Source organism: Tenrec ecaudatus, chromosome 10, assembly GCF_050624435.1.
Source record: "Tenrec ecaudatus isolate mTenEca1 chromosome 10, mTenEca1.hap1, whole genome shotgun sequence".
Taxonomy (NCBI): domain Eukaryota; kingdom Metazoa; phylum Chordata; class Mammalia; order Afrosoricida; family Tenrecidae; genus Tenrec; species Tenrec ecaudatus.
Window position 1 is genome coordinate 107,689,369 of NC_134539.1, and position 120,817 is coordinate 107,810,185.

General features: G+C 56.4%; 3 protein-coding genes and 2 pseudogenes across 3 annotated transcripts; all 5 read left to right on the plus strand.

Moving 5' to 3' along the window:
• The first annotated feature begins 22,069 nt into the window (after window positions 1-22,069).
• Window positions 22,070-55,480, plus strand: ATP2A3 (ATPase sarcoplasmic/endoplasmic reticulum Ca2+ transporting 3). Its single transcript, XM_075559594.1, has 22 exons — window positions 22,070-22,187; window positions 32,173-32,190; window positions 32,365-32,447; window positions 34,620-34,724; window positions 34,843-34,981; window positions 35,216-35,296; window positions 35,373-35,458; window positions 37,081-37,545; window positions 39,045-39,133; window positions 39,251-39,353; window positions 40,248-40,379; window positions 40,769-40,894; window positions 41,890-42,108; window positions 42,208-42,543; window positions 45,402-45,622; window positions 46,863-47,065; window positions 47,657-47,742; window positions 51,989-52,128; window positions 52,755-52,872; window positions 53,294-53,411; window positions 53,745-53,940; window positions 55,471-55,480. The coding sequence occupies exons 1-22, from the start codon at window positions 22,070-22,072 to the stop codon at window positions 55,478-55,480; spliced, it is 3,192 nt and encodes a 1,063-aa protein (XP_075415709.1).
• A 4,276-nt stretch (window positions 55,481-59,756) lies between these two features.
• Window positions 59,757-60,271, plus strand: LOC142458153 (prothymosin alpha pseudogene; annotated as a pseudogene).
• Window positions 60,272-64,928: 4,657 nt separating this feature from the next.
• P2RX1 (purinergic receptor P2X 1) lies at window positions 64,929-83,429 on the plus strand. Its single transcript, XM_075559203.1, has 12 exons — window positions 64,929-65,065; window positions 74,701-74,848; window positions 75,354-75,425; window positions 75,850-75,919; window positions 76,219-76,315; window positions 76,611-76,691; window positions 76,919-77,060; window positions 81,586-81,713; window positions 82,217-82,307; window positions 82,696-82,761; window positions 83,160-83,261; window positions 83,364-83,429. The coding sequence occupies exons 1-12, from the start codon at window positions 64,929-64,931 to the stop codon at window positions 83,427-83,429; spliced, it is 1,200 nt and encodes a 399-aa protein (XP_075415318.1).
• On the plus strand, window positions 80,966-81,427 carry LOC142460214 (elongin-C pseudogene; annotated as a pseudogene).
• Window positions 83,430-88,582: 5,153 nt separating the features above from the next.
• Window positions 88,583-117,182, plus strand: CAMKK1 (calcium/calmodulin dependent protein kinase kinase 1). The gene is made up of 16 exons (XM_075561170.1): window positions 88,583-88,712; window positions 96,417-96,816; window positions 97,485-97,532; window positions 97,966-98,019; window positions 98,610-98,661; window positions 98,934-99,067; window positions 99,481-99,517; window positions 100,296-100,317; window positions 101,462-101,550; window positions 103,893-104,092; window positions 106,721-106,774; window positions 107,623-107,696; window positions 109,526-109,613; window positions 109,843-109,971; window positions 112,568-112,671; window positions 115,237-117,182. Exons 2-16 carry the CDS (start codon window positions 96,457-96,459, stop codon window positions 115,304-115,306), a joined length of 1,515 nt encoding a protein of 504 aa, XP_075417285.1. The 5' UTR covers window positions 88,583-88,712; window positions 96,417-96,456; the 3' UTR covers window positions 115,307-117,182.
• Window positions 117,183-120,817: the final 3,635 nt, after the last annotated feature.

Here is a 120,817-nt window from a genome sequence, read left to right on the forward strand (position 1 = left end):
TCAATGGCAGTGAGTCCACCTCACTTGCACTATTGTTCCCCTCAGAGAGCTGTGTTGTGTTTGACTGACCATTGAGTCATGGGAGGGCAAGCTGCTGTTGGCGTGGGCCATCAGTCGGGGCCACTTTTTATTGAGCATGTGCCGGATACTGCTAGTGTGCCTATTTGCTCTTTGGACCGTGTTACCTCTTCATTTGAATCTTGTTGGTTTCCAGGCTGAGCAGGGTCCCTGTGGGCTGGATATGGCGTCCCTGGGGAGTGCAAACGATGGGGGAGTTTGCCTGCCCAAACCCACTGGAGGTAAGGCAGAAGAAAGGCCTGGCAAGCTGCTTCTGAAGCATCAGCTTCCGGAAACCCGAATGGAGCACAGTTCCCTTTGGACCCACACGGGGTCCCCGAGTCCTGGGGTGTGACTAGCAGGCACCCTGCTCGCATCACCAGTGGTCATTGCAGGCCGTATAAATGCACGGACCTCTTACGCTAAGGGGGGGGGGTCGCAGCCTGCACCAGGGTGTCGGGGTTCCCAGTGTCCCTCCACCACAGACCCTGGCTGAGCTGGCGCCAGGCCACAGGGCGAATGTGCATGTAGAAAATGTTCCGTAGAAAATGTCATCACACAGACAAGTGTTGTCCTTTGCCTACGGCTGATTTCCTGCTGGCAATCCACCTGGCGACAAGCCCTCACCTGGGGTGGGGGTGGGGGCTTCCCTCCTGCCTTGTACAAGCCTGAGGTCAGAAGAAAGGGCTCCAGGCCAGATCCCCAGGGACTCTCCGTGGTCCGTCCCCATGGCTTCCTGGGCTCAAGCGGCAATTCCTCCCAGTCGGCGACCCGGTCTGGTCTCTGCCCGCCTAGTCCTCGGCCAGCACCTGCAGCAGGAACGAGGCGGCTTCAGTTTCGGCTCTGATGGAAGCAGTGCCAACAACACGCACCACCGCAGGGGACTCCGCGGTCCCGGGCCCCATTTCTCAGACCCAGAAACTGGGCACGGAGATGGCCCGAGCCCCCGCACGGCCTCCTGCTGGTGCACACAGGCCATGGCATGGTGGGACATTCACCACTGGCGCCAGGGCGTGCTTTGAATGCAGCCAGCGCTGCAGCGGAAGAAAGGTCACCCGTGGGCCCTCGGCACGGGCCTGTTGGACGTGTCCAGAGTCGCCCGTCGCCCGGAATGAGATCGACTCACAGCAACACCAGACAACAGCCAACCACCCAGGAAGCTACAGGCCGGCTACGGTCTGTCCTGGCCAGTCTGTCCTTCACCACACACCCCCAGAGCCGCCTGTACCCCCCACGGACCACGTGGAAGAGCAAAGGGCCCCCGCCCGTGACGTGGTGGCTGTGTAGTGCTCTGGGGGAGGGCGCCTCGTGCAGCCCGAGTGGGGGCTATTGTAGGAAACGGTGCTCCTTTGCCAGTGACGGCTGTAATGAATCACTCGGGGTGTAAGTGGGCTCCTGGGCTTGGCCCTTTTCCTTGCTTTGTTCTCCCTGGGAAACGTGTGTGTGTGTTTGGGGGCGCAATCTAGCCACCCCTCTGCTGTCTGCTGGGTCCTCTCCAGCTGCTCCCACCCCTCGGGTGACAGGCACTTCTGCTGAGCGTGATCCTGAGCAGACAGGAATAGCCAGGGGTGCTCAATGCATGCCCAAAGCCTTTGGGGTGGGATGTAGTGGGACCCCATCATCTCTCCCTGCTGCTTGCTCTGCCCCGGCCGAGACAGGTCTCTGGTGCTCCCAAGGAGCCCCCCAGCGGGGTGGGTGGCCTCCAGAGGGCCCACAGGTGGTGGTGCTGACACTGAGGGGATGCAGCCTCACGGCCCCCATCACACTGACCCACTGGGGAGAAAGGCAAGCGGCCAGAGACCCCTTGCCTCCCCCTCTCCTGCTCGGGCCGCTGAGCCTATCGGGCCGGGCGGGCCGGGACTTTCTCTGTGAGCAGCTGGCTCCCATGTGCCGAGCACAGTGCTGCTCTCGGCCAGCCGGCTGACCGGGGGATATCCCAGCTCCCCTCGCTCTCCACGAAGCTCATTTCCGCCGTCTGAGAACAAGCAGTGTGGGGAGAGGTGCACCTGCTGCCTCCTGGTCCCCATCGCCTTCCTGCTCCTCCTCAACCGAGTGCCCCACAGCCACAAGACAGCTGTCGTCACTCCAGGCATCCAGAGAACCCGTCCACGGCGGAGATGTGGAGAAGCAGAGGCTGTGTCCTCCAGAGACGGGACCTTGTATCCAGGGACCCCCATTGGCCAGAAGTGGGGAGTGGGCCATTCTTAGCTGCAAGGGTGGCTGGGAAAGCCAGGGCTGGCCAGAGAAGGCCACCCCTGCATCTGGCTGCAGAGAAAGAAGAGGCTCCCGTCCAGACCCTGCCATCGAACTCGTCCTGACACACACAGCTCTCCCTATGGGACCGGGTAGAGCCGGCCCCGTGGGTCCCTCAGCTGCCTCTTGTGCAAGCAGAGCGCTCCCTCCTGCTCCCACGGGAGCGGCTGGTGGGGCCCAAGTGCCGACATGTTGCTTAGCCGTCAAGTGCTGTAGCCGTGGCACCACTAGGGTTTCGGAACTGTCCTCGGTCCTTCCAAGTTCAAGCACGGACCCCAGGCAAAGGGCTGCCTGAGCAAAACCAGGATTCTGTCGGCCAAGGGTGGGGCAGAGGGCACCTCTGTTGAGTAGTCGGCTAACCACGCGTGCTCCAGGATGCGACGTGTTTCACTTCAGTTCAGCTCAGAACAACTCACTGAGGTGCCTGCCTATAGCCCAACTCTAGACTCAAAGCCAAGCTCAATGCCGACTCATAGCGACCCCACAGCACCGGGGAGACCCGCCCCTCCCTGTGAGTTTCCCAGACTGTAACTTACTAGGGGAGTAGGAAGCCCCACCTTTCTCCCTCGGGGTAGCTGGCGGTTTCGAACTGTGGACCTGGCAGCAGCCCCAGGTATGTGGAACCCACTGTGCCACCAGGGCTCCTGACTGTCACAACCTGTGACTGGTAAAACGGTGCACTCCCAAGGAGTCTGTTTAACCTCTCCCTACTGATAGGTACCTGCCAAGATGACAACCCCAACCCCCCGCCGAGAGTGACCCTCAGGAGGGCAGGGGCCCTACGTGCTCCAGTAGCGTCCTGCCATTGCCGAGAGCCCACACAAATCCATTTCACCACAAAGCCATTTGGTTCTGATACTAGCTGCTTTGTGCTATGTTTTAAAACCCAGCATGCCAACTTGCCAGAGCTACCGCCATCCCTCGGTCTTCTCTATTGTTTTCCACTTACCCATTGCTGGGTTCCTGAAGTCCTGGGCGGACTTCCAATGTAAATATCATCCACGATGGAAATTGACGGCCGAGAAAGGAGGGTGAAAGAATTGAGGTCTGAAGCGTGTCAGTTCCTTATGAACTGAGGAGCCATGGAAAATTCTTTGTTCCCGCCTGTTGGCACCTTGCCTCCAGGATCTGGGTGGGTGTTGCCCTTGGCCAGCTTCCTGGGCAGGTCAGACAGTCTGATCAGAAGGGCAGTGTCCTGGGGAACAGAGGCCAGAACCAGGCTGGGTCCTAGAGAAATGCCGAGCGTCTGTGCCCCACTCTACCTACTCTCGCCAGTTAGCCCCTGTGGGGCTCGGGCCAGCACGCGGCCCATCGTCCAGTTGGGGAAACTGAGCTGTTTGCCCAAGCTCACCACGCAGAGCTAGGAGGAAAGTGTAAGGCGACATCTGCTCAGGGTTGACTTCGTTCCCCAGCCAAGGGCGGTTGGTGCTTTGGGGCCTCGGGGAGGCTCCGAGAGCGTGTTGGTCGCCAAGGAGGCCCCTGACCCGGCCTGATGTCAGCAGGAGTTCTGTCTGAGTGAGAGCCGGGTGAGGAGCGAGCCCGACACTGCCTCCTTACCTGGGTCAAGCAGTACAACCACCTTTCCTGTCATAGTACAGAGGTTAATAGCTCCGGAACCACCTGACCCGGGCTCCAATTTAACTCTACCAAGCAGCAACCGTGAGCCTCGTTGTGAAGCCCAATGGCACATTGGGCTGCTGAACACAGAGTCAATGGTTCAAACCCACCAGCTGCTCCTCTGAAGGAAACGGAGGCTGTCGGTTCCTGTAAAGATTGGCAATCGTGGAAGCCCTCTCTGGGCTCCCTGTGAGTCAGAATCAACTCTGATGGCAGTGCATTTCTTTGGGTTGGGCTTTATAAACTAAGGGCCTGGAGACCTAGCCCACAACTGCCTATACAAATTCAAGAGGACACGCAGCTCCGTGCTGGGCATGGTCGCAGTCCTGGTTAGTTGCTGCATGTACCCACTGAGCAGAGAGCCCTCGCCAGTCTCTCTGCCCCCTTCCCGGCCCACACCTCATTCCCCCAGCAGCTGGCTTCATGAATGATTTACTCCCAGGTCTGGGCTGATTTGAATATGTAAATAGCAGGGGTGCCTCTGGGAACCAGAGGCAAATGAAACCCCTGCTTGCAAATGTAGACATTTTCCTGGAGGGCTCCTTGGACGCCCAGGGACAGGGCCCCCCAGAGGTCCCCTACCCCACCTCCTCGATGGGCATCCCAGCCACTCTGAGATCGACCACCCACACAAGATGGCACCGATGTCCTTGTTCTGCCCTGCCTGGGTCTCAGAGGGGGAGTCCAGTGGTACCAGACATGTCAAGGTCATTGGCAGGGCTGGCTACGGGACAGAGAGCCCCACCCAAGCATCTGCCCAGGAGCTGGCCCTTGCCTGTGTCAGGTGTCTTGGGCACTATGCCCAGCACTACCACACTGAGGAGGGAAGCCAGGACAGCTGGGCCCAGTGGGGGTAAAGAGCTGGCCAGGGCTGTCATGGAAACTGTAGTTATGGGTAATGGTGGACAGGGAGGGGGGGAAATGGAGTGTCCACAAATAGAGACTTGAGTTGTCCCTCTGGGAGCCAAGGACAGGGCCTGGGGTGCCTGTAATCTTACCCTGGCTTTGTTCCTGGGTGTCTCCTCCTGGGATCCTGAGAACTCTAAACACCATCCTCCTAGTGCCCCCCTCTCCCCCTCTACTGAATGGAGGGAGACCCAGGTCACAGAGGAGAAACTTTCCTATATTCCCATGGCAGAGAGCTGTCCCAGGCCCAGCCTTGCCGGATGACTTGCCAGCCACCCTAGCCCAGCCCTGGCCCAGAACCCTCTCTGGTGGGACTGAGCCTGAAGCCCCCGATCTCTACATACTGGGGCCTGGGGAGGCTCTCAAGCTCAGGGACCAACCTGAGACAAGCCTTGTCCCCAGGGGCCCTCAGGCCAGAGGCCCCTCCCCCATACCAGGGAGTGGGTCTCTACTCTCAAATTACTTTCTAAGCAGTGCCTTTGAATTGTAAACTTGGTCGGGTGTAACCATCTACAAAGCAAATAGGGCTTTGTGGTTTATCTTCTCATAGCTCCCTAGGCCAGTGACTGGTCAGGTGAGGCCTGGGACAGCTGGAGCCCCGCCCTGCCCGGCAGAGCCCTTCCCTTCACTGGCCAATCTGCTGACGCGCCAAGGGCTAGCCTGGAGACCATGTGTTTGTGCTAGGTATGTGGCAGAGAGATTGACCTAGAACCAGGAAGGACCTCACCCGCAGAGAGAAAGAGAGTGAGAGAGAGAGAGAGACGCCGTTCTAACCTTGGGCAAGCTCCAACCTTTCTCTGGGCTCTACACCCCTTAGGCCTGCAATGTGGAGTGGTCGCTTCGATGTGTCCCAGAGGCAGGACCTGCCCAAGCTCAGCATGTGAACAAGTTCATTCGCTTCCCGGCGGCTGCTTCGCACCTCTTATCGGTGTCTGCTTGCACAGGCTAGAACTTGGCTCACTGCGTCAATCCCCTTGAACATCTACTAAGCGCCGGTCCTAGCACTGCCACCAACACTGCCTCAGGGGACACCCCGTCTTTCAATCTAGAGGACACCTCTCTAATGTCCCCAAGAGTTTCCAGGGTGATTCCAACATGGCTTGTGTCCTGGAAACCTGCAGGCAAATGGGGAGCATGCAAAAGCCCAGCTGCTCGGGGCCATGAGATCACTGGCTCCTGAGAGCTCAAGGAGCCTTCTTAGAGAAAGCCGCATCTGAGGCTGGCCTGAAGCATGAGCGTGCAGAGCCACCCAGTCAGAGGCCTGGGGCTCCCAGTGCGGGGACAGCACAGGCAGAGGCAGGGAGGGAGGGAAGGACTCCTGGGACAGTGTAAGAAGACAGGCCCATGTGACTGGAGGTGACAAGCCCGCGGGGGCAGGCGTCCAAGACGAGGCTGGCGCAGTGGTCTTACAGGACAAGCTAAAGGATTGGCCTTAGTCAGTTGACCATGGTGAGTCAGGGAGGGCGCTCAGCCGCGAGAGGAGCAGCGTGGATTGGCCGTAGGAAGGAGATTCCTGCCGTAAGAGGCTAGAAGGAGCAGGCCCAGCCTCACATGACATGCTTCCCCTCCCTGAGGCTCACGGGGTGTCTCTGTGCACCCAGGCGGGTGGGGGAAGACGACTTCCTCTCCTCGGCCTGGCTGGGGAGATAAGGGGTGAGGACAGGAAGTTGCCTCAAGGAGCTGAAGAGTGAGCAGCTTGGCCTGTGGCGTCACCCCACTCGGACTGGGGGCACCCCACTCGAGGCGGACGCCAGGAGAAAGGAGCAAGACCTCTCCGCTCCAAATGCAATGGTCCAGGACTCCTGAGGACAAAGCCTCCAGCTCCCAGACACCTGCCTTCTCCTTGGCGCGGGGGTGGGGAGCGGTGGGGGGCGTGAGGGCCTCATTCCCAGAGAGAGACTCTTGAGTCCTTGCAACTGCCTGTATCCTTCCACAAACACCCCTCTCCCAGCCCAACCCCTCCTGGCAGCAGAACGGAGCCAAGCCAGCTGTTGTCCCCCAAGGTGTTCACGAGAGCAGAAGACAAGCACCGTGGGGGGTGGGTGTGTGTGCAGGTGATGGGGGCCCTGCTGGATCTGGCTCTGGGCTGGGAAGGACAAGCAGGCATTCCCCAGCTGTAATATGGAGGGGGGGTTCCAGACACAGGGACGACATGCGTAAGGGGCCCGGGACAAGGCCCAGCGAGCTGGACACGGCCCAGCCTGCAGCCACCAGGGGAGCCCGGAAGTGGTGAACCTCAGGGGCGGGACCTGGAGGAAGAAGCCCCAGGCTGGAGACTGGGTGGAGGAAGCTGGGCATCCCCTCGGGGGAGGCTGAGAGGCAGCGAGAGGGTGGGGGCCAGCCCTGGCTCCTCTTCCCCCACCTGGGAGCAGAGGAGGAGGGCATGAGGGAGGCCCCAGCGGGCAGTGATGGTTTCTGGTCTCCAAGACTGAGCTGCTGGTTTCTGGTCTCCAAGACTGAGCTGCCAGCACAGAAGAACGTGGGCAGGGAGGGTGACAGGCAGGCGGGGCTCCCAGTCTGACAGTGGGGAGCAAAGGTCGTCCTCAGTCATTCTTGGTCTTGCCCCTGAAAGGCGGGGAGGGGCTGGCGGCAGATGGGGAGGCAGTACACAGCAGCAGGGTCTTAGAGAGAAGTCCTGGGCCCAGAAGCTCTGCAGGGAGGACAGCGAGGTCACTTAGCAGCCCGGAGCGATTTGCATTTCTGATGAAGCCCATTTACAAGCCAAAGCAAGTCCATGGCTGGGCCACCTGTCCCTCTGCCCAGGCAGTGCTGACACGGACAGGCAGCCACCTGTAAGGTCTCCGCTCTGACTCCAGGTTCAACAGAAGCGTCACTTCCTGCAGAGTCACCACTGGTCCCCCTGAGTGGGGAGAAACCCCCGTGGTGGGGAACCCTGGTGGCGGACGTAGTTGGTTACATTCTGGGGCTACTAACTGCAAGTTCGCCAGTTCCAAACCACCGGCTGCTCCTCGGGAGAAAGATGAGGCTTTCTACTCCTGTGAAGAGTTACAGTGTCAGACACCCACCAGGGCAGTGCTGCCCTGTCCTCTAGGGTCACTCTGCGTCGGAACGGACTGGAAGGCTGTGAGTCTTTTGGAGTTGATGCCCCTCCTGTCTCTGGTTCTCAGGCACCACAGGCCAACCTGTCATACTGCCACGCTCCGTTTCTGGGTGGTGTTATTTGCAATCAGTGTCCCTTGGGCCTCTCTAGGGCCTGGCACTGTGGCATTCGATACTGCAGGCCTTGACATAGAGGGGTGTGTGTGTGTGTGTGTGTGTACACGCTTTATTTATTTATTTATTTGAAATAATTTTATTGGGGACTCCTACAACTCTTATCACAATCCATACATCAATCGAGCCAGGCATGTTTGTAACTAAGCTACCCTCATTCTTTTCCAGACATTCACTTTCTATTGAGCCCTGGTGTCAGCTCTTCTCCCCACCCCCACCCCCGACATAGAGTTTTGATTGAGGGAATAAGCCTATGATGGCCACAGAATCTGAACCCAGGCCTCCTGCCTCCTGGCCCCGCCCAAGTCTGAGAAACACCTGACGTCCACGTCTCTGAGGAAGAACCTCCCCCAGGTGAGTGCAACGCCCCGGAGGCCAGGTTGTCCCAGGAATACCCCCTGACCTTCCAACAAACCCACGGACCCACCCCCGCTGGCCCTGGCCCTAGCTCTGCAGCCCAGCGCCCACAGAAGCCATCACCGTGAAGACAGGGATGGTGGGTCTGGGGGCTCCGTCAGAGCTCTGCTCCGCGTCCTCTCTGGGTCCCCTTCTCACCCTAGGCCTCAGTTTCCCCTGTGTGCAAGATCCCTGGGATCCTCGGGGGACATGGTCAGAGCCCGCTGTGTGAGCAGAGCACTAAGAGTTGCCGAGGAAGCAGGTTGCGGGGCGGAGAGAAATTTTAGGAAGAGGACCTGAAGGACCATCTAAGACAGCGGTTCTCAACCTGTGGGTCGCGACCTCTTTGGGGGGTCAAATGACCCTTTCATAGGGGGTCGTCCAATTCATAACAGTAACACAATGACAATTATAAAGTAGCAATGAAAATAGTTTTATGGTTGGGGGGGGTCACCACAATATGAAGTGTATTAAAGGGTCTCAGCACCAGGAAGGCTGAGAGCTGCTAAGACAAGGGACCACCTGGAGCTAATGGGGCCGAGGGAGCATCTTATTGGCTGGCACTCTGCCTTGTTCGGTCCTTCACAGTGTACATGGTCTCAAACTCAAGGTCGTCGAGTTATTCCGACTCGGGGGGCCCTAAAGGACAGAAGGGAACGGCCCCTGTGGCTTCCCAAGACTGTAAACTCTGATGGGAGCAGACCACCTCAGCTTTCCCCTGCGGAGTGACCGGTGGGCTCAAACTACTGAACTTGTGTTTCGCAGCGCAATGCACAGTCCTCTGTGCTGCCGGGCTCCTTACCTAGGAGCTAGGGATATTTGCTTTATTTGATTGCTGTTGAGAATCGACTTTTATTCAGTGAAATTATCTTTTCCGTTTTCCTTTGTACATTTTACTGTGCTTTAAGTGAATGGTAAATTCGTTTTTCCAAACAATAAAACCTCACTGCCATCCATTCCTTCTGACTCGTAGGGACCCTCCAGAGCAGAGTAGAGCTCCACTCTACGGGGGTCTCCGAGAGAACCTGACTCCTTACGGGAGTAGAAAGCCTCGTCATTCTCCCGAGGAAACAGCGGGTGGTTTTGAACTGCGGACCGCTCAGGGAGTGGCCCAACTCATAACCCACTACGCCACCAGACACAAATAGGTCTGTGAGATTGATGGCCATCCCCCCACATGTCAGCACACCTGCGCTCTCCTCCCTGGGGCTCAGGTTCCATTCGTCTGGTTTCTCTGTCCCTCTCGCTCAGCTCAGCTTCAGTCGGTCTAGCTGGTGGTTCTGACGAGCACATTCTTCACGCTCCCTCATCTAGTGCTTGCCCAGGGACCCTGGTGGCACTGGGAGTACTGGGCTGCCAGCCGGGAGGTGGGTGGGGCAAACCCACCGGCCGCTCCGAGGGAGAACCATGGGGCTGCCTGCTCCTGTAAAGACGGACAGAGCCTCCTCAGAGTCACTGTGAGTCAGCGTTGGCTCCGTGCCTGTGGAGTTGGGTTCTTGGTATGATCTGGCTGGAAGGGCTCATCTGGGCATGTCTTCAGAAGGTTTGCTCAGCGCAGTAGGCTTGGGGGTTCCTCTAGTCTCCCTCCAATCAATTAAGTGTGGTTTGTTTTTTCTTTGAATTGTATGTGTGTAAATACATTTCATATATGTCTATCCATCTCTCTCTGTCTTGGCCATTCTAACCAGGATCTCCTGATCTTCTATTGTGGTTTTGGACAGACAGGTCACGGTGGGGCATCATCTAGTTCTTTTGGTCTCTGTGCGAGGCATAGATTCTCTGGACTAATCGCTTCCTGGACTTTTGGGGTTTTCCTCCATCTCCTCTCCTCCAGCTGGGAAGAGACCAGTAATTGCTGCTTAGGGAGCTGCTCGCAAGCTCGTTAGACCCCAGATGTTCCTTACCAGACCAGGCTGGAGAGCATTATTGTTATGCGCCGGGTGTTTTCCCGGTGATCGTGTCCAGCCCTCGTGTCCAGAGCTTCAGCCAGGTGTCTGAGCTTCAGAGTCCTGGTAGACCAGAGATGAGTCTGGAGGCAGGGAGACCAGGGAAGGAGCTGAGGGAAGGGCCCGGCTTGAGAGAGGAGATGGGGGATGAGCCCGGGGAATGACAGGGAGTGGAGGGGGAGAATAGAGCGAGTGAGAGAACACCCTCCTTCGCCCGGTGAAAATTCCAAGGCCCCTGTGATTTGGGTGGGGGGGTCCCCAACAGGCAGGCTGGTGTCGTTGCCTGGAGCCTGTGCTCTGGAGTTAGATGAATTTGGGGTTGAACCCAGCCAAGGAATGGTGGGCAAAGAAGCTCCGTTCTCTGAGCCGTTCAGAGCCTTTATTTGTCAGTCAATGGAAGCAGGGCTGCTGCGTCCCCTGCGGGGCCCCGTGCAAAATGAAAATGGGACTGTCTCTTCCAGGAGGGGACGTGGATTGTTAGGCATCACAGTGTAAAGCTGCTTCCTTTCTTCCGAAGAACCTTTCTCGACTTGCCACTGCCTCTGCTTTGTCGTGCTCAGCCTTGCTTTGGCTAGCCAGTGGGCAGCGGCTCTGAGGACAGAGGAATTCTTCCCATGGGTCTGACCATCCCTCTCTCCAGGGGCGATGCCAGTCTTCAATGGGGGGATTTCAGAGTCACCGAAACCACCCAGTGTCGTCGCTGGTCCCAAACCAAAAACCAAAACCCACTGCCAGCCGGTGGGTTTGGCATCGCCAGCCTGGGGTTAGCAGCCAACACCTAGCCCACTGCACCCCCAGGTCTGCTGCTGTCGTTGAGGATGCGTTCTTACGGGGACGGGGCAATGCTGCACACCGCTGATTGTCTCCTTTCACTTTTACTTTCCGTTGTGACTCGGGTGAAGGTTTGCAGCACAAATGAGTTTTCCAGTCAACAATTCATACACATTTAGTCTCGTGACATTGACCTCTGCCCCCCACAACGTCGCAGTGTTCTTCCCACTTCCTCCCGGTGGCTCCCCTTCCCATCTGTCCCTCTCTCCCACCCTTTCCCCACCTCTGAGCTTTATCCCAGTGCGAGTGCTGCCTTTTGATCTTATGTCATCGCTTGCTCTAAGGTGCGTGAGCCTCCCTGGGATTCTTGTTCCCGAGGACTGGCTCTCATGTGGCTGTAAGTTGAGCCATGGGAGGGAGTTCAGCTCTAGTCCTGAAAAGTGGCCAAGGACCACAGGCCCGGGGAAAACTCATGTGTGTTTATTACCACACGCTCCACCTCCAGCTTACGGACGAACAAGGAAAGAATTCTCTGTGATCGTTGGCAGGGTCAGGGATGGGCTCCAACCTAGAAACCAGGAGTAAAGATGCCTGGGTGAACGTACCAGTTAACACATGCAGCTGCCTACCCAAAAGGGTGAAGGTTCGTGTCCACTCAGACATGCTTTGGAAGAAAGGCCTGGCCACTGACTTTTAAAACAACAAGCCATTGAAAACCCTGTGCAGCACGGTTCTGCTGTGCCACCCATGGGTGTCACTGGGAGTTGGCACAAAAGCAGTTGGCGAACAAGAAAGGATATGGGAGGGCACCTTGGCCTTTTGTGCTTCTTAGAATGTGGTTGCCTTCTTTCTGGTCCAGATCAAGTTCTGGCTCACAGGGTTCAGCGTGGCCGCTCAGGGCAGCCGGCGCCTCCTGGGCCCACTGTTACTCTGTGCTTCACGAACACGCTATGGGAACGGGATGGCCACAGAGTGTATGCATCACCTCTGCTCCTGCACAAGGTTCCAGCAGTCCCTTGAACTTGACTTATAGAGCACACATCCAAGGATAAAAGAGCAGAGCACCAAGACAAGCGCAGGTCCCTGCCTGAGGGCCCAGGGACCAAAGAAGCTGACGCCACGAGGGGGCAGGAGGAGTGCCTTTCCCAGAGTGACAGAGGAGATGACGGCGTGAGCTCATGCACAAGAAGAGCCTAGCCCAGGGCCTGGTACCTGGTGGGTCTTCAACTTTCCCATATGGTTTGGAGGAAGGTCATCAGTCTGGGCCCCTGGGAGGCACAGAGCCACTCTGGTCAAGTGTGGCCGTTACATAATCTCCTGTCAACTTGTGAAGGGGTGGAGTCTAGCCTGTCAATCAGGTCTCAGCTTGATCACCCCATTTGGAGGCGCAAAGGAGACAAGTAGCTCACTGGAGGCCAGGTACATGCTCTGCTACTCTCCCTGAGAGACATTCCTGCTGACAAGCCACGTGGAGCTACGCTGCTGGAGCCAGAGTCCTGGAGCTGGAGCAGCCATGTGGAGACCCACGCCAGCACTGAGATGCTTCTACTGCCACTGGATCCACAAGACTTTCCACCCATTGGCCTGTGATCTTCCTGCATTTGGTGTCGTTGCATGTGTTGCGTGAATCTAAAGAGGAACTTATGGACTAGCATCGGGCACCAGGGCTAAAATCGGACGTATGGACTTGATCTGGACTGGGCTGTTTTCTTAATATACAATTACCCTTTGATATAAAGCTCTTTCTTACACACATGAGTGTCTCTGGATTTGTCTCCCTAGTCCACTCGGACTAACACACCAAGGCAGAGTCAAGGTGCAGTGCCCACTCGAGGAGCAGGTGTTGGGCTGGGTTCTCTGGAGAAGCAAAACCAGAGAAGTTTAAATATGTATACATACAGAGAGCTTCGTCTCAAGAAAATGGCCCACGCAATTGTAAAGGCACGCAGATCCCAGGCCCATGGGTCAGACACCAGGCTGGAGGCTTCTCCTGACTCATGTGGCTGCAGGGGTTGATGAACCTAAGAGTGGCAGGTCAGACGGGCAGGCTTCTGGCTACAGAGGTGAATAAAGCCAAGGCTGACGAGTTCGGTGGAAAGCTGCTGGTAACTCCCAGGATTGGCAGGCAATATGGGAGGCTGCTGGTTCAAGCCCAGCGATCTCTGGGTCAGATGATGAGCCAGATGCAGGACCCAGAGCCAGCAAAAAGCTAGTAAGCTTTTGCATCATGTCCACAGAGCCAGACACCCTCCTAAAGAAATTCCTTTCAATCAATCGATTGTCTGCTCATAACAGACCACCTCATAGGGGTGACTATACTGTGTTTGATCTCATCATGAAAATTACTCCAGATGACTCACTTACTCTCTCTCACTCACTCTCTCTCGCTCTCTCACTCACTCACTCACACTCACTTATTCACTCACTCTCTCACTCACTCACTCACTCACTCTAACTCACTCACTCACTCTCTCACTCACTCACTCTCACTCACTCACTCACTCACTCTCTCAAAAAAAAAAAAAAAGAAAGAAAAGAAAATTACTCCAGATAAGCGACTGAGACACTGAGAATCCTGGCCCACCCAACTTGACACAGAACCCTATATCACAAGGCTCTAGGGCAGCGGTTCTTAACCTGTGGGTCACAACCCCTTTGGGGGGTCAAATGACCTTTTCACAGGGGTCACCTAAGACCATCGGAAAACCCATATCCCTCTCCAGGCGGTTCCGCCCACATATGAATATCCGGCATGAAGCCTGTTACCCATGCTACGCCATGCTTCAAGACAAAATGTCATTTATTTATCATTAGGTAAATATGTCACAATATATAATTATGTATTTGTTTTTGTGACTAATCACTGTGTTTTAATGATGTTCAGTTTATAACAATGAAAATACATCCTGCATATCAGATAGTTACATGATGATTCATAACAGTAGCAAAATTACATTGAAGAAGAAGCAACAAAAATAATGGTATGGTTGGAGGGTACCCACCACATGAGGAGCTGTCTGAAAGGGCCACGGCGTGAGGAAGGTGGAGACCCGCTGCTCTAGACCTTCTGCAGCGCAGGACATCTGGAATGTTCTCTGGCCTCATGCTCTCCTCTCTCTTCTTGGCTTCTTCTCAATCTCTGTGACAAGCCCCTTTCCTAACTCTCCCAAGAATGGCATCAGAAGCTGAGAAACACTAGCTTCACATGTTCATAATTTTTTTTGTTTAATAAGAGTTGGTATGATTTAGTAGCAATGCCCCTTGCCTTACTCTCATGCAATAAAGCTTTCATTGAAAATAAAAAAGAACATCAGAAACCATTTACTGAGCATGTACTATGTTTTACCAGCCCCCATCAATTAATTCCTACCACCACTTTCTAAGCCCCAGTCCAGTGGGGGTGGGGTGCAGGTGGGGAAAGCATCCATGAGCCCATGTGTCAGAAAAGAGCAGGGGTTGACAGATTTCCAGTGGGTCCAGGGCTCTAAGATGGCATCAGACATCTGCCTCACTCCATCTCTCCACTTCTGTTTACTAAACTATTTTTAAAATGCTTTATTTTATGGTTGCTGTTGTTGTTGGGGGAGGGTATGCACAGTAAAAACCTCACTGACTCAAGTTCTCCACGTGACATTGATTGTGTTCTTTGGGCTCTGCATCCATTCTCCCCTTCCTGGTCTGAGTAGTTCCTCCTCCGTGAGCACAAACTCACTCCCTTCTAAGGTTCCTATCGAATGGTTCAAGTTGCTGCTGCCAATAGGATCCCACATCAATAGATCTTAAAAGACCGTAATGCTCAAAGCAGATATTCTTTATGCGTTATGCTTGACTATTGTTAGGGAACTTTGGTGGCATAGTGGGTTGTGCTCTAAGTTGCTAACTGCCAGGTCAGCAGTTCGAACCCGCCAGCTGCTCCACAGGAGAAAGATGAGGCTGTCCATTCTTGGAAAGATTTCAAGTCTTGGAAACCCAAAGGGGCGTTTTTTTTTTTTAACCATTTTATTAGGGCCTTGTACAACTCTTATAAAAATCTGTACGTACATCCATTGTGTCATGCACATTTGTAAATGTATTGCCCTCATCATTCTCAAAATCTTTTCTTTCTACTTGAGCTCTTGGTATCAGCTCTTTATATTTCCCCTCCCTCCCTGACCCCATCTCATGAGCCCTTGATAATTTATAAATTATTATTATTTTGGCATGTCTTACACTGTCCGATGTCTCCTTTCACCTACTTTTCTGTTGTTCATCCCCGAGGGAGGAGGTTATATGTAGATCCTTGTAATCAGTTCCCCCTTTCCACCCCACCTTCCCTCCACCCTCCCAGTATCAGTCTCCCCACTGGTCCTGAGGAGTTCATCTGTCCTGGATTCCCTGTGTTTCCAGTTCCTATCTGTACCAGGGTACATCCTCTGGTCTAGCTGAATTTTTAAGTTAGAATTTTTAAGGATCATAATAGTGGGGGGAAGAAGCATTAAAGAACTACAGGAAAGTTTTATATTTCATCATTGCTATACTGCACCCTGACTGGCTCATCTCCTCCCTGCAACTCTTCTGTAAGGGGATGTCCAGTTGCCTACAGATGGGCTTTGGGTCCCCACTTTGCACTCCCCCTCATTCACAATGTTATGTTTTTTGTTCTTTGATGCCTGATACCTAATCCCTTCAACACCTCGTGATCACACAGGCTGGTGTGTTTCTTCCATGTGGGCTTTGTTGCTTCTGTGCTAGATGGCCGCTTATTTACCTTCAAGCCTTTAAGACCCCAGACGCTATATCTTTTGATAGCTGGGCACCATCAGCTTTCTTCACCACATTTGCTTACACCACATTTGTCTTCAGCAATCGTGTCTTAAAGGTGAGCATCATGGAATGCCAGTTTAATAGAACAAAGTGTTCTTGCATTGAAGGAGTACTTGAGTGGAGGCCCAATGTCCATCTACTGCCTTAATACTAAGCCTATAAATATATGCATAGATCTATTTACTCATCATCATATATAAATATATTTACATAAGTAAATGCCTGTATTTAGACCTCTATAAATGCCTTTTCCCCCAAGTTCTTTCCTCTATTTCCTTTTACTTTCCTCTTGTCCCACTATCATGCTCAGCCTTCATTTGGGTTTCAGTAATTTCTCTCGGTTACATTGCCCTTAATCATTCCCTGTGAGGCCTCTAACATCCTCCTTGCCACTAATTTTGGATCACTTGTTGTTCCCTTGTCCCTGGGTTTGTTAACACCACTTCCTTTCCCCCACACCCCCCTCTCCCATGCTCCCCCAGAACTGTGGGTCCCATTGTTTCCTCCTCCAGATTGTTTATCCAACCTATCTTATTTAGATAGACCTGCAGAGATAATAATATGCACAAAAAACAAGACAGAGCAAAACAAAGCAACAAAAGAGCAAAACAACAAAACTAATGACAAAAAAAGAAAAGAAAAGCCTGTAAATAGTTCAAGGTCTGATTGTTGACCTTTAGGAGTGTTTTTCTGGTCGAATCTGATGGGGTGCCATGCCCTGGCCCCAAAGTCTATTTTTGGTGTTCCAAAGGGGCAGTTCTAACCTTCTCCTATACAGATAGAATTGACTCAATGTCAGTGAGTTTGATTTTTGTTTAAACTATTGTTTGGGTTTTTTAAAAAAATTTTTTCTCCTTTTTTATTTTGGAGGTGTTCCTTGGTCTGATGATCAAGGAATGAGAGAGAGTGAGAGAGCGTGAGAGAGAGTGAGAGAGTGAGAGAGTGAGTGAGAGTGAGAGTGAGTGAGTGAGAGTGAGAGAGAGAGAGAGAGCTATTGTTTGGTTTTAAGAAGACTTCAGGACATATTTTTTGGTTTACAGTTTAAATACTATTGGAGAGCAATCATTTCAGGAGTTTGTCCAGCTTCTATAGCTCCAGAAAGTCTGGATTCCATGGGAATTTAGTTAGTTAGTTCTGTGACCTTAAGAGAAAGAGAGGACGAGAGACAGGCTGATGGGCTCAGTTCACCTTCCTCTGGCTAAGCGAGTTTGGGTGCTGACCCTCCCAGGTGCTTCTCTCTAGTGGTTGAGACATCCCCGTCTGGAGTCTCCAGGTCCCTCCTACCACACGCACCACCTATCCACTGCCATCAGATCAATTCCGACTCACCGTGACCCTATAGCACAGAGTAGAACTGACTCACAGGGTCCCCAAGACTGTCCACTCTACAGGCGACGACAGCCTCATCTTTCTCCCACAGACTAGCTGACGGGTCTGAACTTCTGCCCAGGTGGTTAGCCGAGGAATGCTTAATCCACCGCACCACTAGGACTCCTCCCCATGCCCCACTTGCTCCCTCCCCCAAAGCACTTCTTTGGTCCTCTCCCCACCTCAACTCACAGCTCTTGGGTCTGAGCCCCTCCTCCACCCACATGTGAATGCTGGACATTTGGGGACAGGGGGTCAGCTGCAACCCCTTGCTCGCCCTCCTTCCTCAGTCGAATCCATTACAAGGCCCCACTCTGGCCCCCAGGCCTCCTCCTTTGGGGGAGGGGGTTTCTTACCCTTTGATCCTTCCCTCCCAGGGGGTACTTTTCTAGAAAACCCAGAGCTACAGGAGCAATTGAGGCTCTCAGCATCCTAGCCCTGACTCTCTGGTCCACCCTCCTGATCCTCACACTCATGCTGCGCAGAGGGACGCCCTTTGTCCAGCCCCGGCTCCCTGGCAGGGATGGCCCGCAACTGAGACAACAACACAAACCACTGCCATCGGCTGACTCCAACTCCTGTAGACGCTCTAGGGGAGAGTACAACTGCCCCCTGGGCTTCCAAGGCTGTGCGTCTTTATTTTACAGTGCTCGTCTCGTGGCATAAAAGTCCCATACCACACAATCCAAAGGTTCAACCAGATTAAGAAGAGTTGGAGGTGGGGGGAGAAGGGGGACAATGGGGGAACTGATCGCAATGATTGACGTATAACATCCCCCAACCTCCGAGGGGAACGAACAACAGAAACATGGGTGAAGGGAGACAGTGGATGGTGTAAGATCTGAAAATAGAGGGGAAGGGGAAGGTGGGGGAAAAAGGGGGAACCGATCACAAGGATCTACATATAACCCCCTCCCTGGGGGATGGACAACAAAAATCGGGTAAAGGGAAACATCAGACAGTATAAGACATGGCAAAATAATAGTAATTTCTAAATTGTCAAGGGTTCATGATGGAGGGAAGGGAAAAATGAGGAGCTAATACATTTACTGAAAAGTAGAAAGCAAATGTTTTATGAATGATGATGGCAACAAATGTATCAATGTGCTTGACACCATGGATGGATGTATGGATTGTGATGAGTTGTATGAGCCCCCAATAAAATGATTTAAGAAGATATGAAAAAAATAATAATTTATAATTTATCAAAGGGTCATGAGGGTGGGGATGGGGGAAGGAGGGGAAAAAAGAGGGGCTGATACCAAGGGCTTAGACAGAAAGTAAATGTTTAGAAAATAATGATGGCAACATATGAACAAATGTGCTTGATACAATTGATGTGTGGATTGCTAGCTGAACTGCAAGAGCCCCCAATACAATGATTTCTATATAAAAAGGAGGGTTGTACAATAATTACCACCACCAAAGTTAGAACATTTTCTTCTTCCTTCTACCCGTTGTTGTTGTTAGCTCTGCATTTCACCCCAAACTCCCCTGCCAGACCCCCAAGAAACCATTAATCAGGTTACTGTCGCTATCGGTTTCCTATCATGGATTTCCTATGCAGAAAAGCATATAAAAATAGAGCAAAACCAAAAAAAATGAAACTACCATCAATAACAAAGTAAAACAGGACAAAACCTCAATGGACAAGAAAGCAGAAAAGATTCAAAAGTAGAACAACTTTTAAATGGGTCAAAAGGGAGATAAAATGATAAGGTGTTTAATTTGAACTTAACCGAATCTGCAAGAATCCACTTTACAATATATTCTGTATGATGGTATGGTTGTTCACACCCCTGGTCTCTGGTTAGAGGGGATTCATAGGAGGCTTAATCCACGTGTACTTCCCCGTCATTTTAAAAACTGAAACAGCTTTAAAATGGATCGAATGGGAGAGCAAATGCTTTGAGAATGATTGGGGCAGGGAATGTGCTGATGTGCTTTATACAATTGATGTATGTATACGTATGGATTGTGATAAGAGTTGTATGAGTCCCTAATAAAATGTAAAAAAAAGAAAAGAGGAGAAAAAAAAGAAAATGATTAGGGCAAAGAATGTACAGATGTGCTTTATACAATTGATGTATGTATATGTATGGATTGTGATAAGAGTTGTATGAGCTCCTAATAAAATGTTTTTTAAAAAAACCTAGATAATACCCGCAGTAAAACAAAATCAAAAGGTAAAAAAAATGGATTGAATGATGACTACATTTGGACCTAACTACATGTGGCATAATCGACTTACAGTGCGCTCTGTCTGCTCACGAGGCTCTCCCCATCTCTGGACCACAGGCAGAGGGGGTTCACTGGGGCATCAACCCCTCTAAGGACTCTGCCAATGGGCGTGGGGCTTCCACTGCCATCTATAGCCTTCTGCAAACCAGCTGTTCACAATTCAAGCTCTGACACCTTGCCTTCCTTCGGACTTGGACTTTAGTATTTACACTCCTTGGGGCACACAGGCTGGCGTGCATCTTCCATATGGACTTAGTTGAGGCCTCACTTAGATGGCTGCTTGTTTGAAGACAAGGGGCTGTAAATCCTTATGGAAACACACCCACTGCTATATCTTTCTCTCTTGAAGCAACTGGTGGGTTGGAACTGGTGACCTCTGAGCAGCTGGTTGCTTAACCATTGTGCCACTAACGCTCCCTCCCCTTGTCAGAGAGGCAGTACATTCTGCCGCCCTCTGCTCTGTGGGGGAGTTGGGAAGAAGTGGGACTGGGCACCAGGCATGGGGTCCCATCCACGGCAGCTGTGAGGTGAGAAGAGAGACCTGGCCTTTGGACAGTTGGCCTGTGACCATGTCATCCTGGCCACCAGGTGTTTGTCTGTCCAGGTGCTGATGGATGATGTAACAGGAGCAGACCAGCAACTGGATAGGTAGAATCTGAGACAACGTGTGTGTGCTTCTGTGGGAGCTGGTGGGGAGGGGGGCAGGCACCTTGGTGGGGGAAGCTGAGCAGAAGGGCATGTTGACAGGTGTGCTCCTGCCAGGGTGGGGACCACAGTGGCTGGCAGGTGTTTGTCCTGCCTGTGGTGGTTAGGAGGCAGGGTGGGGAGTAAAGGAACTGAGACCAGGCTGCCAGAGCAAATAGGCAGCCTTCTGGCAAAGCCCAGCTCACCATGGAGGAGGGAACTCGAATGCTTAGGGTGCCCTGTCTCTGGAAGAGTGCGCCCCGGTGGGGGCACTGGGGCACCACAGACTCTGACTCCAGACTCCGCCTGACAATTTTTGGGATAGAGGTGGAGCCGCCTTTATGGACTAGCTAGTTAGGGGGAGAGGGACAGGTGGAATGCCATGCTCGAAGGAGCCCCAACCAGGAAGCCTACATCCACGCACCTCCAACAGGCTTGGAGACCACTGATGGGTTGGTGCCCAGTCTGCAGGACCGCCAAGAGCAGCCAAGAGTGGGGTCATGGCTTCCAGCCAGTCTTCTCTGAGCTGCTCAAAGGGAGAGGGGGAGCCCAAAGGGAGAGGGATGAAGAAATCTTAGGGGGATGAGGGTTGCACATATGGTCTCCTTAGAGCTCTGTGGCCACATCAAGGTTGGAAGCTGGGGCTTTCGGGGGTGGGGGATGACAGTGTCTGTTTGTCTCCCTGGGAGTAGAGGCATTATAGAGTGTGGGGTCTGACCAGCCTGCTGGGGGACTCCATCCCTGGAATCTAGGGGACTGTGTGGCTTGGGAGGAGTCCGCAGAGGCAGAAGCTCTGGACAGAGGCGGCTGGAGAGAGCCACTGGGCCCCTCCAGCTGCAGAGGGCCCTGCTCAGAGGCTGCTCTCTGCGCCTCCTTTTGACCCCTTGTGTCTGCAGCCCTACACTTCCTTCCCAACACTTGCAGCCCCTTGTCCCGGCGCCCCTGCTAGGCTGGAGTTCCGGAAGCTGGGGTGAGGGGCTCTGTCCCTCCCCCTCCCTGAGCACTGCCCCCGACTCCCTCAATTCTGTCCCGCTACTCTCTGCACCACCACCCCCCGCCCCCGCCCAACCCCCAGTTTACATTTTCTGCTCGGGTTGAGGACCCTGGCGTTCATCACTATTTGCTATACTGGTTGTGTGGGAATAACCGGCCCGCGGCTGGGCGTTTGGAAAAGAATAAAGAAGCACTCCGTTGGGAAGAAACGCGGGCTCCACGGTTCCCTCGCGCCCAGGGTCACCCGTTGCCGAATTCGAGGAGGGGAGCAGGAAGCCCTATTTAAGAACAGCTTCCCTTTGCCGCCTCCCAGGACCCTGGAGCTCCCGTTCCAGGCGCAGGAGGGCTCCGGGGGACCGGAACGAGGCAGTTCTGCAGCCCGCCCCAGCTGTCGGCCCCGGGCGGGGGGGGGGGACGGGGGGCCCTCGGGACAGTCGCTGAGTCCCTGCGGCCACGTGCCCCCTCCCCCTCCCAGGCTCCGCGCGCTCCCGCCCGCGGCCTCAGTTCCCTCTTCTGCAGAATGGGCGGGTGCCCCGGGCGCTGCAGGGGAGGGGCGGCCGGAAGGGGTGTGAGTGCGGGGGCGGGCCCCGCGCCGCCCCGCCCCGGGGAGGGAGCCCGGGGCGCAGCATCCTGGAGCGGGGCCGCGCCGCCGTCGCCACTGCCGTCGGGGAAGGTCTCGGCGCGGACATGGCCAGGCGCGGCGCGCGCCCCGGCCCGAGCGCCCGGCGCCCCGCGCTGTAGCCGCGCGCAGAGGCGGCCCGACGGAGCCCACGGCACAGACTGCGGGGCGGGCGGGCGGCATGGAGGCGGCGCACCTGCTCCCGGCCGCCGACGTGCTGCGCCGCTTCGAGGTGACGGCCGAGAGCGGCCTGAGCCCGGCGCAGGTGACCAGCGCGCGGGAGCGCTACGGCCCCAACGGTGAGCGCGCGGGCCGGGCCGGGCGAGCCGCGGGCTCAGTTTCCCCGTGCGGCGGCGGCGGCGGCGGCGGCGGGCGGACCTGGCCCTCCGGCTCTCGGGGCCCCGCCAGCGGGCAGGAAGCCAGGGCTCCGGAAACCTCTTCAGATGCGCCAGGGGCACCCGGCGCGGTTCCCGCGCTGGGGTGGGGGTAGGTTCCGGGTTGGGAGACCGGACGCCTGGCTCCCGCCCGCTCCCGGGGACCTGCACGATCCTTGCGAGTTTCCTGTGGTCCCCATCTACCCCCTCCCCACCGCCCTCCCCGTAAGCCACAGCCTACCCCCATCGCTGTCAGCACTGGGTCCCCACCGCGCTGAACCCAGCCCGAATCGTGCAGGTGCAGAGACCAGGAACCAGCCTGGACTTACGCCTTAGCTCCCCAGCTGGCCCCCACAGGGTCTCCCCTAGAGAGGGCTCAGGTTGTCAGCTGGCAGCCCGCGTGCCCCCCACCCCACCCCCCACTCTGGGTCTTCCTCTTTCTGCTACCCCAGGCGGATGTGGCTGACTTTGAACCCCTGAGGCAAGCCACCCACCCACTTGACTCCCTGAGGGTGTCAAGTTCAAGGTTCTGGGAGTCACCTGGGGCAGACCCAGGGTGGCCCCGGGCCTTTCTCTGAGCAACCTGCAGCTGTGTGGGAGTTTCCAAGCATCAGAGGGATGGCCTGTCTTGAGAATCCCATATGGAGGGTTCTTTTGCTCAGGAGATGCAACAAATGTCACCAGGTCCTGTTCTGATGTGGCCTGGGCTCCATTGGGTGGTCCTGTGAAGGTGGAAGGTGGGTCCCTTCTCTGTGCCTCTTCCAGGTGGGGCCTGCTCACCCAGTCATACCTGGCAGGGTGTTGGGGGTCCAGAGAGATATCCCCTCTCCACCCCCAATCAAAGTGCAGCCTGGGCCTGTGTCCCTTAGCCTCCCAGCCTCTCTGGTTCCCAGCCTGCTGGTCCTGCAGGCTCTCCCGCCCACCGGCCCCCAGTCCAGGGGAAGGTGCTCTGGCCGGGGTGTCCCATTGCTCAGGGCTGGCTCCAGAATGACGTGACGAGGAGCTGTCTGTCGGAAAGGGAGCTTTGGGTTTCATATTGGTTTATGAAAACCACCTCTTATGTAAATATTATCTTTCTGGAGCAGAAATCCTTTTTGAAAAAAATGAGTTGCTATATTTAGTTGAGCTGTGGGAGGAACTGGGGAGATAAATATTATTTAATATCCCCCATTAGTGACTTGGCAGGGAGGGTGCTGCAAAAGAGGAGGTCCTGAGGCCTCCCTGGGGTGTGAGGGCCAGAGCTGGGAGCTCTGGGGGCCCACAGCCACTTCTGTGCCAGCTCTGGTCCCCAACTAGGGGGTCCTGATGCCCAAGGGAAGCTGAAGACCTAGCCCTTGATTTGCCCAAGGATGACACAGATTCTGCCTGAGTGACCTGGTCCAGACCCTTTTCCCCAGTGAACCCCATGACTTCATTGGTGTAGCAGTGGGGGAGAGGGGACCCTTAGTAACCCCCCATACCTCCTCCCCATATTGTTTTATCTGTGCCTGGGGATCATGGGGTACCCTGACCAGAGCAGCTCTCTGTGTGGGATGATGAGTGAGGATATTGGCATAGCGGGTAGGTCCGCAGAGATGTGGACTTGCTTTAAGAGATGGGAGAGAAAGTTGGGCCCATTTCTGGGCTCCCCTTTGCTTGGGTAGTAGTAACAGTAAATTGATGTTTACTGAACACTTCTTATGTGCCGGGCACGGTTCTGAACACTTTTCACCTCTGACCTCATTTTCCCGGCTCCCAAATAACCTTGTGAGGTCAGGTAGCTGGTCCTTCCCAGGTCGCTGGTCCTCAGAGGAGGTGACCGAGGCCCCGAAAGGTTAAGTGGCATCGTGAGAGGTGATGCTGGTCTGGGCCCCTGGTTCCCTCTGAGACTCAGTCACCTTGTCTGTACAGGGAGGTCGTAGGTTCTACAGGCTCTGGGGCTCTGTGCCAGGGCTTGGGATTGGCTGGGCAGCTGCTCTTACAGCTTTCCTAGAGGGCTCTTCAGATCCCAGGAGGCATTGCAGGTTGGGGGAAATCGCCAGATGCAATGACAAGAGCTAGCGGAACCTCCTGTTTGTGGCCTCCAGGACGCAGCCGTGGCCTGAGAGAGGGACCTGGGGTGTCCTGCAGTTGCCACCAGCACAGCCTCTGGAGTTGAGGTGACAGGCATTGGGAACCTTTGCCCCTCTCGGTGTCCTCTGCTCTCGGTGACACTACTGTGACACCTCATGGGGCCCCTTGTGAATGGTCAGTGAGATCACGCCCACTGAGAGTCACCCCTCCTTGTGGTGAAGGAGGCTGGGTGGGGCTTTGTGCCAGAAGCTGAAGCTGGGGGTAGGGCCTGCAGGTGGAAGGGGGACACCCCAGGGACTAGTGCTCACCCGCCCCGAGAGTGAGTCTGTGCACCTGTGAATTCGTTAGCACTGGAAACCACAGAAGAAGTCATTTGCTTACATCCTGAAGTTTGCAAATTCTGCAGGGAAGGGGGGGGGAGGCCCCGCCCTGCTCTTGCAAACAAACCTTATTGCCCTGGGGAGGGAGAAGATTAAGCCAGCAATGCAGTCAGGACGTGGGCCAGCCTGAATCCGCTCCTCCCAGTAGTCACAAAACCCCATTTGTCCCCGGTCCATTGCAGAGAGGGGTCTTCTGAGGTCCAGTGGCCCTGCCTTCCAGCGGTCTTGCTCCGTCGGACCCAGAGCAGCTGGCATCCTGAAGCCTTTTACACTTTTCAGATGCACTCTGGGTAAAAATTTGCATGAACACAGCCCAACAGTCAAAGGGTACAAAAGGTGTCCAGTTCCCCCACCTTGTTCCCCAGCTCCCCATTCCCAGAATCCCTCATGTCTCCTGCACCACTTGGCACCTGCTTTTCCACGGCGCCTCGCAGAACCTCCGCCTGCTTCTCCTGCCCGGGTCGGTGTTCGTGTGTGGCCATTGCATTTCTTCACCCTGGCTTCTCAAAGACACTTGCGGGTGCCAGGGGCGTCCTTGTCCCTGCATCATTTCACACACTGTGGGCATCGGTAAAGGATAAATTCCTCCACATGGGAGCTCGGGGGCGAAGGATGTGTGTGCTCTTAATTTGGACAGTGGTTGCTAAATTGGCCTCCGTCAGGATGTATCTCCTCCCGTGCTCGGCCCCCCACCCCCCACATATGCTGTCACGTCTTGATCTGTGACAGCTGGGTAGAACCACACTCTCCTGGTGGCTCTCTGGCATGTCTCGGTTTACATGCAGGCTTGACGATCTTTTCACAGGTTTAGGAGCCTCTGGTTTTGCTTGTGTCTGTGGGTGAGTGGGCAGCCCAGCTCCTCTGCCCGACCTGAGCCAAGGCAGGGAGGCAAGAGGGCTGCATCATGGCCTGCTAAGTATCCCTTCGATGCTCAGTGCAGACTCCAATGTGAGCCGGCAAGACCTCTCTGTCCAGGTCAGCTGGGGGAGGAGTTGTAGCCCCCGGAGGGCTGGGGGGCGGCAGCCCCAGAGACTGCAGGTGAGAGAGGTAGCCTGGATTTGGATTGCACTCAGCGGTGACCTTGTCTCCTGCCCTCAGCCTGGGGCCCCTGTGGGACAGTGGGCCCTCAGAAACCCATCTGGGTGCCCCGAGGAACCCAGGCTGGGAGGGTGGGACGAGCCTGGGTGACCTCGGAAGAGATGCCTGTCCTTGGCCTCCGTGTCCTTGTCAGTAGAGCAGAGATGGGACCTCGAGGTCTCCCCTGGGGCCTTGTGGGATGTGAAGCCAACTCTGGTCTGTCCCAGATCTGAGGGGAAGGAGGGGCTGCCTGCAGGGACTTGGAAGTGCACGGTCTCTCAAGCTTCTCCCTGGTTTCCACCCCCATTGGCCCTTGCTGGGCAGTGCCAGCCTCCCAGGAACAGCACCAGGCCGCCCCCGCTGGACCTCCTCACCCCCATACCAGAAGCTCCCAGAGGCAGCACTGGGAGCCTGCACCGTGCAGCCTAAGCTGAAAAATCCTTCCCCTCTAGCATGCCGGCTAAGTCTTGGTCAGCTGTCTGTGAGCCAGGGCGCCACTTCGCAAGGCCCCTCAGTGGCCCCCTGCAGAGCAGGACCGGGTGTCCACTCTAGGTGGGCCCTGGAGATGAGGCAGAGCCACCAGGTGGTCTGGGCGGAGTCTGCCCAGCCTGGGCCTCTCCCAGACAGCCACAGAGCTGGCCTGACCCTGCAAGGGGACTCCGTAATTGCTCTGTAAATTTACCTTTGAGGAAGACCTGGGTGCAGTGCGGTGCAGTGCTGAGCCTCTCCCAGCTGGAGCTGACATTTAGAAGCTGCAAGACCAGTTTCCAGTGCTGGCAGGAGGAAGGAGCCAAGGCAGGCGGGATTAGGCTAGCAAGTGGTGCATGGTGCTTGGGCTGAGTCCAGGGGCATCCCTAGCCCTATGCCCACTGCCCCTCCCTGGCACTGAGGCAATTGAGTCAGCAGTTGCTGCGAGGCCTTGTGTGGACCCAAGGATGACTCACCCCTCTGGCCTGCAAGGGGCTCCCTTTCCCGCTGATGTCTGATGTCCGTCCGTGTGAAGGTCACCGGGTGGGTGGGGCCTGGGAGGGCTCACAGAGGAGGGCCCTTTTCAGTGACCCTTCCTGGAAGGGTAGGCTTCCAATAAGGAACTAGGGCCAGGACCTTCAGGGTCCCAGTGGGTGACATGCTTGGCTGCTATCCGGAAGTGGGCCGTTTGGACCCGCTAGTTGCTTCATGGGAAAAAGGTATGGCAGTCTGCTTCCATGAAGAGTCGGAGCCGTGAAAACCATGTAGGGAAGTTCTGCTCTGTCCCCAGGGACCTCTGTGAGTTGGAATGGGCTAAATGGCTGTGTTGGCTCGGGTAGACTAGAGAAACAAATGCAAGGAGACTCATGTGTAAGAAAGAGCTTTATATAAAAGAGTAATTGTATATGAAGAACACAGCCCAGTCCAGATCAAGTCCATACGTCTGATATTAGCCCATATGTCTGATACCACTCTATAAATTCCTCTTCAGACTCATGCAACTCATTGCAATGATGCCAAATGCCAGATGATCACAGGCCAGTGGGTGGAAAGTCTTGTGGATCCAGTGGTGGTGGAAGCATCTCAGCACTGGCATGAGCCTCCACGTGGGTCCTCCAACTCCCAGGGCTCTGGCTCCATCAATGTAGCTCCATGTGGCTTGTCAACAGGACTGTCTTGCTGGGAGTGTGTCTCCCGCCTCCAGAGAGGAAGACAGAAGTTCCCAGAGTCCTCAGGAGAAGGGCAAGCCCACACAGAGGCCTCATTGGCTGTGACCTGATTGACATGCTAGCTCCACCCCTTCACAAGTTGACATGATGTAACAGCCATGGTGGCATTGGGCTGTTTGGTTTGGTTGGTACTCTGCACAGCAGGAGCCCTAGAGATGCACCAGTTACATGGTCAGCTGTCACCCTAAAGGTTGGTAGTTCTAATCCACCCAGCTGCTCTTCTGGACAAAGCCTGAAGATCTTCGCCAAGGGTGGCTGGCGGCGGGCGGTAGGGGTTGAGGGGAGCCCATGGGGTCACTAAGCTCCAGCATCGACTGGCAATGCCCAGTTTCCATCACTAATTCTGGACAGAAGGAATGGCTTGAGGAGGAGGAGGAGGAGGGAAGCTTTAGTAAAAGGTGGGAAGGTGGTGGCAGACCTGAGGTGGGCCAAGTGGCAGACAGATGAGCAGCTGCGGTAGGAGTGGTTCTGGAAGGTCCCATTTGAGCATCCAGGCAGACCATGGGGATCCATCGGTAGCCTGCGGCCTGGGACACGCAGGACCTGTGTCCCTGCTCATAAATACTCACCAATCCCCTACTACGTGCTGGATGCTCTTCCAGGTGCTGAGGACACTGAGCAGTCCCACTCTGGAACACTCTGGAACACTGGTGGTGCTGGTCATGCCGGTGCTTGCTGTGTACTCACTGCGCGTGGCGGGCGGTTCCAGGTGCTTCAGACGGATTGGCTACTGCATCCTCCCAGCCACCGCCTGCTGCATGATGGTCATCCGCCCAGTTGTGCAGATGAAATGGAGGCTCAGAGGGGTTTTAGAGATTGGCATACGGGTACAGAACTACAGAGTATGGTTTGAACTTCAGCTCTCGAAACCAGACTCCCATGATGCTCATATCCCCAGGCTCCTCAGGGCCAGCCCCACAGAAGGCATCCACGGGCATCGGTCAGGTGACGGTGACCCAGGTCAGAGGGTGGTAGGAGAGGCCTGGACAAGAAGCCATGGATCTGGAAGGAGAAGCCCCTCCTTACCGGGTCCCATAGGATGACCCCAAGAGGTGGGCAGGCCGGGCCTTCTCAGTTAACAGAAGGGGCAACCGAGCCAGGGCAGACAGACATGGGGTCTGGCAGTGCCGCCACTTTAAGGGGCGAGGTCTTGACTTCAAGGGGAAACAGCTCGGCCTTCTACACGCAAGGAAGAGGGCACCAGCTGGTGCGTCTTCCAGGGCTGTCTGGGCCCTCTGCGAGGTCCTGGACTCCCAGGTGGGAGGGGAGGATTGGTTTCCCGGGGCCCCCAGGAGGTTGACGCTGAAGCTGAGCGGTCCTCAGCACACAGGGCCTCGCTGTTGCTCTGCTGTCGGGTCTGCTCCGACCGTGTGGTAGCCTTCAGAACCCGGCAGGCCCTGCTGGCCAGTGCCATTGTCCCAGCCAGTCTGTTAGAGACCCGTGCCGCAGGCAGCCATTGTGTCAGTGCGCCTCCTGGAGGGTCTCCCTGGTTTCATCGCCGGGTGGGTGATGTCACCTGTGAGCCCCGCAGAACCTTTCTGAATGGAGACGATTTGGGTTGGTGGTTTGGGCCTGCAGGGCCGCTTGTAGGGGTCAGGTCACTGCATGCTAACAATAAGGATGTGGGATGCCATGTTTTTTCAGGTGCCCTGGACTATGGGGACCTCAGGAATCAGGGGAAAGAAAGTGGGGCCGCCTAACCCTCGGAGCACAGGGTCCAGAGCCAAATTCTCTGAACTCAAAGCCTCCCCAGACCACTTCCCAGCTGCGTGACTGCGAGTTCATTCCTCCGCCTCCCTGTGGTTTAGTTGTGACCTCTGCAAAACGGGAGTCTGGGTTGTGTCCCCCTACTTTAGGAGCCTTGGTGGTGCCGTGGTTATGTGCCGGGCTGCTCACAGTGAGGTCACGAGTTCAAAACCACCAGGTGCTCTTCAGAAAGGCTGGGCTTTCTACCCCTGAAAGGAGGGAGCTGCTCTCCCAGAAACTCACAGAGGTAGTTCTGCCCACTCCTGCAGGGGTCGCTGTGAGTTGGAATTGACTGAATGGCAGTGCATTTGTTTTTGACGCGGTGGTTTGAGAATGATCAGTGAGCCTTGTGGTGCTTCAGAGTAAGAGTTGGGCCGCTAATGGCACAGTCGTCGGTTCAAGCCCATCTGCTGCTCTTCAGGAGAACAATAAGGCTGTCTGCTCCCCTGAAGATTGACAGCCTAGGAAACCTTAGATAAGGTAGCTACCAGCTGGAATCGCCTCGACAGCAGTGGGTTGATTCTCAGGATGCACATTGGGAAGTCGCCACAGTGCTGGGGCACCACTCACACGGGTTGCTGACGTTATGTGTCTGCTGAGCCCGAGCCCACGGGCTGGGCACACCTGTCTACCAGTTGTTACCTAGAAAGAACGAAGGGAAGCACTTGGCTCCCAGCCCCGTACATAGTAGGTGCTCAGTAAATGTGACTCAGGCGATGATCAGCCTCACCTTCTAAGTGGGTGCGGGTGCCAAGTCTTCTAAAAGATGGGTGGGGGTGCTGAACCGTGTGCCTGCAGCCCCCTGGGCAGGGCCAGAGCCATGCTTTGTGCCTTACACAACCCTGTCCAGACCAAGTGTCCTCAGGAATGTGGTTCCATGAGTACATGCCTGATGGGGGAGACAGCAAGACGGATTCGGGTGAGACTCATACATGAACTGCCCCTTGGGTCAGGAACCATGAAGATACCCTCCACAGTGAGGGGTTTGGGAGTCTCCTAGGTAGAACACGGCAGAAGCAGGCAGATGTGTTTCAGGAGGTGGGCACCACTTGGTGCAGAGGCTGGGGCATGGCTTATGTGACCTCAAAAGGACCCTACTCTATGGGCGAATTGGCCCAGAAACCAGGCTGGCCCCTCCCCCCGCCTTTCCTGTCCGCTTCAGCTAAATAGATCAGAAGGAAAAAGTCTGTTTGATTTTAATCTTAACGCAGGACACTGGAGATTACATTTTCCACGGAAAATGTCAGACGCTGCCTAAAATAGGACTTTGGAGAAAATGCTAGAAAGTGTATTTTTAGGTTAGATGTTTCCCTCCTGGATTCCTGTGGCTCAGTGGACTTCGAGATGGCTCAGCTGCCAGGTGCAGACCCCAGACATTCCAAACAGGTGGTCTGGGGTGAAGGCTCCCATAGAAATAAAAACAACCACTTATTGGCACATGAGCCCCAAACAGGTGGACAGATGGAAAGACCTGTTTGCTCTTCAGTGTCCGGAGGAGCAGGAAGCAAGCTCAACCTGAGGGGCCTTTGGATCCTGCGTCTTCAACAAGCTCGTAGTTGATGCTGATGCTGTCAGCCCTTGGGAGTCGTCACAGGCAAGAGGAAGTGGAGCCCAGTTAGCCTTTAGCTTGGGAGGGGTCTTCAGATGAGCCTGTCCCCATCTCTGCCCCACGAAGACTTGCGATATGACCTTGTTCAAGCCAGTTCTCTCTTCTGCATCTCCCTCTTGCATCAATGAAACAAGGTCCTGCTTCCAGCCCCTCTGACCTTTAAGATGTTAGAGTTATTCAAAGACCTCAGGTCCCCGAGAGAGCACAGGTACCAGCCAACGTGGTACAAAGGGGCTTCAGAAGACCTCAAGGTGAGAAACACAGCACAGGAAGTGCTGGCAGGTCCTGCTGGTGTTCCAGGTTCAGGAGGTTCTGGAGGGCTGGGCTTGGGGGTCTTGACTGATCTTGCCTGGAGAGGAGGGCTTAGGAGGGACAAACTGGAGCCCAGCCCCCAGGGATGTAGCTGTGGAAGGGGTCCTCCTGGAAGTGGGTGCTGGCTGCTGGGGGCTTTTCCCAAGGAAGACACCCAGGTGGGGTGAGGCTCAGAGGGTGGTCCCAGAGTATCCAGCATGTCAGAGGCCCTGTGGGCAGAGACGTGTGTGTGTGTGTGTGTATGTGATTGTGCTCTACAGTGTTTTCAGTAGTGGCTGGTTTTTCAGAAGTTGGTCACCAGGCCTTTCTTCTGCAGTGCCTCTGGGTGAACTACAGTCTCTAGAAGGTGCTAACTGCTCTCACTCCCACCCCCCACCCCCGGGAGATGCTCTCAGAGGGAGGGGCCACTTTACAGTGGGTAGTGGGGAATAGTGGCCATCAGTGGAGGGGCAGTGGAGCTAAGCGAACTCCTCCCTCCTCTGGGTCTCAGTTTGCCCTCTGTGACGTAGGACAAAGCCACTCCTGGGTGGGTGGGGGGCGTCCAGAGGGCCCTCCTAACTCTGGTCTTGTCCCCACGTGATCCAGGCCACACTGGACCTCCCTTCCTCAGGGTGGGGTCCAATACTGTAAGCATCTGGGCTGAAACCAACTGTTCTGAGGTCAAGTGACGCCCAGAGAGCAGTGCAGCTATGTCTAGACCAGTGGTTCTCAACCTTCCTCACGCCATGACCCTTTCAGACAGCTCCTCGTGTTGTGGTGACCCCCCCAACCATGAAATTATTGTTGCTGCTACTTCATCACTGTCATTTTGCTACTGTTATGAGTCAGGTGACCCCTGTGAAAGCAGCATTCGACCCCCAGAGGGGTTGTGACCACAGGTTGAGAACCGCTGGTCTAGGCCATCCTGGGGGTCCAGGTGGATACAGTGGGGAGAGACTGTACAGACATCTCCAAGCTCCTCCCCCCCCACTCCGCCCCCATGTAACCCAGTCCTGCTTTGTCTCCTCACGGCTCCTGTGGCGACCTGGATCCTGCAGAGCTCCCGACTGAAGAAGGTGAGGCTCGGGGCGGAAAGACCCCATTAGGCCCCTAGCCCCCCCTCCACCTCTAGAGTGAGGCCTTAATGCCCTTACGGGTTCGGGCTGCAGAGCGGGAGGTGGCCAGCTGCTTTGGGAATGGGAGGGCCAGGCGACACCGGGCCGGGCCTCACTCCGTGCTCCCGTTCCCAGGGAAGTCCCTGTGGGAGCTGGTGCTGGAGCAGTTTGAGGACCTCCTGGTACGCATCTTGCTGTTGGCCGCCCTGGTCTCCTTTGTAAGTAGCCCCGCCCACCGTGGCCTGGAGCCCACAGCTGGGAGGGAGAGCGAGGTCCCAGCTGTGCTGGGGAGCACAAGGCTCCCCTCCCCGCTGTCCCCTGACCCTGGCCAGCCTCTGCACTGCTCAGCCTGAGCTCAGCTCCCTCACCTGCACCTCCTGGCTCCCACCCAGCCCCGCCAGCCCATCTTCCACCCCGGCCTGCAGGCGGGACACCACTCCGGAGTCTCAGTCTCAGGCACTGCTGCCTTTCCGGACCCGGCTGTGGTGGCGAATGATGAGCAGTCTCCCTGACCTCCCTCCCCAGATGCGTGTCACAGTCAAGGCTGCCTCCAGCCATCCAGATGCCCCTGGGGGACGAAATCACGTCCAGTTGAGAACCGTGCACAGCCCTCCCTGCCCTGCAGACGTGCTCCCAAGCCTTGACTTTCTCCTTATGAAATGGTTTGGTAGGAGAATGCTTCACGTAGCATAGAATTTTACGGCCCGGGCCTAGTAAAGTGAGGTATACAATCATCACTGCAGTCAGTTTCAGAGATGTTTTTTCTCATCCTCGTTGTTCTTAGCTCCCCAGTCCCCCTCCTCCCCTGCCAGGCCCCCCGGAATGTCTCTCCTGAATTCCATATTCAGAAATTCATACAATGCAAGCAGGAAGCAACCGAACGAACAAACAAACAGCAGGAATGACTAGATAAAATAATACCAATTTATAAATTAGCAAGGGTTCGTGAGGAAGGGAGGGAGGGGAGGGAGGGGAAAATGAGCTGATACCAAGGGCTCAAGTAGAAAGCAAATGTTTTGAGAATGATGATGGCAACAAATGTACAAATGTGCTCGACACAATGGATGGATGGATGGATTGTGATAAGAGCTGTACGCGCCCCAATAAAATGGTTTATTAAAAAAAAGAACAACTAGACAAAACATAGAAACACCTCAACTGAAGAGCAGAACATATTCAAACTGTAACAACTTTCAAAGGAGTCGAGATCAAGTGATAATGTATTACATTTTAACCCAACACTGTCTGTCATAAAGGGCGTTACAATGTTGTCTTTCTGGTACCAAAGCTGTTCACATCCCTGGGCTATGTTCAGAGGGGATTCGCCAGAGGCTCAATCTGAGTAGGGACCCTGCAGGTGGATTTAAGTTTCCACTGTCCTCTACGGCCTCAGTGGGGCCCACGGGGTGTTCGCAATTTAGGCTTTGATACCGCTGTCTCCTTCAGACTTGGGGTTTATTGTTTACGGTCTTTGGATCACACAGGTTGGCGTGTGTCTTCCGTGTGGGGACTGCATGGTCACGTCCCTTACTGGCTGCCTGTGCGGTCTTCTTTACAATGCTGCTTCCCTTTGCCACCCCTTGCCCTGTGCAGACCCCCCCTCCCCTTCAGGACTCCTGGTTTCCAGGGAAGGCAGAGGCTGTAGTGGTCTTTTCCAGGCCGCCCTGAGAGTGGACATGGTTCTGGCTCCTGGCTCCACCCCCAGCAAGACCTGGAGATACCTCGTCTTGATAGCCAAGTGTGGGACAGTGGGACCGCTAGACAATGGCTCTCCTCTCCAGCCAGCAGGGCCCCAGTCAGCTGTGTTTGGCCCTCTTGTCCAATGGCCTCGTGGGACCTTAGAGGAAAAGTCTGTCCACACAGAAGACTAAAACAACTGATCTGAGGGGGTGCCCGGAGCCCTTCATGGAGCTGTGGGGTGGCGGTGACAAGTATGCCCTCAGGTCACCAGTGGAACTAGGCTTTGAGCTGGCCTCCTGCCTCCCAACCCGGCCCCTGGGCTGTAGGTCTGGGACAGGGCTCCTTTGGCACAGAATCACCCAGGCTTGTTCAAACACAGGCCCCTCTCCGAGTCCTTGACCCAGTGGGTCCATGCTGGACGGGTAGATAGAATTCTACTTCCAGCCAGTTCCCCCGTGCTGGCTAGTCTGGGACCCCATTGTGATCGAGGCAGATGTTGGGGTCTCCAACTGGTAGCTGTGTAACTGCCCCCATGTCCCTGAAGGTTGGCCTGAGTGCCTCGGTCACTGCCTGAGGGAGTTAAGTGTCTTCTAAGTCAAGGCTTTCTCAGAGTCTGACCCTGTTTCCCCGGGGGTCTGTTCCCCAGCAGGGAGGCCGGCAGGAGACTGCCGAGTCCCACTCACAGCATTCACTGGCTCTGATCCCTGCAGGTCCTGGCCTGGTTCGAGGAGGGCGAGGAGACCATGACGGCCTTTGTGGAGCCCCTGGTCATCATGCTGATCCTCGTGGCCAACGCCATCGTCGGCGTGTGGCAGGTGGGTGGCGCAGGAGCGCCGGGCCTAGGAGCCCTGCTAGGTGTGACCTCCACCCTTTCAGGGATCCCTGCGGGTCCCTCTGCATCCGGGGTGTCACCGGCTCGCCTTGTCCCTGCAGGAGCGCAATGCTGAGAGTGCCATTGAGGCCCTGAAGGAATACGAGCCTGAGATGGGCAAGGTGCTTCGCTCCGACCGCAAGGGCGTGCAGAGGATCCGGGCCCGGGACATGGTCCCTGGGGACATCGTGGAAGTGGCGGGTGCGCTGGGGGCATGCCCTTTTTTACTGCCCACCCCCGTTTTCTAGCTCTGTGTTGAGAGGGTGATTGTCAGGTCCCCCACGGCTCCTCCACCCCCATCCCCTGCTGTACAGACGGGGACTCAGGGCCAGAAAGGCAGGGCCAGCTAACAGGTCACACTCGGGCCTCCTGGCTTTCAGCGGCAGGGGCGTGACCTGCAGCCCCACACTCAGCCAGCCCTTCCTTCCTCCTCAGTGGGGGACAAGGTGCCTGCTGACCTCCGCCTCATCGAGATCAAGTCCACCACGCTACGAGTGGACCAGTCCATCCTGACCGGTGAGCCGGGAGGCCCAGCCAGGAGGGAGGCTGGGCCGGGGCCCGAGGACGTTCCTTATTCTCATTCCACACCCAGGTGAATCCGTGTCCGTGACCAAGCACACAGATGCTATCCCAGACCCCAGAGCCGTGAACCAGGACAAGAAGAACATGGTCTTTTCTGTAAGTCGGACACAACCCCCGGGAGCCTGTCTGGATAATAAGCACAACAGCTACACTATCATCCGTACAACCTCATGAAGATAGGTACATCTATAGGGAGAGTAATTGGATCAAGAGCGTCGTAGGTTTACGGCAGGGGAGGTGGCAGGGGAAGGGGGAGCTCATCGTAATGAGTACAAGAAGGATGAGAGACATGTTCTGAAATGAATTGTGCAGAGCCTTGCACAACTCTACTAAGCTCAAACCATTGAATTGTATGGTACGGTGACTCTGTGTCAGACGGTGAGGCAATTTACAGCAATAATCATGTCATGGAGATTCCACAGAGAAGAGCCCCACCAATTATTGACAACACACACAAATGGGTTTGAATCAAAAGCCCAAACCAAAACACAACAACTCCCTGCCATCCAGCGGATGATGACTCTACAGGACAGGGCGGGGCGACTTTATGGGAGTACACAGCCTCATTTTTCTCTCATGGACAGCCTGGTGATTTTGAACTGCTGACCTTGTGGTTAGCAGCCCAGTGTGTAACCACAGCCAGTGTTTACTGGGGGGTGCGGGGGGTGGCTGGGTACTATTCTAAGCCCTTTATGTTTGTCTATTAATTTTCCAGGGCTTACCTCAAGCCTTCAGAGCAAGTTCTCATGATCCGTGTTTTTTCCTGTAGGCACAGAGAGGTTAAGTAAAACGCCCAAAGTTACACCGGCAGTAATGGCAAAGATGTGAGGTGAACTTGGGTGTGCTCCGAGGTTTCTCCTCTTCCCTGCTAGACTGTGCTGCCCTGATCGGGAAAGGGGAAGCGCTAGTCTGCAATCACTGGACAGAAAGTTCTCTAGTGGGGAGGGAGTTGCAAAAAGTGGTGAAGAATGGTGGGAACGTCCGCGTCGCAGACAGGAAGACCGTTTTAGAGTGGGGAGGGAGGTTTCAAGGGGACATGGCTCGTGCCAGCAGCTGCCCCTCAAAAAGCCTTCTAAGGAGGGTAACCTGGCTCAGGGGCAGGCAGGGGCCCCAGGGTGGCGTGCTGTTCCTCAGGGCAGAAGGAGAGAGCTGAAGCTGCCACCAGCACAGGCCTGGCCGCCACGACAAGGGAGGGCCGCTGTGTGAGTGGCCTGTGGGGAGCAATGGGGTTATGGGGGCCTCTGTGGGACCATTGTATAGAAGGGGACACTGAGGCCCAAGGCTGGCCACTTCCACCAGGACTTGGGGATTGCATGAGGGCTGTGGGAATGGAGCTGCCGGACTCAGGTTTTCTGGAGCTTTCCTTCGGTAATTATTTATGGACCATTGAGGCAGGATCCCGGCCCACCATGCACGCCTGTGTGGCCGTGGTTGTGACAAGTCTCATTTTGATGGGACTTGCTGTGCTGGGTGGGTCCTTCGTGGCCAGGTGTTGTCTCAGTGTCAGGCACTGAGGACAAGGCAACCGCCCAGAGCCCTGGCCTCCCGGCACGGTCACGAGAGAAGGAATGGGCAATGGCTCCCTAAATACAGAGCAGCAGGGATGGGAAGAAAACAGAAGCCAAGCTGAAAGATAAGAGCCCACCTCCAGTGGCCCAGAGGCGCAGGGCCTCTGGCCAAGGTGTCAGCCCCTCGCCCCTTGTCTCTTGATGTGCCAGGGTACCAACATTGCATCCGGCAAGGCACTTGGTGTGGCTGTGGCCACGGGCTTGAGCACGGAGCTGGGCAAGATCCGGAGCCAGATGGTGGCGGTGGAGCCGGAGCGGACGCCACTGCAGCGCAAGCTGGACGAGTTCGGGCAGCAGCTGTCCCGAGCCATCTCCGTGATCTGCGTCGCCGTGTGGGTCATCAACATCGGCCACTTTGCCGACCCCGCTCACGGCGGCTCCTGGCTCCGGGGTGCTGTGTACTACTTCAAGATTGCCGTGGCCCTGGCTGTGGCCGCCATCCCCGAGGGCCTCCCGGCTGTCATCACAACCTGCCTAGCGCTGGGCACAAGGCGCATGGCACGCAAAAATGCCATCGTGCGGAGCCTGCCCTCCGTGGAGACCCTGGGCTGCACCTCGGTCATCTGCTCTGACAAGACCGGCACACTGACCACCAACCAGATGTCCGTCTGCCGGGTGAGTCGCCGCAGCCAGCTCGGGCCTTCCCGGTGGCGGAGCGTGATAGTGGGCAGATGGGGCTGCCTCTCTGGGCCTCCCCCTGACACTTCCTTTTTGTTGGGGGATGGAGGAGCAGATCCGGGTGTTCGTGAGTTCAGAGCCTATGGCTGGCTAGGTCACGGCCGATCTTTGAGCCTCATTTTCCCCGTCTGAAACTTGAGTATGCACACCCTGCCAGCTAACCCACCCAGGACACAGGAGAGAGTCGAGTCCAGCCTCCAGGGCTGGGCCAGTTAACTGGACCCAGGTTCTATCCTGCTTCTACCAGGGGCCCTCTGCAGTCACTACCTGTTACCAGATCTGACAGCTCCAGTGACTTGGAAGGGCCAAGGCAGGAATTATTTATTCCCTGATGTTCCATCCTTTATCCTGGGCTTCCTGCCCACATGCTCGGAGATTCTGGCCAAGGCTCTGAAGCAGCAGAGGGCCCCTCCCGGCCCAGCCTAGAGGTAGGTGTGGTACTGGTGCACGTTGCAGGCTTTCCAGGGTTTAGTTCCCCATGTCTCTTCTCCTACCACTGCTCCCACAGCCTGCCAGCTGGGGGACCTGAGAAGTGACCTTGGAAGCCTAGGCTCTGAATTCTGAAACCTTAAGGTTTTATAGGAGCCTGTTGGAGGCTGCTGCCCGGAAGGGGTATCAGCAAGCTTTACTGCCCAGCTGTCTCTGCCTTTGCCCTGAAGCTCTGCTCAATCCCCTAAGAACCAGACCACTGTCATTGAGTCACCCCGACTCAGAGCAACCCAATAGGACAGAATAAGCTGCCCCAGTGGGTTTCCAAGACTAACTTTTACAGGAACAGCCTCGTCTAGTTCCTGCAGGAGCGGCTGGTGGGTTTGAACTGCTCGCCCTGCCACTAGCAGCCTAACATGGGAACCACTGCCCTCTCGGGACTTTAACTGAACAGTGTCCAGTGGCTCAAATGAAAGACTTGAAAAGCACAACATAGGGGGGTTAGGGGGTGGGCCATGCTTGCTGAGAAATGCCCCCTTTCAAGGGCTATACTTTCTGGGGATCAGGGGGGGGGCAGAAGGGGACACACTGAGCACCTACTGGGTGCTGGACTAGTCATTGACGTGACTAGTTCCCAGGACAGCCAGGGTTCAGGGAGCCCCTGCCCCTGGTCACCCAGCAGGAGCTGACTCCCTGGGGACACATCTGGCTAGTGACTCTTAAGAGTGGGGTGTGTGTGGGCTTCCAGGGAAGGGAAAGTAGGGGCAGCTGGACTCAGATCCCACCCATACCCCAGAGGAGAAACAGGTCAGGCGCCTGGCTTCCTGCCCCAGCTCAGGGTTCCAGCAGCTGGCAGCTGCCCCAGGGCACTGCTGGAAACCCCTCAGAGCCCCTGAGGGTGAGAGCGTGGCCCAAGGCTCTTAGGAAAACCCTGAAGCCTCCACCCCCTTCAGCCCAGAAGAGAGAAGAGACCCCGTTCGCCCTGAACGAGCCCCTTGGCTTTCCAGATGTTCGTGGTGGCCGAGGCTGAAGCCAACTCCTGCCGTTTGCACGAGTTCACCATCTCCGGGACCACATATGCGCCTGAGGGCGAAGTGTGAGTGCTGGTTCCAGGGCCAGGGCTTTATGGTGGGCGGGGTCTTGTGGAGGCGGGGGCGTGGCACCTTCCAGGGGCGGGGCTGAGCCCCACTTACTGACCCCGGGGCTCCTGCAGGCGGCAGGGAGAGAGGCTTGTGCGCTGCGGGCAGTTTGACGGGCTCGTGGAGCTGGCCACCATCTGCGCCCTGTGCAACGACTCGGCGCTGGACTACAATGAGGTGGGCCCCGCCCCGTCACCACCTCCCCCGGGTCGTAGCACCCCGGCCCAGGACAGACCCTTTGCCCAGAGCCGCACGCACAGTTCCCGCGATTTGCCCCAGGGGCGTGGCCAGCCCATGCACCCCACCCGCTTCCTCTGATCTGAAGGCTCAGGGACCCCTGGGGGAGAATTGTGCCAGGTTGGGAATAGGGAGGATGTCTGGGGTGTAAGGCACGGCCCAGAAACAGCCCACACGTGGAAACAGTAACAGTGGGAAGTGATTTAGAAGCCACCTGTCTGGCATGTGTGGCTGTAGGTGGGTGCTGGCTCACAGGAGGGGGTGCGGCTCTCAAAGTCAAGGCAGTTGTACGCCAGGCCTCAGAGGGACTTTCAGCTGGGGCAGGAGGTGGGCAGATTTGCATTGAAAAAGGACAGAACAAGCCTGCCCCCTGTGGGGCTGAAAAGGGTGAGACAGGTGGCTCTGGCTGAAGAGGTCAGGGTTGCTCCTGGCAGCCATCCTAGGTGGGACTGTCCCTGGATTGACCAACACGGGGTGGTGGGGGGAGGAGGTAACCTAAGGGGCTCCCCAGGGCTGCAGCCTGTCAGGCAGCAGTTGGACACGTGAGTTTGGAGCCCGGTGCTGGGCACTGAGCACGTGAAAGAGGCAGGAGGCCCCAGGGAGAGGTGGTTGGAGTTGAGGGTCAGGGGCCGGACGGCAGGCTTTGGACCTGGACAGAGGAGCTGGGAATGGACCATGGAAAGGTGTGAAGAGAGGTGGAGAGGGCTGTGAGGACTTTCGGAAAGGGAAGGTGGGCAGCAGCATCTGTCGGTGCCCAGGCCAGCCGTCCTTGGGCCCACCTGCCTTGATACTAAAGAAGTTACCTGTAACTGGCCCTGCCCTCACTCCCACCAGGCCAAGGGCATCTATGAGAAGGTGGGAGAGGCCACAGAGACGGCCCTGACTTGCCTGGTGGAGAAGATGAATGTGTTTGACATGGACCTGCAGGCCCTGTCCCGGGTGGAGCGAGCTGGTGCCTGCAACACGGTGAGTGGACTGCTAAGCTCAGGCTATGTGCCTGGGGCATCTGGAGAAGGGAAATGGTTTCAGGCTCTAGTAAGACTTGGCTTGGGAGTCTCGGAAACCCACAGAGGCAGTTCAACTCTGTCCTGGAGGGTCCCTGTGGGTTGACATCAGCTCAGTAGCAGTGAGGGTTAGTTGAATAGGGGAGAATAAAGGGGGGAAGGCCCTGTCTTGGCAGGGGCTTGGGGGAGGATGGAGCCAGCATGGTTTTGAAATAGTAACTTCTCAGCATCTCTCAGGCCAGAGAGGGAGGCAGAGGCCTCGAATGCCACAGCCAGAGAGCATAGACATTACTGTGCCGGGCAGAGGTGCTACCTGGGCCCCTCATGCCCTGGCCTGCCCTGGCTTCGCAGGTCATCAAGCAGCTGATGCGGAAGGAGTTCACCCTGGAGTTCTCCCGGGACCGGAAGTCCATGTCCGTGTACTGCACGCCTACCCGCCCTGGCTCGGCAGCCCAGGGCACCAAGATGTTTGTGAAGGTGGGGGCCTTAGTTGGCTAGCCTGGTGACCCTGCACACCCCGGCTCTGGGGACCTGGTCCCTAGGCTGCTGAGTCCCCAGAGGCTGCAGCTGCGGGAGACCCATTGCCTGGGTAGAATGAGGGTGGGCAGCCTGCGGTGGGGAAGAGGAAGCAGGAGCCAGGTCTGGTGTAAGTGGTGGGAAGGCCAGGGGCCCGAGTCCTGTCCCTCTCTGGGGCCGTAGTCGAGGCTGCAAGGCAAGGCCTCAGCACAGGACCGGGATCATCCCTGCGCCTCCCTGGACCTGCGCTCCCCATCTGAACAGCAGGTCAGGCGGGAGCAGTGGCATTGAGGCAGCGGGTCGCCATCAGGTGCTTTGGGTTTGGGCCACTTGAGTGCCAGGAAGGAAGAACCAGCTCCCATCCAGATCTTCATCCCCTGTCCCTCCTGTCATTGCTTGCAAACCCGGGGTAGGAACCACAGCCTAAGTGCACTCAGTGGTGGCTTCAACCCTTTGAAATGAAATGACACTGGTGATTGGACCACTCATAAAGCTGGCAGAAGGAGAAGCCGCTGGTCACATAGTCAGAGGCCAGACCTAGTCCCAGGACAGAGGGGAGGCCCAAGGTGGGACTCCAAAGTGCCAAGGAGTCTGTCACCCCCAAGTCACACCCGCCACCCCACCTGCAGGTGGTCCCTGTGTCTGGTCCCCAGGCAGAGCTCAGCCTGCCTCCCTGTTGTGAGGTTCCACTGAGCTGGGGTCCTAATAGCTGTGGCAGGCCCTCTCAGCAGACAGTGCAGGAGGGTGCCCCTGGGGGGGGTGCTCACGCCCTCCTTACCGCCCCTGCCTGGGGGATTTCTCATTGGGGCCTTTGCTGCTTCCTGCTTCTCACTGCGGACTCAACCTGGCCTGGCCAGGCGCACCGTTGGAAGGGCTTCCATTTCCTTAGTGGCACAAGATGCAGGGGGGCGTTGTGACGGGCAGAATTGCCACCCCTTCTTGCCCCTGCTCCGCAGGGGGCTCCAGAGAGCGTGATTGAGCGCTGCAGCTCAGTCCGAGTGGGGAGCCGCACCACAGCCCTGAACGCTGCCTCCAGGGACCAGATCCTGGCAAAGATCCGGGACTGGGGCTCGGGCTCAGACACGCTGCGCTGCCTGGCGCTGGCCACCCGGGACTCACCCCCTCGGAAGGAGGACATGCAGCTAGACGACAGCAGCAAGTTTGGGCAGTATGAGGTGGGTGCTGGGGGCTGGGGGGCTCCCCCGGGAGCAGCTGGGCAGATAGTGGGGTTGGATGGGCTCAGGCCCAGCTGGCATCTGTCCCCCTCCCTGCAGACGGACCTGACCTTCGTGGGCTGTGTGGGCATGCTGGACCCGCCGCGTCCCGAGGTGGCAGCCTGCATCGCCCGTTGCCACCAGGCGGGCATCCGAGTCGTTATGATCACAGGGGACAACAAAGGCACAGCCGTGGCCATCTGCCGCCGGCTTGGCATCTTCGGGGACACGGAGGACGTGGTTGGCAAGGCGTACACGGGCCGGGAGTTTGACGACCTCAGCCCTGAACAGCAGCGCCAGGCCTGCCAGACGGCCCGCTGCTTTGCACGCGTGGAGCCCGCCCATAAGTCCCGCATCGTGGAGGACCTGCAGTCGCTCAACGAGATCACCGCCATGGTGCGGCCCCAGAAGGGGAGCAGGACTGGGCAGTGGGGGGCGCAGAGGGCAGCGGGCACATCCCCGGGGGCTCGGAGAAAGCACCTGCTCTCTGCTTTGCTCTTATTTTTCCCTAACAACTCCTGTAAACATGTTGAAACGCACCGAGAAATGGAAAAGGTGGCCCATCACACCCTGGGGGCCAGGCATCTCGGGCTGTTAGCTCTGGGGCGTTCCCACCCCCCACAGCTCCTTTGTTAACTTGTCTCTTGGAGCAGAGCATTTCAGAGTAAGGGGCAGGCCTCCTTCGTGAGAGGTCAGTGTGTGTGCGCTGGTGTTTGCTGCTGCTTCCTTCGTGAGGGAGGATTGACATACAGCGAAAGGATCAGATCTTAAAGGTGCTATTGGACGAGCTTTTGAACACACACACACACACACACACACCTTATAATAATACACAGAGGCCATCACACACAGCCCATAGCTCCTTGGTGCCTCTTCCCTGGACCTCTCTCACCAGAAGTAAGCACTGTTTTGATGGGTTTTTTTCTTCCTGCCCAAATTAGTTTTGTTCGCCCTTGGTTGCTGTATGAATAGAATCGGGGCGTGCATGCTCTTTTGTATCAGGCTGCTTTTGTTTGTTTGAGATTTACCCGTGTTGTTGAGAACGTGGGCAGATCTTTAATTCATTCACCTTTAGATGGTTTGGGCTCAGGTTTTGTTCGCTCTTGTTTTTTGCATCCTGGTCTAGAATCCTGATCTGACCTTGACCTTTCCCTCACACCTGATTGTCAACTTGACAGCCCCTCACCCCGCCCCCTGCAGTCAAACCTAGTCCTTCACTTTGAACTTAACTGTGACCAGAAGGCTTGGCCTGGATACAGAGTGGGGCGTCTTCCTTGGTTTGGCCACAGTAGAGCTACATGACTTTTTCTCCACCTCTACACTAACTTTGTCCCCTGCCCTTGACCTTAGCCCCTGCCATCTTAGTTGGGTTCTTTATGTTGAGCTCAACTCTGACATGGGTTCGTGCCTGGACCTGGACACCACCAACCCCGCCCCCCTGCCAGTACTTTGTTCTGACCCCAGCTTTGCCCTTGCCCTTGACTGCCGTTCCAATCCTGACCACAGCATCTTTATGACTTGGCCTCTAACTTGACCTCCACCCTGCTCACATTTCTTTTTCTTTGTTAACCGTAAGCCTAAGTCCTGTTCTTGGAGCCCTAGCGGCATCCTGGTTACACGCTGCTAACCACAAGACCAGCAGTGTGAATCCACCAGTTTGCCATCTGCTGCCACAGACAGTTACGGTCTCAGAAGCACACAGGGGCAGTTCTACCCTGTTCTGCAGAGTCACTGTGAGTCGACATCGACTCAGTGGCAGTGAGTTTGGGTTTTGTTTTCTATGTAAAAATTTAAACTTGAAATGAGGAGCTGATACCAAGGGCTCAAGTAGAAAGCAAATGTTTTCAGAATGATGATGGCAACAAATGTACAAATATGCTTGACACAGTGGATGGATGGATAGATTGTGATAAGAGATTGTGTACGAGCCCCCAATAAAATGATTAAAACACATTTCTTTAAACTTTTAATTTGTAAATAATTTTAAAAGCCCAGAAAGTTGAAATATGATTTATACACACACACACAAAAAACCAAAGGCCTTCCATCCAGATGCATCCTTTTATTTTTTTTTGCATCCTTTTTTTTAAAAAAACATTTTATTAGGGGCTCATACAGCTCTTATCATAATCCATACATATACATACATCCATTGTATAAAGCACATCTGTACATTCTTTGCCCTCATCATTTTCTTATTCTTTTTTTTCTCCTCTTTTCTTTTTTACATTTTATTAGGGGCTCATACAGCTCTTATCACAATCCATACATGTACATACATCAAGTGTATAAAGCACATCCATACATTCCCTGCCCCAATCATTCTCAAAGCATTTGCTCTCCACTTAAGCCCTTTGCATCAGGTTCTCTTTTTTTTTTTTTCCCTCTCTCCCCAGAATCCTTCTTTTTACTCTGCAGACTTGATGATTTTCTCCATCTAGATTACTGTATGTGGAGCCCTGGTGGCTAAGTGGGCTACACACTCGACTGCTGGCGGTGAGGTCAGTAGTTAGAGACCAGCATCTTAAGGGAAAGAGGCTGCTTTCTCCTCCTGTGCAACATTCACAGTCGCAGAGACCCACGGACAGTCCCGCCCTGGCCTATAGGACAGCTACGAGCCCAAACCGGCCTGATGGAGTGAATTTGAGTTTATGTATATACATAAATATATCTGATCAATTACAAATTTTTTTAAGTTAAAAGATCATTTTGGGGGGCTCTTACAGCTCTTATCACAATCCATACATCAATTGTATCAAGCATATTTGTACATATGTTGCCATCATCATTTTCTAAACATTTACTTTGTACTGAGCCCTTGGTATCCGCTCTTCTTTTTCCCCTGCCCCCCACCTTCGTGACCCCTTGATAAATGATGAACTATTATTTTCGTGAGTTTGGTTTTTGAAAGCCCCCTTCTTGACCTTCACCTTGGTTCCAACCTGAGCCTTTGGACTGTATCTCGAACTTGACTTCACCTTGCCCCCACCTTCATTTCACCCCCAGCCCCACCCCTGGCCTGCCCGCAGCCTGGTCCCCAGCCTCATCCCCGTTCCAGCCTTTGGTCGATTCTCCTCCCCGGTTGTGGCCATGTTTTGTACCCCTTGCCTGCGGCCTCCTCTCATCCCCCAGCCTAGGGTCTAAACTCATTCTTCACCTTATTCTGCCCGCCCTTCTGTGGCCTGAGGGCAGCCTTGGGGTGTGGGATGGGGAGGGGCGTTGCTCAGGTGTGGCCCTCCTCATCCCGCCCGCAGACTGGTGACGGGGTGAACGACGCACCAGCCCTGAAGAAAGCAGAGATCGGCATCGCCATGGGCTCGGGCACAGCGGTGGCCAAGTCGGCGGCCGAGATGGTGTTGTCAGATGACAACTTTGCCTCCATCGTGTCCGCCGTGGAGGAGGGCCGGGCCATCTACAGCAACATGAAGCAGTTCATCCGCTACCTCATCTCCTCCAACGTGGGCGAGGTCGTCTGGTGAGGCCCCGTGGTCCTTCCTCTTGCCCCTCCAGGCCAGCTTCTGTCCCCCTGACATAGAGGGTGCGTGGGAAAAGGACAGGAGCCTTCCAGGGCTCGGGATCAGACCGTTAACCAGAAGGCCTGGTGACCCATAGACCAAGGGGCCCCTCAGCCCTCCAGGAGGTGCCTGAAACACCCCCCTCATCCCTTCAGCCGCGACTTCTCATTTTCAGAGTCATGAGCTGGGAGAAAGTAGCCCCACCTTTGGGCTGGTACTAAGGCATCGGTGCGAGTACACCCATGAGGATCTGCGGGCCTACCTGTGTGCCCGTGGTTACGTGTGCCCTGGTGGGAGATGTGTGTACATGAGTTTAAGCACACGTGTGTGCATATTTGGCCATGCGTACAGGCCCAGAGGCTGTGCTGGCCTGTAATGGTGTCTGCATTCTGTGGGAGCGCACAGTGAGCCCGGGCTTGCCTGCGTGTGCGTGAGCTCTGTCTCCTCATGTCTGTGAGCGAGCAGGACTTTCTGGATCTGTTCGGTCTTTCCCAGGAGCCCTGGTGGTGTCGTGGGTTAGCAGTTGGGGTCCTAACCTCCAGGTCAGCAGTTTGAAAGCCCCAGCCACTCAGTGGAAGAAATGAGGCTTTCTACTCTCTAAAGAGTTAACAGTCTTGGGACCCCTCAGGGGAAGTTCTACCCTATCCTGTCGGGTCACTGTGAGTCGGAATGGACTCCATCGTGGTATGTTTGGTTCTGTTGGGTCTCTGAGCAAGCATGCGCGGTCATGCGAGCGTGACCATTCAGCCTCCGTGAGGCCTCCATAGCAAGGAGGCCAGGTGACAGAGCAGTTACAGGTTGGGTTGCTCACCCCAAGGTCAGCTGTTCAAAACCACCAACCACTCCACAGGAGAAAGACGGGTCTTTCGACTCCAGTAAAGAGTTGCAGTCTTGGAAACCCCCGGGGCAGCCCTACCCTGTTCTATAGGGACCCTATTCTATAGGGTCGCTGGGAGTCGGCGTCGACTCAACAGCAGTGGGTTCGGGTGGTGAGGTCTGCAGGGCAGACGTGCCAGCGCTCCAGAGCTGGGGCTAGGGAGGCAGGGCTGGCTTGGTGGAGACAGAGAGGTACATCCACCCCCCTGCCCGCCCACACGCTGGGACTAGCTGGGAGACAGGGGCTGCCTTGTGGGTAGTGGGTATGAGCTACCACTGGGCCCTCCATCCGAGGGGGGCTAGAGCCCATGACTCTGGTTCCAGCATCTTCCTCACAGCCATCCTGGGCCTGCCCGAAGCCCTGATCCCCGTGCAGCTGCTCTGGGTGAACCTGGTGACGGATGGCTTGCCTGCCACAGCCCTGGGCTTTAACCCACCAGACCTGGACATCATGGAGAAGCTACCCCGAAACCCCCGCGAGGCCCTGATCAGTGGCTGGCTCTTCTTCCGCTACTTGGCTATTGGCGGTGAGCAAGGCCCCGGCCCCCAGTGGGATCCCAGGATCTTCTAAGACCCTTGTATCGGTGAGGCTTGCAAACCAGCCAAGGAGACCCAGGTGTCTGGCTGGTGCTAAAAGGGTCTGGGTGGGCACAAGACTAGACTCATGCTTCGGGAATGGGGGGGCCCCGGTTTCGGACAGACTCACTGGTCGGCTCAGCCTCAGCTCCAGTCGCTGGCCTGTGCTCCTGAGGGCAGCAGAGTGGGTGCTGCAGCTCCAGCCCTCTCGTTCCCTTTCTTACAACCCCAACTTCCGAAGAGAGCCTTTGAGCCCACTGCTCCTCCGTGCACGGCGTGGTAAGCGTCTCGGGCCTGTTCTCACTGGCCCAGATGGGGCCACTTGCCTATGTCCTAGCCAGTCACTGCCAGGGTGGTGACTGAGGCTCACTGCAAATCAGGGCGCGCACACCCCTAGGCTCAGGACAATTGTATGCGAACCTCCTGTCTTGGAGAGGGAGGGAGCTGTCCCCGGAGGGAAACTCAAGGACTTGTTGGAAGGTGGTTGGTAGGAATGGCCCCAGAAAGCCACAGCCTACAGCCTTTTCCTCCCCGCCCTGCAGTGTACGTGGGCCTGGCCACAGTGGCTGCCGCCACCTGGTGGTTCCTGTATGATGCAGAGGGACCCCGCGTCACCTTCTACCAGCTGGTGAGCACACAGCAGCCGGGGAGCTGGGCCCGTGGGTAGACCTAAGGTAGCATCTCTAGTGACTGGGATTTCAGGGGGCCAGGACCCCTGACTGCTCAGCCGTCCCCCCCCCAATATATTTATATAAACACTCACCTTCTGGAGAACCAATTTCAGAAGTTGCAGGGACCCTGGTCAGGCTCTCAGTACAGCATTCTGAGCCAGAGGAGAGGCCTTCCCTCCCCCAGGGTGGGACCAAGGGGCAAGGCCTGGGCGGGTTAGTTTTGTCCTGGGGCCCCAGGAATGAAGGAGCTTAGGCAGAGGGCCAGGCTGAGACTGTGAGCAATGGAGTGGAGGACTCTGCAAGCTGCTGTTTATCAAGGGTGAAGGGCCTGCTGAAGCTACCTGGCTTGGCATGTGGGAGGAGCCCACCAGGAGGGTGGGCTAGCTGTGGGAACTCACCCAAAGATCCCCAGCCCCATGGCCTGAAAGCCTGCTGACGCCACACCACTTGTGGGGCTGCAGGGCTGCTGGCGTCCTCTGGGTGGCCTGCCGTCTCTGGAAGGGGCTCTTTTCTCATCCCTGGGCTAGGCACAAGGGCCCAGGAAGTGGCTTCAGTCCTGCTCAGTTTATCCTGTCTGGTGGCAAGGTTATGGCTGGGGTCACCGGGTCACCATCCCCAGAGGCTCTCTGGTTTGAGGGATTCTCCCAGCCTGCAGTGTTCAAGTCCAGGAAGACGGGGTGGTGGTGGTGGTGGTGTGTGTGTATGTATGTGTGGCGGGGGGGCGGGTGTGTCTCCTGGTTAGGAGGCAGCCCATTGTCACTCCGTGCCCACCTGCCCTGTGCACCGGAAGCTGATGCTCTCCCCACCACACAGCAGAAGGCTCCTCTGCCCAGCTGGCTCCTGTGGGGCAGCAGAATATTGGAACTTAAGTTAGGAGCTCTGGCAGTGTAGTGGGTTGCACATGGAGCTGCTAACCACAAGGTCAGAGGTTCAAACCTACCATTCACTCCAAGGGAGAAAAACGAGACTTCCTGCTTCCCTAAAGATTGACCATCTGGGAAACCCAAAGGGGTGATTCTGGTCTGCCTCCGGTTGTTCCGAGTCAGGATCAACCTGACAGCAACAGGTGTGTGCTCTCCCTGCCCGGAGTCCATTGTGACTCACAGCGACCCCACGGGACAGGGGAGAAGTGCCCCTGGGGGCCCAAGACTGTCACTGTGCAGACGTAGAGATCTTCCTCTCTTCTGGGGAGCCGCTGGTGGTGTCCAACTGCTGGCCTTGGGTGAGTGACCCAACTCGTACCCGCTGTGCCACCAGAGCGCGGGGCACCGGGTAGATAAATGCAAATGCGGTTGATATAACCCAGAGGGTGGGTGCCTTGCAGGAGGAAGTGGATAAGAAATAGGGAAGCCAAGGGGAAAGCAGGCCGAGCAGTGGCTTCGCCAGTAGAAGTGGGCGCCTGGCCCGCCAGGGCTCCCGGTGAGCCCATGAGAGTGAAGTGCCAGCCCTGCGAGAGGATGCCGGAGGTTGTCCTGACCCACGACCTGAGGGCTCATGGTGCATGGCAGGTGCCTGCCGGTGAAAACCCAGGGGGCTGCATTGGGTGGGGGCGGGGGTGTTCACGGCACAAGCAGGGAATCTGCTCCTTGTTTGTATTGGCTTCCCTGTGTGTGCGCACAAGGATGTAAACAAGGTGCGTCCTCGCGGGGGACAGGTAGACGTGTGTCCCGGGAAGTCACTGCGGGCTGGGAGAACTTGGTCCTGTGGCCACTGGTAGATGGAGTCAATCGATCAGTGAGTCCCTGCTCTGTGATCAGCTCCAAGTCACAGCCCTTACACTGGCCCCCACGTACAGGGCTTTTGGAGGAAAGCCCACCACTGCTATAGGTGAGAGAAGGAGTCTCAATCACTCTGTTAAAGTGAGACACCCAGCCAAGCCCCTGGTCTTTTTAAAACATCAGTTTGTTTATTTATTTAAATTGTTCATTTTATTTTATTTTCTATCCTTTTACTGGGGGCTCATACAACTCTTATCACACTCCATACATACATCAATTGTGTAAAGCACATTTGTACATTCACTGCCTTCATCATTCTCAAAACATTTGCTCTCCACTTAAGCCCCTGGCATCGGCTCCTCATTTGTTCCCCTGCCTCCACCCTCCTGATATCACCACTCACACCACTGGTCCTGAAGGGATCATCCGTCCTGGATTCCCTGTGTTTCCAGTTCCTATCTGTACCAGTGTACATCCTCTGGTCTAGCCAGATTTGTAAGGTAGGATTGGGATCATGATAGTGGGTGGGGAGGAAGCATTTAGGATTTAGAGGAAAGTTGTATGTTTCATCATTGCTACACTGCACCCCGACTGGCTTGTCTCCTCCCTGAGAGCCTTCTGTAAGGGGGTATCTAGTTGCCTACAGATGGGCTTTGAGTCCCCACTCAAAATCAGTTTATTTTTAACAGGTGCGCAGACAGATCACCGCATATCATACATTTCAATAATGTTCAATCACATTCCTAAGAGTTGGGCCGCCATCACCACCATCAATTCTGGGACATGTCTTCCCCGTGGTGCCCCTTGTGGTTAGCTCCCCACTTCCAGCAGGCCTCCCCTGCCTCGACCCTGAGTCTTTTGATCCAGTTGTCTCTAGGTCTACCTACCCTGCAGGTTTCATAGGAAGCAATAGGTTCGTGTTGCACTGGAGCCCGCAGGGTCCGCAGTTGGAAACCCGCATCCTCTCTGAGGAAGAAAGATGAGGCTTTCTACTCTGGTAGAGTCCCAGTCTCAGAAACCTACGGGAGCAGTTCTACTCTGTCCTGCAGGGTCACCACGAGTGGACACCGACTGGATGGCAGTGAGTTTGGTTTGGTTTGGGGATTTCATCCACGGCGAACCATACAAAGTCAAGGTGGACGACAAACGGATGGCCGAACCACGATACAATGAAACACAAACAAACCTTAATTGGTAGCAAGGCAGGAACTATTAAAACCTGGGACAGGACGCTCCACGCTGGGGAAGATCCTGTCAAGGTGCCACATTTCGGCCTGATTGAATTGCAGACGTCCTCCCTGCAGCCTGCGCGCTCTGGCAACAGCCGTTCCCATCTCTGGTCCGTCGTCAGATGTTCATGTGAGGCCAAGCCCTGTCCTTTTGCTTTCCATCCTCCGTGAGGAGTATGGGGAGAGCACCACAGCAGGACCACCGTGCCCGTGTGTGTGTTGCGGGGGTGGCCAGGCAGCAGCTGGGACAGCCGGTCCTTCTACAGGCCTCTCGGAAGGTCATTTCTCCGCCTGGCCACCACTCTCTAAGTCCTTTGTTTAGAGAGAGCTCTGTGTGCGGACGAGGCTCCCAGGCCAGGGGTATATCGTCCTCGGACATCCTCTCTCCGATAGGGCAGGTCCTCCGCCTCTTAGCACGGTGGATTCTGCCAGTGAGATTTGAAATGGTGGGTGCCTCCTCGAGGCCACCCATCTCTTGCTCTGAGAAGTTTTTATCAAAGGTCATTTTACTGGGGGCTCTTAACAACTCTTATGACAATCATACATCAATTATAGCAGGCATATTTGTCCGTATGTTGCCTTTATTCTTTTCTAGGCATTTACTTTCTATTTGAGCCCTTGGTATCGATGGGCTCTTCCCCTCAGCCCCTACCCCATGGAGAACTTTTTAATTAGGGTTATTATGAGGGAGCCCTAGTGGTGTAATGGAGTAGGTTACTCATTGGGCTGCTCACCGCAAGGTCAGCAGTTCAAAACCACCAGCCTCTCCGGAGGAAAAAGAGGAGGCTCTCTGCTCCAGTAAAGACTCACAGCTTTGAAAGCCCACGGGGGCCGCCCTGTGAGCATCACTGGGAGTCGAAACCAATGGGACAGTGGGTGTGGCTTCTTTGGTTTGGTCCTGTTAAGGCTGTGTGCCGCGGCAATTCGGTTTGTTTGTCTCCATGGTGAGAAAAGAGCAGGGGCGAGGAGCGCACCTCAACCCCCAGGGCTCCTGTCACCCTCCCCAGCTTTAGTGGTGGGTGGACTGGTGTCTTTGTTTCTGACGCCAGAAGATGGGATGGAGGAGAGGGTTTGGGGTCAAGGAAAGAGGAGGTCTTTGGTTTGGAGCACAGCGAGTGCCACCATCTGTGGGACGTGTCAGAGGGCGTGCCCCATGCACATGCCCCTTCTCAGCACCCCCCACCCCGCCCAGCTCTGGAGGGCATGCCCCTGCCCCTCCCTGACCGTCGCGTGCCCCAACCCCGTTTCTCCGGCAGAGGAACTTCCTGAAGTGCTCCAAGGAAAACCCACTCTTTGCCAATGACAACGTTGACTGCGAGGTCTTCGAGTCCCGCTTCCCGACGACCATGGCCCTGTCCGTGCTGGTGACCATCGAGATGTGCAACGCTCTCAACAGGTGGGCAGGGGCGGGGGAACGGGGAGCGTAGGAGGCTTAAGGTTGGGTCTGAGGGTCAGCAGGGTCCAGGGTTGGGGAGTTGAGGGTCAGAGGGGTCTAAGACTCGGGGCTGAGGGGCAGGGTGTCAGGGATTGGGGCTCGAGGGTCAGAGGAGTCTCGAATTGAGGGTCCTGGCTGTCCAGAACTGAGCGGCTCAGGGTCAGAGGAACTTTGGATTGGGGAGTTGAGGGTCAGGGGCTTAGGAATTGGCTTTGAAAGCCAGAGGGGCCCAGGACTGAGAGATTGAGGATCAGGAGGCCGGGGATTTTGGGGTGAGGGTTAAGGCATGTATAATTGGGGACCTGGGGTGTCAGAGCATTCCAAAGGGGTTCTGAGAATCAGTGATGGACCACTGTTAGAGGCAAGGGGACTCAACTCAAAGGCCAGAAATACAAGGATCAGGACTAAGCCCCCGAATGGTGGGAAAAGAGTGTTCCAGCCCCAGCTCAAAGCCCTAGGATGGGACAGGGCGGGCAGACAGGCAGCTGGCAGTCCCCCCAGGTCCTCGCCTTGGCCTCCCCTGGGCTGGGTGCCCACAGCAGAGCCCAGCCAGAGGTGAGCGCCCACTCTGTGCCCCCTCCCGACAGTGTCTCAGAGAACCAGTCACTGCTGCGGATGCCACCCTGGCTGAACCCTTGGCTGCTGGCGGCTGTGGCCATGTCCATGGCCCTGCACTTCCTCATCCTGCTCGTGCCGCCGCTGCCGGTGAGTCTCCTGCCCCGGCTGCTCTAAAGCCTGTCTGCAGATGGCAGAGGACAGGGGTCAGCAGGGAGCTGAAGGTGCTTGGTGCATGGGCCCTGGGCAGATGGTGTTCCCAGGTGTGGTCCACCATCAGGAGCCCCGAGGGTAGGGGGGCAGTAGCCGTGAAGACCCCTTGGTGTAGGGAGTCTCTTCCGTATGTATCTGTGGTTGGGGGCCTGGGGGAGGGCTTAGCAGAATCCCTCCCACATCCCAGCAGGATGGGTGTTTGCAGTGTGGGTGTGGGCCGGCAGGGTGTTTCAGGTAGAAGAAGCTCAATGAACAAAGATCTGGAGGTGGAAATTCGAGGGGCACTTTCAGTGGGAGTTGGGTGGAGGGCATGCTAGTCCCCAGCACCGACCTTCCTTTACCGGAAGCCCCCTTCCAGCTTATTTTCCAGGTGACCCCACTAAGCGGGTACCAGTGGGTGGTGGTCCTCCAGATGTCCCTGCCTGTCATCCTGCTGGACGAGGCCCTCAAGTACCTGTCTCGGAACCACATGGACGGTGAGCGGGAGGCTCCGGGCACCCAGCCTTGCGCGCCACGCTATCTGCAGCCACTGCCCATCCATGTTGCTCCCTGGGCCTCTATGGGCACCAGGGTATGCATAGCTGGATGCCTATCCCAACCACACTGGACCTTGGCCTTGCTGGGCCACCAGCTGGAGATGCAGGTGCTCTGGGGGCTGTCAGCGAGCTGCCCTCTCTCACGCTGTGCTGCACTGCGGGGGCGGGGGCCATGGGGCACCGTGGAGGGCCACGCTGCCTTGCCCGCCTCACTTGCCTTTACTCTGGCTGCTGTGGACCTGGCCTCTCTGACCCCGGTCCATCTCTATCCAGGCATTCTCAGGACAGTCGCCCAGGTGTGGAGTGGGCAGCCGCTGACCGCCTCCCGGACCCCAGACCACGCTGGGTTGGCCTCTTTGGTGTCATGTTATTGGTGGGACAGTGGGGGGTCGAGTCTTCTTCTGAGCCCACCATTCTGGGTTGCCATAACCCCAAACATCGGGTGGTGCTGGGTGCCCAGTAGCAGATGGCACGTGTGCTCTGCTGCCTGCCTCTGCCAGGGGCTCTCTGGGCCTCACGAGGGCAGAGGCAGCATCATTCGCTCTGGCAGAGCCTCTCCGGGCAGGAGGTGGCAGTGGGGGCCGCGCCCCTCGCCTGGGAGTTTGTGTCAAGGTGGTGGCCATGTGGAGAGGCCAGGGCTGGCCCCGAGATGGCTGAGGCCCGTGTTGGTGTGTTTGGGTCCTTGGAGACCACCTCTGGCAGGGATGTGCCCCTCGGGGCTGCAGGGGCGGGATACAGGGCTATAAATAGATCACGTGCCTGTCATTCCATGGGGGCCAAGGCACTCAGCTGGCCCCCATCTCCCACACTGGCCAGTCCCCCGGGTGCTGTAAATATTTCATTAAAATAAAACCGAACGAGTTGGCCTCCTCTCTGGAGAGGGTATGGTCAAGCACATGTCTGCTGAGGGGGTGGCCAGACCCAGGGGGTGGGGTAGCACTCACTTGAGGGTGGAGTGGCTGCAGTTGGCACCCAGGGTGGAGGGCAAAGCCGGGTCCTTTGGCCCCCATGGGGTTCTTTCGGACCCTCCTCATGGCCCTTCGTGGGGCCGGGAGACAGGCAAAAGCCAAACTCGCCACCATTGAATTGATGCCGACTCCCGGTGACTCTATAGGACAGGGTAGAACTGTCCCTGTGAGTGTCCAAGACTGTCACACTTACGGGGTGGGGGGAGAGAAAATGGGTCTGAGATGCCTTGGTGGGGCTGAGGCCTGCCCCTGCTGTGGCCTGAGCCCAGGCATGGTCGGCTGGCACAGCCTCTGACTACCTTTGTTCCTTCTAACTGATGACCAGCCAGGCCTGGACACAGGCAGCTCCGTGGCTGGCTTCGTCTGCCTTCTCTCCCGGACGCCTGCCATTGTGTCCAGCAGCAGCCCAGCAGAGCAAGACAGAGTAGCTTAGAGGGCTGGGGAGGGTGGGCTGCTACCTCTGGTGGGAGAAGGGGCTGGGCTAACAGGGCCTGTTGTCTCAGGTGGGACTTGGAGGCAGGAGTGCAGGGTAGGGAGGCCCTCACAGGGCCAAGGTAGGACCCCAGATGTTATCCTCTGGGTGGTGGAAGCTCAAGGCAGAGACTAAGGTGGAGCCCAGGATGGGCTGGTCCCAGGCTGTGCACCCACCCCCACTATCGACCTCAGCTGATGGCCAGCTCTCTGGAGGTATAGCCGGAGAGTAGTACCCAGGTGGGTGTGGGCCCTAGGACAGACGTACCTATGGCCTGCGACCGCCTCTGAGAGACAGAAGATGGGCACAAGACGTGTGCACTGCCCCATGCAGCCACAATCCTGGGGCCTGCTCCCGAGCCAGACAGGGAGGGGGTGGGAGAAGGGACCCTGTTACGTCCCTGAGCCAGCTGGGTGGCCGTTTAGGGAAGTTCTGCTGAGCTAGGCCTGACACTTGTGGCTCCCAGTGATTTTAGGATGCATCTTGTCTCAGGGAAGATTGTGGATTAGCTCCACTGGGGTGGGGGCGTCCCCTTGCCCCACCTCTTGGCTCTGCCCAGGTGTGGCTGAGCGGCTGTCAGGAGAGGGGCCTTGGCCAGGCTGGGGGGTGGGCAAGGGATGTCTGTGTGTGTGTGTGTGTGTGTGTATTGGGGGGGAGGGGCAATGTAAGAGCAAGAGGGGCTGCTTTGCGGGAGGGCATCATGCCCTTTCTTGTAGGCAGTGGGGAACCCTTCAGGGGGGCTGAGGATGGAGGCCTTGAGACCTGGTGGGCAGCGCAGGAGGAGATGCCCGCAGAAGCTAAGAAGGTGGTGTCAGCAGGCCTCGGGGGTGTGGGGTGGGGAGCAGTTCTGGGATTGTGGGACCACGGGCTGAGAACAAGTGAGGCAGAAGGAGGCAACTGGTCCCTGAGGGAGCCTGTGGGTGAGCGAGGTGCCAGGGAGACTGGATCCTGGAGCCAGGGGCACAGGGCTAGGGTAGATGGAGCTCTGGGGGAGCGCCCCCCAGAGGAGAGGTGACTGGCTGGTCGGATGTTTGCACTCACACATCTGCCTCCCCACCACACGTTTTCTTCAAGCAGAAAAGGGGAAGCCCTGAGGGCCAGAAGTGGAGGGGAGTCCCCGAGGAGGACTACGACAAGGACAACGCTGACCTCAGACTGACGGTGCCCAGCACTCGCCCCACGCCCCACCCATGCCCACCACGCTCGCCTGCTAGCTCCCCAGTGGGTCTCACCTGCGACCCACTTTCCTCTGGCCGGGAGCCTCCTCTGTTGTCTGCCGGACTCTGCTGAGCTCCCCATGGGGCTGCCCGGAAAGAAGCCTGCTGTAGAGCCTAGCCTCCCACCCCAAGTCCCCAGGGCTTCCGGAGCCTGCCCCGCCCACCCGGAGGCTGCCGTTAACTTGGTGACGCCAGCCGCGGGCTCTGACCTCTCCCTCCCTTATTGCCTTCTGGAAATGGGGGGCCACAGGGGAACATCTGGGCCCAGCTGTGCATGGGGAGGCCTGGGAAGCCCTTCCACTTTCCTCTGCCTCCAGGAAGTCTGCTCGCAAGGGCTTGCGCCTCTCTCTGTTTATAAGTGCGGGTCTCGGGGTCAGAGAAGAATGCTGCGGAGGGAGGACCAGGGGCTGGGTGCAAGGGCCCTCCTTCCCAGCGGGTGGGGGCTGGGGGGTGGCTGGTAATGGCCCAGCCTGCCTGCCTCAGCGTTGCTAACTTCCTGGGTGCAGGCGTCCCTATCCTAAGCAAATAAGAACCCACCAAGGCTCAGGATTGCCAGGTCTGCCAAGCAGATGTCCTATTGGCCACTTGTGTCCCTGACTCCTGAGGTCCCAGATATTCTGGGGGCCCTGTCCCCAACCCCCACCCCGCCAGTGTGGCTGCGTGGTTCCCAGTCTCACTCGCTCCCACCATGGCCCCCATCAGTGCCCCTCTAGGGTGGGATAGGGGCAACCAGCCAGGGGGTCCTGACAGAATCTTCCCTTGGGGGCTCAGCTTCACCCTTTGCACCCCTCCCCTCCTCTGCACTCCTTCCCAGAAGAATGACACAGAAGGTTGTTAATTGCCCAAGGCACTTCCTCCACCCGCCCCCCACCTTCTCTGGAGTGTCAGGATAAAAAAATAGGGTTTGAAGGACGCAACTGTGTTTCACTTTGGCAAAATCAAGCAAGGCAGAGAGCCCCAGCCGCAACCCCGCCCGAAGGGGGAAAGGTGGTTAGTGCATTCCATTCAGTATCAGCGACCCCTCCCTGCCCTGGTGCCCCCCCCCAACCTGCAGAGAAATGGGCCCTGGGCACCCCCTCCCTCCTGTCGGGTGCTGTTGGGAAGCCAGGGGGAGGGCCGAGACTGGGGCCCAAGGAGATTCTCTCTTCTTAACCACTGGGGGAGCAGATGGTGCCATCTGGGGACTGGGATGGAGGGGCCCTGCCTCATCTGCATTTGGCCGAGAAATAAAGATTGTGTACCAGTGGGGGCTGCCTGTGTCTTTTTCTGGAGTTCGAGCCCACTGCCCTGCCCTTGGTGGCTGGCTGTCGGGCCTGCCTCCCACCCACCCCCAGGAAGGGTGAACAAAGGCAGGCTCAACTGGGCTCCCTGCCAGCGAGTGTAAGCCGACTCACAGCACCCCTGTAGGGCAGGGTGGATCTGCCCCGCGGGTTTCTGAGAGTGACTCTGCGAGTAGAAATTGGGTGGTGGATTTGAACTCCTGATCTTGTGCTTAGCAACCCAATGTATAACCAGGACCCCTAGAACAAAGCCTCGACACCCTTAAATCACCCCAGCAGTTCTTTCTCCTTTGAAAGGGGGTGCAGTGTTTCCGGCTCACACCTGGGTGGCAGAGGCAGGAGTCTGCAGGCCTGGTGGGGTAGGGGCAGGTAAGGCCAGTTGGCCGGAGCGTCTCAGCCTGCATTCTGGGGGCAATGGGGAAAAGGAGGGTACAGCTCTCCAGAGCCTTTTAGGAGACCCAAAACCAGGTGGCCTCCATGGAAACCGAGGCTGGAGGGCTTCATGGTTGGCCATGGCCTGACTCCCAGCCAGACCGTTGTAGGTACAGAGATGCTGTTCAGGGACATTCCCATCTTTATGTCCCTCCTGGCATCCAGTCCCAGGCACAGCCTCCCACCTCCCACGTGGCCCTCAGTGTCACCTGCTTTAGATGAACCCAGGGCCCAGGTGGCCCTGTCTTCCTGTGAGAGAGGGGCCTCTTGGAAGAGAGGGCTCACTCAACCCCCATCTCCCTCATGTCCCTCCTTGGGAGGAGAGACCAAGAGACTGGTCCTCCTGCCTACCATTGGCAGAGCCCAGCGCTACATGGAAGCATGGGGGCCCTTGTTCAAAAAGGACCCCCATAATGGGTACAGCCATACATGACACCAAGCATGGGGTTTGGTGTGGCTGCCGTACAGGTCCATGAAGCGGGCCACTACCCGAGGAGATGGCCCCACCCTTAGGAGCTCCCCGTGTGGAGGAGGGGACAGAAGCTGGAGCATAACTCAGGGCTCAGGGGCCGGTAGAGGGTCTTCCCACGTAGTCCCCCACTAAGACTTCTTGCACCATGAAGCTCCACCTGCTCTTCAGCTCCAGGGTCTTCTGTAGACCCATAGGTGGGCCAGCCAGGGCTTCATGGATGAGGATAAGAGGGAGGCCAACGGAGCAATGGGCAGCCTACAGCCTGGAGAGCACAGGCCCTCTGAGAGGCCATCTAGCTAGCACCACTCGAGGGCAAGTGGGCTGGGTGTGGGGCTACGATTGGGCTCCCGGGACTGGTGCCGGAGGGGAGACTGGCACCAACCTGCCCAGCAGCTTCTGGGGCTTGGTGGCCAGGCCTGCTTGGCCTCCATCCCCGCCCTGGCCTGCCCAGGTCCAGCTCTGTCCAGCCCACAGCATGAAGCTCAGTAGGCCAAGACAGAGCGGCCAAGGTAAACAGAGGTTTCTTCACCTCACCAGCCACTCGCTCAGGAGGGAATTCCGAGGCAAGCCCAGGCACAGTCTCCACAGGCTCTGGGTGGAGCTGCCAAAGGCCACAGCCCCACCTCACTCTAGAGACCAGGGCTCATGGGCCACACGGAGGTTATGGTTACATAGAAACAGAACGCCTATGTGCACCCAAAGCCCCAGAGCTTGGACATAGTCCAAATGTCCATCGAGAGATGGACGGCCAAACAACCTTTGGGACACGCAGACAATGGGACCGTCCGGGATGAAGCCTAAAGTCACCGGACTAGTGGAAGAAGCCAGCCAGGAGAAGACGCACAGTGCCGGGTGGGGGTGGGGGGACACAATGACGGGGCCTTTGACCCGCTGCCCACGGGTCGAACTGTGCTTCATGGGTTCTCAGTCCTCTGGGTGTTTGGGACACAGAGCCTCAGGCCTTTCCTCAGGTGCCTGCAGGTGGACTCGGCAGTCAAGCCCGGTCACGCCGACACTAACCAGGAGACGCCATAGGAAGTTCTAGAAAAGGCTAATGGGATCTGTCGTGACTAGACACATCCGTGGTTGCCAGCCGTGGGTACTGGTAGATGGACTGTCTACACGGGGACTTGAGGGATGGTGTTGAAAGGCTCCCTCGTGGCAGGCAGGGCACTCTCAGGATCCCTCGTGGTGGTGGGTACATGAATGTCTGCGTGCGTCAGATTCATCAGGGTGCGCGTAAAAAAGTCCTTTTTAAAAAATCTTTTTTGGCCCCCCCACTGGCTGCTCTGAAAAGCCATCTTTGCATTGTTCCCGGTTCGGCTCGCCGCAGCCACCTCCGCCGCGCGCCTCCTCCGCCGCCGCCGCCGCCGTCGCGGACTCGGGCAGCTCCCTCGCCAGAGTCCCCGAACTCGCGCTCTTTGTCATCCGCCGCTCCGGATCACCAGCGTGCCCCACCATGTCAGACGCGGCCGTGGACACCAGCTCCGAGATCACCACCAAGGACTGAAAGGAGAAGGAGGAGGTTGTGGAGGAGGCGGAGAATGGTAGAGAGGCCCCCGCTAACGGCAACGCTAATGAGGAAAATGGGGAACAGGAGGCTGACAACGAGGTAGATGAAGAAGAGGAAGAAGGTGGGGAAGAGGAGGATGAAGAGGAGGAAGGTGATGGTGAAGAAGAGGATGAGGATGAGGAGGCTGAGGCAGCTACAGGCAAACGGGCAGCTGAAGATGATGAGGATGACGATGTGGACACCAAGAAGCAGAAGACTGACGAGGACGACTAGACAGCAAAAGGAAAAGTTCAACTTACAACAACAAAACAAAAACACAAAGGCCACCGTGACCTATTCACCCTCCACTTCCTGTCTCAGAATCTAAACGTGGTCACCTTCGAGTAAGAGTCCCGCCCCACCCACCTCGGGCTGCACCACTGGAAACACGCGCTCACCACCACCCCACCAAAACGACACCGTGAATTTGCAACAGGGGAGGCAAAAATAACCAGAACTTCCCGGGCCCTGCTTTTTTTCTTAAAAGTACTTTAAAAGGAAAATTTGTTTGTATTTTTTATTTACATTTTATATTTTTGTACATATTGTTAGGGGTCAGACATTTTTAATAATCTCGGATGACCAAGCCAGCCTTTGGAGCGTTCTCTGTCCTAAGTCTGACTCTACTTGTGGTGTGACCATGTTCATTATCTCAAAGGAGAAAAAAAACCTTATAAAAAAAGCAAAAACAACAACAAAAAAATACAATCTTATTCCGAGCATTCCAGTAACTGTTTTTGTGTATGTACTTAGCTGTACTATAAGTAGTTGGTTTGTATGAGATGGTTAAAAAGGCCAAAGATAAAAGGTTTCTTCTTTTTTTTCTTTCTTTTTTTGTCTATGAAGTTGCTGTTTATTTTATTTTTTTTTTGGCCTGTTTGACGTATGTGTGAAGCAATGTTGTCCAACAATAAACCGGAATTTTATTTTGCTGAGTTCTAAAAAAAAAAAAATCTTTTTTGGTTTCTTTTCATTGGATTTATTTCGTAAGTTTTCAAGAATACACATAGACAGTAAAGCACACACCAACCAACCGTTTCTGCATGTGCCACTTACAGACACCGATTACGCTGGGCTTAGTTTCGGAGTTGTTGCTCCCTTGGTAGCATAAGCTCCCTGCCCCCTTAGGTCTCCATCTTTCCCCGCTGCGGTGGCCAGTTTGATCCTGTCTGATCATTTAGGGTTTTTTTTCAAGATCATTTTGTTGGGGGGATAAGTCCTTTTTAAAAAACGTGTTAGACGTTTGAGGGGGGGTGGAGTCAGGCAGGAGTCCCGAGAAGGTGGGTGGCTGCACTGTAAGTGCAGATGTGGGTGGGGGGTCTCAGCATCATCAAGAATGTGGGTGGGGGAGTGTGAAGTTGGAGGCCAGAACCCCATCTTTCAGGGACAGGAAAAAGGCTGGGGCCTGGGAGACACAGGCTGGAGGGGGAGCCCGGAAGGCAGGCCGGATTGCTTGGCTGCAGGGAGGGGGCTCCAGCAGGGTCACGGGCAGGGGATGCAGAGAAGAGGCAGTGAAGTGCCAACCTCAGAGAGCAGTCGGGGCCCAGGCCTCCTGGCAGAGCCCCCTCCCAGCAGGGCGTCCAGCGGAAAAACCCATGACTGCTGGAGCTCCTGAGTGACCAAAGATGCCCATTGCCACATAGACACCTCCCCCACCCCTACTCCCGCCACCAAGGACCGGGCTGACCTCCAGGCCTGGACAGTCCTTCCTAGATGGGCACTGATCACCAAAGCAAAACAAACCCACTCAGCCCCACAGACACCATGTAGGACAGACTAGAGTGGTCCCATAGGCTTTGATCCGAAAGGTCAGCAGTTTAAAGGCAGGCGCAGCCTCTGCTCCGCAGGAGGAAGATGAGGCGGTCTACTCTCATGGACGGTTGGTTACAGTGTCCTGTATAAGGTTTTCAGGGCTGCTGGCGTAGTGGTTATGTTAGGCAGACTAGCGTAGGGCTAGAAAATGTCCATTAACGCATGCCCAGAGAGCCAAGCCACGGCAACAAAGGAGTGGCGCACTGCACATGCTCAGAGGCTCAGGTTTCCTGCCGGGAGGCCTGGGTGGGTGCTGAACCTGGCTTGGCCTACCTAGGCCAGGTGAATTCAATTCAGCCAATGGGGTCGATCAGGAGTCATCCACCACGCCTCCCCAGGGAATCCTTGAAAAGGCAGGAGCCCAGCGTGGAGAAACACTTTGTCTGCCTGACGCTGAGCACCTTCCGCCAGGCTGCATGGTAGGGAGGAGTCCTATGGGTGCCGTGTAAACCTGAAACTTCTAACTCTCATGAAACTCACTTGGATCACGAACCAGGCTTCTGCGTGAATTCTTTCTGGTGCGGAGCCAAGGACCGAGGTATAGATCTAGCTCCAGAGAGATCTAGCAGTTACAATGTTGGCCTGTGATCCGCATGCGCGGCAGGTGGAAGCCACCCGCTGCTCCTTGGGAGAAAGATGGGCTCTGTTCCTCTAAAGAGCTACAGTCTCGGAAACCCCGGCAGTGCGTTTGGTTTTGGACAGCCTTGTGGCAGACAGCCTCATCCTCCTCTCGCACAGTGGCTGGTGGGTTTGAAATGCTGGACGTTCAGTTAGCAGCGGAACGCTTCACTCATTGAGCCACCAGGCTCCTCCAAGCTCCGTAGAGCCGCTAAATTTAGCCAGACAAGAGGAGACTGTCTTGGGGCCGAGTGCTTGGCAGCTAAGCATGTCTCCCTACAAGGCCCGGCCCAGTACCCACGCCGGCCACTCGGCCTTTGGGCTTATAAGGCAGGCCTGGCAGTGCTCAGTGCTGGCGACGTGCGGCCGGGCTCCGGGCCAAGCCCTCAGACTTTGGGGAGCCTCTTTCCCAGCCCCAGAGCACATGGGAGCGATTCTTTGGGCAAGGTACTTAACCTCCCTGCCTCAGTTTCCTGGTCTGTACAATGGGGACGTTGGTCCCTCCTACCTCATAGGGACATTAAATAAGAACACCCTGCCAATTCCAGTGTGTCCCCGGTCAGTGATCAGTCATCCCCAGCCCCCACAATGCTTCGGACCCACACTGTCTCTCCCTGCAAACAGAGAGAAGCATTTTAGAACCAGCGTAAGGGCCGCTGGGAGGGTCAGCGGCTAGCTTCCTCCCCGAGCGTCATTAGCAAGAGACATTTGGGGCGAGAAGCTCCGTGGCTTTGGGTTTCTTCCTCTTTGGGACACATGGTGGATGATGTGCCCAAGTGAGCCGGTGCTCTGTGGCTTCCCGGGCTGTTTTCTGGGTGTCGGGTCAGGACCAAGGCTGTAACAGGCAGATAGACAAGCGTGTGCTACAGGTCTGTCTGTCCGCCAGGCGGCTGGTCTGTTGGTCAGTCTGCTAGCCTGGTTTCGGGAGAGGGAGGAGGAGGATGAGGTGGTGGCGATGGGAGGGGTTGTCTCTTCCTTCACTCCCTCCCTCTCTCTTATCTCCTCCTCTCCTTCCTCCCTCTTCTCCCTTCCCCTCTCCCCCTGGCCTGAGCACTCCCAACTAGATGACTCAGACCCAGTCTGAAGCCCACCCTCTCTCCCGTCCCAGGCAGCTCCTGCCAGAACACTGGTTCCAAAAGTGATGGACCTGAAGGGGAAGGGACGGGCTCTTGTGTCAGATGGGTAAGATCTGGCCTAGGGGCCTTGGTTGCCCCAGGGTGGGCCCAAGGCATCTCTGAGGTTTTCCTCAGAGAAGCCATATGGGCCCTGACTGGCCTCCCCCAGGGTGCCATCCCACTGCCGCGTCTGAGAGAATCACCCAGGAGTGGCGAGAACAGGGGTGAGGCTGCTCTGTTTGAGGAACTGACCTGAGGGTGCCGGGGTTCAGGAAGGGGCCTGGCTCCCCACCTAGTTAAAGGCTTTGGGAAGAAGACTCCTTATCAACCCTGGGGTGGGGGGGTGCAGCAGCTTGAGGGGTGCTCCCTCTGGGAGATCAGCAAGGGCTACTGCTTCGGGCTTGGACCTCAGTAGCCCCCTGGGTGAGCTGGACAGTGCATTGCTCCAATGGGCACCTCAGTTTCTTAGGTGCAAAAGGAGGAGTGGGAGTGGGGAGAGAGACCTCCAGACCTAAGGCTCTCCCTACCCCCCAACATCTCTTGGGACCCTCTACCTTCAGAGGCTGGGCTGGGGTCCATGAGGGAGAGACTGCAGTCGTGGCCTCTGGTTCTCGCCCCTTCTCAGGCCCCTGTTACCACCGATAAGGAAGCAGCTCCAGGGGGCATGGCAGCCTGGGGGGCAAAGGCTGAGCAGTGATGGTCGTTCTGCCTGCTGACATGCGTGTCCTCTCGAGGTGTTAGAGACAGGGGCAGGGGCACCCTGTGTCCTCTGGCCTGGCCTCCCTCTCCGCTCTGCTCAGAGGCGGAGCAAACAGGCTGTGGGAGAGGAGCGTGCAGCCCCACACAGACGAGGGCTGCGGGGACAGGGCTGAGGGCCAGGGGCACAGGGCGTGAGAGGTAGCCAGGCCGGACTCACCTTCCTTCCTCTTCTGCCCCACTAGCTGCAGACCCCCAGGGATGGAGTACGGGAGGATGTCTGTGGGTGGCTGAGGATGGGTCCCTGGCTTTGGGTGGGTGCTAGTCTGACGCCTCCCCGGTGGCCCCCAGTCCTGGTTGCCCACTTGGGGCTGGGGAGGCCAACCGCTTTATCTATGCCCCTTTGAAAGGTGGCCTGTGGTTTCCTGCCAACAACTACTGTTTCCGGAACCCAGCAGGACTCAGGCGGAGCCAGAAGGGGTCTAGGGGCTGGGCCTGGGTGGCCCCACCAGCCCCGCCCCCATCTATCTTTGGGAATTTATTTGTCCACGGGAGCGGCTGGCCTGCAGTCCACTGCCTGGCCCTGGCCAAGAGCGGCTCTGACCACCCAAGGATTCTCCCTCCCAACCCATGTACCTCCAACCTGACCTCTGACTCCTGACCTCTGACCCCCACCTCCCCTACCCAGCCCCACCTGGAAGCTGCACGCCCCCCCATACCCCCCACCGATGTCCAGGAGGGGTTGTGAGTGTTGACGGCCCACTCACCTCTGATTGTGCGGGGGGCCCAGTGCTCAGCACCCCCTGCCCCCTGCCCCGTCGCCATGGCCAGGCGGGTCCAGGACGAGCTGGCTGCCTTCTTCTTCGAGTATGACACCCCCCGAATGGTGCTGGTGCGGAACAAAAAGGTGGGCGTCATCTTCCGGCTGACCCAGCTCGTCGTCCTGGTCTACGTCGTGGGGTGAGTCTGGGCCCCTCCTGCCGTCCTCTCACCAGCCCCCAACCTGGTCCTCCTGCTTAGCTCAGGGGTGCCCCCATTGTGCCACGGGGATCTTCTTCCTCCGAGTCCGTTGGAGGACCCTCTGGACAAACTTCCAGGCTGTTCAGAAGCAGCAGCAAGCTCTGCTTGCTCCCCAGTGCCGGGGGACCTGCAGGCAGAGGGGAGGCCCTGCTTGGGGCCAAAGGGTGAACAAGAGGCCGGGCCTCTGGCCAGCTGCCCCTGCCTTATCACCCCTGATCTCCCAGCCAAGCCGGAGTCTAAGACATGTTCCTCCCTGCACTGCCGGGAGTGCGGTGGGGGGAGTGTGCTGGACTCCTCGCCACAAGGTCAGCAGTTCAAACCCACCAGCCATGCCTTGGGAGGAAGATGGGCTGTCTGCTTCCCCGGCGGCCCATTCTGCCCTCACTCTGTCCTGCAGGACACACTGGACTCTGCCGGCTCATGGCGGGCTGGTTTGGTTTAAAGCACAGGGAGGGACGCCTGGTGGGGCCGCACTCACACGCAAGCGGTCAGCTGTAACAGAATGGTCGAGGGGTCGAACCCCCAGCTGCTGCCCGAGCGGACAGACCTGCCCATCTGCTCCCAGAAAGAGCATGGCACCATCTGGGAAACCTCAGACGCCCTCGGGTCCTGACGTCCTGGTGCCTTCATGGCCGGGAATCACGCAGTAATTGGGAGTCAGTCCTGGCCTCCGGAGTGACGGCTCCCTTCAAGGTGTCTCTGGACCCCCCTCACCCCCTGTACCAAGAGTGCAGGGCTGTCCTGGGGACCCTGCCTGGGCCTTGTAGGTGTCCAGACAGGCCTGATGCGGACGTGTCTGTGCCTTGTGAGTCCTCCTGTGACTGGGCATGGGCATGGTGGGTGTGTCTGCTCAGTGTCCCTGGGGCTGTGGCCGGGTACCTGACGTGTGTGCCCGATGTTGGGGCATCGTGTCCACTCACAGGGACTCTGCCGAGGGCTTGTGGAGGCCCATGGGAATCTTGGAGGGGGCTCAGCCCCAGCTGGAAGTCAGGGGGTGCCTGGCAGTCTCCCTGACTTTTCTGTGTGACCTGAGGACTCTCCCTGTTTGTGTTGGGGGAAGGAACAGGGACAATGCAGTGGATTTGACCAGGGTGGGCCAGCTCAGGGCCCCTAGCCTTCCCTCTGACCCTACCTATCCCCCAGGCCTTAGAGCTGGTGGGGTGGGGCCAGAGCCAGGGCCAGGGCCAGGGCCAGGGCCAGGGCCAGGACCCAGTCCTCGGAGACCTGCCTGCCTCTACCTGTGTACTGTTCACCACCATTGACCCCTGCAGTGGGCTTCCCTCGCCAGACAGGGAGTGGGCATCCTTAGAGCCCCTGACCCCACCCTCAGCCCTGCCTGTAGTCTTCCTCTTTCCCACCCCTGGGACACCTCTGCACTGGGGACCCTGGGGTCTTGGGCCGTGCTGACCCACTCCGTTCCTGATCTTCCCAGGGAGAGAGGAGTTGCCCACTCAGGCAAAGCCCGCCCCTCCCCTGGTAAGGCAGGGAGGACGCTGCCCCCCCCCCCGCCCCCACTGTGGTCCCTGCGTCTTTGGAGCTCAGCTCCCCACTTCTGTTTCGAGATCTGCATCTGTGAGCAGCACCAGGGTCTGCCTGGTCACAGGAAGGACACCCACTTGTACTTGGTACCAAGGCCCTGTCATCCACGCATGTCCTGAACAAGAGACTCCCAGATTGGGGGACCGCAGTAGCCCCTTTCTCCCCCAAGAAAATCCCTTCAGGTTCCATCCAAATGGTTGTGGTCAGGAATAAAGAAGTTCTCGCTAGGAAACGGGGCTGTCAGGACTCAAAGCCAGGCTGGCTGGTCTGACAGGGAAGCCCCCCGCAGAGAGGAGCACCAGCCCGCCCAAGGAGCTCAGCAGCCCAGAGGCCACAAAGCCTTGCCACCCATTCCTGCTCCCAAGTCCCGGCTCCGCTTGGGCTGCGGCTCCTGTTGTCTCTGGCGCTCTCGTGTGGCCATGTTCCGGTACTGCACTGCCAGCACAGCCTAGAAGTCAGCCTCACGTATCAACCATCAGGTCACCTGGAAGGGGCTGGGAAGACACAGCCCCACGCTCAAGAGTTTGCTCTTTCTTTTTTCTTTTTAAATAATTTTATTGGGGGCTTGTATCACAATCCATCCATCCATCCATTGTGTCAAGCACATTTGTACATATGTTTCCCTCATTTTCAAAACATTTTCATTCTACTTGAGCCCTTGGTATCAGCTCCTCATTTTACCCCCTCCCTTCCCACCCTCCCTTTCTCATGAACCCTTGATAATTTATAAATTATTATTTTTCATGTCTTACACTGACCGCTGTCTCCCTTCACCCACTTTTCTGTTATTCATCCTGGGGGCAGGGGTGGTGGGGTTATAGGTAGATCCTTGTGATCAGTTCCCCAATTTTCCCTCCCATCTTCCCCTTCTGGTATCGTTACTCTCATTATTGGTCCTGAGTGGTTTATCTGTCCTGGATTCCCTGTGTTTCCAGATCGTATCTGTACCAGTGTACGTGCTCTGGTCTAGCTGGATTTGTAAGGCAGAATTGGGATCATGATAGTGAAGGTGAGGAAGCATTAAAGAACTAGAGCAGCGGTTCTCAACCTGTGAGTCGCGACCCTTTTGGGGGTCAAATGACCCTTTCACAGGGGTTGCCCAATGTAGCAAATTACAGTTATGAAATAACAACAAAAATAATTTTATGGTTGGGGGGGTCACCACAACATAAGGAACTGTATTAAAGGGTCGCAGCATTAGGAAGGTTGAGAACCACTGGACTAGAGGAAAGTTGTGTGTTTTGTCAGTGCTATACTGCACTCTGACTGGCTCGTCTCTTCCTTGTGACCCTTCTGTAAGGGGATGTCCAATTGTTTACACATGGGATTTGGGTCTCCACTCCACACTCCCCCTCATTCACATAGATATGATTTTTTTGTTCTGGGTCTTTGATGCCTGATACCTGATCCCATTGACACCTCATGATCACACAGACTGGTATGATTCTTCCATGTGGACTTTGTTGCTTCTGAGCTAAACGGCAGCTTGTTTATCTTTAAGCCTTTAAGATCCAAGATACTATATCTTTTGGTAGCTGGGCACCATCAGCTTTCTTCACCACATTTACTTATGCACCCGCTTTGTCTTCAGCGATAGTGTTGGGAAAGTGAACATCACAGAATGCAGGGTTATTGAAACAAAGTGTTCTTTCGTTGAGGGAGCATTTGAGTAGAGACCCAATGTCTGTCTGCTACCTTAATACTTAACATAAATATATATATATATCTATTTCCCTTTCATTATATATATTTGCACAATGTACATGCCAATATTTAGACCTCTGTAAATGTCCTTTGCCTCCTAGTTCTTTCCTCTATTTCCTCTTGTCCCACTACTATGTTCAACCTTCATTTGGCTTTCAGTAATTCCTCTTGGCTACATTCCACTTGATTAAGCCCCACCCGGCATCCTATGCCCTCCTCACCATAGATTTTGGATCACTTGTTCTTCCTTTGTCCCTGGGTTGGCAGACTCCCCATTTCCTTTCCCCAGCCTCCCCATCTCCTGTATCCCGCCCCCCCCCCCAACTTTCAGTTCCAATTGCTTTCCTCGCTGGATTGCTTATCCCACCTATCTTATCTAGGTTGACATGCAAGAACAATGATAAACACAAAAACAAAACAAAGAGCAAAAACAAAACTAAAAAACCACCCAAACAAAACAGAAAATAACAACAACCAAAAAGAAGAGCCTATAAATAGTTCCAGATCTGTCTGTTGACCTTCATGAGTGTTTTCTGGCCCAGTCTGATGGGGGGCCATGCCCTGCCCCCAAAGTCTATTTTTGGGATTCCTCAGGAACTTCATTGCTTTGCTCCCCTTGCTGCTCTGATGCATGCCCTTAGTGTTTCTTTCTTTCTTTTTTTTTTTTAATTTTTTTTAATTTTAACAATTTATTGGGGCTGATACAATTCTTTTCACAGTTCATACATATACATACATCAATTGTATAAAGTACATCTGTACAGTCTTTGCCCTAATCATTTTTTTCTCTTTTCTTCTTTTACATTTTATTAGGGACTCAAACAACTCTTACCACAATCCATACATATACATACATCAATTGTATAAAGCACATCCATACATTCCCTGCCCCAATCATTCTCAAGGCATTTGCTCTCCACTTAAGCCCCTTGTATCAGGTCCTCTTCCCCCCCCCCCCTTTCTTTTTTTTTTTACGCCGGAGTGTTTCATCCTGGTGTGATGGGGTCGGATTGGGCACAAATCCTGCACTGAGTCTCCAGTGTTGAGCCCCGTAGTGCTATGGGTCAATGAGGACTGTCCTGTCTTGTGGTGGGGCCGGCCCTATGGTCCTCTCTGTGCATTGGCTGCTCCAAGCAGGAATGTCGTTCTTGGGGCTTGGTGGGCCAGGCTGTGTTCCACTCTCCTTCCCTCCTTCCCTCTTCAATTGCTCCCGTGTGCTCTGATCAGACGCGCCCCTCTCCCTGAGCTGGAGCTGCAGTCCTGTCCTCTGTTGTGCATTCTTCTGGGAGTGGGGGGGGGGGTCCATGTAGCTGGGATTGGGGCCTGCTCTGTTTGCTCTTTCTTGAGGAGGGACTGTACCCCACCATGTACTTGTTGGAATGTCTGGAGTTGTGACCAATGGAGCAATAGGGCGAGGGGAGGGCAGGCAGACTTAGAGACAGAACTGGCTAGAGGGACAAATGCTGGAGGGCTGCAACTCAGATGGATGACTTAGGGATGGAGAGAGTGACTGAAACGGAGGTAGAGACCTCCATCCCCACATTCAGGTTGGCCAAGACCTCCAGCCCCTCAGGTAGGAAATCTGCTTCTATGCAAAAGCCTCGGCATAGGCTCGGGCAGTTCTGTGCTATCCTATAGGGCTGCCAGGAATCAGAACCAATGAGCCAATCCGGTGGCAGGGGGTTCTGGCTTTCAAGGCTGCTATAGCCAGGCCTTTCTTATTCTCACCATCTGTGCCACCCAGAGACTCTGTGCACACAGCCGCCGAATGCATTGCCACCAAGTCCATGTTGAGTCCTGCTGACCCTGTAGGCCAAAGTAGAACTGCCCCTCTGGGTTTCTGAGACTAATTCTTATGGGAGCAGGCCACTTCCGCTGCAGCTGCCAGTGGTTTGAACGGCCGGCTGTGTCCTTTGCTGCCCATGTTTAACCCGCTGTGCTGGGCCTCAGTAACCACACATTTGTTGAATGACTGAACGATTGTGTGAAGCTGGAACTCAGAGGAGGGTGCAGCACTCGAGGTAGATGTAGGGGTGCCATGTTCTGTGTCACCTCACTGGGGCTTCTACCTGGGCTGTAGACAGAAGCCAGGGCTGTGGGGTTGGATCAACCTTTAAGGCAAAGGAAGAATCCCAAACCAAACCAAACTCACGGCCATTGAGTAGAAGCCGATTCACAGACCCTCTGTGACAGGGTGGGATGGCCCCTGGGGGGTTTGAGACTGTAATTCTCTACAGGAGTAGTAAGCCTCATCTTTCTCTCTCAGAGTGGCTGGTGGTTTCGAACTGTTGACCTTGTCATTAGCAGCCAAACTCATAACCACTATGCCACCAGGGACAGTGAAAATATGAGGTTCATTTGTAAAGTGCCTGATGTATACCACAGATGATGCTAATTTTCATGAAAAGACCTCATCAGAACTGCTCCTCAAACTATGGCCCATAGACTCTTGGTTCCGAGTTGTGTTAGGCAGGGTTCTCTAGAGAAACAAAATCAGGACACTTGTGATTATGTGTATACACAGTGAGAAGGAATCTAACAGCTAATTAGTCCACACAGCAGCACAGAGGGCTCAGTTCAACTCACTTTCATGGAACAGTTAATATACTGGAAGTCCTTCAACTCGTGAGCCGCTGAGTCCAAGGTCAAGGAAGCAGACAGCAGAGTCTTCCCTCAGGCAAGGCAGGCAGAGTCTGTCTGAGGCAGCAGGCAGCAAGGTGGTCAGCAACAGTCAGTATCTTGGGATCTTAGCCAGGCAGGCCCCGATGGGATCTCGAACTCAAGCATGTGACAGGATCCACCAGCCTCAAGCTCTAGCAACATGATCTACGTGTTGTCTTGGTCCAAGGGTAGTGTAGCACACAGGTTGAGGCAGAGAGCCAGCTAAAGTAGCATGCTGGTCCAATCACCAGGGAGCTAGCAGAGCCGGGGAAACCAGACCTGGAGAGAGGTAGGCAGTTTTCAGCTCTGCTTGGACAGGCCACTGAGGGTAGGGTGAGGGATGAAGGCGGCATAATACGTGCTCTCAGCCAGGCACAGCCATGGAGATGCACACTCATATGGGACACACACACACACCACACATATACACATACACACTACACACCACACACACACACAGTTATACTGACTGTCCAAAAGAGTCTCCCCTGAAATAATAGGAGAGGAATGCTATCTAAGGCTCTCAGTTTTAAACAGAAACCAATCTCAAACTAGCTTAACCAAAAGGAAAGTATTGGCTCATGTAATAAAGAAAGAAAAAATCCAGCTTCAGGTGCGGCTAGATCCAGGTGTCCAGCCATGCTGTCAGGAGTCTCATTCTTGCTCTCTCTGTGAGGTGGCAAAGATAACAGGGCACCCTTAGGCACTTGAAACCTAGATGCTTCATCACCCGCAGCAATTCCCAGATAAGTCCTGGCTTCACTGTCAATATGTCTGAGGTCATATGTCCATCCTGGTACCAATCTCTAACCCTGAGGGTTAGGAGTGGAGTCAGCCCAAGCTGAACCTCATAGGCTGAAAGGTGAGGATCCAGAGGAGCTGAGGTTCTCAGATATTGGGAAGGGTAGGACATCGCCCAAGGGGGCAGGCGGCATCCAGCCTGACTGGTTTCATCACATGCCCCTTGTGATGGTCACTGTGCCTTTGTTTCCTTTCTAGTCCCCTGTCCCAGGGGCTCCCAGCATGACTAAATTAACAATAACATCTATTGTCTGGCTAAGAGTCTGAGTGGTAACACAGGTTAACTTGAGCTGCTAACTGCACAGTTGGTGGTTCAATCCCACTAGCCACTCCGTGGGAGAAAAAGGAGGCTCCCTGCTTTCCTGAAGCATTCTGTTCTGTCCTATGGTGCCATGTGAATTGGAATTTACTCGAAGGCAGTGGGTGGGCTCATACCTATTATAACACTTGCCGCCTCTGGTGGTGCCACTGGTTAAGCAACCCCCAGGAGAAACTGGAAGGCTGGAGGCTTGAATCCTCCCTGGAAAGACCTGGGAAGAATGGCCTGGCGACTGCATCAGAAAACCAGCCACTGAAAACCCCATAAGGGCTTCGTTCTTTACACTCCGGGTACGCACGGGTCACCTCGATCTGGAATTGAGGACGACTGGGATTCTTTGTAACTTCTAACACTGTGAATTAGGTGAAGGTTCTGGAGCAAGATGATCTGTTTTATATTCAACAATCCATGCACATTTTGTTCCAACTCATTGCTCTCCCTTCAAAGAAATCCCAGTCCCTTATCTCACTGCCTCCAGGATCTTCTGTTTCCATGCCTTCCCCACCCCCCAGCCCCCAACCCCCTGAACTTTGCCTTTGGACAGTAAATGCTGTCTTTTTGATCTTCAATGGTTGATTCTGCTGACATGGTGGGTGAGCAAGTGAGTTGGAAGGAGCCCTGCTAGTGTAGTGGTTATGCTTTGGACTGTGATCCAAAAGGTCGGCAGTTCAAAACCACCAGCTACTCTGAGGGGGAACGATGGGGCTTTCTACTCCTGAGAACAGTCCCAGGCTTGGAAACTCTTGGGGCAGTTCCACCATCTAAGGGTCGCTGAGAGTCCGCATTGACTCACCATGGACGATCAGTTTGTGGGTTGGTTTGGGTGGATAAGTTCAATTCCACACCTGAAGGGTGACTAAGGACCCACCTGTCTCGGTCTGACCATAAGCTTGCTCTCTTTTATGAATTCAGGTTTTGTTCCACATTTTTCTCCCTCTCTATCCAGCACCTTCTAATGAGATCATTTTCAGTGGCAGCAATTAGTTTTTTTACATCGTACTTAACTCCCCATCAATCGCTTTTACTCTCATTAGCTCATTGGACACACACCCATACGAGACTGATATGACTGATGCTATTGTTTATTACCCCCATTGTACAGATGAGGAAGGTGAGGCCAGGGAGATTGAAGGGCTTACCCCAAACCACAGAGCTCTGCTGCTTCTCAGAGGCAGGGAGTTAGGGTGGAAGGAGGGCGGGGCTCCAACCGCGTGTCCTCCAGGCCAGTCTCCAAGCCCAAGCCCTGTGCTTGGAAAGCAGCTGACTCGAAGTGGCTCCCTGGGCCTCTTCCTCAGACAGGAGTCTTTTCAAAGGGAAAGAATGCGGCATCAGCCCAGGATGTGGCTGGTGGGGGCCATCTAGGGGAGGGAAATGACAGGGCATATCTACTGGTGACAAACGGGGCCAGACCCATTTGCCAAGTTGTTATGAACTGAACCATGTCCCTTCAAAATAGGCCTTGGGATCTGGCCTTATGCTCATGCTGGAATCCCATTTGGCTCCTGGTCAGTATTTACCAAATATGAGAAAGCAAGGTGGGATAGGGAAGCTAGATGAATAGAAATGGAACAACCAGAGGGAAATAATGAGAATGCTGGCACATGCTGAGCAGTGTAATGCCACCGAATAATATGTGAAGACATTGTTAAATAAGGACCTAATTTGTTGTGTATGTTTTCTCCAAAGTCTGTCTGTCTATCTATGTATCTATGTATCTAGCTATCTGTCTCATTTGGGAATAGAGTTTTCTTTGTTGTGTTGAAGAGTTTCAACCAGTCCAATCATTGTGAGATATAAAAAGGGAAAGATAGGCATAGACTGGAGAGCCCTGGTGGAGTAGTGGTTATTCAAGGGGCTGCTAACTGCAAGGTCAGCAGTTCGAAACCACCAGCGGCTCCACAAAGACGAGGCTTTCTGCTCCCATAGAGCCACACTCTTGGAAATCCACAGCGGCAATTCTATCCTGTCCCTGGGCAGGGGTGGTCTGCTGTGAGTTGAGATCCACTCGATGTCTGTGAATGTGAGGGCACAAGTGGCCAAAAGATGAGTGCCGAGTAGAGAGGTTGAGGGAATGCCAGGAAGAAGGCTAGAGGCTGAGACTCAAATCTCCCCCAAGAGCTGGCAGAGAGAGAGAGCTCCCGCTAGATCTGGGGCCCTACATTTGGACTTGCAGATTGTGAGAAAATTCATTTCACTCACTTGTGTTTCTGTTACAAGCCACACTCAAATGAAGACTCTGGAGTCATTGCTGACTCATGGCACCCCTACGTGCTGCGCTGTCGAACAGCACCCCACCCCGTGCTGCGCAGTAGAACCACACCCACACCCCACCCCGTGCTAAGCAGTAGGACTGCACCCCTGAATGCTGCGCAGTAGAACTACACCCCGTTGGGCTTTCAAGGCTGTGACCTTTCTTCAGAGGCTTCTTGGGGTGGGCGCAAATCATCAATCTTTTGGTTCAGAGTTGAGTGCTTAACCACTGCACTACGCAGGCACTGCCCGCAAAGGGCAGACAGTGGCCCACAGTGCTCCCCCCCCGCCCCCGCTGCAGGTGGGTGTTTGTCTACGAGAAGGGTTACCAGACCTCGGGCGGCCTCATCAGCAGTGTGTCTGTGAAACTCAAGGGCCTGGCTGTGACTAAGCTCCCGAACCTGGGACTCCAGGTCTGGGATGTGGCGGACTACGTCTTCCCAGCCCAGGTGAGCTGATTTGGGCCGGGCCTTCCTCCTGCAACCCAGGCTCTGAGGTGGTTTGGGCTCAGTCAGCCTTGCTGAGGGACCAGTCCCATCTCCTCTTTCTCTCTAGCCCTCAGTTTCCCTGTAAATCTGTTGGCCTGACCTCATAAGACATCCCCACAATGACATCCTGGGGTACAGAGTCTGCTGGTGGGTGGGAGGGAGCCCTGGTGGCATAGTGGGTTTACGTGTTGGCCTGCTAACCATAAGGGCAGTTCAAAACCACCAGTGGCCTTGGGAGAAAGATAAGGCTTTCTACTCCCATAAAGAGTTACAGCCTCAGAAGCCCACAGGGGGCAGTTCTACTCTGCCCTGTAGGATTGCAATGAGTTGGCATCAACTCAACGGCAGTGGGCTTGGTTGGCTTGGGTCTGTAGGTGGCCCCAGGGCCTGCTGGGCAGTGTTTGATTCTTGGGGTCCCCTCCCAGCTATCAGCCCTGCTCCATCCTCTGCTGGCCCTTCCTTCCAGGGGGACAGCTCCTTTGTGGTCATGACCAATTTCATCATGACCCCCCGGCAGGTTCAAGGCTACTGTGCAGAGGTGAGGCCTGGGGAGCCCCCAGGGAGACCATGCTTGGGGGGAGGCTCCCTTGGGTCCTGGAGGGGAAGCCACAGAGACTTGGGGCCACAGGAGTGGGGTTCCGGGCCTGACCAGTTAGAGCAGAAGTTTGTGCCACAGGGCATCCAAAGGGACTCTCTGGGCATCTCTGGGGGTCGGGGGTGGGGCTAGCACCGACAACTTTTTGGCTAGTAGCCCAGTGAGTTCACTGTAGATGCCTCCCAGTGCCTCACTCCCCGCCCCTCCGCAGGTGGGGGGGCTCGGAGGAGGGAATTGTGACCCAGAGTCACCCCCAAAGGGGTCTGAGAGTCTGCCTCACATCCTCCTTAGGGCCCTGGGGGCGGGAGGGGCTCTTCTCAGGACCCCACCCAAGAGGTCTGGGGCCAGCAGCTCTCCTCTCTCTCAGCACCCGGAAGGGGGCACATGCAAAGATGACAGCAGCTGCAGACCTGGAAAGGCAGAAAGGAAGGCCCAGGGTAAGGCCCGCCTCCGTCACATCCCTCCTGCCACGGCCCCTCTGGGGTCCAGGCCCTGTGGCCCCTCAGGCCGCCTTTCCTCTGATCTGCCTGTGCCCATCCCAGGCTGTCCTCCCCAGGAAGCCTTTCAGCTTGCTGCCCTTCCAGCCACCCAGACCATGCCCTGCCCTGTCCCAACCATCTATCCTGAGACTCCTTCTCTTGAGCACTCTATCCATGGAGCTCCGAAGGGTGGGGCCTGGGATCTCGGCTGCACCCCCAGTTCAGCATGGGCACTCAGGCCCCCCTCCTGGCCCCAGGAATCCGCACGGGCAAGTGTGTGGCCTTCAACAGCACTGTGCACACCTGTGAGATCTTCAGCTGGTGTCCTGTGGAGGTGGACGACCAAGTGCCACGGTAATGCCCCGTCCTTTCCGGGGTGCAGGGTCCCCAGGCCAGACCGAGGAGCCCCTGTGCTCTGGGAAGGATCTGTACCTTTGTCTTTGACCCTCACCCCATTTCACCCACCCATGGGCCCAGGCCTGTCCCCTGCCTCGCCCCTGATCAAGGGGCCCTGAGAGTCACCATTAAAGCACGCCCACCCCCCGACCAGAGAAGGCCATGTGCTTGCAACCCTCCCTCCCTGCCCCCTGCCCCCCCCAGGAGGCAGGACCCCCCGGGGAGGGGCAGTGAGTGAGTGCATCTCCTCCAGCCCTGCTCTTCTCCGGGAGGCCGAGAACTTCACTCTCTTCATCAAGAACAGCATCAGCTTTCCACGCTTCAAGGTCAACAGGTTTGTGGGAAAGGCAGCTGTGGGGTCCCTTGGCCTCCACGCCCTCTTCCCCTCCTGCTGGCCTCCCTCAGGCAGAAGCCCCTTGGCCCTGGGCTGGGCTGCCTCCGTTTCCCAGGGGCCTATAGGCAGGGCATTTCTGGGAGGGAGTCCCCCCCCCCAGCATTGCGATCAGCTGGGCTCCCTCCCAGCGGGCACATGGCTGCTGCCCCTGCCCTCTGCCCCCACAGGCGCAACCTGGTGGAGGAGGTGGATGCTACCTACATGAAACGCTGCCTCCATCACAAGACCACCCACCCACTGTGCCCCGTCTTCAAGCTCGGCTATGTGGTGCAAGAGTCCGGCCAGAATTTCAACTCCCTGGCCGAGAAGGTACAGTGGGGAGGGGGTGACACTGGACAGGTGCTGGGACCCAGGGCCATCCGGCCCCTAAAGGCTTTAGAACCAGTTCATCTCCCCCAACGCCTCTCTGGTGTGGATCAAGTGTATGTCCGGCTCTGTCCCCTCATACTGAGGGCTAGGCCTGCGTCCTCAGCAGAACCTGGTATAGGCCTGACACAGAGGGGGGAGCATTAGTGACTGGACGTGGATGCTGTCACCTGGACATCCGCTGCCATCTAAATAAAACCAGTAAAAGCAGCCTTGAGTCACAAAGCCCAGGACCATAGGTGCATTAAGAGTCAGAATCAACGTGAAGGCCATAGGTCTGCTGTTGTTGTTCGGGTATGTTTTGGCTAGAAGCTGCTGGGGTGGGGAGCTCAAAAACAAGAAACCCAGACTCTGCCATCGAGTCAATTCTGACTCGTAGAGACCCTAGAAGACAGGGTGGAACTGCCGCCTGTGGTATCTGAGACTGCAACTCTGGATGGCAGTGGAAAGCCTTGTTGTTCTCCCATGGACCAGCTGGTGGTTTTGAACTGCTGACCTTGTAGTTAGAAGTCAATGCATAACCACTATGCTGCCAGGCGATCTGACAATGAACGGTTAGAGGAGCACATGGAGCTTGGCTTTCGTTGGTTGGTTCTATGTTGGCAGCAAGGCAGGGGGTGGGAGGCAGGGAGGGGTACAGGTTGGAGAAGTTGGCAATTTGGGGATAAGGCCTGGCCATCAGGAGCCAGTTCCTGTGGGCATTGTTATTTGGCTTCCTAGACTGAGTGCTGCCGAGACTGGGGGTCAGAAGTCCACTGTCCCAGACTCCTACAATCTGGTCCTTGTCCCTTTGTGTACTCAATCTCTCACGCTAAGGGTTCCTGGGAATTCAGGAAGCCGAGACCTTCGGTCACTTGGGTTTCCAAGAAAAACAATACCTTATAAGGCGGCCCAATGGCTGCATGCTGGACGGTTAACCGAAAGGCTGTTGATTCTAACTCACCCATTGGCTCCGTGAGAGAAAGGTCTGGCTGTGTGCACCCATCAAGATTTCAGCCCAGAGCTACTCACCTCGGAATGGACAGGACAGCTCACCCAAGTCAGGACAGCAGCCTCCTAAGGAACACGCGTCTCTCTGACCGGAGGCTATCCTGCTCCACCCCACCTGGCAGCGGGGTCTTAGACCAATCTCTTCCTTTCTGTACTTGGTGGTCTTCTGAAAAACCAACCATGGAAAACCCCATGCAAACCCCAGCTCAGTTCTGTTCTGACTCACACGGGGTCGCCAGGAGTCTAAGCCCACTCCAGTGAACTGGTTTTTAAAACAGGACCAGAGCCACGGGGGTGCTCTAGAGGATAGAGTGAGTTCATACACGTGGCAGCACTTTGGTATACCCACTCCTCGTTTATAGACTCCCTCGTTGCCCCCCATCTCTCATTCCCCACAAGGCTACCAAACAGACATCCAACCATTCTGCACGGGAGTGAACCAGCGAGGCGATGTGGAAACAGGAGTGGTGAGAGATGCGAGTCACGATGGCGGTGACAGTTAAGGTTACATGTCAACGTGGCCATAATTCTCAGTGGTTTGGCAGTTCTCTGGTGATACCGTCAACTTCCATTTTTCTGGTCGGATGGGATCCGCTTTCATTTTCTCTTACCACCCACTGTCACCTACTGACCTGGTGTTAGGAACCTAACCTCGTTGATGAAGAGTGGGGGTGGATGACCTCATCTGTGTCCATCATTCATTCTGCTCCTGTGTCCACTTCCTCAGACGTGGAAATCAGTCCCTCCCCTGTGAGTTCACACACACACATGCAAAGGAAAACCCGATCATAACACATTTGTCTAGAGCCATGGGCCAGCAGGTTTTCCACATGGTCTGTCACGTTGACTCGACTCCGTCGTTGAAGTCAAAGCATCCGTCAACCAGTGACCCTGGAGTCTTGAACTGACGGGCGTGTCCCCGGGGAACTGTGCCCACGGGGTTTCCAGTAGCTGATTTGGTGGAAGCACCAGGCCTTTCTTCTGAGGGGCCTCTGGGTGGGTTCAAACCTTCAGGTTTTTTTCTAGTCTGCAGCCGAGTGCTCTAACCACCTGTGCCACTCAGGGACTCCAAAGCAACCCCAGACAATATATCAATGATGGGTGGGGCCAGCTGTGGCCCATGGGCCTGTTTGCCGACCCTTTGTCAGGCTTACCATGTAGCAACCTACAACCTAACTACAGACTATCAGGCCCTCCTCGGCTAAAACAGGAGTGCTGCAAACTGGCTGCTAATCAAAAGGTTGGCAGGTCAAGTTCACCCAGAGGTGCCTCAGAAGAAAGGCCTGGTGATTCCCTGCTAAGAAAATCCTATCAGGCACAGCTCCACTCTGGATCACGTGGGAGTCCCGTGCATTGGAACCAACCCCACAGCAACTGGTGTGATGTTGGGCTCATCCTCTCCTGGGGATTTCTCTCATCCATCCCCTTCTGCAGCTGCTCACCTCACACCTAACAGCCCACCTCCCTGCCCCTCACCTCAACTCTTCTATTGCTCAGCTTACCCTGCAACTCAGCTCCACACCCTCCTTGTTCCTATTCCTTGTCTCTCTGAGGAATTTTACTTCCCCATGCTCTCAGCCCATCCCATGTGTCCCTGCCCCTACACCTAGCCATGATTAAGACATTTATTAGAAAGTTAATGGATTATAATTCAGGATTAGAAATGCTCAGGATATAGTTGTTCTGTTCAGGATTAGTCTCTTTTAAGCTGTGGGGCTCCTTTTGACCTCTGCCAATAAATGCCCCAAAAGACACTGCATTCTACCACCAGCCTCAGCCTAAAGGGACTCAGCTCCAGCGCTCTGGATCAGCAAACCTGGCTCTCCCAATTAAGTGTCTGGAGGCAATCACTCTGCAAATGAGTCTCCGGCACTCTGCTTCCTCACCACGCTGCCTCTTGCTCTTGGTGCCGCTTGCTGCCACCTCCCCACAACACTTGTGTCACAACTCTGTATCCTGGATGGAGGCGGTTCCTCTTGCTGGGATCTCAGGGTCCAAAGGATGCATTCCATTCCTGGCTTCTCTTTCTTAATCCACTCTTTTCAGATTCACTCTTTTCATTCAACAACGATTTGCTTAGGCGATGACCTGCATTAGGAGCTCAGGAGGCTGTAACAAATGAGACAGTTGGCCACAGCCTCGTGCAGCTTACAGCATTGGCGGGTTAATAAAATAACCCCCTGAGATAAATACATAAGGTGCCGTACATTCGGCAAGAAAACACAAGTGTAGAACGTGAGCTGATGACAGAACAAACCCAAACAACCGAATCTCTTGCTGTCGAGCCGATTCTGACCCATGTCGACCGCGTGGGACAACCTAGAACTGCACCCCACGGGCAATCTTCACGGAGCAGACTGCCACGTGTTTCTCCTGCGCGGCTGCCAGTGATCTGGTCTTTCTGTTAGCAGCTGCGTGCTTTAACCAGGGCACCACCAAGGTTCCTCCTGAGCAAGCCCACTGCCACGTGTCAATTCCTGCTCAGAGCAACCCTGGAGAGGCCTTTGGAGACTGTAACATGTGATGGGAGCAGATTGCCTCGTCTTTTTCCTGAGTTGCAGCTGGTAGGTTTGAATCGCCAACCTCGCCATTAGCAGCCCAACGCTTAACCCACAGGGCCGTCAGGGATCCAAAGGGACCAGAGACAGATGGCGGTCAGGCAAAGTGAACAAAGACTGTGAAGGAGCCGGGCTTGTGAAGAAGGTGCCTGGGCCCAAGCCCTGAGGGGACTGTCAGAAAGCCTGGTGGAGGAAGGGAGGGGACACCCAGTACTTTCCACCAGATGAAAGCCGCTGTTCCGCCTCCCCAGGCAGCTACTAAGGTTCTCATGGAAATGAATTCAGATTCCTAAGAGCATCATGGGTGGAGAGGAGAAAACTGGCTGTGAAGGCCCGGTGCCGTGCATGTCAGATGGCTACCTTCTGATGGCCATGAACCATCGTAAAGAGAGAACACGCACTAACGTCAGCAAGAAGCAAAGCCACGTTGAGGGGCCCAGGTCAGTCTGCTGAGAATGACACCGAGGAGGTCGGCCGGCGTTGGAGAGAGCCAGCCCATCCCCTCTGCTACCCAGAGTGTGCGCTCGCTACACCGACAGCGCCCCTGAGATTCCCGAATTCCCAGTTGCACCTGAAATCACACTGGAACTGATGGCCGCGAGCGTCTTCAATGATTCAGTATTGAATACCTGTCGTTCCGTTAGATTTTTTGTTCACATAGCATGTTGCCTGTGTGCCATTGGACGCAGGAAAGTTCACTGCAAAGCAGGAAGAAGTAAAAAGAAAGCCAGGGCGTGGGTGTGGGTGAGGGCGAGGAGGTGAGGCCAGAGAGGCGGACAAGGCCTCCGGCCTGAAGCAGCTTCTCGGTGTAGTTTCTCAAACAAAAACAATTCCTTCTCCAAGAGGCGATGGTAGCAGCCAAGGGACATAAAGGCCAGCAATCCCAAAGCCGGATTCTTGAAACGCCCGTGTCCCTGCAGGGCGGGGTGGTCGGCATCACCATCGACTGGGACTGTGACCTGGACTGGCACGTGCGGCACTGCAAGCCCGTCTACGAGTTCCACGGGCTCTATGAGGAGAAGAATCTGTCCCCAGGTTTCAACTTCAGGTGCCTGCCCGGCCCCCACCTTAGCACTCTCCTTGGCGCCCCTGGGCGTTCTCCTCCCAGAGCCCCTTGAGACAAAGCACGTGTCCCTGGGGGGTGGGGTGGGGACAAAGGAGCCCGGGGAGCTACCTTCCTGCCTGGCATTGGCTGAGCATGGCACCCGTGGGCAGCAAGACCTCAGCGATCTGGCTCCCCCTGCCCTGGGGCTCAGTCCTCCAGAGGCCCCTGTGGCTTGGATGGCTTGGAAATTGCTGACGTGAGGAGCTAGATGAAGGATTGAAGGGGGTTCCCTGGGATTGTTGGTTTGGGTCTGGGGTCCTACCTGTGTCTGCCCTCTTGCAACCCTGAGCTAGACTCTGTCCCTCCCTGGATCACCCTCTCTGTATAATGGGGTGTGTGTGTGTGCGCTGCATTACTCATGGCCCCTTTGCAGCCCCGAAGCTCTGGGAATACCTGACCCAAGATGCTCTGTGCCCCCCTGCTGCAGCCCATCCCCTCCCCCCTAGGTTTGCTAGGTACTTCATGGAGAACGGGACCAACCAGCGCCACCTCTTCAAGGTGTTTGGGATCCGCTTTGACATCCTGGTGAAGGGCAAGGTGAGTGTCATGGGAGGGAGCAGCCAGCCAGAGACCCGGCCTGAGCCCCTGCACCTGGCTTTTGGGAGGTTGGCGGGGAGACCCTCAGTGCTACTCACTTCAAATAAAGCGGGGTGTGGTCAGTCAAGGGCAGAGCTTTCCAGTCACTGGACATTCCTCTCCCATTGCCCTCCTGGGTCCATCAGGCAGATTTAAGGTCAGAACCCAGCTGCTCTCCTCGACAGCAGCTGGGCTCTGGCCCCAAGCTAGAACCCCGGCCTGCAGGGACAGTTAACAATCAGGGTGAGGAAGCCCCTTTGTCCCAGGCCTTCACAATTGCTGTGAGAGGCTCTGTCCAGTCAGGCCCCTTCTGGCTGTCAACCCCTTCCTTCTCTGGTCTCTGCCCCAGGCCGGGAAGTTTGACATCATCCCCACCATGACCACCATTGGCTCGGGCATTGGCATCTTCGGGGTGGTAAGTGCTGGGGTCATGGATTACCCGCACACCCAACACCTCCTCTGTAGGTCACTCACTCCAAACTGTGTCCATCACTGCTGGGCCAACAAGTGACTCACTCCAAAAACCAACCATCACCGCTGAACTGAGCCCATGTTGCCCACTCCCAGCTTCCTTGACTCCCACACAGCTAAAGAGACCGAGGCTGAGAGCTGGGGCAGGACAGAGCGATGTGGGCAGTCTTGGATTCCCCGGGAGTCTTGCAATGCCCCCATAGCTCATGAGAAGAATGTGAGGTCCAGAGGAGGACAAGATTCTGTCAGGACTACCCAGTCCACAGGGATCAGCGTGGGATGTGGAAGGTTCTGGACCCCCACTCCTGATGCCCAGGCCCTATCCTCCACCCTCTACCCCAGGCAACAGTTCTCTGTGACTTACTGCTGCTTCACATCCTGCCCAAGAGGCACTACTACAAGCAGAAGAAGTTCAAGTACGCGGAAGACATGGGGCCAGGGGAGGTAAGAGAACTCCCAAGGCTTCTGGTCAGGTCTGTGTTGGGAGGGCCCGTGGCTTCCCCAGAGCCCACTTTGATCTGGCCACACCCACGCATGTAGACACAGGGAGAGCGCGACCTGGCAGCCACCAGCTCCATCCTGGACCTGCAGGAGAACATGAAGACGTCCTGAACCTCAGTCCCTGACTCCTGTCTGGACGTAGCGCAGGGCTCTGGTGGCATCCTGGCCAGGGCCGAAGGTCTCCTCTGGAGCCCTGCTGCCCTCTCCACCAGCCACACACCGGCTGCTGCTTAGCAGGGCCCTGGGAAGAGACCTGTGTGATTCTGGGCTCTGGCTTCAGCTCTCTCCACCTTCAGGGCAGCCCCACTCTAGCCTCAGCCACCCCTGGTCAGAAGGGCTGGGGCCGAGCAGGTACCCCTCGCTTGGCATTTCTCCTGGTCCTCAGGGGCTGCGTCTGTGCTCTCTAGTGTGGCAGCTACTAGCCAGAGGCGACAATGGAAACTTCCACGAACTAAAAGGGCATCACACGAAGATGCCCTGTGGCTGCCACACTGACGTCACGGAACCTCGTCATCATCGCAGGAAGGTCTATCGCATAGCCCTGCTGTGTCCCACTTCTCCCCGGCCTCCCATCTCCCCGAGGAACTAGGACACAGCGCAGACGCCTGGGCCCCTCCAGGCCTCCTGAACCCGAGATCTTGAGTGCTGGGCTCATGCCTGGCTCCCTCCTTTTTGAAACCTGAGCTTAAGAACCACTGCTCTAGAACTTTCTGACTCTAAGTCCCAGACCAAAGTGTCAGACTTAGGCCTGGGACTGCCATGTGGCAGGTGGGGGCACTGGACAGGGTCTTGGACACCTTCCGCATCTATGTGGCTTGTACATGTGCCACACGATGTCTTCTGTACACACTCCCACGTACACACCCGCCCAATGCACACACCTCTGCTGCTACCCTAAGTTTGAGCAGCTTAGCCCTCTACACACCTACACCCCCATGTCATGGGACACCCCCCCAACCCCGCACAGGCATGCTCCTCCCCACAGGTGTCTGGCCAGGACAATCCCTTCTTCGGGTCAAGAATCCTTACTCAGCTACCTCGGGTCCGGGTGGGACCCTCGGTTGGATCTGGGCTCCCTGCCTGTGGGCCCAGCCCCAGCTCCAAGGCCTGGCCGCCTGTGTCTGAGAACACGGTCTTGGGGCAAGATGGACAGAGTACAATAAAAGGAGTGACGACCAACCTCTGCCTTCTGTACTTCCTTCCGGCTCTATGAACCTCGGTGTCCCCATCTGGGAAGTGGGAGCCTGAGCCGAGCTAGCTCTGAGGTCCCGCCGGCTCTTCCGTGAGCTTGTGCTTATGTGCTGAGCCCAGTGAGGTCAGGGCTGAGGGTCAGCTCGCCTCTGCCCAGCACAGTCCTGAGTATTGGCGTTCCTCTTCCCCATCCTCCCACGGTTCTGGGGGGCCTGGTGTGGGGACCAGCTGAGAAGCCCAAGAGTGGCCTCATGAAGGCTGAGAGGAGAAAGGAGCTGGCTGTCCCGGGAGGGACTCTGGAGATAACCCCCCTAGAGCGGAGGAGGTCCTAATTGGAGATATGGTGGAAAGTTTCTTCAGAGGCCCTGCTGGGGACATGGCCTCCAGTTGTAAGCAGCCCCAGCCCTGTCAGCTCTGGACACCCCATCGTCCCATACTCTGGCTAGACCAGAGCTACCCAACAGCACTTTCTGCAGAGATGGGAACGTTTCTGTCTGTACCCCCCAAGATGCTCTCCCATGGCTGCATAGGGGAGGAGCCCTGGTAGCGTCATGGGATATGCATTGGGCTGCATACCTCAAGGTCAGCAAGTTGAAACCACTAGCCGCTCCGCAGAAGAAAGATGGGGCTTTGTCCTCCCCTAAAGAGTGACAGTCTCAGAACCCCACAGGGGCAGTTCTACCTTGTTCCTATAGAGTCACGACGAGCACCAATAGACTCCGTGGAAGTGAATTTGGTTTGGCCACCTGTGGTAGGTCCCTGAGTTTCTGCCCGACCACTAACCTACAGGTCGGAGGCACCATGGGGGAAAGGCCTGGTCCCCACACCACCATCTCCTGTCCCTCACTCCCCCTCCTCCATCCATCTCCTGTCCCTCGCTCCCCCACCTCCATTCCCCCACAAGCAAACCACATGGAGCAGGCCTGCTCTGCGACACACCGGGTCATGATGAGTACAAAGGACCCAAGGGTGATGGACTTGGCTGTGGGTGTAGCCACATGTGAGCGCTTCCAACGCAGCGTAGCCACAGAGGAGCTGCGTTCTTTCTCTGTGATTTCTTTTTAATGAAGCTAACGAGGGTCCAATATGGGAGCCACTGCCCTCCCCAGCGGGCCCTTGGCTGTCTGACCTGCTTTTCAACCAAGAACTTCACTCAGATTTTGGGACTGGGAACTCCCCTTTTGGCCTCCTTCCCTCTTCTCCAAGTTCACCTGTGCGTACCCCCCACCCCCAGCCCCTACAGAATGAGTAGAAGTTTCCTCCTCTGTAACCCCTGGGGACCCAGGCCAGAGACCTCTTCACCCTCCCACTGGGTATCCCGCCTCCTTTTGTTCTCTCCTTCCCTGCTGCCCGGGAGCTGGCCCAGCTCCCTTGGGTTCACAGTCACTCTTCCAGAAAGACCAGTCTACACTCCCCTCTGCCAATGACCTCAGCGCCTCAGCCTCCTTCTTCAGGATGTCCCTTGCCAAGGACATCAGCCTGGCCCGCCAGTATCTATTGACCAAGTCCTCCCTACGGAAAGATTTCCTTCCGGCAGCTCCGAGGACTCACCCTCTCCCAATTTCCCAGTGGGTCTGAAGTGCAGAGCAAAGACAGGTTTCAATGGCACCTCACCGGGTGTCCTTGGGCAAGTTACTTAGCCCTCCCAGCCTCTGCTGTGAGTCAGGGATAAAACACAGCCTCTACTTGAATTGGGGTGAGATGAAGTATCTACACACGATGGCACAAGATGGAGCCTGGCTCATGGCCCTCCTGCAATCTAGCCACCACATCAATGGTGGAGTCAGCTAGTGGCCCCAGCTAGCTATTCTACCCCCCATTCCCCACCCCATTTCCACCCCCGGTTGCTGGCACGTGGCTCCCTAGAATGAAACCTGCACTTCCTAGACTCTTAAAGCAGAGTCTGCCCGTGTGACTAAGTTCTAACCACTGGGCTGTATCAAAGGCTACCTGGGAATTTCCCTACGGAAAGAGCTGGCAAAGGCTCTCTGAGCCCTGGAGGTGTGGTGGGTTACATGTTGGGCTGAAAACACAAGGCCGGCAGTTCGAAATCACCAGTTGCTCCTCGGGAGCAAAATGAGGCTTTCCGTCTTGAGTTCCAGTCTCGGAAATCCAGTTCTACCCTATCCTATGGGGTCACTATGAGTCAGAGAGTCACTCATTGGCTACATGGCAGTGGGTTTGGTTAGTTTTTCAGCTCCCTCCCACTGCCTGGGGGCATGTATGTGCTGGCTGGAGATCTAGCTGCCATCCTAAGCTGTGAAGGCACAAAGAGGTTGGTAGAGCAGTGTGTCGAAGGGCAACCTCAAGATCATAGGCTATGGACTAGAGCTCCTAGGGGTTTCCGCTAGCCTAGCCTAACCCAGTGCAGGATTCTTTCCCCCTTAAATGTGTCTCAGGACTCTGTCTTGCTCAGGGTGACTGCCATCTTCCCATGATTCTCCTTTCAGTTCCTTCTGACCATTCCCCAACTGTCCTCCCAGCCCAGCCCTCTTTTCTGAACTCCAGCCCCTCAGATCCAGTCTTCCCACATTCATACCCAATTAGCTACTCATTCAACAAACACCTATGATGTGTCAGGTCAGGCTGTGTACTGGATACATCGGACATAGTCCCTGTCCTCAAAGAGCTCCCAGTCCAGAGGGAAAGAGGTAAGCATATATGCTAGGTACATGAAGGCCCTAGGAGGGACAGCTAACCTAGGGCGGACCATGGGGGAGGTAATAGAGAAATGGTGCCTGCCAGGAGTGGCACTAAATAAAGTCCTGAAAGAGAGATAGGTTGACTTTATTGAACCAAATTTAAGGATAGTAGGAAGCCCTAAAATATTTCAAAACACGTGTTGGACTTGTGTTTCTGGAAGATTACGCTGGTTGCCAGATGGAAAAGGCTACCAGAGAATAAGATTGGAGGTAGGGAGGTTAGTGAGGCAGCAGGTGCCAGGTGAGTGTGGCCTGAGCTAGGGAAGTGGTGGACAGAGTGGATTTTTGAGAAGCAGAATGAGCAGGGCTGAGGACTCCAGGTGGCACTGTGGGTTTGGCAGTGGGCTGCTAACCTCAAGGTCGGCAGTTCAAACCCACCAGCTGCTCCATGGGAGAAAGATGAGACTGTCCTTTTCTTATAAAGATTTACAGTCTCAGAAACCCTAGGGAGGAGTTTTGTTCCCTCCTATAGGCTTGTTATGAATGCGAATTGACTAGGTAGCATTTGGTTGGGTTGTTTGGTTACGGGCAGGGTTTTATCATCAACTGCTTGGGTAGGACTATGGGTCTCCCTCGGTTGGGACACAGGAGGCCAGGTTTGTGGGGAGTGAAGTGGCAGGTGGGGTTGGGGGCAGGGCTGAGGTGCCGGAAGGATCCACAAGTGGAGAGCTTAGCAGAATTAAATGAGTAGTTGATGAGTTGGCCACGGGATGCTGGGGAGGGGTCGCAGAGCCCCTAAGAACAGCCACCACGAGAAGGTCCCCTTCATTCCCTCTGCGACACTTCGCCAATTCCCGCTGCCTGCTCTCGCAGCTCCTTCCCAGACATGAAATCGGCGGCGATAGTCAGTATTCTTGGCTACACTCCTCCGGGAGGCCCTGCCCCTGAGCCTGCCATTCCAGGCCTTTCTCCCTCTGTCTAGGCCAGGCTTCAACCCTCTCACCTCGCCCATCTTACCTCGCCCCTCCCCTAGCACGCACCGAGCCTCACCCCTTGAGGAGGGGTGGCGCTCTTGCCCGGACAGGCCAGGCTGCAAGAAGGAGGAGGATTTGGGGGGGCCGGTGATGGTAAGCATCTGTGGCCCTCAGGTCACACCCAGGGGTCCAGGCAATGACCTGGAGGTTTTTGGAGTGTGTGCGTGGGGGATGCTCAGGGCAGCCAGCACCGAGGCGCCGGGGGCGTGACGGGGCCCAGCCCCGCCGCAGCGGGAGGGGCCCCTCCCTCGCCTGCGCCGCCCCTCCCCTCCCTCAGGAGGCGGGGCGGGAGCCCAGGGCTCTGATTAGGCGGCGCTGGCGGGGCTGCGCAGCCAGACCAATGAGCAGCGGCCGGGCGCGGCTGCTGCCGAGGGAGCCAGCGCTGCCGCGAGCCGCCGTGTCTCAGGTCGGTGCGCGGCGATCCCGGCGGCGGCTCGGCGGGCGGACGGGCGGGCGGGGCGGGGCGCGCGCCGCGGGAGCGAGCCCGGGCGCCGGCCAGCCCACGGAGACTGTCACCCGGCGCCGAGGTAGGGGTCGGCGGGGATGGGATCTGGGGTGGGAGCGGGAAGGCACGATCGCCTGGACCTCCGCTCCGAGCCTGCAGGGGAGAGGGATGGTGTGCAGGGCCGCATCGAGGAGGGCAGCCCGGGACCTGCCGGTGCCGGTACCCTCCCCCTTATGTCTGCCGGACTGGGGCTACCGGGCGCCCGCCCGCAATTGACTGGGCACCCGGAGGCGCCCCGCCACCCGCGTCCCTTCCACGGCTCCTGTGTGCGGGAGTGCGCGCACACGGGGCGGACACCCCCGCCCCGGCTCTGGGTGGGAGGCTGGGTTTCTGCGGGGTGGGCCCGATGGGTGCACCCACGTGTGGACCTCCGCGCAGCGCTCCTCCCACGGCTCTCCCCTGGGGGATCTGGGGGTGGGAAGAGGCGAGGGGCCGGAGGATGAATGGGAGAGCTGCGGCACGGGGCTTTAGCTGCGCAGTCGTCCCTTCCCCGGGCGGAGAGGGGGCGGCGGAGGCGGGCGCTGCGGCTTCTGGGGCTCCGAGGAGGCACACGTGCGGGGGGGGGGGGGACCTGTGTGTGGTGTTTGGAGGCGGGTGTGCCTGTGTCACGTGGACACAGGAGTGTGCCTGTGTGTGTGAGGGGGTGTATTACAGGGTGGAGTGGTGTGTGAGGGCCGGTCACGCGGACGTCGGCGTGCGCTGGCCAGCGTGTTTTGAAGAGTACAGGAGTGGGCAGAGAAGGTTAGGGGTGGGGTGAGGTCCCAGGACTGCGCCTCGGTGGGTGGGTGCAGACAGGAAGTGCACCAACGCCGAGGGGGGTCTCCGGAGTGTGGAAGGAGCATACCTCAGTGTCCTTGGGAATTCCTGGGATGGTGCGCCCACCTCCCCTCTGTTCATTCACTTCTTCACTCAACACCTAGAGGTGGAGAGCCCAGTGGGGACCAGGCTGTATCCCAGGCCCACACACAGGACCCTATGTCTCCCTCTGGGTCTCCCATCTGGTATCTCCAGACCAGATCTTCCTGAATCACTGTCCTGCTCGAAACCTGCCTCTGACTTTCCAGGCCTCCATCTAGGAGTCTCTGGGAGGTGCAAAGGTTGGAGGTTCAGGTCCATCTAGAGGTGTGTTGGAAGAAAGGCCTGGTGATCTACTTCTGAAAAATCAGCATTGAAAGCTCACCGCGGGCACAGTGCCACTCCTGGGGCCACCATGAGTCTCAGGTGACTGGTACTCGTTGGCTCTACCTATAAAGATCCTCTTTAGCCCTGAGGGGCAAGCCCTGTGTCCCTACCCGAAAACCCCTCATTGGAAAACAGTGTGAACTTCACCGCCCCTGTCCCTGCTGAAATCCTACTCAGTAGGCAAGAATGAGCTTAGATGACAGGGCCTTCTCTGGGTAGTCAACTCACCCACATAGGGCACCCCACTCCAGCCATGATCACCTCCTTGCTGTTCCTGAAGCTGAGCAAGCACCGCCCCACCTCAGGGCCTATGCACATTCTGGGTCCTCTGCCTGAGAGGCTCCAGATGCCCTCAGCTCCGACAGTTCCTGCTCGAATTTCACTTCAGAAAGGCCTTCCCTGGTGACCAGTGTATAAGTAGATCCCCAGCACCTTGCTCTTGATCGCTAATACACAGCCGTGTGTTTCTTTTTAGCATGTGCCACTTGACACATCATGTGTTTATTCCGGCTTTCATGTCCCCACCAGAAATTAGGACATCTGACGGCAGGCATTGGTCACTTTGAGTCACTGCTTTAGCTCCTGGCACTTACACCAAACCAAAAAAACAAACTCACTGCTATCCACTAGATTCCAACTCATTGCAACCGCTGAAGGCAGGGTAGAACCGCCTCTGTGGGTTTCTGAGACTGTAACCCTGTACGGAAGAAGAAAGCCCTGTCTTTCTCCCATGGAGTGGCTAGTGGCTTTGAACTTAGGACCTTGTGATTAGCAGCCTTATGCATAACCACTAACCACCAGAACCTGCCACATATTTATTTATTGTCAAGATTTGCATGCCAGGAGCCTCCGGTCTCTTGCTCCGCAGCCCCCATTCCCACCCACCCCTCCCCACTCCAATGCCTAGTTCCTGGAAGACCAGGTCTGGGAGAACTGTGGCCTTATTTTGCATGTTAGGAACAATTCCTCTAGCAACTGGTGTGAGGGTGGCCTGGGAGTATAAGTGTTAGCCTGTAGGCAGGGAGAGCTGCTTGGAGGGGAGCAGTGGAGAAGGTTAGAATCTGGACTTTTCAAGGGGTTCAACTGGGTGACCTCCCCCCAGGAGTGGGATGTCAGGGAGGGCCTCCAGAGGAGGTGATGCTGAGCTGCCCTCAGGCAGGACAGGAAGCATCCGTTCTAGAAAGGCCTGGCAGCAGGACACAGTCTGCAGGATTCAGTGGAAGCTTTGAGCAGCAGGGTGGTGTGGCCAGAGTGGGGACTAAGTGCAAGATGAGGGTGCAAGGGCGGAGAGGAAGGAGATGAGGGTTACTAAGTGCAAGATGAAGGTGCCATCTGGGAGGATGGTGGTACCCATGTGTGTGCTTGGAAGGAGGGAGGAAGAATCACTGGAGTGCCAGGTGAACTGGGGCCCTTTGGGGTTTGAGCTGCCCAGGGACACCTGCAGCTGGCTGGAGAGTCAGCTGGAGCGTAAAGTAAGGGCTCTGTTATTACATCCAGGCAGTTTCTAGAGGCAGACGCATCGCAGCTCAGGCACCTCACACAGGCACCAACAAGCTGCCTATTCATGGCCGGGCTGAGTCAGACCCAGGCACAGAGCCCACCTTGGTGCTTGGGGGCTCCCTGGGGATGTTCAGGGGGCGTCCTCACAGCAGGCATCCTCATGCATGACTTGGCACTGGGCACCGGGCCTCCCTCAAGGAGACTGAGTCATCCCAGCGGGGGCGGGAAGCTGCGGAGGGCATCCGTTGCCAGGCTGTCCAGACGCTTCTGTCAGGAGCATAAACACGGCTGTGAGGCAGCCCAAGGGAGGCCAAGGCCACCGTCTGTGTCTGGCCTGGGTGGCCATCCCACCTCCTTGTGGCTGTCCTTGCTGCCCAGTCCTCACCAGTCTGGATCGCTTGCCCTCTCTGCCTGGACTGCGGGTGGTCCCTGCCTTGGCTTGGCCCTGGCAGCCTCCTGGGACATGGAGGAAGGTCTGGCCGCTGCCTGGACTCCTCATTCCAGGCACTGCTGTTGGAAAAGGGGTCTGCCTGCTCCGTCCTGCTTGGGGTCTCCCCTGAGAGACCCAGGGAGATGGGGCATGTCCTGAAAAGAGACCAGGCCAGGCACCTGACACTTGGAGCTCCAGAGCCATGTGAAGTGGCCAGACACAGCCTGGGAGAGAAGCTGGGGCAGGAGCATCTCCTGGGTGGAGGTGGAGGTGGCCTGGGCCCAAGAGAGAAAGCAGATCAGGGGTTCTAGTCTGTACAGCAAGGCTGCCTCCAAGGCTAGCTGCAGACACATCCCAGCGCCACATCGCTCAGGCCCAAACTGCTTCTCTGTCCACCAGAGGGACTCCCTGGGGAGTCGCATGGGATGGTGGTCAGTTGATGAGTCACCTGTGGGGACACACCCCAGCCCAGGAAGGCAGGTTGGGGTAGCTCTCCCAAACAAGGGCCGGCTTGAGTCTGGGACGAAAACCATTTCCAACTCCGGCAGACTTTGTCTGGGTCCTTGTAGGTCCCCCATGGGACCAATAGAAGTGCCAGCTTTGGGTCTATTTTTCCATTCATCCAGGTGGCTCCTAGTGACCTGCTGAGTTGATTTCTACAAAGCATCACCGGAAGTTTTCAGCTTGTGGGTGGGTTGTGTGTAGATGGCAGCTTGAGAGACCCCTTGGGTGAGTCCCCAGAGAGGGCTAGGCCCTCTCTAGGACACACAGCCCTTCCTTCCCTCCTCAGTGGGCAGTCCAAGGCTGATAGGCAGGTCTAAGAAGTTCAGCCGTGGCCTGGGGGTAGATCTCCCTGACCTCCAGGGGGTGCAGGCCCCAGCTTCCCTCGTGCCCCTTCTAGGATGTGCATGCCCACAAGGGCTCATAAACATGCTCAGACACTCACACAGGTGACACGGACAGGATCTCATTCCCCTGTTGATCTGGGAGGGACCACCACTTCATACAGACCCCCTCGGAGAGACCCTCACCGCCCGCACCCCAGGCCCACGCCCTCACAACACACAGCCAGGCCCTGTTGCCTGGACGTCCAGCAGGAATCTCTGGCCTCCCAGGGCACCGCCTTCACCCGCTGCCGCGCCGCCGCCGCACCAACTGCTTAGTCACCTGAATTTGATCCAGGCGGGCGGGCGGGCGAGCGGCCCCGGGAGGACCTGACGTCAGCCCTCGCCGCCGCCGCCTCCCTCCCACCCTCCGTCTCTCCTCCTGCCCGCCGCCCGCGCATCCATCTGGGCGAAGTGTCCCAGGCGATCACAGAGCGCCAGCACAACAACTCACTTTGAGCGCGCCTCCTTCGCGGCAGGTCTGTCCTGAGCCTTATTGCGAGCGTCCACTCCTGACACGCGCCCAGTGGGTGAGGGCCACAATCAGCCTCGCTCTTCACATAAGGACCACTCCAGGCGCTGCCTCGGAGGCGTCTGGCTGCAGACATCTCCCAGGTGCACATCCCACCGGCACCTTCTGTGCCCTCCATCCCATCTGCTCCAGGTGTTGCCGGAAGGGGCGGAGCCGCCCAGCTGAGAGCCTGGGTAGCAGGGCCCCAGACTGGAGTAGGAAGGCTCTGCCCTTGCTGGCTGTAAGTTTCCCCACTGGGGGAAGAGAGATAAAGGAAGGTAGCCGGGGCTTCTTGCTGTGAGGCCAACCTTAGGAAAATCACATGCAGATTTCATGGGACAAACTAGCCTGCCACCTCTGCCAGGGGTGGCTCCTTGTCCCGCAGCCCCAGCCTACTGGGGCCTGAAGTCCAAGGGCAGGAACTTTGGACCTAAAGGTCATTCCCTAACTTGGCGTGGGGCTGGAGGCTTGCTTGCTGGGATTCTCGTTTTTGAGCCTGCTCTCCCATCAGGCGGGGATGGGGTTACTGTGGCAACCATCCATTCATTCTGGGAGCAGGGAGGACTCCTGCTATGTACCCAAGGACAGTGGTGGGTCAGTAGCAGAATTCTTACCTACCTGAGCCCAAGACCTGGGCCCCTGCTCTCGCGGCACAGCATCACTGCACTGTCTGTGGAGGCTGCACGTGGTTGCCAGACTGAATAGATTTCCGTGGAGATTTCAGGCAAAGACAGGCCAGGAAGAAAGGCCTGTCAATCTATTTCCTATAATCAGCCAACCAAAACCCTACCATTCAGAGTGGTCTGGGCCAGGCAGGGGGCAAAGGGGCTGGCAACGGTAGGGGACAGCGTAGGACCAGGTGGCATGCGGTTCATTTGTTGCCCCAAGTTCCCATGTCTAGTGGGGTCGAGATATGGAGTGAGAATCCATTTGGTTCTAATCCTTAAACGCTTCACACCATGGCTCGAGACCCCAGATGATGTTAGGTCACCTGAGTGTGGGAATCCTGCAAAACATGGCAACAACCCCGAAGCTTCTGGAAGTGCCCCCACCAACAATTAGTTCAGAACCAAATGTCGAATGCGCCGTGGTGTCCCTGGCAGCTACGGCCCATATTGCAAATGCCACAGCAAAAATGAGTTTGGGGTGGAAAATGTTGAAGAAGCCTTCCCTAAGGTGGTGGGCCTGGGAGAAAGAGACCAGCCAGACCTGAGGTCTGAGGAGTGATGATGGGGAGGGCGCTGCTGAGCCACCTGTGGGAAGGAGAGGAGGCTTGGAGGACTCTCTGCTGTAGTCCTCTGAGCCCCAGGATACTCACACCCTTTCCCACCTCCCTGATGCTTCCACTGAGACTCCCTCACTTCTCCATGTCCAGTCTCATTTCTTCTCCTCTTGCCAGTCTGACCCTCCCTCCTTCCTTTCTGCATGTCAGGATCAGGCTTCCTTGGCCCAGCACTGCACCAGACACAGAGGACCAGGACCATACCCTCACACGTAGCCCCCCTCGGGGATTCCAGGGAGCGTCTGTGTCAGCAGGACAGATGGCGAGACTGAAGCTTAGCATCAGGAAGGAGCTTGCCCAGGGTCCCACCATGGTTTGACAGGCAGATCAGCCAGCCCTACCTCCTGACACCTGTCCAAGTGGCTCGGGGGAGGGAGTGGCGAGGGCTGGGGCCTAGGCCTGAGACCCACGTTCTCAGAGTCACAGTGTGGGGACAGAGGAAGTTCCCACCAGACAGGAAGGGCAGAGGGACAGGATCTGCACTGGCTTCCTTTTTCTGAGACACTGTCCAGCCTGACCCAGAGTGGGGGAGGGTCATCAGGCTGAAGGGACCGATGCCTGGCTTGGGGAGGAGGTGGCGGTCTCAACCTGAGTTGGTGGGGCGGTGGGAGGGGTGCGGGGGACGGCGTTATCCTAGGGCCAGGATTTAACTCGGGGTCAGGGCTGAGGCTGAGGCTGAGGCCTGAGGTCAGCCCTTGGCCTGGGCCAGGTGTGAGGCTCAGGCTGCTGCAGGGACTGGGTAAGGGTAGGGTGGGGCTGGAGGGATCCCAGTCTGAGCCCATAGGGTCAGCATGAAGTCTCACTCGACAGCCACTGAAGCACCAACCTTCTCCCCTAACTGACTGTTCCAGGCCACCTTATGGCCCTGGAAAAGATTTCCCTGAGGGAGGTGAGAGGGTGTGAGAGAGGCTGGGGCATCTGGGAGGCCTCCCTGGAGGAGGTGAGAGTGGGAGGGAGGCAGAAGTATCAGGGAGGCCTCCCTGGAGGAGGTGAGAGGGTAGAGTGGGGCTGGAGCATCAGGGAGACCTCGCCATGCCTGTACTCAGCCCAGCTTCCTCGGAACAGCATTGGGATCCAGGGGTGGGAATGGTGAGTCACTGTGCTGGGTGTCGGGCAAGGGCCTGAGTTGACCCTGGACTTTGTCCCTCTCCGTGCTGCCGGGCCTCCAATCTTTGCTTGTTTCTGTCTGTCCTGACTCGAAGTTGGGGATTTTCCCAGCTTCCCAGTAACGCTAATGCCAGTAAGGTAGAACTACTGGTGCCGGTTTTCTAGGTGGGGACACTGAGTCCCGAGGGCTGGCCTGCCGCAGGGCCTGCTGCTCCTAGAATTTCTTCAGTTAGTAGGAAACAGATCTGAGTCTGTGTTGTGGATTGAGTTATGTATCCCCCACTGCCAAGTGATGTGATGTGCTGTGACCCACACCTCTCGGTCTAGTTATAACCCCATTTGGGAATAGCTTCTCTGTCTTCTGGCGAAGAAGCAGGCTTAGTGCCGGGAGGGTGTATCCTGAGTTAAGCTCCTCAGAGATAGAAAGAGAATAAACTAATGAGGATAGAGAGTAAGAGCGGGTAAGATAGATGCCAAGACACGTGGGGATCTCCAAGGATCCAGGAAGCAGAAACGGAAGCGACAGGAATGCTCCCCAGAGACGAAGGAGAAGAAAAGGCCTTTTCCTTGACCCTCCGCTCTGAATTCAGACTTGTAGCCTCGCAAACCATGAGTGCTGACGATTGCTTGCAACTTGTGCGAGCCACCCACTTGCAGTGGTTCTGGGATAGCAGTCCTAGACAAAAAAGTTGGATGTTGGCATTCAGGCAAAGGCCTGGAGGTGGTCCCTATGCTTGTGGCAACAGGCAAGGGGGGGCTGGACTCTGGTCTCTTGGCCTCGTGCCCAGCCTGGCATCCAAGTGCAAAACCTTCTCTGCCTTCCTTCTCAGCTTTCGAACCAGCCCATGCAGTGGACGCTCTGCTGGAGCCATGGAGCCGGGCCCAGCCGTGTGCTGCCAGGACCCTCGGGCAGATCTGGTGGACCGGGTGGCCGCTCTCGACATGGCCCACTTGGAGGAGGTGGCAGGTGGTCCTGAGCCGGCCAGGAACGGGGTGGACCCTCCACCACGGGCCAGGGCTGCCTCTGTGATCCCCAGTGCGCATTCAAGACCCCCTCCAGCTCGGCCCAGCCTCTCTGCTCGGAAGCTCTCACTGCAAGAGCGGCCAACGGGACGCTGCCTCGAAGCCCAGGCTGGGCCTTACGCCACAGGGCCCTCCAGCCACATCTCCCCACGGGCCTGGCGGAGGCCCACCATCGAGTCCCACCATGTGGCCATCTCGGATGCAGAGGTTGGTGGGCCAGAGTGAAGGGGTTGCCCCTCAGCTGGCCTCAGTGCCACATCCCTGCCACAGAGCTATGTAGCCTTGGTTTGCACACCCCCAGCCCCAGGGCAGCTAACTCCTCCCATTCCCATCCTCACCCAGGCCTGGGACACGAGCCCCTCTCTTGTCCCATGGGGCACCCTCGGGGCTTAGGAGGGTCACACCTGGGGCTGCTAGCAGCAAGATCGGCAGTTTGAAACCACCAGCCGCTCTGAGGGAGGGCCCGAGAGAACAGTGAGACTCTGGACTCCCACAGGAGCGACTCAGCTCTGCCCTGTCGGGTCTCTGAGGCTCCTGGCTCCTGTCCTTGGACTCTCCTCACCATCCAGGCCATGTAGCCCCAACCTTCCCACTCAGCTGCTCCTGCAGATACTGGGGCCAGGTTCAAGGCCATTTTTCTCAGCACTTCATTTTGGAGGGGGCTGTTGATGAACAGGCATGGCTATGCTCGCTATTCATGTTTTCAAACATGATCCAAGGCTTCTCATCCCATGTAGGTAGGCGCCTAGGCACCGCCAGCTTTCCCCCTCCACACTCGAAAGGCTGATGAGGTCTGGGAACGAGGGTCTAGGATTGGGCTTGCCACACGTTCCTAGATCAAGCTGCACCTGATGCTGCCCTCTTTTTCCTCCCAGGATTGTGTGCAGCTGAATCAGTACAAGTTGCAGAGTGAGATTGGCAAGGTAGGACTGGGGTAGGCCAGGGGAGCTTCATGGGGGTCGGTGTGTGTGTGTGTGTGTGTGTGCGCACGCAGCCTGCCAGGGCCTCTGCTTTGTAATATCCTTTCTTTCTCGGGCTGGCTGGGAATGTGAGGTAGGACAACAATTTTGTTCCCTGTTGGAAGTCCCTGTGGTGGGGGAGAGGATGCCTCTTGACTTCTGATGCCCCCGGCTCTTGATGGGAGGCAGGAGAGGTGGGGGAGATGCGGATCTGCATCAAGCCAGGCAGGGGCAGCAATCCTCCTCCATACCCTCCACTCCCACCCCCATCTGTCAGAAACATATGCCCTTGAACCAGCTAATGGTTTGGATGGGGATGGGTGGTGGGGGTGGCGGGCTGGAGCTGTTCAGGGGAGGTTGTCTTGTACGGGCAGGGCTGATGTGTACCTGTCTGCAGGGTGCCTATGGCGTGGTAAGGCTGGCCTACAACGAGAGTGAAGACAGACACTATGTGAGTGCGATCCCGGGCCTGGGAGGGAGATGCTGCCCAGCCAGGCCCTGGAAGCTGGGGGCTGAGGGTGGGGGCAAAATTGTGCTGCGGGGGAAAAACACATGCTGGGAAGCAGAGGACAGGGCTTCTTCCGATGGGAGTGAGCTCCCTGTCCTTAGGGGCATGCAAAGATCCCTTGGGTGACAGGGGTGGGGTGTGGCAGTGGGTTAGCAGCGGCTGGCGTTCTCTGTGGGGAAAGCTCCGGAAAGGCTTGTAGGGGGATTAGAGGGAGGCCTGGCCTCAGGTGGGTGTTTGTTACCCCAGTGAACTGCATACCCAGGCTAGGTTCCAGGGGCCCTGCTGGTGCTAGGGGTAAGTGTTGGCTGCAACCACAAGGTTGGGAGTTTAAAGCTACCAGTGGCACCAGAGGGGAAAGCTGAGGCTCGCTGCTTCTGCAAAGATTTACAGCCTTGGAAACCCGCTATCGGGTCACTGTGAGTCTGAATCGAGCCGGTGGCCAGCAGTACACATCTGGCTCATCATCATGTAGCCGGCCTGGTCTAGTCCCAGGAGGCTGCACAGAGATGACATTCATTTCTGTCCCTCCTCAGGCAATGAAAGTGCTGTCCAAAAAGAAGTTACTGAAGCAATACGGCTTTCCACGTATGTCTCTGCCTACTCTATCGACCCAGCGCAGTCCTTGGGCACGCCTAGCCCTGGGGGAGGGGAGAGAGGGCCGAAGCAAGAGGCAGCCTAGGTCCCAGCGCGGTGTTTGTTAGGACTGGGGGCTGAGGGGGGCAACATGGCAAAGGCCTGGTAGTGGGAATGTTCGTGGTTGGGGGTTAAGGATAAGATTCTTGCTCGAGGCAGGTTGCAGGACCACGGCGAGGCCTGGCCTCCTGGAACAGTGGCTTGACTCCGGGTCCTGGTCACAGGTCGCCCTCCCCCGAGAGGGTCCCAGGCTGCCCCGGGGGGCCCGGCCAAGCAGCTGCTGCCCCTGGAGCGGGTGTACCAGGAGATTGCCATTCTGAAGAAGCTGGACCACGTGAATGTGGTCAAGCTGATTGAGGTAGGCGGACTGCTGAATGGGTGGGAGCCAGCGCCTCCTTCTGTGGGAGTGAGTGCCTTGGGTGGCAGCTGGAGTCCTCTGTGGGGCGGGGTGCTCGGCACAGACCAGGGATCCTGCTCAGGGAGCAGTTGTGGGTGAGGCCTACAAGGACAGGGCCGGACTGAGAGTAGAGGCTGCAGGGAAGTTCTTAAGGACTCACTGGGGACCAGGGGCTCCCCCAGAAGCAGGAAGGAAGCACCCATGAGGGCAGTCCATGCTTTCTGAAGTCCCATCTGTCTGGTGCCGGGGCAGTTCGTGTTCACTGTCCAGGGTGGCTGCAGGTGCATCTGAGAGGTTTCGGGGCTGGCAGAGATCCCCTCCCATTACCCCCCCCTCCTCGATCCCCACCCCCATGTCTGCTCCTCTCTGACCAGGTCCTGGATGACCCAGCAGAAGATAATCTCTATTTGGGTGAGTGGCCCAGCCCCTTCCCCCAACAGCGCAGTGTCCGGGGCTTCCCAGGACACACTTGATCTCTAAGTGGGCGGGGTGAACACACAGCCTTCCAGGAGACAGATATAAAACACAGACACACACACCACCCACCACCCGAGCCCTGCATTCTCCTGCCTGGCCCTGCCCAAGTCAGGATCAGAGAGCCAGTTCGATTCCACAGGATTTCCCAAGTCCCACCTTCTGTCAGGTGGGGGCATTGATCAGAGAGAGGGTGGGTCAGACCTGGGCTCCGGTGCACGGGGAGAATCCTGTACAGAAAATGGGCCATGTAATGTGGCTTTCCAGACCTGGTCTGCTCACTCTGTGCCTCCATTTTTCACCGGTAACAGTATGGAGTAAACGCATTATATGCGTAGGCAAAGCGCATTTGTTTTCCTTGCTCATTAAGGTGATTATTTATTAATTAAGGTCCTGGCCCCTGGGTCAGAGCTGGGCTCCAGAGAGGCCCCAGGGAACAGGACAGAGGGAACCCTGCTTGAGGGTTTCATCTTCTCACCCGTCTCCAACCTGCCTTCCTGCTCAGGCCTTTAGGAAGACTTCTGTCCTTACTCTGAACCTCGGTTTCCCTGCCTGTAAAAGGGGCCCAGGCTACGGGGCCACACCTGTCACCTGAGGATCAGAAGAGGCAAGTCCACCGGCTTCCTCTGATGTCCTGGGACCCCTGTCCTGTCTCCCTCGAGCGTGCCTCCCACCTGGCCATACCTTACCCATGTTTCTTTCTCTTTTCTTTCAGTGTTTGACCTTCTGAGAAAGGGGTGAGTTCCCATCCTGATCAGGCAGGTCAAGTCTGAGCCGGGGCCTTCCTTTCCCTCCCTGTGTCTCTAGTCCTAGGTTAACTGCCCCAGGAGGAAGCAGGGGCTCAGGCTCTGCCCTTGCTGGGGTGGGAGTGTGGGTGGGTGGGGCTCTGGTCTGGGGATAATGAGACATAAAGGAGAATTCTTGGCAGGCTAGAGTCAGTGGGTCCCCAAGGGGGCACCTCTGGAACAATTGTGCTCTGAGTGAGGAAGCCTTGGGTGGAGATCAAGAGAAGGGAAATGGAGGAGATGGGTATTCAGATCACAAAGGGTTTTTTAAAATCTGAAATAGGATATTTATACCATATACAATTAATATAGCTTGAATTCTAAGAATAGCATTTTTCCCCCCACAAAGGGTTCTTTCATCTTTACAAGCTCGGGAGCTGGGTGGGTAGATGTCATTCCCTTCCACGTATGCGCTGGGCTGTTGAGGGTCAGAGAGGGTAAGTGACTTGCCAAGGTCACACAGCAAGGCTACCCTATGGGAGCCTTGGCCTCTTACCTCCCCGCTGGCCTTTTCAGGGTGTTTGCAGGGCAGCGGGCAGGGAGTAGTGGGCCCAGGGCTGAGGTCTGTAATGCGGGCTGGAGCTTGTGCCTTGTGGGCCTTCTTGAAACCCAATCGTTTTAGAGGGCAGGGGGACAGGAAAGCGGAGTATCCCTTGAGACTCCGGGGCTTTCAAAGTCTTTTTGACCTCCATTCATAATAAGGAATTAAATTTTTACATTGCTTCCTTTATCTGCCACGGAAACCAGTTTTACCAGCTAGTCGATCTCCTTATGACAGGCAACACGTTCTAGTACGTTCTGTGTTGTTCCAAAAGCCAGCAGTTGCCAATCCATAAACAGACTTCCCGATCTTCCACCGGATCTGGAGTCACAGTTCCGATTATTCAGTACTTAGAAGAGAGAATTACCCAAGCCCATCAGAAATGAAGATAGGGATCGAAGGACGGTTGTATCCGTGTGCGTTTTTAAATCGTCCTTTTACGGTAGAAGCTGCTTGGGTTCTAGGGGCTTGTGGAACATCCGTGGCTCCAGAGATCTCTCAGGGTCCTCCCGCCTGTACTCGGCTTGAATTTTGCCAAACGCCCCCCTCCTATAGACCTGTCATGGAAGTGCCCTGCGACAAGCCCTTCCCCGAGGAGCAAGCTCGGCTGTATCTGCGGGACATCGTCTTGGGCCTGGAGTACCGTGAGTGAGGGGCTGCCCCTGCGGGTGCAAGGGAAGGGACGCGCTCAATTAGTTCTGCGAGTCCACACGGACTGCCAATCAATCCCAGGGAGGGGGCGGGGCATCCGGCCCGGGGGTGGGGCCAGAGGCTCCTGAAGGGAAGGGCACAGTGGCTGGCTTCGCTGGAGTCACTGCGCATGCGCCGGGCTCCTCCAGGGCGCGCAGGAGGGAGGCTATGGGCTTAGCCTCGGTTTCTGGAATCGTTTATTCATTCGTGGGCTCAGCGACATTGATTGAGCACCTACCAGGCGCTAAGCAGTTCCTGAGGGGCACAAACGGCTCACCCCCTGCTGCTTACCCGAAACTTGGTGGCTCACACCCAGCCAGCCCTGCTGTGGACGGAAGAAAGCCCCCCTGATCCGCCTCCATAGAGATTGCAGCCCGCGTCTAAAACCCCGGGGCGCTGGTCTACTGTGTGGCTATGATTCCACATGAGCTTGATGGCGACGGTTTGGCTTTTCCTCAGTGCTCGCTCAGGGTGCGCTTAGGAGGGGACAGCGATGACAGAGAAGCCAGCCTGGCCTGAGTCTCAGGGTGGGGCCAGGAGGGACAGTCAACCCGCAGGCAGATAGAGTGTGGTGCCTTCCAGGTCTGTGAACATACAAACAGACAAGCCCACTCAGGGGAGGTATCTTTTACCAGGGTGCTGGAGGAGGACGAGGAGGAGGAGAATGGCTTGGCCAGGCACAGCAGGGAGGAGGGCAAGGACTGCTTGAGGTCAGGGGGAAGGTCAGTCTGGTTGGAACTTCCAGTGGGCAGGAGGTGGGAGGGGGCGGTCAGTGAAGGAAGAAGGTCATGCTGTGCTGGCTGGGAATGCCCCACAGAGGCCTGGGCATCAGCCTGCCAGCCGTGTGAGCCCCTGAGGGCTTGGAGCTTAGAAAGCTGTGTCTGGCAGCTGTGTGGTGGCTGCTGTGGGGGTGGGGGGGTGGGAGAGGTGACCAGCTGGCTAGGGAGGTGGCTGATTTTACAGCCCGAGGGACAGATGGTGCAGCCTGATTAGGGAAGGGAACAGTGTGGGGAGATGTGAGGTGGTGTGACTGGCTGCTCTGCAAGAGGGGCAGGACCCAAGACATCTCCGGGACTGGACCTGGCAGGAAGTTGGTTCTGTCCAGAATCTTAGCCTGGTTGGAGAGAGCATACTATGTCCCCAGGAGAACAAGGTGCAGACAGGTGTGATCTCAGGAACCAAGCTGGTCTCACTTGAGCCTCACCTGTATCCTCAGATCCCCTCATTGTACATGTGGGGAAATTGAGGCACATGGAGGGGAGGACTTTGCAGAAAGTCCTTAGCAAGTCCATTCTGCGAGTTTGGAAAGGGGATATAAAAATTTGTGAGAGGGATAGTTCAGTGGATAGAGAGCCTGGAGTCCAGGGCGTAGGCGAGGGTCTGAGTTCATTGAAACCACGTTCCATGGTCCAGCTCATGGTGACCCGCGCCTCTGAGCTCTGATCGGCGTGTTGGAAACCCCGTCTGTGCTCCGGGCACATACCAGGCTCGTTGGTTTTGTTGTTGTTCTATGACACTGTCATTCCTCTACACCTGGCCTTGCTCCCCTCTTCTCTTCCCCTCTCTGCTTTCCACAAGGGGGTGATTATGGGGTGGGGTCAGTACCTTCCTCTCAGTCTGAGCTGCTCATCCCTGTCCAGCAGTGCTGAAACTGGGGGGGAAGTACAAGTTCCAGGCTCTAGAGAAGGCCAACCCCACACCCCAGGCGAGCTCAGCTCCCCACAGCAGTCCCTCCGTCTCTGAAACCCCATCAGTCCCCAGTCCATCGAGCCACGGCCGTGCCTCTGTTGAAAGCCCTGGCCTTCAGGTCCAACCCTTAGCCCAGGGAGTATGACATCTCTGACCAGCTTGACGTAGATGGTGGAAGTGGGTTGACGTAGATGGTGGAAGTGGGTTGTTTTTTTTTTTTATGGGCTTGGGGCTTGTAAATGAATGTGGAGAGCCCCTCTTTAGTCTGTGAGGGGCAGAGGTAGCCTGGCAAGAGGCCCCCACCCTAATCTCCTGTGACCTCCATTCTTAGTTACTGGTGTCTTCAGTGCTGTGGAGAAGGCTTGGAGTCCTGGGAAGATTCCAAACCTGGTTCTCCCAACAGCCAGGCCTCTGTGGAGCAGGGGCTCTCTAGATGTCCTGCTGAGCTCCTCAGGAGACTAGGTGGGTGGGTTGGGGGTAACTCAGCTCTTCCGCAGAGTCTGAGACAGGGCAGACTTTCCCAGCCAAGTGAGGACAGCGTTAAGCTCTGAGCAGCAGTGGGCTCTGGACCGCAGTGTCCAGTGCTCAAGATGCCTCTTCCCTGCAGTGCATTACCAGAAAATAATCCATCGCGACATCAAGCCGTCCAACCTGCTCCTGGGGGACGACGGGCACGTGAAGATCGCCGATTTCGGGGTCAGCAACCAGTTTGAGGGCAACGATGCTCAGCTGTCCAGCACGGCCGGCACCCCAGCATTCATGGCCCCTGAGGCCATTTCTGATTCCGGCCAGAGCTTCAGTGGAAAGGTGGCTGCCAGGGCCTGGGCCGGGTGAGGGCTCGAGGGGAGCAGGCTGAGCAACTTGTAGCAGAGACTCAGGTTCTAACCCAAGGATGCCAGGACCATTGTGGCCTGAAAGGGAACACTGTCTCCTCCACATTCTTCCTTAGCAGCTGACAAACCCCTTGAGTCTGGCTTTCTCTGATTTGCCAGCAAAGTGGTGCCACAGTTCTCCTGTAGAGATTTACTGCTGCCAACTGCCCGGGCTGGGTTCTGAGCTGGGCTGCGGGAGAGATGGGCACATAGCTCTGCTCTCTGTCCGCCGAGTGAATAAGAAAGGTGAGCTCGTGTTTAGGGGGAAGTTGGGGGCTCCCCCAGACTGGATACACACTGCAGGGCTTCCAGTGGACCTTGAAGAACATGAGGATTTGAACAGGACGTAGAGTCAAGCAAGAGCTGGAAGGCGCATGGGGTGGGCTTGGGACAGAGTTTAAAGGTCCTGCAAGTTTGGACTCTGTTGAATCTGGAGAACTTTCTGGCCTTTTTTTGGGGTGTGGGGGGTTCTTTCTTGACTTTGGCATTCTTTTAACAGAGAGCAGGCTTATTATTTTATAGACTGTTGCCAGTTTGCTTCTGCTGTTCCATGAGGGAGTCAGATGATGCATCTTTGACAGGAGTAGCAAGGCAGGGATTTGAGAATGACTTGGGGGCAGAAGAGGAGGTCCACAGGGGGAAAATTGAAAAGGAGCGCACGTTAGAACCCAGGGTGTGAGGGAGCCCCAGCCATTGTTTCAGAGCTCCAAAGAGCCCTGGAGGGAGCCCTAGAGACTTGGGGCCCTGGCAGGGGCATGGGCAGGGGCGGGGGCCAATCCCCGGAAGAAGGTGGGTAGTGGTTTTTCTAGTGTGTGATTTGGAGGAAGGTGACCCCTTGAAGCCAGAGCTGGAGATGGAGGCGGCTTTGCAACGATTGAGTCGGAACAAGCCTGGTTTGGGCCTGACCCGAGGAGACTTGGAACCCCAGAGGCCCTGGTCTAGCCGTTGCTGTGTCCCCGGCACTCAACACAGGCCCGGCGTGGAACACGTGCCTGCGTTTGTTTTGAGTGAGTCAGTGATGGAGGAAGGAGGTTTCCCTGCACATTTCATTACCCTACTTGGCTTCGTCTTGCTGAGCTGCCCTTTGGCATGTTCTGTTCAGCTCTTTGACTTCATCCTTTCTTGCATTTGCCTTAGCTACTCTAAGGCTAAGAGCAAGGTTCAGAGTCTCTTCTGACACCCACTTTGATCTTTTTTGTCTTTTGAATACCCTTTTGCTTTCTTCACGAATGATGTTCTTGATGTCCCCCCACATCTCTTCAGGTACTTTTGTCATTAGTGTTCAGGTGTCTAATCTGTTCTTGAAACATTCTTGAAATTCAGGTGGGATTTGCTCTAGGTCGTATTTGGGTGCTTAGGACTTGTTTTCCTTTTCAACTTCAACCTTAACTTACATATGAGCAGTTGATTGTTCCATGTTCACCCCCTGGCTTGGTTTTAGCTGCTGATATTGAGCTTCTCCATCTTACAGGTGTTGTCTATTTGATTTTGGTATATTTCATCTAGAGAAGTTCACGTGTATAGTCTTTTACGTTGTTGATAAAAGGCATTTGTGCATTGAAGAAGTCATTGACCTTGCAAACTTCTCTATCATGTGATCTATAGCTGGTTTCTGCCATTCAAGACCGTATTTTCCAACTTCCGTTCCTTTCTCTGTGTTTCCAGCTTTTGCATTCGTCACCATTGATTATCCTTGCATCTTGATTGTGTATCTGACCAATTTCAGACCGAAGACGTTGGTAGAATTCTTCAGTGTCTGCATCGCTAGCTTTAGTGGTTGGCACATATATTTGGATCATAGTTATTTCTATTGCATTTCCTTGAATTCAGATGGAGGGCATCCGATTCCAGACAGCATTACTTTAGGAGGCATCTGGGGATGTCCTTTTTGGCCATGAATGTGATGCCGTTACTCTTGAATCTGCCTAACATTCCCATGATGGTAAACCATGGTGTTTCCTGATCAACATGGCCAGTGCCCATCCGTTTCAGCCAGAATGTCAGTGTTCATGTATTCCATGTCACTGTGGACAACGTCCAGTTTTCCAAGATTCATATTTTGTACACTCGAAGTCCTGATCATTGATGTTTGCAGTTGCCTCAGGCCCCATCAACAAATGGAGCTCCCAGAGCTTTGCTCCGCGGGCCTGCTCCATCTGCATCGTTGCGCCGACTCTACTTTGAGAAGGCAGCTAGCTCTTCCTCAGTCCTATTTTGAGTGCCTTCCAACCTCGGGCACATCTGTCGGCACGATCTCTGACAACATTCCCTCTCTCTTCATGAGGTTTCCCGTCTCTGACAGTGTTTACATGCTATCCATGAGGTTTTCAGTGACTCGTTCCTCTGAAGTAGACAACGTATTCCTTCTTCTTAGTCAGGTCTTCATCTGGAAGCTGGGCTGCAGCCTGTTCACAGTGGGCGACCCGGCTGGGATAGGAAACACCAGTGACATAGCTTCCAGCATCATAGCACGGCACAGTGGCAGACACGTGGTGGGATGGAGCAGGCTAGCAAGGCACGTGGCGCCCTTGAGAGCGACTGATATGAACATGTTTGCTTATAGGCCTTGGATGTATGGGCCACCGGGGTGACGCTGTACTGCTTCGTCTACGGAAAGGTGAGTGCTGGGTGAGGAGACCTGCCCTTCCTGTCCACACAGGCTTTTGAAAGAGCCCACCTAACTCGGGGAGGACCTAGGGAGATTTTTCTCGTGTCCCCTTCGGGGAGGGGGTGTCGAGTGAAGGAGTCCAGGAACAGCTACCCTCCGGAGGGGAAGTGTTGATGGTGACACATCGCCAGCCAGAGTGCTCCCTGCCCTTCTGTCCCTCGATGCCTTTCAATCATTCATTTACCCATTCACATCACCATTCAATCATTCAATAAGTTCTCTTTCACCAAAACTGGGTTTGGGGAGCAACCAAATGGACTTGGCCAAGTTCTCTGTCCATTAGTGTGCTGGTGATGGCTGTGGGTGTTGGGGAGTAGGAGGGAGTCTCCGTGAACAGGCTCCCAAGCGCCCAACCCTAAGAAGAAAGGTCCTGCCTTTAGCAGCTGGAAGGCCAAGTTGCTCTGATGGCGTTGTGATTCCACATTGGGCTACTAGCTACAAGGTCAGCAGTTTGAAACCCCCAAGTGCTCCATGGCGGAAAGAGTAGGCTTTCTACTCCTGTAAGGAGCTGTAGTCTCAGAAACCCACAGGGGCAGTTCCATCCTGTTCTCCAGGGGCGCCATGACTCAGCATTGACTTGATGGTGGTGAGTTTGGTGAGTGGTTTTGGAAGATCGAGGGGAGGCCAACCTCAGCAACCCCTTCATTCTGTACTGTTTGCTTTTTTCTGGGTTCCAGGCCCTTAAATTAGGCCCCACCCCCTCTCACATTCCGTACCAAGGGGTGGGGGCCAATGCCCCCACCCCCAGCAGAGGTCGATGTCCTTGACCTTCATCCGTGTTGCCTCTCTGCCCGTAGTGCCCCTTCATTGATGACTACATTCTGGCCCTGCACCGGAAGATCAAGACTGTGGCCGTGGCCTTTCCTGAGGAGTGAGTAGTGCACCAAGGGGACCCCCACCCACCTGGGAAAGGGTGTATCTGACTGTTAGCAGAGCTTTTGGCCTCTGAGGGTTCCTGCCTAGCCTGCACATCTGGAGGTGGGGGAACTGTTCTGTGGGAGGAGCACCTGAGCAGGTAGAGGGTGGGATTGTGAAGGCCAGGGCCCAGACCCCATCATCTGGAGGGGAGCTCTGAGGCCAGAGTGGGCAGAGATGATGCCCTGGCCATGCACTGTCTCAGAACCATGGGCCTCCCTGGGCCAGTGCCACCCATCCCCTTCGGCCCCTGGACTCTACCTTCCCATCTTCTCCAAGATGCACGTGAGGCTTCCCATTTCACCTGGAGAAGTGGAGGCTCCCAAGCTGCCAGTGGGGCTGAGATTGGAAGTCACTTTCTCTCCCTGCCCTCACTGTGGTCTGGTCTCTGAGCCCAGAGGGGCTATCTGGGAAGCCTTCCTGCTCACCCGTAGCTCTCCCTACTGCAGCTGCTGACCTGAGCCCCCTGGGGCAGGTTAGAACCCAACCTGGGTGTCGTCCTTCATGTCTTCTGCCCCCTCACACCCGCTCCCTGTCCGGTCCCCCAGTCTTGTTGTGTCTGATTGTACATAGCTCTTGATCTCTTTGCCACCTCTCCACCTGCCTAGTTCCCACCTCAGCCTTTCTCTCCAGACCGGTCTGGCCGCCTCCTCCTCTCCAATCGCCTTGCTGCCCTTGCTGCTGGCTTTCTTCCAGCCCTTCCAGGCAGGGAGGCCCAGCGACGGCTCTGACAAAGCACAACAAACCCCAGCACCGAATCTCCTGCTTAAGTCTTTCTCCAAGGGTCCCCAGAGCCCCCTGGGGACAAAGGACACACTTTGATCCTGGCAATCAAGGTCCTCTGAGTTTGGGGTCCCTGCTGAACTGATGCCCCACTGCTCCCTTCCTCTAAGCGATACTAACCAGCTGCAGTCTGCCCGTCACCCACCGATCCTATAATATCCACCCCCTTCCTCATCCCGGACCCCCTGCCAGGGACCCCTCTTTCTCTCCTGTCATCCAGGTCGGCAGAGGTCACCTGAGAGTCCGCCGGCCCAGAGTGGGTGCCGTCTTCCCAGGCTTAGAGTGGGGTGGGTGGGGGGATCACCTCCCAAGAGCACTGATAGCAGAGGAGCCTGGAGTTTGGGCAGACAATCCAGGCTGGATGTAGAGCCGAGTCCTGCAGCCTGGACCTGAATCCCTCGTCCCTGAATGTCTGGAAGGAAGGAAGGAAGGAAGAGAGGAAGGAAGGAAGGAAGGAAGGAAGGAAGGAAGGAAGGAAGGAAGGAAGGAAGGAAGGAAGGAAGGAAGGAAAGAAGGGAGAGAAGGATTCTTCTAGAATCCTGAACCTGCCAGGCAAGACCCACACTCCTCTGGCTCTGGGAGGGGGTGGGGGCCAGTATACCAGCGAGCTAACCTCTGGGAATCTCATTGTCTGCTTTTCCAAAGGAGAGAGAAACTTTCCTGGCTTGCTTCCAGGGAGAGCAGTGCTTCCCAAAGTGGGGATGCTGTCCCCTGGCCGGCACTGGAATGATCCAGGCAGTACTTCCTGTTTGAGGCAGGAAAGCCTGTGCTTTTCCCCCAACTCTCTTCTGCCCCACGGGGCTTGGGCTGTCCCCACGGCTCCCTGATGCCTGGTCTTCCCCCCTGAGAAGTGGGCATCTGGGGTGTGTCTGCCCGAGTGTGTGCTCGTCGGGGGCCATGGAGCCGCTTCAGGGAGCGCGTTCCCCTGGAGCAGGGCAGGAGGGAGAGGGAGCAGGCCTCGCCCCTGGGCTCTTGCCCTCATTTCCTTCCTTCCTTCTTCAGGCCAGAGGTCAGCGACGAGCTCAAGGACCTAATCCTGAAGATGCTGGACAAGAACCCCGAAACAAGGATTGGGGTGTCTGACATCAAGGTGGGGAAACCAGAAGCTTAGGGCTGGCCTGACCATTGACCTGGGAACCAGGTCTCGGTTTCCCTTCTGGAGAAGGCTCCACCAGGACATGCATGCTTTGGGTTTGGGTTAGTAGGCGTTGGGCCCGCCTCAGGGACAAGGATTGGCGGGATGTTCGTCTGGAGTCCCTTGCTGGTTGGGTCTGTCTGCTAATGGCCCTGACCCCTCTCTCCTTTCCTGGTCTCCATAGTTGCACCCCTGGGTGACCAAGAATGGGGAGGAGCCTCTTCCCTCAGAGGAGGAGCACTGCAGCATGGTGGAGGTGACTGAGGAGGAGGTGAAGAACTCGGTCAAGCTCATCCCCAGCTGGACCACGGTGGTAAGAGACCGGGTGTAGCAGCCTCCCTGGTCTGAGGCAGGACATTTGGGGCCTGGGAGAGCGGTGTGTCTTACCCGAGGCCGTCAGTGCTGGGTCCTCTGTGAGGGCGGAGGGCTGTCTAGTCCAGCAGCCACAGTGCTTGGCGAAGGAGGCCACTATTGTGGGGGAGACCCACGGAGAAGGAGACGGTGCTGTTCAGCTCAGGGTAGGCTGACCAGGAGGCTTAGGGAGGAGAGCAAATGGTGTGGGGAAAAAAAGAGCTGATACCAAGGACTCAAGTAGAAAAAAAATGTTTTGAAAATGAGGATGGCAACATATGTACAGATGTGCTTGACATGATGGATGGATGGATGGATGGTGATAAGAGCTGTAAGAGCCCCCAGTAAAATAATTAAAAACAAAACAGAAAGAAAAAAGAAATCGCGTCCCCTCCTCTGATAAATGGTGACCCTCATCGTGACCAGAGCTGTTCCTTCCTCCCTCCTGGCAGCCCCATCTTCCTCTCCATTCCTTCCTCCTCTTCTGACGTTGATTGGACTTCTGGCCTTCGCCAGGCAGTGTTAGGTGGCAAGGACCTGAGTGTGAGGAGATCGTGTGGCCTCAGCCCCGGAAGGGCCTGGGCAGCAGTCGAGTGGGAGACGGGGCCCCAGAACCCACGTGCGTGTGGACGAGATACAGCTTTAGGCTCTTTCTTCCACCTCTCCACTCACATGCCTTGCGTGGTGACCATGGGGAGTCTTTAGTGCTCGCTGGACATAGTGGTGGGGAGTGGGGTAGGGGGGTTGGGCACATTCTCATGGCCACCCTGTTTGCTGTGGGGCACAGCTGGCCCATAAGCATCACTGAGTCTGGTTAACCACAGGGCCAGGAGAGCCTGCCGGAGCCACGTGCTATAGGCAGGCTGACCCACAAGCTTCACCCTCCCTGCTGGGCCCAGGCCTTCCCAGCTGGCTGAATTCTTGCCCTCTTTGCTTACTTGACTCTCCCTAGAATCTGTCAGCCCCCCTGGAGTCCCCACTGCCACCACTCTGGGCTCATCTGCCATCGTCTGGACAGTCTCTAAGTTACCCTTCCACTGCTGCCCTCGCTCCCACTATTGTGAATGCTCACCTCAGCAGCTGGGCAGGTTCTCAGCCCTGACCCTGCTCATTCCGGCTCCTGTCTTACACGAAGGAGCAGCCCCCACAAAACTGCCTGGCTGGGCCCCACACAGCCTGTCTACCTGCCTCCCCAGTGTCCTTGTCTTCTGCTCACCTTCCTGGGCTTCAACCTGGTGCCACAGAGACTGTACTGCTGTGATGCTCCTCCTCCGGGACCCCCTGTAGTTCCCTCCCTCCCTCCCTCTGGTCTTGACCCCAAAGTTGCTTTCCTGAGCCTGTTGTGGCCCCTTAGCTAACATTTTAACCTTCCCACCGGGTCCCCCAGTGGTGGTGTGGTGGTTACTAGTTGGGCTGCTATCTGCAAGATCAGCAGTTCAAATCCACCAGCCACTCTGCGGGAGAAAGACGAGGCTTTTGACTTTCATAAAGCGCGAACAGTCCCAGAAACCCACTGGGGGCCAGTTCCACCCTGTCCTCTAGGATCCCTGTGAGTCGGCATCGACTTCATGGCAGTTGAGTTTGGGTTTTTGAGTTTAAAGGAGCCCTGGTGGCTTAGTTGGTTATTCGTGGGGTTCCTATGCACAGGTCAGCGGTTTGAGCCCCACAGCCACTCTGCCTGGGAAAGAGGAGGCTTATGCTCTCCTAAGGACTTGTAGCTTGGAAACCCTAGGGAGGGATTATCTTCCCTGCAGGGGCTCCATGTGCCAGAATCCACCTGCTGGCGGTGGGTTTGGCTTTCTGGCTCATTCCTTGTCTTCTTCATTTCTGGCTCCTTAGCCCTCAACCACCGACACCTGTTTTACTGACTTCTCTTATTTGCCCGGCCCTCTGATGAGAGTGCCAGCTCTGGGAGGGCGAGCATTTTCTGGTGACCGATAGAGCCCGAGTGCCTGGACCAGGGTCCAGCAGGGGGTGGGCCCTCAACAGTTGAGTGAACAAAGGAGGGAATGCGTGAGAGGGCAAGTGACTCAGGTGTGTGCGTTGGTGTGCTGGGGGACAGAGGCAGGGAGGAGTCCCTGTGCGAGAGGAGGGACAGAATTGGAGTGCGTCCACGGTGTGTTCTCCAGGAGGGCCGGGCAGCCTGGACACCCAGTTGCTCCAGCTGACTGCCTCAGGCACAGCATCCCCTGGGCTCTTCTTCCTGGGTTCTGAGGCAGCTTCCTCTGAGCCGCTTCTCCCAGCCCCTCGCTCATGCTCCCCACTGTCACTAAGATGCCTTCAGCTCTTTCCCTGCCCAGTGCTCCCCGATGATGGTAAGTACCCGGCTGTTAGCCCAGCGTCCCAGCCCCCTCACCAGTCAGTCCTGGCCACCCTGCTCCCGTGCAGAGCACAGTGGCCCCCACTTCCTTACCGTTCCCAGGATCACCCTTGCTTCCCTGCCCTGCCGATCGAAATGTCCCCACCCCCACCCCTGGCAGCCCTCGCAGAGGCCACGAGCCCGGGTAAGAGAGGGCCGCTCTGGGCCCACGATCGCCTCACCTACGTGTCCTCCCCAGATCCTGGTGAAGTCCATGCTGAGAAAGCGTTCCTTTGGGAACCCGTTTGAGCCCCAAGCACGGAGAGAAGAGCAATCCACTTCTGCTCCAGGAAACTTGGTGGTGTAAGTACTGGGGTAGGGGGGCTGAAGCCTGCAGGGCACTCCCCCCACTGCCATTGGGCTGTGGAGTCTAGGGGCTTAGTCAAGTGGCCTCAAAGCTCATGGGGGCATGAAGGGACACCCCTCACTCACATCCTTCCAGGGATGAGGAGCCCACTGGGCCCGCTTCTTGGGAGAGGAAGGTCCCATCTTTGGGAAGTTTGATAGAGTTCTGGCCCAGCCCTCTGGGGCTTCAAGTCTGTTGCTCCCTAGGCAGGCGGAAGCCTGGGAGAGGTTTGCACACAGCACCCCCCACCTCCCCACCCCGAAGGCTCCTTCTTCTGCAGAGGGAGGGACCTCTGTGGTCTGTCCTGCCTCCAGCCAGTGCCTCGTTCTGTGCTCAGCCAGCGCTTTGTCCACCTGCGCCCTCCCACCCGGTGGTAAGTGTGGGCAGGCCTGCTGACTGGGCCAGGGCCTAGGGATACTGAGTTGGTGAGTACTTACTGTGAGCCGGGCCTGCGGGTTGCGTGCCACCAAGGAGAGGCCAGGGAAGCACGTCCCAAACCTGTGAGCCTTGTCCTCGGGTTTCCACTGAGATAAGTGAGGCTGGGCCAACACGGCCGGCTGGAGTCCTGTTCACAGAACTGCAGAGAGAAAACCCGGAGGGGTTCTGGGCAGAACTCAGCCCCACACCTTCCCCTGTGGCCTGGGAGGGGGGCTGCAGAGAGGAGTTGGCTGGAGTTGCCCCCTCCCAGCCGACTTTGCAGGGCTGTATGCTTCTCCTAGAGGTGACCGCCGGGCATTGACCAGGCACCTTGACCTCTCCGAGAAGAAGTTTCAGTTGTTGCCCATCCAGGGCCGCAGGGGTTGGGACCCAGCACCCCTGAGGAACTAATCTTGGTCCATGTGGTGTCCCCTCCCTGTAAGAGGATGCTGTGCTAAGGATTATCCACGTACCAACCTTTCCCTCCTCACTGAGGAGCTGCCTAGGTGAAGCTTGGATGGTCCCTGAGCTGACGATTCCCCGCCTCTTCAGGGAGGTGGCAAGGGGACAGGGTCCCAGAGCTCATCTGAGGCACAGGCCTCTGATGCTGCCGAGGACTGGACCCAGTGAAGGGAGATCATCTGTATAATTTAGCATCCAACTGGGCCCCTGTCTTTGCTTCGCTCACTGTGGTGAATACGTTGCCACTTCTCCATCTTCCCACGTACAAAGCGGCAACTTTCACTATATCCATCACGCTGTTCCGCCATCGCCATTAACCATCAGTGACTTCCTGGATCTTCCCGTCGCTCGTAACAGAAGCTCACTGTAACAGGGAAATATTTGTGCTTATGCCAGGACGACAGGCATGAACCAAGGCTATGCCCAGCAGCCTGGCCATCTGGTCACCTGGCTCAGCCCCTGAGGAGCCCTCGTGGCTTAGTGGTTTTGCATTGGGCTGCTAACCGAAAGGTCAGCAGTTCAAACCCACCAGCAGTTCCAAAGAGGAAAGACAAGGCTGATTCACAGTCTCAGGAAGCCGCAGGGACAGTTCTGCCCTGACCTGCAGGGTGGCGATGACTTAGAAATGACTCCACAGCAGAATGAGTTCAGTGTTTGTCACCTGGGCCCCCCTGGAGGTATCACAGAGGAGCCCTGCTGGTGTCGGGTGCTACAAGTTGAGCTGCTAACTACAGGTCAGCAGTTCGAACCCAGGAGCTGCCGCTCCGCAGGTGAAAGCTGAGGCTGCCTGCTCCTGTGAAAACTTGCAGTCTTTAGAACCCACAAGGGGCACGGCTGCTGACCCGGGACTCGGAATCGGCTGGCTAGCAGAGGTGGGGGGTTAGTGGTGTGACAAGTCAGCCTCAGGTGGTAGGAACAGGCAGGCCCAACAGGCAGGGCTGTTTCCTTCCTTGGATTGTGAAATCGTGCTGCACCTTCTCAACTCCGGAATCCCCCAAGTCCATGCCCCCCAGTTTAGTTTTGAAAAGCAGGCTTTGTGGAGTCCCACCACGTGTCCTTCATAGCCTGGCCTTTACACTTGGGGGGTAATGGTTGACACCCTACAGGAGCGCTCAGTGGGATGGGTCCTCGTTTGAAAGATCCCTAAACCCACCCACCCATTGGTCTTTTTCTAAAGAGACGTGGGGGCGGGGTGGGAATCAGAAACAGCAATCCACTGAACAAGTGACCAACACTGGCAGTCCCTGCCCTGTGGACGAAGCAACAGGAAAAAGGAAAAGTAAGCCCCTCCGCCCAAGGCCACTGGAGGTTGGGTGGGGCTGACCCAAGCCAGCATGGAGGGGCCTATGACCGACCAGCTGATGCTCCACAGAGGCAAGAAGTCAGCTGGATCCAATTGGTTAGGACTCTTTAGACTTGGTCTTGGGGGCAGCGGGGGAGATTGGCAGGACCGGGGAAACGAAGATGAGGGGGAGGAGACAGGCCCGAGCTCAGGGAGGTGGGTGAGAGTGTACTTGAGCCCATGTGACCTTGTGGGATCTGAATGCTGCATAAGGGGGGGCTCAGAGGGATTGAGCAACAAGTGTGTCCCGAGTGCCTCTGCTGACCCTTGAGATCCCTCTGCCCTCCTGTCCCCTGAACAGGAACGAAGGGTGTGGCCAAGGGAAGAGCCCGGAGCTCCCTGGTGTCCAGGAAGACGAGGCTGCATCCTGAGCTCCCGCATGCTCCCAGGGCCACCCGGCAGCACGCTCGCTCATCTGCACCTCCAAAAGCCCGCCGCCCTCATGCACACAGCCACCCCTGCAGGCGGGGGGCCGGGTCTGCGCCCCATCCCAGCCCCCGCCCCTGTCGTGCTGCATGGCCTCCACGCACGCCCAGGGACAGGATCGGAACGCGTGTCCTCTGTGGGTACGAGGACAGGCTGTGGTCAGGCAGGGCTCCACAGGCCTCTCTCCTCCTCCCGACTCTCCTTGTGGGGAAGCCTGGTGCCCCCGGGCGGGACCTCCGGAACCCCATCCATCTGGCAGGTTGGCCGGGCCCAGGCACCAGAGGCTAGAAATCAAGATGGCAGTGGCCGAAACCTGGTCTATCCCGCCTGTGGATACCGTTCTCTGGGGGCCAGGTGGGCCTCGTTCAGCTATCCTCGGACCGGTGCCGGCCCCCACCCCACCCCATGGTCTACTCACAGCGCTGAAATGAAGGAGCTGAGCCTCTGGGGAGGGAGCACCGTGTTGGAAAGCCCAGATTCCTCTTGGCTCTGGCTTTGGTATTCACCGGGGGACCAAGCGTTGCTTGGGAACATCTGAGGAGCATGCCTGCGGCCGGGTGGCTCCCAGCACACAGCGCCCGGATTTCACAGCCGGTGGACTAGACCGACCGCCCTCCCCAACTGTGTTGCACTTAGAACCGTCCAGATGAAGGGCTGACTGCATCGGGCTTTGGGCAGAGGCCGGCACCCAGAGCACATTGCCTTCCTGCTCTCCTCCCTCCCTCCCTTCCTTGGGGCTCCCAGAGTGATCTGCAGAGGAGACACCAGGCGCTGACATTGGGAGGGGTGGGGTGGGCGGGGATACAAAGGCCCTGAAATAACTGGAATCCAGACTCCGATCTTTAGTCGGCTTCTAGGCCGTAGGAAGCTGGCCTCATGTTCCTCTGGTGAAGGACACAACTGCCCGGACTGGAAGTGGGAGTCCCCCTACCCCCGAGGGGTGGACTTGCCGGCATGTGGCCCGCCTCCACCAATGCTGCCTCCCAAGAGGCGGTTATCATTCAGCCTCCTCAGATCTGCAGTGCCCAAGCACGTGTGGAGCCAAGGCCGTCCCTGAACCGACTTCCTCCTCTCCGGGACCAGTGCCCACTGGTCCAGCTGGCTGGCTGGCTAGATATTTACTGGCCAAACCTCCTAGAGGTTGATGCCCACTCCCCTCGCGGCCCCAAAGGAAACGAGAGCAGGACTCGGACACCTTCCCTTAAAACATGGGCCAAACGAGGGAGTTCAGCCACCGGCAGCCCCGCGGGGTTTCCCGTTTGGAGGTTGGGCAGGGCGAGGGCCCCAGGCCAGAACCCCTCAGTGCTGCATCCTGCCGCGTATCCGTGCCTGTGGGTGTCCATCTCGCCTCCACGCGCACACGTGTGCGTGCCCATCAGCTGCACACAGCGCTTGCATGTCTTGCACTGGTACATGCATCTGTAATATACTCTGTTTACGGCTGTGGGCAGAACGCGGCTGTTGTCAGTGGGTCCACGTGTCTCCTGCGGCTCTGCGCTACGGCAAAGGCCGCAGTAGTCGGGCCTTCACAATAATCCGGTACTGCTTTTAACAACACTTTCACTGAGCGGGAAAGGGAGCCACGTTGAGAGCCAATCAGTCATGTCTTTCTTGGGCATCTTGGGCTCCCTGGATTGGACCGCCCCCCAAGGGCAGCTCAGAAGTGCGGGCGAGTGGCGCAGCACTGGTCCTGGCATCTTGCTGGGGGGGTTCGGTTGGCATTGTTTGAGTGTAGCTCAAGTGAACACACTCAGGTTGAGTGTTGTAAACATTAACTTCCCAGGAAGTGAGTTAAAAACAATAAAGGCCCTTCCTTGAGTTAAAAACAAAGCCCTTTTTGTGCTTTTGCAGAGAAGTTCCTTCCCATCCGCTGGCTGTGCTCAAGTTTCTGGGAGGGTCAGTGGGGGTAGCTTGGGGGGAATGGGCGGGTCATAGGGCTGACTTGGGGGGAAGGTTGTGTGTGGTGTGGGTGTGTTGTGAGTGCATATGTGTGTGGAGCCAGGCTTCTGGGTAAGGACCCTCTTTTGGAAGAGTAAAGTGTTGGAGCAAATAGACCATCCAAGGGGGAGCCACTCCTGTCCCCATGGAGACCAGGTGGCTGAAGTCTGGCCCAAATGGGAGCCATTGCTGTTCCTCACGGGACGTCTGTCCCTGTGGAACCTCCTCAAGATCTAGGGAGACCCCACACTCAGTGGAGCCCCTGTGTGACCCCTCAACCTTGGGCAGGGGCACAGTAGGGCCCCCCGTGGCAATGCTGAGGTTTCTGGTGCTGTCAAAGAACCTTGGGCTCAAATCCAAACCCTGCGTAAGTAGCTGTGACCTCGCACAAGTCACTGCAGGAGCCTCGCTTTCCTGCAGTGTGGCAATGGTGACAATTCACAATGACCACGGCACCTCCTCAGGAGGGTCTGCGGAGGATCAGTGAAGTCCTGGTGCCAAGCTCCTGGCACGGTGCTAGGCACACAGTAAGAACTCAGTGAATGAGCCCCCACCCCCAACCCCTCCCACCTAAAAGAAGAATGAAGACCTTCTGCCTCTGGGGCTGCCTGGAACCAGACTGATATTTGAGCATCTCTCAGGAGTGCTGCTGGCAGAGTGGGTGTAAGTTGGGCTGCTCACCACAAGGTCAACAGTTCAAAGCCAACAGCCACTCCATGGGAGAACAAAGAGGTTTTCTGCTCCCATAAAGAATCATGGCTGGAGAAACCCAAAGGGGGCAGTTTTTCCCTGTCCTGTAGGATCACTAGGAGTCAGAGTTGACTCAAGAGCAGCGAGTGTGGGTTTGGGTTTGGAAGGAGCCCTGAGGGTACAGTGGTGAAGTGTTGGGTTGCCAACTTCAAGGTCAGAGATTCAAACCCAACAGCCGCTCTGTGGGAGAAAATCGAGTGTCTGCTCCCAAAGAGATGGACAGTCTCGGAAACCCTATGGGGCAGTTCTGTTAGTTCCTATAGGGCCTCTGGGTCGGAGTGGACTCGTTGACAACATGGGGGTGGAGACCAAGCGGAGGCTGCCCAGGGTGAGGGTGGTGGTCAGCTTTCCCATCTGAGACATGGAGACCAGAGCTGGCCTGCCTTGCTTGCCCAGGTGGGATGCTGGCGGGAAGACACAAATTTCCCAGCTACCAGGACCCACTCCCCACCACAGACAGAACCTTGGTCTCAGTGGTCTCGCTGGTCTCAGTGCCTGGTCCTGTCCTCATCCCCTCTAGCTGTCCTTTGGCCAGCTGCCAGTGTGAACTTTCTGAAGCACCCCAGGGTCATTGCTGCCCACAGTCCTCAGCCTGGCTTCTGTGGCCCCTGCCAGCCTTTTTGGGTGACATCCTGACTCGAGTTCTTACCGCCACCCGCCATCTCCCCCCCACTTCACGTCCACCCACTCCCTGAGGCCAGGGGTCAGCACACTGTGGCTCTCAAGTCAGATGTGGCTCTTTTTTTATATAGATGTGGCTCTGAAGTAAAACTGAAAAACACTGAAAGGATATTTAGTCTTCAGTGAGTGGTGATTTCATTTGTTTGTAAAAATATACTTGGGGCTCTTGAGTCACTTTTCAAGGGACAGGATTGGCCCTTCCATCTCAAAAGCTTGCTGACCTGCGCCCTAGTCTGCTGACTCTCCCTGGTTCCGTCTTGTCAAGGCCGGCCACTCTACTGGGCCCCAGACCAAAAGGACTACCATCAGGTTGATGCCAATTCATAGTGACCCCATAAGGCATGGCAGAGCTGCCCCCTGGGGGTTTCTGAGGCTAACTCTTTAGAGTAGAAAACAACATCTTTCTCTGGAGGAGCAGCTGGTGGTTTTGAACTGCCGACCTTGCAGTTGGCAGCCCAACAAGTAACCAGTACACCACCAGGGCTCCTTGGGCCTACTCTACAGTCTGAGAAATCCCTAGGCTGGTTCATCAAGAATGGTCACCAAACCCTAGGCCAGATGATCATGCTAAAGAGCTCTGAGAGGGACCATGGGAGTCTTGGGTCACCAGTATGTGCAGGTGACACCATTCTCCACCACGACGACCACCTAAGAGGAGGCCCATCTAAGAGAACCAAGGCCCAAAGAATGGTGGCTCAGCCAGAGCCTCGGGCCAAGTCTCAAGAGCCAGGTCCCCTGCCCAGATGGGCTCCGCGTGGGCCTGAGCACCCCACCAGCCAGGAAAACAGAACCCTACACACAGGGAAGGGCAGCTGGGGAGATCAGAACCAGAGGCCCTACCCTGAAACCTAGCCACATGGGGAGCTGACCCCAGCTCCAGGTGCCCCAGGAAAATCTTTGTGGGGAGTCTGGGGTGTGCTGCTCTCGGGGAGAACCCTAGGCTCTGGATCCCAAGTGTCATCTCTTGGTCTCTGCTCCTCATGCCCCTTCACCCTAAGAGGTCTCAGCCTGAGAGACAGGAAGGAAGGGTGGTGGGGTGGCTGAGGGTTACACCTCTCCCAGATACCTCATGAGCATGAGAACCAAAAAAAAACATCCCCCAGGTTGGTCACCTCCACAGCCTTCCCCTCGGGCGGGGAGGGTCCTGTCTGCAGTCTCATCCACAAAACCGCTCTGACTTGGGAGAACTCTCTCTACTATGCAAGACCCTCTTGGCATCCTCCTGGGCCCACTGCCACCCAGTGCCTCCCTTAGCAGAGTCCACGCTCTGTCCACGGGGCCTTCGGCACACCCATTTCTCCAGCCAGGACGTCCCAGAGGTAAAGTCTGGGTCATTTCCCAGAGCGGCTCCCAGTCCCTACCCAGGCTGACTCACTAGTTTGGGATCAGCTCATCCCTGGCACCGTGGTCGGCTTCCTGGCCCTCAGTGACTGCCTTCTTCCTCAATGCCTATGAACCCCAAACCTCCAAGTCAACAGGCCATCATCAGAGGCATCCATGGTGTGGTCTGGTGTCTGGTCCGGCTTTTACAAGGCCAGATCCAGAGTCCAGGAATCATGACCTTGGCCCAGTCACAACTTAATCTGCCCACTATTCCATCCTGATGAGGACCATGCAAGAAGCCTCTCTCAATTGCGTGGTCAGAATGGGGTCTTCAGCACACCAGCCTGTGTGATCACAAGGTGTCCACGGGAACGAGTGTCAGGCATCGGAAGACCCATAACAAACAATCATATCGATGCAAATAAGGGGGGTTGGAGTGGAGACCCAAAGCCCATCTGTAGACAATTGGACATCTCCTTACAGAAGGGTCACAAGGAAGCAACGAGCCAGCCAGGGTGCAGTATAGTAGTGGCCAAACATTCAACTTTCCTCTAGTTCTTTAATGCTTCCTCACCCCCACCCTCCAACTATCCTGACCCCAGTTCTACTTTACAAATCCGGCTAGACCAGAGCTTGTACGCTGATACAGTTAAGAGCTCTTGACACATGGAATCCAGAACAGATAACCCCCAGGAATAATAAGGGGAGTAGCCATATCATGAGGGTGTGGGGAGGTGGGGGTAGAAAGGGGAAACTGATTGTAA

Coding starts and splice junctions, on each gene's coding strand:
- ATP2A3 (XM_075559594.1), top strand. CDS start 22,070: ATGGAGGCGGCGCACCTGCTCCCGGCCGCCGACGTGCTGCGCCGCTTC. Junction 35,459..37,080: donor AGAAGAACATGGTCTTTTCT/GTAAGTCGGACA, acceptor TTGATGTGCCAG/GGTACCAACATTGCATCCGG. Junction 42,544..45,401: donor TCAACGAGATCACCGCCATG/GTGCGGCCCCAG, acceptor TCCCGCCCGCAG/ACTGGTGACGGGGTGAACGA.
- P2RX1 (XM_075559203.1), top strand. CDS start 64,929: ATGGCCAGGCGGGTCCAGGACGAGCTGGCTGCCTTCTTCTTCGAGTAT. Junction 65,066..74,700: donor GTCCTGGTCTACGTCGTGGG/GTGAGTCTGGGC, acceptor CCCCCGCTGCAG/GTGGGTGTTTGTCTACGAGA. Junction 82,762..83,159: donor GCATTGGCATCTTCGGGGTG/GTAAGTGCTGGG, acceptor CCTCTACCCCAG/GCAACAGTTCTCTGTGACTT.
- CAMKK1 (XM_075561170.1), top strand. CDS start 96,457: ATGGAGCCGGGCCCAGCCGTGTGCTGCCAGGACCCTCGGGCAGATCTG. Junction 98,020..98,609: donor AGAGTGAAGACAGACACTAT/GTGAGTGCGATC, acceptor GTCCCTCCTCAG/GCAATGAAAGTGCTGTCCAA. Junction 99,518..100,295: donor AGAAGATAATCTCTATTTGG/GTGAGTGGCCCA, acceptor CTTTTCTTTCAG/TGTTTGACCTTCTGAGAAAG.